This window comes from Octopus bimaculoides, chromosome 3 (assembly GCF_046866305.1).
Source record: "Octopus bimaculoides isolate indiv1 chromosome 3, ASM4686630v1, whole genome shotgun sequence".
NCBI lineage: Eukaryota > Metazoa > Mollusca > Cephalopoda > Octopoda > Octopodidae > Octopus > Octopus bimaculoides.
In genome coordinates, this window is record NC_142930.1 from 31,472,078 (window position 1) to 31,616,256 (window position 144,179).

The window sequence follows — 144,179 nt, forward strand, 5'->3', positions numbered from 1 at the left end:
ATTGGCTATCAAATGTAAATAAATATTACAACTCAGATTTAGATCCAATGGCTTGGGAAACTACTTGGTAAAATAACTGGATCTTCTGATTTGATTCTGGATATTAGAGTGACTACCTTTTATTTACTGTAAGAAACTGAGGGATTATTTTTTAACACTACTCGTGCAGTAGTTACTGCTGTTGGCAACAAAACAAAGGGGCTTCTATATTGTTGCCTAACTCGCTAGAAATAGCACCTAAATTTTCCTCGTATTTCTCTCTACTGTCTTGACAAAAGGAAAGGTATATTGGATAGTGTATTCCTAAATGCCCATAAGGAGACAGGGAGAGGATCCTGATTAAAGCACCTTTTCTCATAGGGCCAATTGATCAGTTCTGACCTGGTGCCAAGCAACAACAACAAAGGTTTTCTTTCTAAGTGCAAAAGCAGACTAATATGAAGAACGTTTAAAATGTGTGCTGTTGTATAGTTGTTGGTGGTGTGGTGGCAGTGACAGAGGAGGTGGCAGCAACAATGATGAGGACAATGATAAGGATAGTTGCAAGCTAAGGAAACTTTAACTGTATTAAAATATGGTTCCCTTGATAACTACTCCAGTGAACATCATCCTTCCATAAAAGCTATTTACAGTTGCTGACTAAGCTAACAAGAGTTAAGCATCTTCATCACAGACACAGTTCAATGTTTGTTATGAGAAAAAACAACCTAGCCTTTCCTTGATGAATGCCTTCCTATTGCAATGGTTGTCAGGGAACTCATAAAGAAAAACAACCACCTGGTCTTAACTCAAAATAAATTGAGAAATTCAGATTCTAATGGTCCCCAGAAACACAAGTTGTCCCTTCTTGCTAATCAACCTCCAAGTGTTCTGTAGCTCCTTCTTTCCTCATAAACACATAAGCACCCTCTTATCACATGTCACATTTACCCTCTATCTTAGACCATCACATTCCATTCTTGATATAAAGGTTAATTCATACAACAGCAAACTAACAAAAAAATTAAACTGAAAAAATAAGCAGCAAAAAAATAGCTGCCATTACTCATCATTGTTATCATCATCGTTTAATGTCCACTTTCCATGCTAGCATGGGTTGGACGATTTGACTGAGGACTGATGAACCAGATGGCTACACCAGGCTCCAATCTGATTTGGCAGAGTTTCTACAGCTGGATGCCCTTCCTAACGCCAACCACTCCGAGAATGTAGTGGGTGCTTTTATGTGTCACCGGCACAAAGGCCAGTCAGGCGGTACCGGCAACGGCCACACTCAAAATGGTGTATTTTAAATGCCACCTGCACAGGAGCCAGTCCAGCGGCACTGGCAACAACCTTGCTCGAATGTCTTTTCATGTGCATCTCATCTAATCTAAACTGACTCGCTCCCTAATTAGTTGCGCTATGACCCTCTCTGTGACTTTCATTACCTGATCTAACAACTTGATACCTCTGTAATTATTTGTATTTAAAGCGTCACCTTTACTTTTGTAGCAGTTGACTATGGTGCTGCTACACCAGTCTTTAGGTATGACTCCTTCGTGTATCACCTGGTTAATAATACGGGTGACTAGACTATACCCGACACTGCCAGATATTTTGAGCATCTCTGCAGTGATTCCTGATGGGCCAGGGGCTTTCCCTGTCTTCATACTCTTAATTGCTTTATCTACCATGGTACTGTCAACTCGGATAGCTGGTCCCTCTGTTGGGTCAACATTCGGCAGACTCTCTTTCTCCCATTCTCAAAATGAAGATTAAACCAACTAGTTTCATTGTTAATTAGTAAATCATCAAGATTTGCTCAACCATCTCACCAAACTGCCAATGATAGTAACTGAAGGACACTTATTAAAATATGAACAAGTATGTATCTAAGAGTAAACTCATTTGGATGATATAATATTCATAAAATATAACCCATACATGGGTATATTTATGCAGGGAAGCAACTTATTTATTTTATATTTAATTTTTTTTTCGTTTTAATTTTTGATTTCATAAAATTTTAGTCCTTCCTAATTTGTTTTAAATGAGATTTAGCATCAGTTAACAGAATTACTTTAATTGATCAAATTAAAAGCCAGCAACCTAAAAGCCACTAAATGAGGACAACTACAGTGCAATATCTACAATCAGAAATGGGAATAAATAATCTAGAAGTTGAAGAAGAACTAAATAAATTGATTTGTAACTTGAAAGGAAGTATGTTTCAGTGTCAAATGTAAATCAGAAGAATTATCTAAAGATCCAGATTCAGAGATTCCAAAACAAAAGATGTGTGGTTGTCCTGATGAAAATCCAGCCACAACATTAAATTTTCGAAAATACATAGTAAGACATAGTGTTAATAACAAGAAGGGAAATCAACAAAGTCACTCAGGCACCTTGGGCAAATATTTTCTATGATAGCCTTGGGCCAAAAAAGCCTTGTGAGTGGATTTGGTAGACAGAAAGAAACCTATCATATATACATATCATCATCATCATCATTGTTGTTTAATGTCTGCTTTCCATGCTGACATGGATTGGATGGTTTGACTGAGGCCTGGCAAGCAGGGAAGCTGCACCATGTTTGACCACTGGTGTTGGTGTGTTTGTCTTTGCAACCTAGCAGTTTGGCAAAAGAGACTGATTGAATAAGCACCAGGCTTAACAAAAAATAAAAACTAAATACTGGGGTCGATTCATTCAATTGAAAACTTGGTTTTGCAGTGGCCCCTCACTGGGCATCTGTTGTCCCTGCATGAACTTCCTGCCTCCACTCACGGTTTAAGGGTGCTAACTAGAATGCTCTTAGTATTGGGGGCACAGCTAAAAGAGACCCTAAGGTAGTGCCTGTTGAAAATGCATCAGTATCTATGTGAACTAGTGAAATGTTTACCTATTTACTTAAGAAATATCCTACCTACAGAGGTTTTTACATTAAGAGAGGAGGTAAGGAGCAAACCAAATGATATTTCTGTGGTGCTTCCTTCTATGAATGTTGGGGCCCAGCATGTAGGAGATTTGGTTCCTAAATCTGCTAGCAGCTAGGGCCTTGTTATAGTAGGGGGCTGCTGCATCAAAAATCTCTTGGCTGGAGGAAAGGTTCATGATCCTCTTACTAATTCCCTTCACCAAGTTTTTGAGCATGATAGGCGGGTGACAGGAGGCTGTGTTGATGTATGTTAGCCTCTCATTTGGCTTGCAGTAGGGCCTGTATGTACCAGAGCCCAAGTCGAGTGAGACATCTAAGAAATCCATGGTGGTGAGGTTGGTCTTGATGGTGACTTTTAATCCCATGGAGGCAAGTGTGTTAATTAGATCTTTCCTAAGCATGTCTAGGGTGCTCCCCTAGAGATGGCCAGGGCATCATCTCTGTAGAGACCAAAGAACACAGAGGGGAACTTTTTCTAAAGGGTATCAAGGATTTATAACCCAATGTGGTCTCAAACATCAGTGTTGTCGTAGTCTCCCATCGCTATATCAAAGGAGCCCATAGGGTCAGATTGTCTGACCCAGGTTAGACCTTTATTGAATAGCACTGTTTTCCTGGCATGCATAATGGTAACAGGACTCTGCATCATACCATACAAGCAGCAGGAAAACCGAATCATAGCTTTCAGACAATTTCTGTGACCACATTACTCCCTCCTAACATCTAGCCACCTAACCCCCCCAGACTTCAACCCCCTTGATTATTATGCATGGGGCACAGTTGAGCAAGAGACCAACAAAACTCCTTGTTATACCAAAGATGAACTGAAGGCAAGGATTATGGTAGCATTCACCAACTTAAACAAGGAGACTGATTGCAGGAGATTCTGAAGTCATCTGGAGGCCGAGGTTGAAGCCAATGGTGATTTTATTGAATAAATTTACTCTTTAGTATATCAAAATATTTTATGTAATTTTGGTGAATATATCTGTTAAAATGAGATGTTAGTGTTATTTTCATTTTTGTGTAATTTAGATGACACTTTATTCACTGCACCCTGTAGAATTAGAATTAGAATTACAATCCTGATATTATTTCCATTTCTACTCTATACTATTTTGAAGTTTGTTTTCTTTCTTAATTACCACACACCAAAGTGAATTTATCTGGATATATTGTATGCAAAATTTCTGTATGTTGCATTTGATCAATTTTATTTTTTAATTTGGTTCTTTACTTTGTTCTTAAGCCAAATTGATTTATCATAACTTCACACAGTTGTTCATCTGTTCTGTTAACTACTATTAATTTGTTCTGTTAATGGTTTTTTTAGTTCACAGCTAATTATATAAATTCTATGGGAATAAATATTATAACAACTATTTTTTTCATTCTGCTTCAATGGATCTATTTTTCTCTGAACATTATGTTGTTTTCAAACCTCAAGCAAAACCATCACTTAGTGTTGCTAGAGCAGTAATTTCTGCAACTTTTCTCACAAAATGGTATCCTACATCAGGAGCCATCTTAAAATTGATTACTTTGACCCTACTTTTTCACACAAAGGGTAACAATATTGCAGTCTCTCATGTCCTGTGATACTGCTCTTTCTTTTTCAAACTAGAACTGAGACAACAGGATACTCTTTGAACACTTGATAGCCACTGATGAAACACTATCTAATCCCATTGCCTTCTAAGTGGCAAAATTGTCAGTTGCTTTATCCAGTTATTCAACAGTCAGTAGTGTATCTAGTTTCTCCACCAATGGCAGACATTCCATGGTGTCTAGCTTACTGTCTGAGATGTTGTTTTCATCAGTGTTATTTCATCATCGTTATTTTAATGACCACTTTTCCTTGCCCACTTAGTTCAGACAGAATTTACTGAAGAAGATATTCTACAGCTGGATGCTCTTTCAGTTGTCAGCCTTCACATGTTTCCAAAGCATGATCAAGTTAGGAAAATTTGAGCAGACTTAACTAAATTATGTTAATGATAATCTTGATTGAGAAAGGAATGGTAAAGTTGAGTGATCAACTGAAGTCATGTTTTGTTAAAGAAGTTGAACAGATCTAAAGAAGCAACTCTTCTCTTAAAACCTGAATAAGAAGATTTCAAAAATTGAGAAGGTAAGTGAACCCCAAACAAGAATGGCTCTTCAGGAAAATTGTTGTCAAATACCTTTATTGAAACTAGTTAGAAAGAGATGAAGGAGGTGATTGCTGTGTTGGCTGGAACTGTCAGAGAGAACAGAGGAGTTACAAAAGGGAAATGACACTGTATTACACAGTATTTTATACATAAAGATCAAGTATCTCTATTCACATGATTGAATTTTGGGATCAATCAGACATTCTGGATACATCCAAACTGCTTGTTCAGAAAAATGTCTCTGAACTTGTTCTAGTCTATTTACATTGTGAATATAAAATGGGTTCCAAATTTCAGTAGGATATTTTAACCCCATGACAGCAGTTTTTTTTTTTTATCAAGCAACTAGGTTGCATTGATGGTAATCATCTCGGCTGAGATCAGCAATTAGTGCACAACTATTGTTCAGCATATATTTACATCAACCACTTTAACCAGTTTATGGTGGTGATTCATACAGTTGCCTGTGTGCAGCAATGGTAATTGCACCAACTGCGGTCAGCACTCAGTGTAAGATAAAGTTCGGCGTATATTTATGTCAACCGTTTTAGAGCAAATATATCTCTGTGTAGGATGCTCATAAGTTATTACTCCTGAATAAGATCACTTGACAACACAAGTCAGATCAACTTCATGTATTTACAATCGTGTGAATTTAAAAATTGATTTTAGTGTGATAGAGTTCAAAACAGTGGTATATCACATTGTGAACAATGGTATCTAGTTTCCTTGCATTTCCCTTTTGCTTTACATATTGTGCATTTCTGTGTAGCATTTGTCTTCTTGGTGTGTGTGGGTGGGGGTGGGGGGGAACAGTCGTGGAAAATGTCCACGTCCTTTCACCATGTGGTGAGGAAAGAGTCCAGCATGGAGACAAAATTAATGCAGATATGATGGGAATAAGATCTAATTTTGGAATACATGGAGAGTAATGGAAGGAACACTTTCATAGCGGGTTTCTATTTTGGACTGAAGTGATTAAAAAAGTTCTTTAACACCCCAACCCCACCAGACCTATGATTAAGGTAATTCCAAATATGACCATCTATTTTTTTTTTGTATTCTGGGACAACATATTCAAGTGTCCCTTTTTCAGTATGGAGGGGTGAGATTTAAGGGAGATTTGGCTGCTATTTCTACATCTAGGTTGAAGGGATTCTGGCAAATTAGCAGACAGAAATCCCAGTTGCACTCTGGGAGGTGATAGAGCTTGCAGTAAGTTTGTTAGTCAAGGAAGATAGCTTGAAGACACTCTTTGCCTTCCTGACAGTTGTCTTGCAAGCATTGCAATGGTGGGTAAATACTTTTCACTTATAGATATATATTGTGTTATTTCTACTAGGTTATGAGAACATAGCAACTGTGAGTGAACGATTCGTCAGTAGGGAGTGTAAAGGATATGGATGGAATATTTAAGAATCAGTAATCTGTCTAGCTGAGCAGGATGAATGAAGTATGGGAGTACATTTGCTGCTAAAGGTAGACAGCTTGGAACTGATTGATCTTTGACTCGTTAGCTGATTTGAATAACCAGAAATCTCGAGTCACACAAATGTGTATGCCAAGGTTCCTAAACTTCCCTTAAAGCAGATGCCATACTGTCACATTCTCTACTATTCGGTCATATCAAAATTAAGGAATAACTGGATGGGTGGAAGTGACATGACGTCGATAGACTCGACCTCATATCAGAATTCGATAAAGAGAGGTAGTGAGAACTGAGTAATTCGGCCAATCCCTCGTGAACAGGCGTGGCCACGATACTGACTTTAATTGGTCAGTTGAATCAATGGTAACAAATGTGTAATGATATAAAAAGTAAAGAAATAAAGAAATATATTACCGCTTATTTAGACTTTATAATACATATCTTAAAATTTATTTAAATAGACTTTAGTATTTTGTTTTCTTCAGTGTTTTATAATATCTTATATGAGTCTATTTCTTTCGTAGCGTGACAACTTCCGCTTGAGAACTAAAGGTTGTTAGGCTTCTATTTTTTATGTGCGCTACTATTACGCATGTTCACACATTAGTAGGAGGTTACGAACTCTGGGTGCATAGTAAAACAAGATATTAAGAAGTCATTGTAGATATATTCAATCTAGAGAAACACTACATGTGTTTGATCAAATAACTATGAAACTATTATTAACGCTGATGCCACGGAAATAATCTGCTACTATTAAATAATGGTTATATTGAAAACAGCGAATCGCTCTAGAAAAAAACGATAATTGTGAGCTGATATCAAATACAACAGACGTATCAGCTAATCAGATATATAAATACATACCATTTGTTATAATAAAATTTCCATGGATCAGTATTATGTTGGGAAAACTATCGATAATTATTCTCTTGCTTTGCTTATGTATTCTGGTGAAAGGTCGCTTGTACCTCTTCCAGAAGGACTGGGGTCGCCACGATGTCAAGTACGGCCACTTCTCCGAGAAGGAGCGTCTAAACATGCTTCAAAAGGTCCGGGAGATGTTCAACTTCGGTTATGACAACTACATGAAATATGCATTTCCTAAAGACGAACTAAATCCTCACAGCTGTCATGGTCGTGGCCCTGATTATGACAACCCGTAAGTTTACACCGCTCTGGTTTTTATCGTCTACATTATTTGCTGCCTTCCTCCACATTTTCATTATTTAAAGTAAGCTTACGTGTGATCGAAGCAGGGGATTTATATTTCGATTTTTATTCAATAATACATTGTTGCTGTTTATTTGATCACCTTTTAAATTACGAAAACGTTTTGATTTAATTTAACATCCTAAGAAGCGATCCTTTTCAGCCTTTTTCAAAATTATTGCTTACGTACAAGAAGCTCTAATTAATGTTGATCTTTAAATAATGGTTCGACAATATGTATGTTGATACCAGAGTTGTGATTTGTAAAGTCAGAGTAAACTCGTCAGGTATATTTATATATCTCGTTTGATTAACACTAAAATTCTGTATCAACTTGAAGATAATGATAAAAGTATTCCACCGATAGCAAACTAATATTACAGAAATGTTGTCCGAAATTAAATATGACTTTTTGTGTAGCTTTGAAAAAGTCATTTTTGCACCTGATAGAATTGTATATTTCCCCAATAAAGCACTTTATTAGTCAGGTGAGCCTTCTTATTTCCCGTCCTTATTACAAAGTAACCATTGGGTGGCGTGCAAATTCTGTTCCACTAAAGCCGAGTTAAGAACGGCGATTTATTGTTTGATATGAATTACTCAAAAGTTTAAGATACGCCAAAGAACGTGAATTATTTATTACGAATTGAAAGTGGTGTGTTTATATTATTGTTTAACTCCATGTCAGCCTTGATCGAGCAGACCTTTGATCAAAGGCGTTCCAGCTGCGACTATGTCATTTACTTTGCAGACAGTGTATCTGGGACTGCCTAAGACGATAGTGGGGTGGCTTCATTGAAATATAGCTGTTATTTTTAGCTGGTCAAGTGACCACATTGATAGCTCCCTTGTTAACTCGGCGATGTTTAAGTTCTTTAACCCCAGATCGAGCAGCCATATAATCAAAGACGGTCCAACTTTGACCATCCCATTTTTTTGTGTGTATCAAAGGCTACATTGTCCAATGTATTCTAAGATGGAGGAATGTGATTTGAGGGTGATTTGTTCGCTGTTTCAAACAGGTCGAGTAACCGCGTTGAGACATCCCCGTTGGCTCGTTGAGTAAGCAATCGTTCGCTAACAATATTTAGGTTGTTTTTTAGTACCAGGTCTGCTCTCTTTAAGTTTGTTGAAAGAGAGCAAACTTATTGTAAAAGAACTCCCTATTAATCACCAACTCATCTTTTTGTATATCCAGGACTATATTACCCAGTGTGCCACCCTGAAAAATAGAAGAGGGTGTGATATTAGGGAACTTGGCTGCTATTTCTAAAGGCCAAGAGACCACATGAAAACACTTTGAAAGGCGATTAATTTTGTCGGTCAGATACTATATAGACTACTATAGAAAGGGTCGACCCTACTCCTTTTTGGGGATACTAGATTCAAGGCTACATGTCCCTTTTGAATATGAAAAATAAATGGAATTAATAGTTAATTTTTATATAGAAAAACCGATGAAAGAAGAATGATGTTTTATCGAATGACAGGTCTGGTAGGGTCTGAAATCGTGAGCTACGTGTCACGTTCGATCATATTGTGTTGATAGCCGATAGTGCTGTCTTTGATTAAATAGGTACAAAATATGGGAGAATGGAATGTAATGTTTGTAACTTTTCAAAAGTGTCCTCTAGGAGCTTATGGCATTTTGTAACTGTTAATATTTTCATTACATAATCGAATATCATGTCATTTGGGTGATTTAATTTAAGCTTCTGTACTGTTAAACTGTCCCTCTATTGCTGGTAACTTTTCCAGAATCAGTATTAGTTTCTAATAGCCAAATAAAGGAATCACATGAAACTAGGTGTTTCTTCACTAAACATTTTATGAATATTGTCAAACTGCTCATAATCTGGTTACCTGATATCTTTTTGGTACTAAATCTTCAAATCAAATCCTGTTTAATATTCAATAAAGGTATCATATATTTCTAGCCTTAATTCTTTAGTACACCATACTAAGCTTGGACATTATCATTTATAGAGATATTGTTATAAGAAAACTGTTGATCTTAGCTTAACAATTCTTCACTTCTCTGGGATAAATAAACTACCACCAATAATAACCTGAGATAAAATGACTAAAAATTAAATCCATCAGTTACGACGACAAGGGTTTCGGTAGATCTGATCAACAGAAAAACCTGTTTGTGAAATTAACATACTGAGCACTCCATAGACATGTGTACTCTTAACATAGTTTTCATGGAGATTCAACATGACACAGACTGGGACAAAGCTGCTCTTTGAAATGCAGGTACTACCAATTTTGGCTAGATGAGTGAACAGCAGCAACATGAAATAAAGTGTCTTGCTCAGGGACACATCACACTGCTAGGAATCGAATTTGGGACCTTATGATTGCAAAACAAATACCTTAATCACTAACCCATGCACCTTCACACCAAATGACTAAAATTAGGTTATATGTGGCACATTGAGCATGTAGGTCACCATACTGAACATTTGATTGAAATGTCTTTTTCTCTGGACTTGCTGGATCATCATCATTTAACATTCACTTTCCATGCTGGCATGGGTTGGACAGTTTGATAGGAGCTGGTCAGATGGAGAGCTGCCCCAAACTCCATGTCTTTTTTGGCATGGTTTCTATGGTTGGATGCCCTTCCTGACACACCAGCCACTTTACAGAGTGATTGGGTGCTTTTATGCAGCACCTGCACAAGTGCTTTTACGTGGTACCAGCATCCATGAGCTCACACGATTAGGAATGCTCAGCTGAACAGGAATGCAGGGGACATACCTGAATGCAAGGACAATCATGCATTTACTTAATTTGACATGTCTTCTCAAGCACAGCAAACTGCCAGGAGTGGGGAGAAAGCTTGATACCACAAATGTCTCTTGAAGTCATTATAATTTCTTACTGAGAAATCCTAATTCATCATCATTTCATGTCCTCTTTCCATACTGGAAGGTTTGATGAGATTCAGTGGTTTGGAGGACCACATCATGTTCCACTGTCTCAGTTTAAGTATGGTTTCAATAGCTGCATGTCCTTCCTATTGCCAACCTTTTTACCGAGTGTAGTAGCTGCTTTTTTCATGGCACTTATAACTTGGCAACACTAAAGTGCTCCCTTGACTTAGAGAATAGGAGAGAGGGAGATGGCTTTATATGAGATGTTGACTGGTTAAAGTATGATGGATGGGATAGGAATAGGCTTCTTGTTGTAGAGAAGAGTCAAAGCTACCCCACAATATATATATATATACACAGGGTGCGGTGAATAAATTGTCGCCTAAATTACACAAAAATGAAAATAACACTGACATCTTATTTTAACAGATCTATTTTAACAGATCCTTACATTCAGTTCATCTTTGGTATTACAGGGAGTTTTGTTGGTCTCTCACTTAACTGCACCCCACACATAATAACCAAGGGGTTGCAGTTTGGAGAGTTAGGTGGCCAGATGTTGGGAGTGATGTGACCGCAGAAATTGTCTGACAGCCATGACTGGGTTTTCCTGCTTGTGTGGCATGGTGCAGAGTCCTGTTGCCAGACATAGGGTCTTTCAGAAGCCACCCTCTAGATCCAGGGCAGCACTACTTCTTCCAGGCACTTGATGTAAGTGTTGAGCCTGAGGCTGTGTGGGAAGATGAATGGAGGCATATCATCACCATCACTTGTGATCACTCCAAACACCATGATATCGACTGGATGTTTGATTTTTATCACTCTCAGTGCATGTTTTGGGGACACAGCAAGCCAATGGTTGTTCTTTATGTTCACCATCTAACCCTGCCAGAAATTTTTCTCGCCTGAGAAAAACCAAAGCATGTTCAGTTGGAGGGGATGCTTGAGTTTGTTCAAAAGCTTTGTAGCGTGATCTTTGCTCTTGTCCTTGATGGCTTGGGATAAAAATTGGCTCTTTCTCATCTTGTGTGAGGAATGCCGAATGTCTTCTTGCACTACCTGTCTGATAAGAAACTCAGACACTCCCATTTCCCTGGCAATGGACCTGATTGACTTGGAGGGATTGTTGTCAATCATGGCCTGGATCTGAGCTCTTTTCTTATCAGAATAATCAAAATAAGTTTTCCAAGTTGCCGTACCTTCATATTCACCATATTAGACTCATCTAACTCTTTCCAATTCCTCTACACTGTCCTCAGATTGACACCCAAACACTCTGAAATATTTGTATTGGAGCTTCCAGCGTGAATGCCAAGCAGTACAGCATGTCATTTCCAAATTTCTGGCAGAGTGAATTGCGTCATAGTGCTGTTTTTCTCAGATGGTGCCCAACTGACCCTACTATACTGTGTAGTTGACAAAATCAAAAACAAACAATGTGCATGCACAAAATAAAAAATAAAAATTGTGACAATTTATCTATCGCATCCTGTATGTATATATATATATATATCTATATTCACCATGTTGGACCACTGAATCAACTTGTTGTTTTCATTCTCTCTCTATTTATTTCCTCCTATTCCTTTCTGTCGAAGAGCGTAGGCTTGAAACATAAAAGACTTTTCCTACATCTGTCTTTGTTTTTCTATAAATTTGAGTTATGTCTATCTATCTGTCTGTCTGTCTATCTGTCTATGGGTGAGTGGGGTTGGATGGAGTAGTGGCAGAAAGAGAGATAAAGAGGCAACAGAGCATACCCTCAAGGTAACATGTCCCAAAAAGTGAAGAGGAGAAAGCACAGAAGTGTGGAGATATAAGGATTAGTAAGAGTGGGTATATGGAGGAAAAGTGGGTGAAATGATAGAAATTGGGGTAGAGGTGGTCAAAGGTAGATAGGAGTGAATGGTTAACGAGGATGTGGGTGATCAACAGTAAATATGAGTTAATGGTAAGAATGAGGAATGTCAAAAAGAAAAAACAAAAATAGGAACTGGCTCAGAAGATAGGATAATGACTGGCAGTACAGAAAGAGTGATGATATATGTAGTGATCCTAATTAAGGCATTTTAATTCATTAGAGAATATTTTATAATCCCTGATTTCTTGTACTAAAAGTTAAAAATAGAAATTGCAAATATTTCTATCTTGTGGGCAGATCTATTATTCCCTGCTCAAAGAATTCCTGTCTTTATTAGCGAAAAACTTTCCAGGTGAATTTTTACATCCACTTCAGAGTTGAAGGTCTGTTAATTCAATGAATTTTGAAGAGATTGAAACTAGTGGAAATTTGAAGGTACAAGGTTGGGCAAGTATGGCGGTGCAGTGAAACTCCCCAGTTAAGCCCCAATAACTTCTGCCGCATCTGCAAAGAAGTGTGCAGTCTGACATTGTCATGATGAAAGACAATACTCTTATGATTAGCAAGTGCTGGACATTTCTGGTGGATCACTGCTTTTAATTTGTCCAGCTGGTCACAGTATGCATTTGAATTGATAGACCTGTTGTGGGAAGAAGCTCATAAAAGGCAACACCCTTCTAATCTTGCCAAATTGAAAGCATAATCTTCTTTGGGTGAAGTCCTGCTTTGGAGGTTGTCTGTGGTGATTCATTACACTTCATGTTGTTATAAATGTTCCATTTTTCATCTTCTGTAACCATTCTCTTAAAAGAAAAATGGGATTGTTTTCGTCACGTTTCTGAAACAAATCACAGATGGAAATTTGTTGGACAAGGTGAACCACACTCAACTGATGTGGGACCCAAACATCAAGCCTACTGATGTAACCAAGTTGATGCAAATGGTTTTCAACACTCAATCTGAATATCTGGGGAATATTTACAATCATTTTTATTGTATAATGGGACTTGGTGTCACTGTTAATTTCATTTGGCTGGCTAGAGTGAGGTGTATCTTGCATTGGAAAATTTCTCATCAAAATCTTAAAAACCACCTGACACATTCCATAACAGCATCCTCTCTGTACATAGCACATATCTTCTTACAGGCTTCCGCTGCTTTCTTGCCTTTTTTAAAATAGAAAAGTATGAGGTGTCAATAATGTTCGTTTCTGTTCTCCATTTTTAGAATGATCCTAAGCTCACAAAATACAACCTGTCTCATTGTAAGTTTGCATTGAACTACATTGAAGTGTCCAGTATCTAACCAGTGCACATGTGCAAGAGACAAATTGAAGTATACTTATTAGATTGCTTGAAATTTAGCATCAATAAAAACTAGGCTTGTTGGCTCACCCAATATTTAAATGAAAGTTTAAAAAGAAAGCAAAGCATTTTCTTATATAAATGAATTCACTCATGAATGTTAAGAAACTATAAAATTAACAAAGAAACATTGGTTAATTTAGTGTACTGGTTTATTAATACAAAGCTAAATGTTCAGGATCAAAATCTCATTTGTCTATCTTGTTGACATTAATTATTTCATCTTTGTTTTGCTTCACTTCACAGAATAATTTGACAAATAGAACAAAAACAAAAACAAAAAAAAGCGCTATATTATCTTGAATGAAAGTATTGAAATATTTTTCAATCCTGTTCCACTTACAGTGGTAACAGAAACACTAAAAAAGAAAACAATTTTTCCCATTGGGAAAAAAAAAATAAAGGGGACTTAATTTGTTTTTTGTATATAGGTATTTATAAGCGTTAACTGTTGAGTACTGTTTTGTACAGTCTGCTGCATTTAAGTTAGACTTTCTTCATCCTGATTTCAAATGCTACCAGGGTTAATTTCTGTTGAACTTGATGAAGGCTCAATAAAATTAGTACCTGATGTTTATTGGAGTTGATCCTCTGCATTTTTCATTTGGTGTCAAACCTAACAAACCTGTAGAGATAGCTAAAACAGTAGAATGCTGGCTTTTATGATTTATTACATCTAGTTTGAGATTACACAGTTTTGTGTTCAAATCAAATCTAGTTAGGAGTCTAAGTAGTGAGATCAATTATATTAATTATATTTCTTTCTCAGTTTGAAGTCTCTGTTACTGCTGCTTAAGGGATACCGTCAACAACAAGCTATTCTCTTCTGTTGTAATTTTGGTTTCAAATTTTGGTACAAGTCCAGCTATTCTGGAGGAGGGGGTAAGTCAATTACATCAATCCCAGTGCTCAACTGGTACTTATTTTAACAACCCTCAAAGGATGAAAGCTAAAGCCAACCTTGGCGGAATTTGAACGTAGAATGTAAAGATGGATGAAATGTCATTAAGCATTTTGCCGGTGTGCTAATGATTCTGCCTGCTTGCTGCCTTCCTTTCCATCGAAATTTTGAAATTTCTTAGCTTTTTAGAAAATATCATGTTACTGTAGATGTTGGTCCTTCAGAGGTCAAAAATATAAGTACTAGCCAAGAACTGAGTATAGTTGACGTTACTTATGCCTATTTAAGAAATTCTTTTAATCTTGTGCCTGTTTAGGAAAACCTTTTTTAGTCTTTTTCATCTTGTGCTTGTTTAAGAAATTCTTTTTCAGTCTTTTTCGTCTTGTGCCTATTTAAGAAATCCTTTTTTTTTTTTTTTTTTGCTGATGATATTTGACTTTATTAAAGCTTTGGACTACATGAATTACAGAATTTAGTTTTAATTTTCTACAGTTGCAGAATTAGATCAAGTCTGGGTTTGATTTAAGAATTAATCAAGCACTATGCTAAATATATGGCAATATTTACTTTTATCATTATATCTTACTATTTTTCCTTTGCGTTTGTTGTTTTCATGTTGATATAATAAGTACCAATAACATACTGGTACTCTCTTCTGACTGTGCCCTAGGCGGAGGCTCGTGAGAGGAACTTGCCAAATACCAGGAGCTGGTAGAGCAGAAACCAGGGCTGGAAGGCATTTTGAGAGGCAATTGAAATGGGCTACCAGGGTTTTGTGGAGCATTCTTTCTACAAACTCTGACTGGGCTTGGGTTCACAGGTGCAGCAAAGGGAAGGACCATAAATTCCATTACTGAAGCTACAGAAAAGGCCATTGGGTGGTTTGCTGCTACTGGAATGCAAGCCGGAACTCGGTCAGTCATGGCTGGGTCAACTGGGCAAAGAGGTCTGATGTTGAAAGACCCAGAATTCTTTGAAACCCCAGAAACCTCACTTATGATGCATCCTAGAGCATCCATGACATGTATCTTGGAACTAAACTTCTCTTCCAAAATTTAATGTCTTGTTAAAACAATATCATTAATGAAGGTTCACAACGAGTATAGTGAAGAATTCAGGGTATAAGTAGGGGTTCATCAATGATCAGTCCTCAGCCCCCTCTTTTTCATCATAGTCCTCCAGGCAGTAACAAAGGAATTCAAGATAGGTTGCCCCTGGGAGCTCCTCTATGCTGATGACCTTGTTTTTATGGCTGAATCACTACCAGAACTAGAGAAGTTTCAGGTGTGGAAGCAAGGTCTAGAATTGAAGGGCCTTAGTGTTAACCTAGCAAAAACCATTCAAATTCTGCTGGGATTGACTTTATCAATGAAATAAGTACCAAAAAGTAAAGTTGATTTAGGCAACTATAGTCTCCTTCAAAATGTGTAGCCTTGTGCCTTTGTTAGAAATTAGTGCATCTATGATATTCTGGATTAGTTTCAATGTAGAAATCTCTAATGTAGGACAATTTTTATATTATTCAACGTAATTCTTTAATGTTTAAGGTTTGAAAACTGCTCATAGATATCGTTCTTATAACAGATGTTCATTTTGTTGATGGTTCTCATATCTAATGTTTCACTGTAGATTTTATCAACTGTACACTTGAATGTATGTATATAAGGCATGGCTGTGTAAAAAAGAAGTTTGCTTCCCCATTTTAGAGCTTCAAGTTCAGTCCTATCATGTAGTACCTTGGGCAAATGTCTTCTACTGTATCCTGGAACTGACAAAATCCCTGTGAGTGGATTTGGTGATCAAACTGAAAGAAGCCCATCCTATGTTTTATGCATATATATACCCAGAACCATGCTAATAGCTTAGGAGTGAAATTTAGGATTTCTCGGTTTTCTGTGAATCGATTTTGACAAAACTTTTCCCAGCTGGTTTGCGCACTATGGCAACACCATTGTTATGTTCTCATTATTCTGTATAACATACTTTCTTTTTTATTTCAGATTCTTCAGTTTTTGGGTGAACCATGCTAATAACTTTTGAATAAAAATAGCCCATCTAGACATTTTTTTTTCAGAAAATGAAGGGTAAAGATACATATTAAGCATATACTGAGTATATATTTAACAGAAAACCATAATAATAATATTATAACATTTATTGACACAATGAATTATTTAGCCATGAGTGCCATTTCGACAGATAACTTCAGAAACCCTATTAGTCATGGAATCTGTCAATTTCTTAATAGTGGCAGGTTGGACTGCCACTGCTGCAGATTTGATGATCACCCATAAGACATCTTTCGACGTAAATTGGCATCCATCGGCTTAAACATCTTATGGACCAAAGATTTTCAATAGGGTTGAGATCCGGAGATGATGGCAGCCACATCACCAACCCTTCACCTTGTATGCCATAAGACTCTTGGAGAAGTGACAACAGTATGTCACTTAGCCAGGGATCCAAGACCTCTTTCAGGAGATTGCAGTAGGCGGTTGCAGTCACTTTAACTCCTTCAGGCACCCTGACTGGGCCTGTAACTCTGTTCCCATGACCCCTTCACCCTGTTTTTGACATGGTAAACATTGGTGATGCTCATCTCCAAAATAGACCCAACCATTTACCCAACTGTCAGGCCTGTCAAGGGATGCTCTGGTTTCGTCAGTGAACAGGACAAGCTCATGTCTAATGTCATGTACTTTTGGGCCCATTGAAGCCTCAAAGTCCTGTGAGGAGGCAGTTTCAGGGGTACTCGCACGGAAGCCATGGTCACGAGGATGCGATTTCTGGTGGTTTTCGGTATATGAGGAAGTCTGGAGGCAGTGAGAAAGGCTTTGCTTGTTTGTCCAGGTTTCCCACATAATTTGCAGCCAATATTGGTCCCACAATCAGATCATTTCTTCCCTGGTGCTCATGTGACTGAATAATTCATTATATCAATAAATGTTAGAATATTATTATGGTTTTCTGTTAAGTATATACTCAATGTATGCTTAATATGTATCATTACTCTTCATTATCTGAAAAAAAAAAAAAAATGTGTAGATGGGCTATTTTCATTCAAAAGCTATTAGCATGGTTCACCCAAAAACTGAAGCATCTGAAATAAAAAAGAATAATGAAAACAACAATGGTGTTGCCAGTGTGCAAACCAGCTGGGAAAAGTTTTATCAACATCAATTCACAGAAAATATTCAAATGTTTGGCCTCACAAAAGCAATGACAAAAGACCGAGACCTCTGGAGGTATGCTGTGACTGAGAAGTGAGTCCACAGCTGTAACCTACACCAGTGTTGCATAACCAGCCACTCAAAGGTACCTTGGATCGTAGGGCGACATGCTGTGCTTGAGGAGACCTATTGAGTCAAGTACATCAACATCAGCAATATCAAAATCAAATCAAATGGAAATTGTAGTTGTGAGTCCCGTACCGGTAGCACATAAAAAGCACCATCCAAACGTGGCCGATGCTAGTGCCGCTTTGACTGGCTTCCATGCCTGTGGCTCATAAAAAGCACCATCCAATTGTGGTCGATGCCAGCTCCTCTGGCCCCTGTGCCAGTGGCATGTAAAAAACACCCACTACACTCTCAGAGTGGTTGGCGTTAGGAAGAGCATCCAGCTGTAGAAACACTGCCAGATCAGATTGGGGCCTGGTGCAGCCTCCTGGCTTCCCAGACCCCAGTCAAACCGTCCAACCCATGCCAGCATGGAAAACGGACGTTAAACGATGATGATGATGATATAGCCAAGGTCAGTTTGGGTGTGAAGTTGGGGTATTTCCAGAGAAGCACTCAACCTGAAAACTGGGTTATCAACACTGTTGGGATCCAAGCCAAAGCTGGAATACTTCTGGTGTAGAAAATCCAAGTTTCATGACAATTATTCCATCATATGGTTTAGAGAAGACTAAATAATCCAATGAAAGGAAGACAAAGAAAATTCTTTAACGCAACTCACAACTTTAATTATAAGTTGTGTCTTCTTCTTTTCATTGTGTATATATATATTTGCATAGTAGGGAGCATTATCAAACAGCTAGAAGAGCTGTGTGTACACACACACACACACACACACACACACACACATGCACACACACATTAGGATACTGCAACTAATTGACAATGTCTTTGGGTACTAGATAGAATGTTTTTCCAGTATTTCTTCCAATTCTCTGCATTCTGAGTTCATATCTATCCAGGGTCAACTTTGTGTTCTATTCTTTTAGGGTTGATAAAAAAAGCAAAAAAAAAAATATACCAGTCCAGGTTGGTGGCTTAGCAGAACTGTCAGAGCATCAGACTGGAACCCTTATGGCATCTGTTTGGGCTCATTGCTTTCTGACAGCAATGCATGCAATGATACTGGTGCCAAGTGACGTAGAGATTGAAAACTTGCGTGCATGGGCAACTGTGTGTTTTTCACAAGGCTAACAGTTGCCCATGTCTGTGTCCTGGTGAATTACTTTCCTAGATCAAAAATATATGATCAGTCATGACCAAAAGAGGGCTAATATTTGTGTGTGTGTGTGTGTGTTGATGGTGCACATGGCTGAAAGGTAAAGCCCTTCACTTTGCTATCATTAGGCCACCTTGTGTAAGTATCATTTATCACAGCCTCAGATTAACCAAAGTGAATGATGTTGGGTAGAAAAATTGGAATCATGTCTTGTGGGCAATATCTGTATTACAAAGTACCAGCCTTATCACATAGCATTTCAAGCTGATTCTGCATGAGAATTATGTTAAGGATATAACAGTACTGTGGAATACTCAGTTACTATGTTGCTATTCAGTGAGTTGACCTTTAAATTGATTGAACAACTGGAATACTCTTTACAAACAAGATGAGGACAAATATCCGTCGAATGTAAATAATGTACATAATTCCTCATCTCTTAAATATAGAACTGGAATACTCTTTGTTGAAACCACTGGCGGATTCATTTATTTACTTTCACTTTGTGTTTGTGTGGTTGAACAATTGCATGTGTGTGTGTCACTGAATTAATGTTTGTTTTTTAACACTTTTACCACACATTTAAATAAATGACATCATACTACTTACCAGCTGGACTTGAGTTTCTGGTCTTTAGTAAATGAATTAACAATGAGAGTTTGCTAATTTTTTAAATTTATTTTTTAAGCTAGATAAATACCAAAATGGAGTTCTAAAGTTTATGACCTGAAACTATACATGATTAAAGAGATGTTAAAAGACAAATGTTATTTCATCGTATACATCTTCAATCATTACCATTTTTACACCCCACTTTTCTTACCGGTATGTATGTGTTGGACCAGACATTTTGAGGCAGATTCCCCTTTAGTTGCCTCATATGACATCAGGGATGTAGTGAAGCTATTCTAAATACTGTTTTACCATAATTTCTAACATAGGCATAAAGCCACAAATTAATAAGGAAGGGATTAATTGATTAAATCACCCACAGTACTAGATTGGTAATTCATTTTATTGATAGTATGACTTGAACTCAACATGTAGAGCCAGAACTAATGATAAAAAAAAAATAAAGTTAGAATAAATAAAGCTACAATTTTTTGCCTTTTGTACAAGAACCATCCTTCATTGCTACCATAATCACTCTGTCCATGGAAACAACCAACTAATCGAATATTTTAGCTAGTCTTTTACTGAATGTAATGTAATTTGTCTCTAATCAATTGAACATCTGTTTCATTTGTGACACATTTCATAGGAAGGGAAGATATTGAGTAAGAGAGAAATGTACGCAAAGATAGATGTGATGATTGAACTGGAAATCAAATAATGATGATGATAATGGTTTCAAATTTTGGCACAGGGATAGCATTTTATAATGGGAGGTGGAAGTCGATTACATCAACCTCAGTATTTGATGAAAGGCCTAGTTGACCATGGCAGAATTTGAAATCAGAATGTAAAGACAAATGAAATGCCACTAAGCATGTTGTCTTGTGTGCTAACGATTCAGCCAGCTACTTAGCAGCACAGATAATATGGTTATATGGCAAGAAAGCAGAACTGTCACATCAGAGTTGAAAGCAATTAATGGGTTACAGGAGTCAAGAATTGGGGGGTGGGGGATGCCTACTCTAACTCTAAAGAAATATAAAGTGTAATATAATATGCTAAAATTTCCAGTTTCACAGATATTAATCTGACTGTTTTCTGCACAGAAAATAATCAGATCAGATTTAAAGGTTTTGATGAAAGATCTAGTGGAAGCAATTTAGTTTCTAAAAATAGTAAATTTTTAGATTTGCATTTATGATTTAACTATTCAGTTGATACAATATTTAAAGTAACAAAATAGTGAAGGTGAAGGCTTTTTACAATGTAAAAAGGATAAAGTTTAATAACTTTTATGTATTTCAGGTACAAAGGTCCATCATCAGAAGTAAACAGTTAAGAAATATTTGTCTACATGGTTGGTGATGAATGGACTAACATATCTTGACTGTTTACTTCTGTTGCTAGGCATTTGTGCCTGAAATATATAAAGGGAAAAGGTTATTGAACTTTTCCCTTTTTGCTTTGTAAGAAGATCTCTCTCTTTCTCTCTCTCTCTCTCTCTCTCTCTCTTCACTGTTTTGCTATTTTACTGCTTTATTGCAATGCTTCAAGCAAGCTACAATGGTCATTTGTTAAGTTAGGTGTTCAATCGTTTAGTTTTGACTTTGGTATACTTTAGAATTTTGAATTGGTTAACAAAGATGTTCCTGATTTTATTTTGTAATATTCTTATAGTTTATTTCTTTTATGCCTATTTATTTTGTAACCTCTTTTAATTTTGTAAGTTTTGTCTTATGCTTAACTATTTGTAATTTCATTAAAAAAGCTACAACAGTTGAACTCTAACCTTTAAACCAAACCTTTGACAGGTTCAGCTGCTAAAGAGTAGCTTGATAGTTCAGATTGTCCATCATCATCATCATCATCATCGTTTAACGTCCGCTTTCCATGCTAGCATGGGTTGGACGATTTGACTGAGGACTGGTGAAACCGGATGGCAACACCAGGCTCCAGTCTGATTTGGCAGAGTTTCTACAGCTGGATGCCCTTCCTAACGCCAACCACTCAGAGAGTGTAGTGGGTGCTTTTACGTGTCACCCGCACGAAAACGGCGACGCTCGAAATGGTGTCTTTTATGTGCCACCCGCACAAGCCAGTCCAGGGGCACTGGCAACGATCTCGCTCGAAAATCCTACAGGAGCCAGTCAGGCGGTACTGGCAACGGCCACGCTCAAAATGGTGCATCTCATGTGCCACCCGCACAAGAACCAGTCCAGGGGCACTGGCAACGATCTTACTTGGCTTGCCGGGTCTTCTCACGCACAGCCCATTTCCAAAGGTCTCGGTCCGTAGTCATCGCCTCGGTGAGGCCCAATGTACGAAGGTCTTGCCTCACCACCTCAGCCCAGGTCTTCCTGGGCCTACCTCTTCCACGGGTTCCCTCAACTGTTCGGGTGTGGCACTTTTTCACGCAGCTATCCTCCTCCATTCTCACCACATGTCCATACCAGCGCAATCGTCTCTCTTGCACGCCACAACTGATGCTTCTAATGTTCAGCTTTTCTCTCAAGATACTTACACTCTGACGGGTATTCACATTGACATTACACATCCAACGGAGCATACTGGCTTCATTGTTGTATTCTATCAATCTGTGTATAAAGTATATGATTGCTTTAATTACAAATGGAGGAGTTAGAGTTGATGTTACCACAAATTGAGGAGTTGGTGTTAAACGTTTTATATTCCAGCTCCACAGCTTTGCAAGAATGTATACATGTGCTCTGACTTTGCTCTGTTTTCCTGGCATTGTACAGATGAAGCAAATCTTTCCTTACACTGGAGACATTTCTCTATCTCCATGATTTTCTTAAGAAAATTATTTTAAAGTAGTTTCTCAATGCCTTTCTCAGATCCATAGCAGAATCTCAGCATAAATGTAGCTTGCTTAGGAAATGAAATGCTCTGGCTGCTTACAGTGATAAACTGTGCCTCTCTATAATGCTTATTTATGGAAGAATGGATGATATTTAAACATCTAGGTTAGAGAACAAAGTTCACGGTTAGTGACAGAATATAGTTTGGCAGAATCATATTGGGAATGGATGATATGGGGTGACTAACAAAGTATTGTAGGTCTTTGGCGTTAAAAGCTTTTAGTGGAAGTAGATCAAAGAGGATGAAAGATGAATTAGCCGTTTTGAGCTTCACAGATGAAATGATAAAAGATGTTTGGATAGATATTTCTGGCTGAAATCAGCAGTGAAGAAAAGAAACTTAAATGATGATTATGTATATGTTTGAATGCATGCAGATACATAAGTATAGAAATATATATATATTATACATGGATATCTGCAGACATTACATATATGTGTGTGTGTGAAACTGACTTGAAAGTCAGTTGGTTGATCTTTAATGTTCAGAAGATGATCAAGAATTGACATTTCCCAGAAAACCTGGCATCTATTCACCAAAGCTATGTGAACTGAGATATTTTACAATGAAGTATCCTGCCTAGAAACTACAAAATATCTGCATCAGATGGCAACTTTTCAAACCACTAACCTCAACCAACCAAAGAAAGAAAAAAAGAAAGTGAAACTTTTTTTCCTGGTACCCCATTGCTTTAGAAAGCAGAAGGTAGAATAAGAGTTTGCATTCATCTAATTCTGCCTTCTTTATCATGGTATTGGAAAGTTTAAAATTGTCTTAATTTTATTAAACATGGAAAATTATCTATCACTTTTTGATCCTCCACATGTATCTGTTTGCCTGACAATTGTGCTACAGATTACACAAAAATGTGGGGATTTGTTCTGTTTCCTGTCTTCATCCACACATGTTTATATCCTGTATGAATGGATGTATAGACAATAACCATGCTGTTAACATATCTTATATAACATTAAGGATGGATACAAAAGGTTTTTCATATTTACAAGCAGTTTATGATAATTTTGCTGATGGTGATTTTGTTTAGTCTCAGCACAGGTTGAAAAAAAAAAATTCTCTTACGTGTAAGTTACGGCTTTCGTCTTTTCATTGAAAGGAGTTGCCCTATTCAGAACCCACTGTCATTTTGACTCTCTTCATTTTGCTTTTTTTTTTCAAATGGGCTTTCATTTTATCAAAATTTAGCCAAAAGAAGAGAGTCCATAACATTTTATTGAACCAGTACTTAAATATTTGATATGTTAGTACTGTCTGCTTTTAAAAATGTTTATCTCTGAAAATGTATAAAATTGTGTATTTCTTGCATAAAAGGTTGTGCTAATAGTAATTAGCTGCATAGTTGGAATGTTGATAGAGGTTGAAGTATAAGTAAGCGTTATAATGAAAAATGCTGTGTGTTGTTTAGCTCCTGGTTGAACCTTTATTCAGTAGATCTATGATCAAAAGCTTTCCAGCTATGATCTTCTAATCCTCATTGTACATCTTGGACTACATTACATGCTGTGACCCTCTTTTTATGTAGATTGGATTTGAGGGAGATTTGTCTGCTATTTCTTGGAGTCTGATTCCTCATTGCCTTGACAGAATAGTTAAAGTGTGCAAATCAGATACGAAAAACTGTTTTATGAAAGAGAACTAATAATATGAAAGAAACAGCATGGAATTGTTTAAATAAACTGACTTTCACCATCTTTAATGGGAAACAAAGTTCTAGTAGTCTTTTGTTGATTTTAATACAATAATATTGATGTTTTCTTTTCACTAATGTACATGGAAACACTTATTAGAGAATGGAGTAATCAAATATTTTACTTTACAATGTTATTGACTTATTTTATTACTCCACCACCACCACCATCAACAAGAACAATCACAATGTTAATTGTTCATTTCAATGAGCCTAGTGTATAAATGATACTAATTATATTGACCCTTAGAAGGATAATAGAAAAAAATCAGGTAATTTGTACAATGCATTTCTGTCCTACCACACTCATCCTAACTAAGGATGATGATAGTTTTAGAGCAGAACTATTATTAAGTATTTACAAGTTTTCTAGAAGCTTTTAGTTTTGATTTGTTGTTTTAAATTTTTCATTGGTGTGTGATTTTCTTTTTATTTGTTTATGATTACTTTTCAGTTCCAATATCAATATAAATGATGTCTTAGGAGATTATGCATTGACCCTTGTTGATGCTTTGGACACACTTGCAGTAAGTATCCTTATCATATGATCCTTATTTTGTAGAAGAACCGTAGAATTTAACTGAACTGTGTAACAGATAGAAAATTATATATATATGTTTCTTTATTTCTTAATTTGTGTGAAATATTTTTAGCACACACACACACACATGTATGCTTCATAACTTCAGCTGTTACATCCACTCTTTTCAATGTTTAACCCTGCATAAGGAACCATTATACCACCTTGCAGAACAGAACATGAAGCAAAATTCAATAAAAGACATTAGTTTATAATGCAACCATCCTACATAGAACTCCAATTTTCTTTTTACTCAAAATTGCTTCAAACAAGGTCTATCTATTTCCTTTGGACAAAGAGGTAGGGGAAAGGAGAAGTGACATTAATGTTATAAAGACTCTGTACGTACATGCATATCTAAGATAGCAAATAAGGGATGGCAATAAAATAATTAGTAAAATATTAAAATGAAATATAGTGAGCTAGTAATAAAAGAACTGCTGGCAGTAAAATATAGTAAAAGAGTTGAAGATAAAGGAGCAAATAAAATGAAATGAAATAAAAGGGTAATAAAAGAACTGATGAAAATATTAAAACAAAAGAAACTGCCAACATTAGGCAAGGTACTTGTTAACTCTAAATTTAAAGAGATCAGTCATGTTCTATGAAAAACGATGGGAGAGTTTATTCCACAATTCAGCCATTATGGTGGTGCTGGTGGGGGAAAGCTTTGTGCGTAGAATTTGCACAGGGATCAGGGCTAAATGGATGCCCAGAAGTAGACCAGCTTGGAGGAGAAGGGTCTGGAAGCTTAAAGATCCTGTAGTTGGACAGAGATTTAGAGACGTGTTACTCGAAGCCTTCGACAAAATAGAAGGGGATGTAGCATCACATAATGTGGAAGACAACTGGAGGTTTCTACAGACAACCTGCTGAGAGCCACTGATCAGATCTGTGGATGGTGCAAAGTCCCCTCTCGCCTCAAAGTAACATGGTGGTGGAACAATGTGGTTGACAGGGCTATTAGACAAAAGACACAGGCTTGGAAGAACAGTGGTAGCAGGGAATTGTATCAGACTGCCAGAAGGGAAGCTAGGCAACAGGTTTATTTAGCCAGAGGGGAAGCAGATAAGAAAAAATTTGCCAATGTTCTGCACTGTGAGTACCAAAGACTTGAGGTATTTCGTGTTGCAAGACAGTGTAGGAGAGAGAATAGTGATGTCGTGGGAGAGAAATGTGTTTGCATGGATGATGGCTCACTTGCACTAAACGAGGTTGCAAAGAGAGAGGTTTGGAGACACCACTATGAAAGGTTGCTTAATAAAGAGAATGAATAGGAGAAAGAAAGTCTGCTGAATGTTGACCCAACAGAGGGACCAGCTATCCAAATTGACAGTATCTGGGAAGATAAAGCAATCAAGAGTATGAAGACAGGGAAAGCCCCCGGCCCATCAGGAATCACTACAGAGATGCTCAAAATATCTGGCAGTGTCGGCTATAGCCTAGTCACCCGTATAGTTAACCAGATGATACACAAATGAGTCATACCCAATGATTGGTGTAGCAGCACCATAGTCAACTGCCACAAAGGTAAAGGTGACGCTTTAAATCCAAATAATTACAGAGGTATCAAGTTGTTAGATGAGGTAATGAAAGTCACAGAGAGGGTCAAAGCGCAACTAATTAGGGAGAGAGTCAGCTTAGATGAGATGCAGTTTGGATTCGTGCCAGGGAAAAGCACCACTGATGCTATATTTCTGGTAAGACAGCTGTGGAAGAAATACCTAGCAAACGATAAACCTCTGTACCTGGCTTTTGTTGACATGGAGAAAGCTTTTGACAGGGTCCCCCAATCCCTCATCTGGTGATCAATGAGGAAACTAGGGATAGGTGAATGGTTAGTGAGAGCTGTGCGAGCCATGTACAGGGACGCTGTCAGTAATGTGAGGGTTGGCAACAAGTACAGTGAAGAATTCTGGGTAGAGGTATGAGTCCACCAAGGTTCAATCCTCAGCCCCTTCCTATTTATCTTAGTCCTCCAGAATGAAGCTACTATTTTACTCACTGCTCTGGCCCAAAGATGAGTGAGCCCTATTTCAAATTAAGCTGTGAATTTAAGTGTCCTGGTGTTTGGCATTCTGAGAGGGGAGACTGTAAAGTGTAGTTTCATCAACAAATATGTCAACAAAGCTCTAGTAAATTTATCACCTAAATCATTGAGAAGCAGCAGTATGCATGTTTATGCATATTTCAGTTGGGTGTCTTTACCATTACTAATCACCAAGTTAAAAAGTAGAAGTCCAGTCAAGTAGATTGGAGCATTGTGTGTGTGTGTAACAAACATATATCTGATGGAAATGCAATATTAGCATTGTATGAAAGGTAGAGCACAGTTAGGTGATGTATGTAAGAAGGATGACTATACTAGTATACACATAAAGCAAATGTATTTACCAGTATAAACACTCTGGCATATCAGATCAAATGGATTGCTTCTGAAGCAGCTGAATCTAATGAAGGCATACTATCGCTTCCTTCAAGCAAAGAATCTAAGTTTTTTGAAATTCATTCAGATATCCAGCAATATAGTATTCTATTGCCAATGCACCTCATCTACATCATTCATCAATTAGACTGTCAGCATGTTCTGGCAGATTTCATGGATATCATTTTGTATAACTGTAAAGCAACTGTAGCTGTGCGTGCACATGTGCACACACACACACACACACAGTTATGTTGAACAGGTATGTTATTTCAAAATAAATGAAAAGCTATTAATATAAAACAAAATGTTAAAGTGACTTTCCATTAACTAGTGTAGATAAAAGAATGAATATAATTTTTAAGAGTGCTTCCTCTGTTGAATTGTAGTGCAAGAAAGACATAACTGACTGAAATGAACATTGTTCCCTTTTGTATAAGTATACAATGTCATTTGTTAGTTTCTGTATCCAATAATTTTTACATTGGTGCATTTTGATAGATAATCTTGTTTGTAATTTACTTTTCACAAACTGTACTTGTTAACAATTTCATATTGACTGCTTTACCATTGCAGATTATGGGGAATAGTAGTGAATTCCAACGTGCAGTAAAATTGGTTGTAGAGCGTGTATCATTTGACAAGAATAACACTGTCCAAGTGTTTGAGGCAACCATCAGGTATGTTGTCCTAAATTCATATTGTATGATGCGAATTTTCAAAAAATAACAATGTAGATGTGATGTAATTGGATTATGATGCATACTGGCTGTGGATGGGGTACATGAGGCAGATTTTTAAAAAGAAAATTTGGGGAGAAGGTATTTAAAGATTAAGTTTCATAGAAACATTGCTACACACAACAAAACCAGTAATGGTCATAAGGTTTATTGTATAAACTGATTTCTATTTAAACAAGTAGGTGTGCTATAAGGATTTAGAATTGCAGGGAAGAAGAAACAAAATTTTGTGACTTTAATATAATTTTCAGGATGATTAGTGATGTATGGTAAATGAAATGAGAATATAAAACCATATTGAAAAAGCTGAAGATGTGCTTAAGGAACTGCAGAAGTGTGCTTCAGCTGCCTGACAGAAAACAAATTCCATTTCTATTTTACAGCTGAGTGGTTAATGGTTATAAGGGTATATAGCTATAAAAACAATTTCCCAACATTAAAACTATTTGACCCATGTAAGCATCAAAAAATGAAGGTAAAATAGAGAAAAAATGAAATGGCTTGTTACAAGTTGATGTTTGTATTAAAAAAAAATCACTGGAAAGTATCTCTATATTTAATAAATTTTATTAAATTATCCTGACTGTCTGAACATATATTCTAACACTATTCTATGATTATATTTGCAGAGTTCTTGGAGCCCTTCTCTCTGCTCATTTGATCATTACTGATCCCCACCAACCATTTGGAAATATGAATTTGTTTGAGTACAATGATGAGCTCCTTCATCTTTCTCATGATCTTGCCTCTCGTCTCCTGCCTGCTTTTCAGGCTACTTCAACCGGTATTCCTTATCCAAGAGTAAGTCAACTGTTTACCCATACTTCAGTCTTTGAAGTTTTATTTGAATTCTTTGAATATGCAAGGAATATGACATTAGCATTTTTATATCACAACTTTTAGATTCTGCTTCAATTGATAAAATTGCCTTTTTGATAAATTTATTAACACTTAATTTTAGGTTTTGACTTCTTTTTCACCTTAATAATGAGAATGTATATAAATATAAATGATAATAAAAGAAATTTTGTCCTCTCAGTCTCATCGATTATTTGATAGACCTCTTTTTTATTGTCCCTTTACTCTAATTTTATATTAGAATAAAAATCATGTTTTATTAATTTATCTTTTGTTATTTTAATTTTTGATTGCTCTCTCTCTCTTACTACACACACACACACACACACACACACACTATATTTCCAGTTTACAGTTCTTTAGGCAATGAAAGTAACCTTAGAAGCATTTTTTTAGTTCTAGCAAACTTTCAGTATTAACTGTTCACCTGTCTGAATGTATATCTATTGCACTACATTAAGAAAATCTACCTCAACAAAATCCATCTGATTCCTGCAAGCATGGAAAAGTGGACATCAAATGATGATGATTAACACTTTCATGTGAAGTGTCTTTATCATACAATTACAGTCACATAGATGAATATGTTTCACTATTTTTCTTGTGTTTCCAGATTTTTAAACATGTTTTCACAGCTTAGTTTGAGAGGAGGGGACAAAGCTGTATCCATTTCATTTCCTTCTAGTCTAAGATATAAGGATAAATGGGTGTAGTTAATACAGTTAATGTTCACTTTAGGATCTACATATTCCTGGTTGAGGAGAAAGCATAGACAAGGTGGAAATTCCAAAGTTGTAGGAATATTTCAATACTTTTAGTATTTACATTTCATTTACGTTGTTGTGGAATTGTTTTATGTTTAAAATTTTTTTTCATATTTTGCTTTTTCAGATAAACTTAAAGAAAGGTGTTCCTCCTAATTGTTTGAACGAAACATGTACCTCAGGTGCAGGCACACTCCTGCTTGAATTTGGTGTACTCTCACGTCTATTAGGTGATCCTGTTTATGAGTCTGTAGCTCGACGAGCTGTTGAATCTCTATGGAAATACAAGTCTAATGTCACTGGATTATTAGGTAATTATTAACCGCTAAATGACAGGAAAGGGTTGCATGGATGTATGTGCCAAACAGACAAAAAAAAACATCTCTTTTTCTTAAGGGTAATTTTTATACTTATTTTCACTTTAAATAAGTACATAAACAATAACAATCATTTGTCTCTTACACAATAAAATCTACATGATCATTATTAAAAAGTGCCATAAAATATTCACTTTTCTTTGACGATAGCTGTATCCATGTAAAATTTTTGAAGCATCAATTGGTGATATCCATTGTTCTCTAATGAAATATCAATTGGTGATGTCTGCCATTTAAGGATTAAGTAACTAATTTGAAATTTATATTTGATATGACTTGAATCACTATTGATAAAATAAAAGTAAGACTCCCTTCCATTAACTGAAGTAGAATCTGTTATTGTCAATGAATAATTCAGGTACAACAGATTTATGCTATGGCAGTAATTGATTGAATGTTAAAAGCAACACTCATGTCTTATATGTTTGACATCTAAGATGTCAGTTTCGGTTGAACTTCAGCTTTTAAATAGTACTATGAGACCATTCAATTTCTATTGTGGGCATGCTGTTCTATTATCTAAGACACTAAATATGTGGTCATCATTTTAGAGATTGTAAAGAGTTTATTGAGGGAGATTTGACTGCTACATTATGCAGGTAAAGTGACTGCACTGTAATCTTCTCATCAGTTTGGCATACTCTCCATGCTAGCATGGAAAGCAGACATTAAACGACGATGATGATGATGATATTATATCATCATCATCATCGTTTAACATCCGCTTTCCATGCTAGCATGAATTTGGACGATTTGACTGAGGACTGGCAAGCCAGAAGGCTGCACCAGGCTCCAATCTGATCTGGCAGAGTTTCTACAGCTGGATGCCCTTCCTAACGCCAACCACTCTGAGAGTGTAGTGGGTGCTTTTACGTGTCACTGGCACGAGGGCCAGTCACACGGTACTGGCAATGGCCATGCTCAAAAAGGTGCTTTTTATGTGCACGGGAGCCAGTCCAGCAGCACTGGCAATGACCTTGCTTGAATGATTTTCTAACGTGCCACCAGCACAAGTGCTAGAAGTCAACGCTGGTAACGATTACGCTCAAATGGTGCTATTTACGGGCCACTAGCACAGAAGTCAGACAGCTGCTCGGCAATGAACACGCTCGACAGTGCTGTTAGTGCTCCACTGGCGCTGTGACCAGTCGTCGAGTATGGTTCAATTACGATTTCACTTGCTCCAACAGGTCTTCGCAAGCAGAGTTTAGTGTCCTGTCGTCGGATTCGGTTCAATTTCAATTTCAAATTCCAAATTCACTTGCCTCAACAAGTCTTGGCAAGCAGGGTTTTTAGTGTCCAATGAAGATATGGATTAGTGAGCTATATATATATATATATATATATATATATATATATATACATATATATATATATATATATATATATACATATATATATATATATATATATATATATATATATATATATATATATATATATATATATATATATATAGCGTGATCGTGAAAAGACATTCGAGCGAGTTCGTTGCCAGTACCGCTGGACTGGCTCTTGTGCAGGTAGCATGTAGTATGGCAGAATATAACTGAAAAGTGATGATAATGATATTTATTTCTGCTGTTTCAGGTAATGTAATTAATATACAAACTGGAGAATGGGTTGGCATCATGAGTGGACTTGGAGCTGGTCTTGATTCCTTTTATGAATACTTGCTCAAGGTTAGATATTTTTACAATGTTATTTTTCTTCATAGAAATTAATCATTTCAAAAACTAAGATGTTTTGAATTATACATACATACATACACAATCACCCTCATCATCATGTTTACTTCTCCATGTTTGCATTGTCAGATGAAATTTATTGAGACAAATTTTCTATGGCTTGTTATTCTTGTCACTAACCCTCACCTGTTTTTTTTTTTTTAACTATGCCTCACAAATTCCAGTTTAAACTTGTGCAGATCTATAAGGTAAATATTTGATAATGGTACTGCAGCGACAGAGTTGGGGGAGAGCAATAAAAGAGCCTGTACCTAATGGTAGGGCAGATGATAATGGCCTAAGCCTTCTGCTCTAGGGTCAGAAAATACCTTGTTCTAGTCAGCTACTTAACTCTACAAATTTCAAGTAAAATCCAAAATGGAGTACTACTCTCACAGCTGGAATGGCTTTTTATCATCATCATTTAGCATCCATCTTTCATGCTGGCATGAGTTGGACAGTTTGACAGTATCTGACAAGCTGGAGCACTGTGTTGAGTTCCAGTATCAGCTTTGCATGTCTTCTATAACTGGATGCCCTTCCTAATGTCTATCACTCTAAAAATGTACTGGCTGCTTTTTTCTTGATATCAGCCCTAGTGAGGTTACTTGCTGCTAGTATTGAGAGGCTAAAGTATAATAGAGAGGCAGTGCCTTGATATAGAAGAGTTACATGACTACCTAACATTTTATAAAGGTGGGTGAGAATAGCTGGAAAGAAAGCAATGATAGTGGGGACAAAGTGTCAGAGCATACTTTCAGGATACAAGATGAGTGTAAGAGAGATTATGGACAAAGGATCAGAAAGGGTTGATGGATACGTCCATTGGAGTGTAAGAGGAAAGTGACAGATGGTTAAAGATGGAGCAAGCGGTGAATGGAACAAGATAAAGTGTGGTTGATAATAAATGCCAGTATGGGGGTAGGGGAAGGAAGAGATAAGTGGCAGTACAGTAAAGATGGAGTACAACAGTGTAATAAATGTGTAGATAGATCAGAAAATAGGGAGATGATGTGCAGGGTAGAAAAGGGGAGAGTGAGACAGAGAAAGAGATGTACAGTGACAGAGATGAATGTCAGGTACATTAGATTGGCTATAGTTAATGGCGAACAAAGGTGGGGGGAGGCCATCATTGACAGATATGAGAGAGTGTTAAAGATGAGGTATGACGGTCTTAAGATGTAAATCAAAAGGGAGATGAGTGAGACACAAAAAGAGGTGATTGGCGGGGGATAAAGTGAGAAGGGATGATATTGCAAATGAGGGATGACTTTTAAAAGAATGTGGTACTAGGGAGAGAGGAGGTAACTGGTAGCACAAAGCATGGATGAAATATGTGCAAATAGGTGGGGATGGCTTGATAAGGACAGACAGGGTGCAGGGTCAAGGCTCAGTGAGTGTGTAGATATAAACATAAAGCTTTAGGATATCACTTTCATCAAGACAGATGAATCTTCTCAAGCACAGCAAATCATCTCAATCACCAGTCATCTCTGTCCTTTCCTTTGGGGCTCAACATCCTGAGATTAGCCTTCACTATTTTGTTCCATGTCTTCCTGGGTCTCATTCATGCACAAATTCCATCCACATTTAAGCACTTTTATATACAGTTGTTCTCATCCATATGCATCACATGACCATAGCAACATAATCTTCTCTCTTGCACGATTCTCCTTGTGCTCAATTGTTCTCTTACCACATTTGCAGGATCTTTATGATTTGACGGCCAACACTTGTTTTCTTAACGAAACACTTTCAAACTTGGGACACTGATAGAATGTGTCATACAAAACAACTTTTTCTCTTAGCCTTCTTAACAAAAAATTGTACATCGCAAGTTATTTCATGTTAAAGTTGTCGTATTTCTGTAATTTCAACCAATCACTGACGTCTATTCAGCTGAATACAGTCAGTGCACTTTGTAAACAATAATTTTTTCCCCGGTCATAAAAATGTTATTCCCTGTGACATATTTCATCCGGTTTAATCGTAATTTATACGCATATATTGTTTATATAATAAGTTCGGGTTCTAGAGTTAGGGTTAGGGTTGCCATAACTTCACTCATAACCCTAACCCTAACACCCTATAACTCATAACCATAACCCTAACCCTAAACTAGAGTTTGATTTGAAGAAGATTTGGCTGCTATTTCTAGGAAATGAAGCACTTGGTGGAGGTGCATTAATAATTCTGCCAGCTCCAATAACAAGTGCAGGCAATATTCAAGTATTTTGATGGCTTTTTCCCCTTTGTTTACGAACAGTCTAGTTAATCGGAAATGTCAGAACTAACGAGGATTAATACCATATACACCGTCACAGCACTAACTGTATTCAACTGAATAGACGTCAGTGATTAGTTGAAATTGTCGAAATAAGACAATTTTTAACATGAAATAACTTCGGATACAAAAATTTTTATCTGTTCTATACCACAAAATATACAAGTATACGAAGTTTGAAAGTGTTTCGGTACCAAAAACACTACATAAAAAAATGTTGGCCATCAAACCCTAAAGATCCCATTTGCACACTGATGTTGCACATCTAGTGGAGCACACTAGCTTCATTCCTTTCTAGTTTTCACTTGTTGTTTGCATTCAGGGCCCATGTCTCGTTACCATGTAGCATTGTTTGTATACAAGCACCATGCAATCCAGCTTTCATTTAGAGAAAGAGGTTTTGTGACCAACAGTAGTAAAAGCTCTCTGAACTTTCTTGAGCCAGTTCTTATTCAAGTAACTTTACTTTCACAACATTCCCATCCTCTGCAAATTAAGTTACCTAAGCAACAATAACTATCTATTACCTCTGGGGAACTTCCTGGGCATTTGAGAAAATCTACTTCCTGCATAGGTTAGAAAGTGGGTTGTACCAGATAATTTTATTTTCTGGTCTTATTTATTTGGTGTTATGTATTTAATCTGTTCTTTGAAGTTGTTTAGTTTGAAGGGATTGTTGTAAGTGTATGCATTATATAGAAGCAAGCTTGCTTCACTGTATGAAAATTTGGAAAGTCAGCAAGAAGTGTTTTTAGCTAAGTTTTTGATAATGGTGAGGGAGTGGTGGGAAGATGCCTATGTATTAGGTTATTTTGTTTGGATTTCATGGTGCATGTATGGATGTATGGAATAATTGAAGTCTAAGGTGTTGTCTAAGAAATTCAGTTTTTGTATTAATGCCTATCATTGTGTTGACCAACATTCATTTGTGTATAATTGTTAAGGAGTTTAATAACACTATTTGGTGTGTGGTTGAATTGATTTTGTATAGATTTTTCATTTTGATGTGTATTTAAATTGATTTGGAGAGTGAAGTTATTTTGTTTCTTAGGTTTTTCTAAAATCTATTATTTGTTGTACTTCATGTTCTTGGTTAACTGAAATAGATCCTGTTCAAAGTTTGTTGGGAGGAAGGAATTTGGTCTAAAGGCTATATTTAAGTTTAGAAGTAGTCGTTATTATCATTATAATACAGAACTTTCCATCTTCCACTGGTTTCATTCTGGGCATGAATTTTTTGACTGATGTGGCATTAAAATCTGGAGATACTATATAGTGTTTAAGGATAGTGTGTGTGTTAGTTTCTGTTTCATGTGATATTGGTTTGCTTGTTTTTATTTATTTTTCTATTTGTATTGATGTATGTTATTTGGTTGTAAGTGTATGTAAGAATGAGGTATATGTATTTACACATGTGTGCATGGGTGAAGTAGACAGGTAGTAAATTGAATTCATATGTTGCTACTGGGGCTAGATGATTTAGGAATGAGAAAGTGTTGAGTGTGCTGTGCAAGTTCTCCCTACTTAAAACTAGTTAACATGCAAGTTATGTCATTTGGCCCCAATGATGTGTGTTTCTTAGAACCACAGATAGACAGTGAACCTTTCATTATGGTGAATGATGTTTCACACACACATTTGGCACAATTAAATACTGTCACATCCATAGTTTCCTTGCTTACAAGAACATGTGGAAAGTTATGTTTTGAACAACACCAATTTTTGATAACAAGATTTTGTAGGTATAGTTTATGTTTCTGAGTGATAATTCTAATGCTTGTTTCTCCATTTCTTCCTTATTCAGTCATTTATCTTAAGTGTAATTGAACCTGCCAAGAGGTCAGATCAGTCACAATTCTTCAGGGTTCAGCAGTATCCTCTACTGAAGTACCTTGTGGTCAAAGTCATAGTTGAACACTACATGGAAACCCTAGTCATACACCTTATGCATTCAACTCTTTCTTTTTCTACATCTCCGTATGCAGATGTTTGGACATGCACACCTATTTAAATTCTAAATTTCCGTTTACTTTCATTATTCTAGTCTTTCATTATGTTTGGTGATAATGAAGATCTGAAAAAATTTAATGAATCCTATGAAACAATAAAATTCCACATGCGAAGAGGGTAAGTCTTTTCAAACATTCACAATTTAATTCTGATAAAATCCTTGTTTTTCTATCAACATAACTACATATGGGCAGCATTTAATAAGTTAGTGGAATTTGATTCTATGTTACTGAAACCTTTTGGAGGAGTTCATCTCATCTCTACAAACTGGAAGCTCTTGTTTGTTTATTCTAGTCTATGGCTTCTTGTGATAGTTTACTATATTCTTCTACCTCATGCTCCTTATTTATGACTAAATACACCGAACCAACAGTTGTTGTCCCCAAATCAATCAACAATACTATTCTAGTGTCTCCAATTTAATCTTAATTATCATCATCATTTAACATCCATTGTCCATGCTGGAATGAGCAATACGGTTTGACCAGGCTGGCACACTGGAAGGCTGCACCAGACTCCACTCTGATTTGGCATGTTATTGTATGGCTTCGTGCCCTTTCTAATGCTAACCACTCCAAGAATGTAATGAGTGCTTTTACGTGCCTATTTGTGTGACACTGGTATCTGCCACGATTGCGATTTTGCTCGGCTTGATGGGTCTTCTTCTCAAGCACGGCATAATGCCCAAAGGTCTCAGTCATTGCCTCCGTGAGGCCCAACATTTGAAAGGGACTCGGCCACTTTGCCTCCGTGAGACCCAACACTCGAAAGGAACTCGGCCATTTTGCCTTTGCGAAGGCCAATGCTTGAAAGGTGTTCTTTACATGCCACCAGCATGGGTGCATTTGGCTTGACGGGTCTTCTCAAGCACAGCACATCACCAAAGGGCTTGGTCACTAGTCATTGCCTCAGTGAGGCTCAAAGTTCAAAGATCATGCTTCACCACCTCATTCCATGTCTTCATGGGTTTACCTCTACCGCAGGTTCCCTCCACAGTTAGAGATTGGCACTTCTTTACACAGCTGTCCTCATCCTGTGTTGATTAAATCATTAGAAATGAATAATAGTAAAACAAAGTCTGAGTCTTGGTCCCACACAGACTATTGGGTTTATAAGCATTTAGTTGATTGGCATTCTTAACTATACTCAGTGATGAGTAAAATATGCTTTGAAAATCAAATTTTAGGACATTGTGATAGCAATAAAGAGATGATGACTATAGCAAGAAATACCTGTTTGATGATGAAGTTGAACATAAACTGACACTAAAATGGGTCCATTTTATTTTTATTTTTTTCATTATTAATAAATAGGAACTGCATCATTAATGTGACTTTTAAGAATACAGGATTTTTTTTTTATGAAGACAAGGAGCAGTATTAGTAACTTTTGCAGCTCTTCTCAGACTGTGGTTAAAGTAGCTGATGTTTATATGAAACCTCTGCTGATCCATGTTTATAGAAAATATAGATTTGGAAAGGATAGATTTGGCAAAGTGTTTAGTATAAACCCTGAGAACACACTGTAGAAATAGTGGTATGAAGAGAGGAATATGTATCAGGCAGGTATAATTATAGATGATACAGAGTTTACTAATTTACAAGAATAGTGGTGGAAACAGCACATCAATGAGCTTATGGTTTAGTGCATTGGTAGGCTTGCATTTAAGGAGGAATACACTATTGTATACATACAATTTCTAACAAAACTGAGTGTGTAAGTGATATGACTCTATTATTGTGGCCATTACCCCCCCCCCCTGCGCCCACATACACACTACTTCCAACTTGTGTCAAAGTTGTAAAAGCATCAGACAAAATGTTTTAGTGTTTCTTCCAACTCTTTATGTATTGTGGCCAACTTTGCCTTTCATCTCTCTGGGGATGGGAAACTAAAGTACTAGTCATGCACTGTAATTGATAGTATAATCCCCACTAAAAAATTGTAGATTGTGTGTCTGTATCAGAAACAATTATTAAATAATATTTTGTTATTTAAAGTATTGACTGAAGTTATTTTCGTGCTTTTGATAATGTATTACCATGTTTAAGATGTGTTTTATTGCAGGAGGGTGCACTGTAATAAAGGATTGGGCCATCCCCCTTTGTATGTGAATGTCAACATGAAAACAGGAGACACTGTTAACAATTGGGTCGACTCATTGCAAGCAGCTTGGTCTGCTCTTCAGGTTGGTAAGCAAATAAAGCTACTATGTTTACTTGTATATAATGGGGAGAAATTAAAACAAAATATCAGGATCAAAATTTGGTAGTGGTTTTATACTCGTGTGAAAAAACATGTGAGGATAAACCATGTTACTGGTTTTTAGACACAGGTATGGCTGTGTGGTTATGAAGTTTGCTTTGGAGCCATGGAGTTAGGGGTTGTATCCCACAGCATGAATATTGTCATCAGTTAATGTTGTATATTACAGCTGCAAGTTCACCAATACCTCAGGGTGAAATTAGTAGATAGCATGCCAGCATGGAAGGTGGACATTAAATAATGATGATCATGATGAAACTAAAAGAGCTCGTTTGTGTGTGTGTATGAGAGAGAAAGAGAAAGAATTTGACAAAAGCTAGCAAGATGAAACTTCCAAGTCACTGTCACTTCTCTTGTAATAATTTAATAACCATGTACTCTACAAAAAGGTATTGGGTAATTCTTCAGTTTATCGTTAAAATGTTTTTATCACAATTTAACATAAAAGCAAACATTAACATATATATGAAGTAAAAGCAGCTCTAGTGTAATAAATATTATCAAATACATATACTAATATATATGCTTTGTGTATTTTCAATGGCTGCAAATGCATGGTGGAGTATATAACTCTCATATTGCCGGTGTTAAAACACTTTAGAGTTATGGTGTTTTAACACCGGCAACATGAGAGTTATATACTCCGCTACGCCATTGCAGTCACCAGAAAATACACAAAGCATATACATTAGTCATCATCATCATCATTTAACGTCTGTATTACTTGCTAGCATGGGTGAGACGGTACCACAAGAGCCAGTCAGTATATGTATTAAATATTTATTTTTACACACACACACACACACACACACACACACACACACACACATATAAAATTAATATAAACAGCAGTTTGCAATGCTTCACCAAAAAGGAGAATTATAGATGTCACTAGGGTGTTAAGAAATGCCTACATTGCTAGAAGTAAGAGCTAAACCATTCTAATGTTGTAGTTAACGCACATGAATGAAAACATATACACCAACAAAGACCATAATCATCCAAAAAGTGCTGATCGAGAATTCTTAAGAATTGATTGAATCTTCCATGTGTTAACCGCCTTGTGACAATGAAAACTTTCATTTAATCAAGATATCCTTGGCTTGAAGAATAGCCTGTGGTATACACCTCGCTTGGATATTTACCACTTCTGAGGTTCTGTTTGCTATGAAATATATGTAGGCTGGATCTTATCTACACCATTCCTTAACTCTTATATTCTTATTTGCACACCCGGCAACCCTGATCACCTACCATGAAATATAAAAAGAACTTTTTTCACTTTATCATACTTTGATGCGAAAAAAATCCACAACCTTCCATCTCAATAAACCACTATTATCCCTGAAGGTTGTTTTTTATATTTACTATGGATTGCTTGAAGCTAACTTTATTCCTACACCTCGATCCCTGGATCTTATATATATGTATGTATGTATATATATATATATATATATATATATATAATCATCATCATCATCATCATTTAACATCCGCTGTCCATACTGGTATGGGTTGGACAGTTTGACTAGGCTGGAAGGCTACGCCAGGCTCCATTCCGATTTGTCATTGTATATATGTATATATGCCAGCATGGAAGACAGACATTAAATGATGATGATTATATATATATATATATATATATATATATATATATATACATACATACATACATACATACATACATACATGTTTGTATGAGTGATTTTGTGTTTTCTCCTTATCTCACATGTATTTGCTGATTGTAAAGTAAACAACCATGCTACTAAATACATACAGGCAGTGTCATATTCTTGCAATCAGCCACAGAAACATGTGGGTCTTTTGACGTCTTGACATGTGTGATCTTTGTTAGCAAAAAAGCTCATAACTATATTAGGTCTGTTTATTGTTTAATAACGTAGGAGATTACTACCTTGCTTGGAAACAGGTGAAGGTATCTGGTTGTAGAAAATCTGCCTTAATGAATTCTGTGGTTGGCGTTAGGAAGGGCATCCAGCTGTAGAAACTCTGCCAAATTAGATTGGAGCCTGGTGTTGCCATCCGGTTTCACCAGTCCTCAGTCAAATCGTCCAACCCATGCTAGCATGGAAAGCGGACGTTAAACGATGATGATGATGATGATGATGACACAAGCAAAAAAAATGTAGACGTTAAAATAATGATGATTTTTAAGCCTCTTACCCACCAAATTGGAGACTGCATTATATTTAGGATCACATTCTACTCTAGTGAATGCAGAAAGCATAGTATTTTAAAAAGACATTTATTGTGTGTTTGATGTTTGTTCAAGAAATGATGTTGCATGATTCCAATGACTGATTTCAGTTATACTACAGATCAATCCATCCAATGCTACCATTGAAACATGATGATGGTGGTGGTGGTGGTCATAATGAGAATTTCTTAAATCTCTCTCTCTCATACATAATTACAGCTAACTGAATCATTAGGGGTACTTAAACTATGTTGCATTAAGTGAACAATAATGTTACTAGTTATAGGTTTTTAACAGGTCAATCACTGGTTTGTTCTATTTCATTGGTTTCCTTGCTGATACATCTTTTCAACCAAAATACATCTGTAAAAGATGTACATACACATGTACACAACCTTAGCTAAAGAAAAAAAAAATCAACTACCTGTAATAAGTCCAATTAGTAGAACATTTTAGTAAAGTCACTTAACTCATAATCTTCTGGCTCTAAATAAATATAGTGAAATAGTAATATTTACTGCTGTAGGTAGTGGGAGTATGGTATAATTGATAAGTGTTTCATTAATTTACAGAGTTGAGCTCAGAACCTCCCATAGACGTGGAGAAAGAAACCAGAAACCATCCAGTGTATTATTTCCAAGGAAAAATCTGCTTCATCTACAGGATGATCAACAGCTCGTGTCAACCAGGCGGAACATGCCATACTCTGTCATGCCATATACATTTTATGTGTATGTATGTATGAATGTTTGTATGTATATGAGAAAATGATTATCCTTCAACTAAAATAATTTTGGGATTATTTGAGCAATGCCAAATATATATTAAGTATATGAGATTAATTCATATATATGCCTTGTGGTGTGGTATATGATATTTCTTGTATGAATAAATGGTTGGTTGGTTGGATGAATATTTAAAAGTATGTGCAAACACATATGATATAAAATATATGTATGTATATGCAGAACATCTGCAGGCCCTCATAAAATTTGCTTCTTACATGAAACTAGTGGTAGCCTGCATATGAATAACTGTGTTATACCCCTTATAAGGTATGTGTGTGTGTATATATATATATATATATATATATATATATATATATATATATACACACACACACACATACATACATACATACATATACACACACTCACATACAGATGTAAACATGTCTGTAGAGCTGAGAAATTGTTTCTTTACAAAGTAGTTTTGGGTTCAGTCCCACTGAGTTGCACCTTGGGCTAGTGTGTTCTACTATAGCCTCAAGCAGACCAAGACTTTGTGAGTGCATGTGTCTCTTGTTTGTCTATATCTGCAATCGCCTGTACAACACTTATGGTGAGTGGTGTTGTTATTATCAGTCCACAATTATCAGTTAACAAATGATCCAGTCACTTCATGCCTTTCAAGCTGAGTGGAATAAGGGATCCCTTACTTAGGAAAATAGGTAAGGGTTAGCATCAAGAATGACAACTGGATGTAAACACTTCCTTGATTAAACATTCAATTAATCCATACAAGCATTGAAAAACAGATGTAGACAAATACACACATATGTATATATATATATATATATATATATATATATATATATATATATATATGTATGTATATACAGAAATACACATACGTAGATATAGATATTACAAACAGCATGTTGTTATCAACTTAAAAGCCTGATGAGCATTAATTTACTTGCTTAGGTTCATAACAATGGTTATAGCAAACTTTAGAAATTAGAGTCATACATATCGTCAATATCTTACTGATATCTCCTCTTCTTATTAATTTTCATGAACCAATTTTCTCATTACCATCAGTAAGCTACTATTTGATTTCTCACTCTCTATTGTAGGTGCTTAATGGAGATGTTGAAGAGGCAATCTGTACTCATGCCTTCTTTCATACAATATGGAAGAAATATGGTGTTCTTCCTGAACGTTTCAACTGGCAGTTTAAAGCAACTGATCTTCAGTTTTACCCTCTTCGTCCAGAACTGGTTGAGTCAACGTACTTTCTTTATCAAGCTACAAGAAACCCCTTCTACCTCCATGTTGGCAAAGAAATTATCCATAGTCTCAACACGCACACAAGAACCAAGTAAGTTCATTAAATAAACATCTTGGAAGCTGATGTAATCATTGAAGAGATCTCTAAGTAGATCAATGACCAAAAGACTATAATATGAAAACCTGTAATGTGGAAATTCAAAGATTTTTAAAGAGATGAGGATTATCAGTTATCTATGAAAATATTTTGGCTCTCTACAAAAATGCTAAAGACTGAAGACAAACAATTATTTATAATCCAAATTTTTGTGCTCTACACAACTGGGAAAATATCCTGTGGTGTGTGTGTATGTATATATATATATATATATATATATATATATATATATATATATATATATGGAGGCAAGAATGGCAAAATGCTACATAGAACTTTGGGCAAGTGTCTTGTGTTATAACCTTTGGTGAAATCATAGCCCTGTGAAGTGAAACTGGGTAGATAGATAGTGTAGAAGCTGTGTAAAGTGAACAGCCTTGTTACACTTATTCTGTTTGATGATTATTTTAAGAGTACAAGTGTCTGCAGATTACTTAACCATTTAGACTATAACAAATGAGTATTATTTTTCACTTGCTTTTCATGTTGGCATGGGCTGGACAGATCATTGTAGTCCAAGTGAATTATCAGATGTTACTGCCTTCCTTGAGTCTCAGAGGACTAAATCTCACTCATGCATCTTGTTTCCGTTTGCTTTCTATGGATGGACGTTTTCCTACCACCAATCATTTTACAGTGTGTACTAAGTGCATTTTATCATGGCACTAGAGAGGTTGTCATGTTTTCATCAAGGCCCGATTCAAGAGTCCTCTCAACCATATTCTTTCTCTGCTCATTTGCCAGGCACTACTGTGTACATTTTGTCTTGACACTAGCACAAGAAGATTGCCTTTTATTGTAAGAGTAATGCATACTCACAACTCTTAAGATATGCATGTTCACTCATGGCAATGTGAGTATAAAGATGCTTGGGTGAAAGCAAGCAATGCCCAAGAACTAGAATGGGTGGGTAAAGGGAGCAAGATATAGTAGAAACACATTGTGTTTGGGGTGGAGTGAGGAAGAGAGGATGATGGGTAACAAGAGGTGAACAATGATAAGAGTAAGTGACAGATGATAACAAGTGATTCAGAGGAGAGTGAGTGATGACTGATCACTGGCTGTACTGAAAGAGTGATGGTAGAGTACATTGGGTACAGACAGTTTGATGCAATCCCTTAAGAGTAGGTTTTGTAATAAATGAGAGAGGAAAATTGATATAGGTGGTGGAAAGGAGGTTTAAATATGGCTAAGTACTGTTCTATCTGTTGTAATATGGGCAGCACAAATGATAGAGACATGATAAATGAATGGTTGGAAAATGAAGGCTAGGAGAAAGTGTGATAGAGAGATGAGGTGGGGTGAAATATGCAGGAGGGGCAACAGATGTAGATTTACCAATTTTAATGTTAAATTTATCTTGTTTGCACAGATGGTCATCTCCAGTGCTGCATATCACCAAACAAGTTTATATATATATATATATATATATATATATATGTGTGTCTTGCAAACAACTTGCACATACAAGTGCTACGAGTCAAGAATTCCGCATACTGGAAGCCAGCAAGTGTATGGGGTCATCAGGAGAGAATACGCGCCGTTTTGGGGCCTACCTCTAGACGGCATCAATGCGCACCGGCCCCCCTCACTGATATGAGGCCCCGCTTGCTAGATCAACTGATTATTAAACAAAGCTCAATATTTCTCTAGCCATCGCTCATCGTCTCTTTTTAACCAAATCCAGTGGCTAGCCTTCTCCACTGTAGTTTGGATATCGGTAATGGTGGTATTTACCTTCCGATGAGTTAGGCCTAACGATAACATCAGTCGTTTCACAATGTTTCCTACAAATCCTCTACATCCGACTTCGATTGGAAAATGCTCCGCTTTCCAGCCTGCGTCTTCACATTTCTCGAGGAGGTTTTCATAACGGTCCATCTTTCGAGCCCGCGTGGCGTCCATATTATCTTCATGAGGAACCGTTAACTCAACTAGATTTACAACTTTTCTTCTTTCACACCACATTAAAATGTCAGGTTTTTCCATAACTGGGATGGGAAAGAATGCCTGGCACCCAGGCAAATCTGCAGTCACTTCCCAATAGTCGTTCCACTTTTCATTTCTCACAGGAAGTTTCTTGTTCCTTTTCTTGAAACGGATCCACTGACCTGAGCACACGAAGGTAATAAAATCTTTAGATGGTTCTTTCAATGGTTTTTTTCTCAGTGTTGTTGAGATGAATTTGGTTCTTCATAGCATTGAAGATAACCTTCAAGACCAGGTTGTGTCTCCATGTATATCTATTCAATACTAAGGAACAGTTGGAAAGAATATGTTTCAGTGTTCCGACCTTTCCGCACTTGCATATGTCATTCTCTGAGACGTTCCATCTTACGAGATTCCTAGGTGACGGCAAAACATCATAGGATGAACGAATCAGAAAACTTAGCCGAGATGTCGTCCACTTCCATATTTCATCCCAACGTATTTTCCTCTCAACAACATGTTCTTCCCATCTCTTTATCTGTCCTTGTTGACTACATCGGATCAAATGAAGCTCTCTTCTCTCTGCTTCTCTTGTTTTGACGCTGTTGCTAACAACAGATCTGCGTTCACTCCGCATCATATCTGCAAACGGTTTGAACTGATTTGCGCCAAAACCAAGTTCTCTCCGATGGTTCTGTGTTGCACCCACCATATCTCTGTGTATAAGAGAAGACAAGATGACATCAGCCTCTGCTTCTGCTTTCCATTTCCTTGCTGTTTTCACCTCTGGTGGGTTCTGCCTGATTTCCGTATCCTTCGATTCTCTCAGCATCATCACCGTCCGTATCTTCCCTAGTTTGTATATTTCGACTATTGATGCTAGTGGTAACTGCAACGAACCTCTTTTACGATAAAGAGCTGAACTGTTCAACATCCGAGGTAGGCCTAGCCACTTTCTAATGAACACATTACATTTTTGTTCAATGATTTGAACTCGTGACAAGGCTACCTCGTATATTAAGAGTGGCCACAAAAGTCGTGGGAACAAACCGAACTGCAAGCACCAAATTTTATAGTTACCTGGTAACTTCGAGTTATCAATTGCTGATAATCTAGCTTCGGCTTGTTTCATGATTTCCATTCCGCGACTTCTATCTGACAATATTCCAGTGTATACACGCCCCAAGCTCTTGACGGGTTCTTCTTTGACTGTTGGAATGCTTTCTTCAGCTATTCGAAACTTGAATTCTTTTTGCACTCCCTTAACAAATGTCAGACTACGCGACTTTTTTGCTCTAAACCGCATCCTAGACCACCTCACAAGTTCGTCTAGTCTCAAGAGGGCATTCTGCATGACTTGTTTATCTGTAGCTAGAAGTGTCACGTCATCCTGAAGGCTTTCTTAGGCGATTTGTACCGGAAAATCCACCGCTTTCAAAATCAACTCCATGACTAAGATAAACCACGTGACAGATATTGTACAGCCAGCAGCAATACCAATCTCCAATCCGTGCCAATCTGTTGTAAAATTGCCAGCTGTAAACCTCATTTCGAAACTGTCATAGTACATCCTCATTATTTTGATCACTTTTTCTGGAATGTGGAAGTGGTCCATGGCTCTTATCAGTAATTCGTGTGGCACTGAGCCATATGCATTAGCTAGGTCAAGTCATACCACGTTCAAACTTCTCTTTTTCTGCTTGGCATCCTGGATCGCTTTCCAAATCGAAAAACAATGTTCAATGCATCCAGGGATCCCTGGGATTCCAGCCTTTTGAACAGACTCATCAACATACCCGTTATTTTGTAAATATGTTACTGTTCTCCTGGAAAAAATTCCCATAAAGATCTTGCATTCCACCTTCAATAAGGATATCGGCCTAAACTGTTTTAAAGTCTTTGCATTGGCCTCTTTCGGCAGGTATATACCTTCTGCCTTACACCAGTTTTCTACTAGAGTCTCTTCGCGCCACTGTTGTCGGAGTAGGACAAAGTGCTTCTTTCACAGACGATTGCAATATTTATAGACTTTATATGAGACGCCATCACCTCCTGGGGCACTCTTTGCTCTCGCTTTTCTTACGAAATCATTCACCTCTCTCTCCGTGATGTCCCCAATTTGGAATTTGATATCAGGTTCTGAGAGATGATTTAGCCCATGTAAAGGTGGCAGTGGCTGGTTACGGTGCGGATCGCTGTATGTTTCTTTGACATGAACGTCCAGTTCTTCTTTGGTGCACGATAAAGAACCGCTCTTCGGTTCAGTGAACAGCTTCTTAGTAAACCTGTATGGGTCCTTCAGAAACTGTCCCCGAATCCTTTTACTCTCCTTTCGACGCTCATATCGGCGGATATGTCGTTGCACATAACGACATTTCCTTTTCAAATCATCATACAGCAGCGCGAGGCCAGGTTTGTCCTCTTCTGCAGCACATTTCCACCGCTTTCTTAGGCTGGTCTTTTCCTTCCTCAACTGTTTCATTTTCCTGATCCTCCTGTTTGGTCTACACTTTCCTTTCTCTAATCGGATGTTCTCTTTCACTCCAAACAATTCCTTCCCTGTATCATAAATTGAGCATGTTAATTTTCCCAGTTTCTCCACTGTAGAGCCTGTCATTTTATAAAGAGCTCGACATACCTTGTTTTCAAACTCTTTATATTTCTCTTTCTCATTAGCAGCAGGCCACAAAATCCTCGGTCTCCTCCGAGTACTATCTGATGCACCAGACTCATGACTTGTATTTATTTTTAACAGGTGTGGTTATGCAACCATCCACAATGTTCATCGAATGGATCAGGAAGACCGAATGGAAAGTTTTTTTCTTAGTGAAACTTGTAAATATTTATATCTGGTAAGTTTAAACTGTTTCAACATGTATTACTATTTTACTATTGTATTAAGGGTTACTGTCAACATGAGCAATTTAGCTTTATATATAACCATAAGGTACACTTAAGTAAGCAAAACATAGTCTGTCAGTACAGCTAGTTTAGCTACAAAAAATAGCTACCATTCTTCTTATTTCTTTATTGAGTAGTTCAACAAAGGAAGCCAATATTTTGAGGTGTAAATATAATCTCCACTTCCTGTGCAAATCTTGAAGTTACAGTATCTTAGTGGATTCAGTATATGAATGCACTATCTCTTTAAACAAGACAATTAACTCTACCTGTCATCTTGTCAAAGCCCTAAAAGGCTTTTGAACTGAGTTAATAATTAAAAGGATGTCAAGAAGGAATAAAACCTGTATGGAAATTTTAATTACTGCATGTGTGTGTGTGTGTGTGTAAAATACTAAGACATAACTCAGAATGATGTGGAAGAAGCAGCTAAATTATTACAGAATATAGATTGCCAGGTTACAATTACCAGTAACAAATTCAGATGATACAGTTCTGTAGTTAAAATCATGACTAAAATTATTGATCTGATGTTATATCCCAATGGAAGTTGTTGCAAAATAATGCTAAAAATTACTATAAAGAATTAACTGTGATATGAGACTTGCACTGGATAGAAATATCAAATGCCTGGATGTTTGAACACAACAGTTTGATAGCACAAACATGCATATTCAGATCTTCCCCGATCAGATTTTAGGTAAACTTGAATTTGTCTACCATTGGTTTTATGCAAGTATGCAGATTCTCTTAGGAACAAAGTGTTAAGTTACTGGAATATACTCCAACTTAGGAACAAAATGCAAAATCAAATCATTTCTACTGTTCTGAATTTACAATATATTTAACTGTTAGCTACAATATTGAGCATCCATATTGACACAATGGGTAAAGAAAAGGTTTATTAGTTGTAACACTGAGGTTTGAATTTGCTTCTGTTCTATTTAAGTAAATATGCTTTGAAAACTGGGAGAGATGACAAGTATTTTGCTAACTTACTGAACCGAGCTTAATTTTTACTATGGTAAGAATTGCTGTCATTAGGTATCTTTCTGTATTTCTCTTCTCTTTTTCTGTCAGTTATTTGATAAAGACAACCATCTCAATAAAGAAGCCATCAACTATATATTCAGTACAGAAGGCCATGTTTTCCCTATCAACAGTAGATTCAGGACTAAAAAATACAAAGATTACCCACAACATACACGTTTAAAACCTTCAGTTTCAGTTGTAGATCCAGTCCCTAAAAACCACTCTCAGGTGAGTTCATTTGTTTTTGTTTTTGTTAGTATTTGTTGTATCATTTATATCATGAATGTGCATGTATGTATAGGTAAGTGTATTATGGTCATCAACCTTGTACCATTATGTAAATGAGCTGTGAGATTCACAATTTTTGTTAACATTTAATAGGTAGCCTCTAGTTATTATCACCCAGTAGTTTGGGAAGAAGAGGGGAATGAATCCTGATATTTTAGTAAATGCAAGGAAAGTTAAAAATTATCCGTACTTTCACCATAACATATCTTTATTATTATCACACTGCCTTCTGTGCATGCGTGCTTATAGTCGGTACTATTTTGGTCATGTGATCAATGTTTGAGCCTGGTTGCCCCATTTTTATTTCTGGCTTTACAGTGTAAGCATGACTGCTCCACTAGCAATGGGCACCAAAGAACAAAGAGCAATGATCTGATTTCTTTGGTCAGAAGGTGTGTCAGGTGCTGAAATTCATTTAGCACAATATGGGGACAGTGCAGTACTGCTTAGAAATGTGTGAGTAGATCAAGAAGTTTAAAAGTGGCCAACAAGCATGATGCACGAAGTGGGAGCAGGACGTCTGTCAACCTCCACCACTGACAAAAAGATTCAGCCTGCTCGAGAGATGGTAATGATGAACCGGCTCGCCATTACCATCTCTCGGATCACTGTTCTTTGTTCTTCTTTGATGCACATTGCTAGTGGAGTGGCCATGCTTACACTGTAAATCCAGAAAGAAAAATGGCACGATCAGGTTCAAACTTCGATCACGTAACCACAATAGTACCAGCTATAAGCACGCATGCGCAGAACACAGTGACAATAATAAAGATATGTTATGGTGAAAGTGTGGATAATTTTTTACTTCCTTTTGTAATAATGAAACCATTTGGTTTGATTTTCATCACAAACTGTCAAAAAGGCTCTCAGGAGACCTATTTTCACAGTTAGAGATATCATCATCAGTTTTATGTCTGCTTTCCATGTTAGCATGGGTTAGACAGTTCTTCATGCTCCAAGTCACTTTCTATTGGGAGCTACTGCCCCCAAGGCCTAGGTGCTCATACATATAACTGGGTATACCCCTCATAATGCTCTACAGAGTATACTAGATACATTTTCTCATGACACTGATTCTACAATGGTTGAATAGTCCTCAAAGCGAAACGACTAGATGGACACCTATCTTACAGAGTGTAGAGAGAACAAATACTGTAAAGCATTGTGTGATACCCTAACAACTCTGCCAGTTCACTGCCTTTAATTATTGGTGCACCCAGTACACACTATAAAGTGGATGGTGTTAGGAAGGGCATCTAACCATAGAAACCAAACCAAAGCAGATATTGGAGCATGATGTAGTCCTCCAACTCATCAGATCCTATTAAACTGTCCAACTCATGCCTGCATGGAACAGGGATGTTAAATAGCAATGACGATTATAAAGAGTGTATATTACTTTCAAATGTACATTAAAGTACACCTTTATAAGTAGGATAAGTTTTAATCACCACTGTGATATACTAATAGACTTAGACATATGTAAATGAGTGTATTTTTCTCCCCCCCCCCCCCCACTCTCTCTCTGTAGTACTGCACATAAACCCATAAACACATCACAGCAATTGGTGCATTGGCCAGTGCATATATTGTTACGAGGGCAAGGATTCCCAGTCAGATATTTTCTCACTTTGAGCATTCCCTTATGTATACATAAATGTGTATAATATGTTTATAAGTATATTTTTGTGTAGAAAAATATTCTGACTTTTTTTATGTTTTATATTCTTGTTTCAGTGTAACAACATTCCTGTTGAATTAAGGTATTTCCTTCCTGTGAAGAGTGTCTATTTGGAACAGATTGAACAAGCTGTTGGATTACAGGACTCTCTGTGAAGATGTCACCATCGCCCCCTCCCCCCCTGTTCTATCTCCCTCTCTTTTAAACTGTCTTTCTAAATGTCTATCTATCTCTAACAACAACTGCTTTAGCTCTTATTGTCTGCAAAATGTTCATCACAGAATGAAATTAAAGATCTCACCTAACATCTATCAGTTCATTGTTAAAGTATTCAGTGTAACCATGTTTCAACTGCTGAAAAGAACTCCTTCATCATAGTTACCATTTTGTCACACTTGATTCCACTCCATTCTCTATTACTTTGAGATAATTTACCTGCATATTTGCTAATTGCAGATATCTTGAAATGCCATTATCTAAAGCTGCTAATATCTTTACAACACACCTATTCTACTGTACACTGGGTTAATTGAAAATTGTTTTAAGTAAAGCAGTTTCATACAATTTAAACTTTATATTCCTTTGCATAACAGTATCATAAAATGACTTCTTCAGAGATTGAATCTTCTCTCTATTTTAACTCTAAGATTACATAATTTTACTGTAGATTTTAAAATACTTGCCAATTTAATCTTTACCCCCAAAATGTATAGAAACAATTAATCAAGTGGAAGCTGATATTTACAAGTCACTATTTACTAACTTGGAGACATCTAATGAAGCTAGCAAGTTTTATTTATGAAATGCAAACAAAAGTCTATTTTTGCATCCATTTGTGGCATCTAAAATGTTTATTTTTATTAATTTTTTTTTTTTTTCAATAAAAAAAATGTTTATGTATAAAATTTTTCTTTTGAAAAATTTGCAAACCAATCATATGACTTGCTTCTAGCATAAGCATAAGGCCAGAAATTTGGATGGATAGGGGGTTGGTCAATTAAATTCACCCCAGTACTTAACTGGTACTTTATTTTATTGACTTTAATACTGATGAAAGGCAAAATTGAGCTCAGCAGAATTTTAAATCAGAATGTAAAGAACTGAAATAAATACTATAAGGCATTTAGTCTGAGTTCATTATTCAGCCAATCCAACATGTTTTAGTTATAATAATAATAATTGGAAGTGTTATTTATACCCGTTTAGTCTTGGTGTAAAAAAAGGGCTACAGCAAATATTTTGCTCAATACCACAGATCTTAACCAGCTGAGCATGTCCCTTAGTGGGTGATGATATGTGCATCTCTGATCATGAGCAGGAATAATTGGGGAACATCATAGCCATATGTTGAGAGGAATCTGTTGGGGATTGAATAATTCTCCTTTGGAAACATGGTTGTTTCATTTGTCATTGTTAAACAATCTTCATTCAAAGACCTTTTAAGGTGGGTGGGCTACTTGACCTCAAGAAAATTCTAATTTGATCCCATCTGCAAGCTCATGCACTGTTTAGCTTGATATGAGGTCACCATGTCATGCACATATGATTGTGATGCATGTGCCTGGTGTACCCTTATCAGACAGGTAATCATGATGGGTATATTGGGCTTCATATATTTGTACCCCAGCTTTGATGGTATGCACTGCTTTTTCATTCAGTAATAATAATAATTATAATGATGATGATGACCTTTTAAAACTTTGACACAATGTTGTCACACATTTTGTAGAAAGGAAATAGTTGATTTTATTAAGTAAAGACAACCATAGATTAGATCTGAACTCAAACATAACAGTACATAGCTAAAAACCGCATAGGTGCCTAAATTGATCTTGCCAAGATGCAAGAGCATGTTTCCACACATTCTCAAATTCAATCCCTTGCATGTCAAGTTGTAGGGCTAATTGAGCAATCCTTGTCTATGAAATTTCTGGCTTTGTATCTTTGTTAAAAACAAGAAGGAATATAGTGCATCCATTTGAAATACCAATAGATTAATACTTATATTTGCCAATTTTCATTTACCATAACATCATTTGAATTATTATTGTTTAGCATATCAGCATTTGGGACATTAGTATTCAGGGTTTACCTAATGAAATTTACTTCTCTATTCTGCTTGTTCTCAATGTCTCCTCTCCTCCACATCAACACTTTCTCATATTAATGTTATGATTGCTTCTGTTACAATTTTAGTATCAACACAGAAGCTATTCAGCCAGATACCTGGATTTTTTTTACTTTATCTACATGTTTGGCATATAGGCAAACCCTGTAAATTTGTTTTGTATTGCAGCCTTTACATAAGAAAGGCATTTGAAATTTAATGTATTTTCCACATTGTTCATCAAATCTGTTCTTGACTTGGCAGCCTCTTTTGGTTATTGGTTACACATTGAAAAACTATTTATGAATATTGTAAAGGATTTTATTGAACCTTACAGTCAGTAACCATTTGTTGATTCTGTGATTTCTATTATATTTCAATTTGAAAACAAAATTTAATGCTTATTTCTAGTGTGATGAAGAAGAGTTCAAACTACATGGTTACTTAACCAAGCTACTTTTCCTCTACTACATGAGGTTCAAAAAAATTCAACTTTTCAGTAACAAGACAAAAACAAAACAGCTCTTTGACTGAATTTTTTTAACAATGTTCTGTTATGTTACATTTTTTTTCCCTTCCTCTAACACATTTGCAATATGTCTTCCTGACTAATGATTCCTACTAAAATTTTGAAGAAGGGGAAAAAAACTTATTTTCAAGGACTTGACTTTCTTGAATATTACAGTGGATGGATTTATTTTTATGCGTCTTTGTTTTTATGAATTACATGCGTTTATACACACATATATACACACACACACACACACAACACGTGTTGCATCACATTACACATATGGATGCGTTTATAGACGTCAGAAGATACAATAATTAATTTTTAACAAAACTGACTCTCTATCATACTGATAAACTTGTATATGCATATGTGTACTTATACATATAGGGGCATAGACAAACAAATGTACAGTTTGTATATGTTCCATGTCATATACATACATTTCATACAGGTACATATAAACACACACACACACATGCACGTGCATGTATATGCATATATATGTATAATGTATCAATAATGTATATATATAATGTAATGTATCAACAATAATGTATATGTATATACATGTATATAACATATATGTAATATATATAATATAATACATATATGTATTGTATATAATATACATATATATATAATATAATGTATATGTGTGTGTATATATATATATATATATATATATGTATATATGTATGTATATATATATGTATATATGTATGTATATATGTATGTATATATATATGTATATATGTATATATATATATATATGTATTTATATATATATATATATATATATATGTATATGTATATATATATATATATATATATATATATATATATATATATATATATATATATATAAACTGCCTACCTTATGTAGGTAAAAGAAATTTGCAATATATTAAAAAATCTTCAGGTTAAAAAAGGTTCTAAAAATGGAAATAAATGAATATTTAAAATAATTTTGTATTATTTGTATTTTGTACACTTACTTTACAGAGTTTACTAACACAGTTCTATATGCTTGCCAACCATATGGTGTTGATTTCAGTTCCACTGAGTGTCATGTTGGGCAAGTGTCTTCTACTATAACCCCATTCCCAACTAAAGCCTTGTTAGTGGATCTGGTACATTGAAGCTGAAAGAAGTCTGTCATGTATTTGTATATATGTATGCGTGTGTACACACACATATGCACACGTGTGTGTGTGTATCCTTGTCTAAACATTATGTGATAGTTGTAAATGAGCATCTTTGTCATACAAGTAAGGTTTTTCATTTCCAGTCTTTTATGAAAAACCTGTCTAGCTATGGAATAATATTACCTTGCTTGAAAACATGAGGGTTGGTGACAGGAAGGGCATCTGGCCATAAATCTACCTCATCAAATTCCATGTGACTCATGAAAGCATGGAAAAGTGGACATTAAATTATGTCAATGATTATGGTATAATATATTCTTATACAAATATACACTGACAAGAACTTCTGGGAAATTATCTACTGAAGTAGACACTCAGCAGGTTTTATCTCTCATTCACTTATTGTCACAGTGAAAAAAAGGAAGTATTACCCAGATTGACCTTATATTTCTGTAAAGATGTTAAAAAAATAGAAAGAATTAGAAGTGAGAGAATGGTTGTACAAGCAGGATTTGAGGCTTAGGTTTTAATGTGACTTTTCTCTGGGAAACAGATTTCTAAATATCAAAATAAAATATTCTGAAAGCTATCAAGAAGGAATATGACTGCATTTGACTTGGAACCAGGAGATTTTTATTGAAGAGGTTTAATTAATTACACCCAACTGTATTTAGGTATTTTATCAATCTCAGAAGGAATGAAAGTTAAGTTGACCTAAAGATTTTAAGGTTTTGTTGTAAGATTTGAAACCAAGTCAAATTAGGAAGTTAAAGTCATGACATAACAATAGCTTGTTCATGTGAAAGGCTGAGCTATTGGCCACTCAGCAGCCTAACTTCACATAATCGATCAATCTTGATCCTTCTGGAACATTTCCCTACAAGGATTGATATAAAGGCTTGTTTTTAGTGCCAATTTTCAGAATGCATGGTAACCTGTAAACTTGCTGCATACACTCTGTTTTTATAATAGTCATTTTCATGACTGTCAGCACAGTTTGGATATATCAATTTAGTCAGCTGAAATTAATCTACTGTCTTGACTAATGTCAGTACAGAGCTTTTGTGATCAACTATTTATGAACACCACTGAATTATTCCTTCAATTTTGTTGGGGAACTTTATAATTCATGACCAGCCATAATATTACATGTGTGGTGAAATAAAAGTTACAATTAAATGTTTGCTTGGTTCTGTTTATATCGTTCACACTCAGTTTCACATGTCTACAATCAACCAGCAACATCAGTGACGCTCAACGAAGCTTTCTTACAACTAAAACCACATTAACGACCTATCAATGAAGTTAACATCCAGTTATTGTGGCTAATTATTGACCTGAACTATGAATTCTGCATATCTGCAGTAATATCTACATACAGCCCTCGACTTTCTTGGCATATCATTTTGGCTAATTTTTCATTCAAAAATTTCCAACTGAAGTTTGTGTGTGTGTGTGTGTGTGTATACATACATACATATATATATATATATATATATATATTGGATTCATTGCCCAGAATGAATGGTAGTAACATGCAACATAGAGTAGTGAGGTCTCTTATCTTGTTGGGTGCAAGGTAACCTCACTAGTGCTTTTGTTATGATCAAATGCATCAAGTACACTTTGGGAAGTGACTGATGATAGGAAGGGCAGCCAACTATAGAAACCATGTCAAAACAAAACATACAAGGTATTGTTCCCCAGTCCATACGAGTATTGAAAGATAATGATGAAATGTGTGTAAGCATGTACATATATTACAAAGGTGTTTCCCAAACCTTTCGCACCAAATTGCAATATAGCCCACCTATCAGCCAAAATCTGCTCCATCGCCCACCTACGTAAAAAAAACCCTCCAGGACCCCCCCCCCCCTGGATCATTTGACACACACACTATATCGTAGATTCGTTGTTCTGTTAGTGCCATTTGGACTAAATATGCGGTTGTTTACAAATCCCTCATTGTGGGTTTAGTTTTGCTATTAGTGTCAATAAAATTCTAATGTTAGCTCTATATTATGCAGACAGATTAACTTCTGGAAACTTGCGCTTTCTTTTATACCAATTTTCATTTTCCCCAAATGAACCACTGATCAGAACTACTGATGCAAAAGTAATTAATGATTGTATTATAAAGGAAAAGAATAAAACTTTTTAATGAGAACCATGTGACTGGTGCGATGCAGCTGGTGCAGATACGTTCGGTTCCAAACTTGGCGACTTTAGTCGCAAGTCTCCTCATTGTAACACGAGTCCAATTCCTTTTTGGGAAAGTAAAGTTCCAACATGGTTAAAACCAGATTCAACCAGGTATGAGGTAGGGAAGGCAAGCAAAAGTAATTTCAGATGTTTCCACAGACTGGGGTAGGAATCCAATATATTCTGATGGTACCACAAACCTTCTTTGCCATTACGACGATATCGCATTGTGGCGTCATTGTCATTTTGTAATTCTATCAATTCCTCCTGATCATCCTCGCAATCGACTGCATCGACCTCAAACGGATTGCTATACCAATTTGGAATATTCAGCGCAATAACATCTTGAAATCGCTCCACCATGTTATCGTGCAATGATTGTAAATAGTTGCGATATGCAGTTAAATCCTCATCAACCAATTCATCTTTCAAAGAATCAAGTTGTGGAAATTGATGGAATTGACGTTTTGAAATGTTAGTCTTGTACAAAACTAATTATGAAATGAAAGTACTTATAAATGATTTACAATCAGCGGGAGTTTTTCTCTTTCCTTGCAATAACTTATTTAATTTTGTGAATATATCACAAAGAAAAAAGATATCGCATCTTGCAGCCATCAATGAAGCGGATAGTGGAGTATCTTCAAAGAATGATATAACTATATGAAACAGTTCAACAAAGCATAAAACAGTTTCCTTTTGACAGCCACCGCACTTCAGTATGGTATAAGAGTTTAGTGTGGTCCTCATCATTTCTCAGACAGAGTTGACCGAAAATTCGATCAGACAAGAGACTGGACTTCAATTTGTTCGCAGTCTTGATAACTAACTGTAGCGCATCATTCAATCTATCGTTCATATTTTGTCCCACTAAATGCTGCAGGTGTGCCAAGCAATGAATAGTTAGTATCTGGTGGGAAATTTCACGCTTTAGGAAAGATGAAAAACCTCTGTATCTTCCTATCATCGAAGGAGCTCCATCAGACGCACAGGCAAGAATATTACTGAGTGGGATATTATGTTCAAAAAGGAAAGGCTCGAGAGTGTGAAAAATAGTCGCACTTGTAGGAAAGTGGTTATACAGCATTAGGTATATACCCGCTTCTGTACATTAAATTTTTTGAAGAAACAACGGAACGCAGATTCTGAACTATCAACACAACAATATTTATTTACAGAGGAAATAGGCAGCACTTCGCCCTTTGGTTGCTGAGACGCCGTCAATGATGTTGAGTGGTTATTTGTCTAGCTCCAGAGTTGGAATGTTGGAGAGAGACTGCTACAACGTCTTGGCTCTTCGCCGGCCGGCAAGAAAGAGAATGAATAAGGGCGCGAAGCTTGGATATCGATGACTACACATGCGCATGAGACTCTTCCTGTGTTCCTTCCGGAACTAGTCCCTGCGCATGCGTGGATAAGCTTTCCAGAAATGTCGTCTGCTATCAAAGGCGTCACTACATGGCTCCCCCGCGAGTGCCGAAAGCATGAAAAATAGAAATTTTGGAGGAACGCCTGAGGCAAGATGGCCACCGAAACCACCCACAAGATGTGGCACAAATACACACAAAGAAAAATCAAAGAATTGAATGTACACTTGTGAAATACATGCATGCAATGTACAAATGAATTGACAATGACAAAACAACCGTGATGACAACTGTCCAGGAAACTGGAATCATGCGATGTAAAAGTCTGATTTTTTGTTTTTTTCTGAAAGGAAAGAAAATATATGAGTGCACAAGTGTGTGTGTGAGAGAAAACACAGAACATAGTAAAAGTGTCTGTAGTATAAACTGTGAAAAGTCTTAAAACACTGAGATAGAGAAAACCAGTTCGTATTAAAATTCCACAAGGAGATAGAATGTTCATACACAGGAAGTTGTGGTCAAGGATCAGAGCTGTAGTTGAGCGTCGGATGCTGGGACCTGTGTTACCTGGTACGGAATATTCTGGCTGGTTAGTTTTGGTCTGTTGATCATGAGTGGAAACATCCACTCTAATAGGGTCGAGATAAAACCGCGCTTGTTGATGTTGGTTGCTTGTGTACGTGTAGAAGACGTGTTGGCGATGCTGGTAGTATGTAGAGTCGTATTGCTGCTGGCGACGTCGGGGGCGATGCTTGTAGTTCGTAGTGGTTGTTGATGTTGTCGCTGGAAACTGGCTGTAGCTGTGTTCTGTATGTGTGTGGTGGTAATGATGTTGACAGTGGTGTGTGGTGTTTGAAAAACGGGCACGTCGTACATGAAAGTTGAGGGTTTGTCAAGGTACGCTTTTTTAGACGGTCGACAGACACAATCTCTGTACGACCATTAGCATCGACCTTGAAGAAATTCAACCCAAGACTGCGGGTTGGGCGAGGCGTGTAAGGCAGCCTTAAATTGCCTATGAAAACGCTCAACCATCCCATTAGAAGCGGGATGGTAGCTGGTGGTGCGTATCAGGAGAGAGAAATTTGACAGGGCGTTTGAATAGACATTTGAGAGGTACCGTTGAGTGGCATTGCTCGAAAATGCTGTCATGAATTCGGAGCTGCGAGCGAAAATGACCAAAAGATCCCGTGCAAATGAAGATAAGCCAGTAACTCTTCCATTCTCCGGCCGAGAGAAACGGAGAGGTGACGAAATATGCTGAACTGGGAACAAGTAAGCATCAACAAATGTTATGTACTCACTGAAATGTAACTGCATTTTACTGCTATTTTCAGCAAGTAGAGGACGCTGTGTACGAATGAATTGACGTCTCGTGAAACATGTAGGAAAACTGCTCAAAAAGTTGTTAGGATGAAATAACCGTGAAGTTTTTTTGTGTGAAAAACTACAAAGGTCTCAGCCGCAAAGAAATCTTTGGTTATAGGCTCTGGAAGTCATTGACAAAATGAAAAACTTTACCGTCGAAAAAATTTTCTTAGCTTTTCACTTGTGATGGATGAGAATGTAGAGGCAATCCTGAAGTTGGACGTCGCGAAACATACGAATTCAATGGCTGTTGAAAACGAGGTCTGTAGATCTTTTAGCTCGGGGTACCAATTGTAGTATTATTGGTCGCAGTTCAGATTTTCGGCTGCAATCGTTCTTCATTCGAGGTCACCAATTGTAGGGAAGTACCGTGTGATGACCAAGAGAAAGTCCTGCAGCTGTGGAATAAGCTGATGCGAGTGATTGTGTGCATACTCTATCTGTGACGAGCATGTTGAGAGACAGATGACGGCTTGTGTAGTATTATCGGTCGGTAGTTCAGACTTTCAGCTGCTGTTGTTCTTACTCGGGGTCACCAATTGTAGGGAAGTACCGTGTGATGACCAAGAGAAAGTCCTGCAGCTGTGGAATAAGCTGATGCGAGTGATTGTGTGCATTCTCTATCTGTGACGAGCATGTTGAGTGGTGACGGCTCGTGTAGTATTATCGGTCGGTAGATCAGAATCCCGGCTGCAGTCGTTCTTTATTCGGGGTCACCAATTGTAGGAATTCTCCTGGCTGCGTTTGTTCTTGAGTCGGGGTCACCAATTGTAGGAAAGTGGTTATACACCATTAGGTATATACCTGCTTCCGTACATTAAATTTCTTGAAGAAACAACGGAACGCAGATTCTGAACTATCAACACAACAATATTTATTTACAGAGGAAATAGGCAGCACTTCGCCCTTTGGTTGCTGAGATGCCGTCAATGATGTTGAGTGGTTATTTGTCTAGCTCCAGAGTTGGAATGTTGGAGAGAGACTGCTACAATGTCTTGGCTCTTCGTCGGCCAGCGAGAAAGAGAATGAATAAGGGCGCGAAGCTTGGATATCGATGACTACGCATGCGCATGAGACTCTTCCTGTGTTCCTTCCGGAACTAGTCCCTGCGCATGCGTGGATAAGCTTTCCAGAAATGTCTGCTATCAAAGGTGTCACTACACACCTTTCGAATCAAGCGGCAATTTCTCTGTGAACAGTATTTCCTCACAAGGACGAAGGTCTTCGCTGAAATACCGAACATATACTAATCAAGCATTGATTGTCCACAACAGTTGACTCATCCACTTCTATAGAAAATTCAGAACGCTGGAGAATATTAATCGATGCGTCGAGAAATTGTATTATTACTAAGTGGGATCTTCTTCATAATGTTATTGGGTTTTTCGTGCACGTTGACAAAACCTCTTCGATAACTGCGCGAAGTAATGTTTCTCCAATTGTGTGAGGCTTCCCAGACTTAGCAACAAGCAATGCAATCAACCTGCCATTCTCCTGTTTACTAGTTTCCTGGAGTAGCGTGTTGAATGTTTGTATTTGCTTTTTGATAGAGGAGCTCACTTGCAAAAAGTATGATAACAGCTTGTCCTTCTTGTCAGAATGCTTTGCAGCAAAGTGATGCTTCAAGCGTGAAGGTTTCATTGCTTCGTTGGTTAATGTTTGATGGTAAAGAAGGCATTTTGGTAACTGACAGTTTTGAGGAGAGGGAATAAATCCAAACAATAAATAATTACTACTGTACTGTCGACAAATTTTCTTCACTGGAGGAAGCAGTAAAGCGAAAATGTGAAAACGAATTTCTACAGACGGCGTCAGAAAGGCAGTATGGTATTCTCAAAGAGAAGACTTGCCTTTACTGGAGCAAATACGGATCTAGTTCGTTTGGCTGCCAGCATTTAAAAAATTGGAATTTATTGAAAATTTTTTTAAATAGGGACATTAATGTAGCTTTCCAAGTTAAATTGATGGAGTTCAACTTTTTCCAGAAAAAATATTTTTAAAAAGTTATAGAGGTTTAAAGTTTGATCATTTTTCACCCAGTCAAGAAACATGATCTCAAAGCTGTCATTTTGTGCGTGACTGCACATTTTGTCACATACTGAAAATAGCACTTGTGTTTTGTTATGAACCCACAGAATTACGCTCGACATGTTACCGTTCGTAACTTTTTTTTTTATTTTTCAGAGTTTTCTGAAAATTTTTGCGAATTTGAATTCTATACGTGGGACTTCATACAATTATACAAAAGAAAAAAAAAATTGTGGTGGAGTGTGATTTAAAGTCTAGGCCTATTTGGCTGCTATTTTTAGTACACATAACTACCATATCAATGACTGCGACAAAAATATTCGATCGATAAACAAGTCCGCGAGTAGTCAAATCGATAAAAGTGCATCCTTATTTTAGGCATGCCTAGATATCAGTAAATGCAGACTTAATTTCTAAAAATTCATAGTCACCCGCAAAATGCTTATATCGCCCACCATTTTCTAGAAATTCACCCATCGCCCACTTTGGGAAGCTATGTATTACACCAACAAATAAAAAGTAAAAGTTTACTACAAACCCTAACCTTTCCATTCATTGACCATCTTTCATGGAAACCATAGACCAATGACAGTGCTAAAGCTGCTTCCTAACGATTACGCTTACTCTTCAGGATCAGAAGTTAGTTAATCTATGAGCAATTTCTGAGCCCATAAGCATAAACCACTTTAGAATGGCTGATTTTTACACAAACTGCTTTGCAGAATCATCCCACTCGATTCACCTTCTCTACAGGTGTACTAGTTTTTATTAGTTGCACTCTTGCAGATAAAGCCATGTATTATTTGCTTTGCTTCTTAGTCTATACAAAATCTCTTCTCAACCTGACTTGCCTCACTGTCACCTCCACATATTCCTCAAGGTGATGATGATAAAATTTTTGATATTTCCTATCCAACAAAGCCACCAGTTCCAAGTTTTTTTTTTATGAAACTCAGAGATAGCTTATAACCTTATCAAACTTCAATTTGCAGGGATCCATATGCAGATAAAAAAAATATCAGGAGAAACTGCAGTGTCTCTCACCTTGTCTAACAACTTATTGTATCTTCCTGAGGAGGCTGTGACAACTGACTGAAACCTTTGGCAATATTCTGTGCTTGAGAAGACCTGTCAAACCAAGTGAGATTGTAGTCATGGCCAATGCCGGTCTTGGAGTGGTTGGCATTAGGAAGGCATCCAGCCATAGAAACCATGCCAAATCAGATTGGAAGCAGGTGCAGCTCCTCAGTTTTCTGTTAAACTGTCCAAGCCATGCCAGCATGGAAAACGGATGTTAAATGATGATGATAATGATCTTGTAGTGAAACCTCTCTCTCGGGGGTATTTATTTACAAATGATAACGAAGCAGCTAACATCTAGCCTTTGGCCCGCTTGGACCGCTGTGTCCATCACCTTGATTGGCTCTTATTTGCGCTGCATTTGTCACCAGTTCTGTTTTGTGCCAGGGTGCATATCAACCAATCGTGGCCTTCTGTTAAGGTCACGTGAGAGAGTGTTTCCTGCTGTTTCTGGAGCCCCTTTTTATCTATAAATAGCTCTGCTTCATCAACACCAGTTTGTCTTCGATTTCAGACCTCATACAGGTCTGGTCATTGACAATCTCACAGAACACAGCTCCAGCCAGTTTCCAGCGACGGCGTCAACACCACCGATCTACTGTCTACTACAGTCCCGTCACCAGCGCCAACGCCACCACCAGAGTACACGCTACCAACAACAACCGCGGTTCCTTCTCAACACTGTTTGTGTGGATTGTTTCCACCTCGAAAATAACAGCCAGAACAACCTGCGAGGATCTTCTGTACCAAGTAACCAGTTGCAGCATCAAAGCTCAACTTCATACACAACATGTGAGACCTCAGCTCTGCTATTCGGCCACGACCTCTTGTGTACAGACATTCTACCTACTGTGTAACTCTTCTATGAACTGGTACTTTCTTATCTTTGTGTTCAGGACTCTTATAGTCTATGTTACAGACTCTTATTCCATGCTCTGTATTTCTCATTCACACACACACCAACATATTAGTGTATACATACTATTGTTCATACGAAGGCCTGTCTTATGTATTGTATTACTTATATTGCCGCATGCATGCACACACAGACACACAATTGACTACCTTAATAAATTTACTCTCTATATATATCTAATGGTTGTGTCTCTCTCATTCCTTTGCTGGCACTTGCTCGCATCTCACATGCGAGCCCATCTTATGACATACTAGCAGTATAGCCCGGCGCTGCTCAGGATTAAGCTAGGATTATTAAGTGATCAAGTGCTTTATTTCAAACCAAAATAAGTAACATGGACATCAGATTTGAGCGAAATCCGTTGAAATTGGTTTGGCTGAAAATGGTTTGCTGGCAATTTGATTGGGAAATCCCATAAGGAATCAGTTTATTGGTTATTTCCACTCATTGACTGTTTCTTTTTTAAAGTTACATTAGAGATCTGCATAGGAAAAGGTTGATCTGAAGGTTTGCATTGGGGATGTGAATTGGAGTAACTTAGGAAAACTTACCAACAGCCTTAACCAAAAAATAAGGGGCCTGTCCCTTCTAGGTTAACTCTAATCCTAAACCCTAACCCTAAAACCGTAATCCTAACACCAACCCTAATCCTAACCCTAACCCTAACACTAACCTTAACCCTAATCCTAACCCTAACCCTAAAACCCTAGTGGAAATCGTTCAGGTGTTAATCTGAAAAATTACCAAACCCTTTTTGTGGTCAGAAAAACGGGTTGGGGGCGGGATTGACAAATTTTTGTTTCATAGTTGTGAAATATAAACAAAACTATTTCGCTCCCAAAGTAGTATATGTGCGTGTGTGTGAGAGTGAGAGGTGGGAGAAAGATGAACGATTTAAAACAAATAAATGATTTAAAATAAATATATTTGAATTGTTGTGTGAGAAAGTATATATAATCTCATTATAGAATATAGTGTCTTTCAAAAACATCGTATATTTTAAACTATATCTCATGTTTAAGAAAAAAAAATGCCTTTTACATTTTACACTTACTGTCTTAGCTACATTTTCATTCCTAATACGCTTTCTGCCTCCCTTTCCACTTTTTCGTTCCTTTGTTTTTTTTTGTTTTTTGTTTTTTTAGACGCTAGCAAAGTAAACTGTCTTGCTTAGCAAAATTTGCTTTGATTTCTGTCTGCCTTACCCACTTTTTTCATTTTTTTTTTTTGGACGCTAGCAAACACTGTATCTTCCTCCACCCCCTGTCACAAACACACTATTTCTTTCTTTCTTTCTCTCTCCCTCTGTCTGTCTGTCTGTCTTTCTCTCTTTCACGCGCGTACGCACAGATTTGACTTCGCCATGTCAACAAACTTCAAAATTGGTAAAAGTTTATCGATTTTTACAGGTATACGCGGGTACCTCTGAGAGAGAAAGTTCACTAAAATGCACATAGGGTCATTCCGAATCTTCTCCTAAAATTGGAGCGACATGCGTGCTAATTTGTGGACGTGCATAAACCACATTCACGTACACACACACACACAAACATCTTCTGTTTTATAGATATTGATTATACGTTTTGTGTTGACCGTGCGACGCATTTCAAAGGAGCCTGTTTCCACACGTCGCCATTCTCCTTTGGTTTACACAGTCGTTCTCTACAAACTGGTGACCCTGACGTGATTCTGTTCATGCAGTTTCTCTTAAATGGCGACTTAGTGCCAGCTTTAGGACCAACCGTTCTTTCAGTTTTTTCAGTAGAATTATTTCCTGTGTCGTCTGTTTTGTCTTTGACAATCAGACTGGTGTAAGGCTATTGTAGTGAAACCTCTCTCCCGGGTATTTATTTACAAATGATAACGAAGCAGCTAACATCTAGCCTTTGGCCCGCTTGGACCGCTGTGTCCATCACCCTGATTGGCTCTTATTTGCGTGGCATTTGTCACCAGTTCTGTTTCGCGCCAGGGTGCATATCAACCCTTATTGCAGCCCCTATTTGTTCCACGTACTTCTCGAGATTTTTACTCACTCTTCCCAGGGCTCTGACAATTATTGGTACTACTGCTACCTTTTCCATTGACCACAACTTCTTAACTTCCCAAGCTAACCTGTCATATCTCTCAACTTTTCTTTCTTCCTTATCGCATAGCTTGTCAGCTGGGCATGCTATATCTATGATCCAGCATAGTTTGTTTTCTTTCTCAATTAAGACTATGTCTGGCTTCCTATTCTCTATCTCATGATTGCACTGAATCATAAAATCCCATAGGATCTTTGCATTTCCATTTTCGATGATGCCTTCAGGTTTGTGGTTGTACCAATTTTTTGCTCTGTCAAGTCCATACTTGTTGCAGAGTGTCCAATGGACAAGCCTGGCTATATTGTTATGGCGCCTCTTATATTCCTTCTGGGCTAGTGGCGTACATTGGCTGGTAATATGCCATACGGTTTCACCGTATTGTCCACAGATTCTGCACTTATCACTTTCTGCTGTGTTGTCTATTCTGCATTTTATGTAGTTTGTTCTTAGTGCTTGCACTTGGGCAGCAGATTAGAGCCTCCGTTTCCGGTTTTGAATCACTTTTAGTAATCCACAGCCATCTTTTTTCTCTGTCTGTCTTATCTTCAACATCCCTATTAAATTGACCATGCATTCCTTTCTTTACCCACCTATTTTCAGTTTCATTCGTTTTCGATTTCTTGTATTGTGCTTTATCTTTGCAATCCTTCATCCTACACAAGCCTGACCTTCCTACTTCTAATAATAGCGGTTCTGTGGCATTTTTACATACCATACTATGTTGTTTTCTACTGCTCTAATGCTGTGTTCATATCCAATAAGTCCTCTTCCCCCTCTTTTTCTTGGTACATACAGTCTGTCTGTGTCACTTTTTGGGTGGAATGACCCATATCTAGTTAGCAACTTCCTTGTCTTTCTGTCTAAGTTGTTTAGTTTATCTACTCTCCATGCGATTACCCCTGCTCCATATCTAAGGAGTGAAACAGCCCAGGTGTGGATAGCTTCGATCTTATTCCGTCCATTTAATTTCAACTTAAGGATCAGTCTCAGTCTGTGCAAGTACTCCACCTTAAATTTTTCTGTCATTTCTTTCTCCATCAATTTATTTATTTCCAGTATCCCCAAGTACATAAGTCTCTTCTGTCTGCTTCTTAACCTCCCCAGATGGTATCATTAGCCCGTCCATACATTTGATTTTGCCTCTCTTCAAGACTAACACACCACACTTTCTCAGTCCGAACTCCATTCTGATATCAGCACTGAAGGTATACACCATATCAACGAATGAGGGAACTGACTTGGGCTTCATCTTTACCATAAAGTTTGAGGGCATCCATGAATAACAAATGGTTGACTTTTTGCTGGCGGCTTTTGAATACATACCCAACTTTTGCTTTCTTCAGAATCAGTGTTAGTGGTATCAAGCACAGTACAAAGATCAGTGGGGACAGGCAGTCCCTTTGGAAGATGCCCCTTCTAATTTCTACTGACCTTAGACTTCTTCTGTATGCTGTCAGGTCCGTCCTCCAATTTGCCATACTTTTTCCAAGCAATCGCTCAACATTCGATGCAATACCAAATAGGTTCATACACTCCATAATCCAAGAATGTGGGATCATATTATATGACTTTATTATTATTGGGCCACAACTGCTGAGGACATGCGTAAGCTCACAAGGAATGAAGCTAGTATGTCCGATGGATGTGTAATATCAGTGTGCATACTCGACAGAGTGTTAGTACCTTGAGAGAAAAGTTGGACCTAAGAAACATCAGTTGTGGTGTGCAAGAGAGACGACTGCGCTGGTATGGTCATTTGGCGAGAATGGATGAAAATAGCTGTGTGAAAAGTATCACAGCCTAGTGGTTGAGGGTACCTGTGGAAGAGGTAGACCCAGGAAGACCTGGGATGAGGTGGTGAAGCACGACCTTCAAACATTAGGCCTCACCGAGGCAATGACTAGTGACTGAGACCTTTGGAAATATGCTGTGCGTGAGAAGACCCGGCAAGACAAGTAAGACCATAACCCGTGGCCTTTACCAGGGGTGTAGCCAGCCCACTTATACGTACCTTCCCTTCTTTAGACACAAATCCCTGCTTGCAAGTGAACCTGTTGAGGCAAGTGAAATCGAAATCGAACCAAATTCGACGACTGGCACCCATGCCAACCTTCCTTCATTGGACACTAAACTCTACTTGCAAAGACCTGTTGGGGCAAGTGAAATTGTAACTGAACCAAATTCGATGATTGGCACCCATGCTAGTGGAGCACTAACAGCACCATCCAAGTGGGATCACTGCCAGAGCAGCTGTCTGGCTTCTGTGCCGGTGGCACGTAAAAAGCACTATTTGAGCGTGATTGTTACCAGCGTCGCCTTACTCAGACTTGTGCCGGTGGCATGTGAACAAAACATTCGAGCGAGGTCATTGCCAGCGCCACTGGACTGACTCCTGTGCAGGTGGCACATAAAAACACCATTTAAGTGTTGCCGTTGCCTGTACTCCCAGACTGGTCCTCGTGCCGGTGGCATGTAAAAGCACCCACTACACTCTCAGAGTAGTTGGCGTTAGGAAGGGAATCCAGCTGTAGAAACTCTGCCAGATCAGATTGGAGCCTGGTGCAGCCATCTGGTTTGCCAGTCCTCAGTCAAATCGTCCAACCCATGCTAGCATGGATAGCGGATGTTAAACGATGATGATGATGATGATGATGATTTTTATTATTAATAATAATATAGGCCACCAGCACAGTTAGAAGTATCTAACTGCTGGTACTCTATGGTGTAATAGAGTCAATTTAGAAAAAAACAAAGTGCTAGTAAATAGGAAGGCAGACAAATCACAAAGCCATTCAGGTAGATGGCCCTGCCTGATCTGTAGAAAAGGTGTAGGTAGAAACTCCATAAGATGTACCCGGTGTAAGCTATGGACACATAAGAGGTGCAGCAATATCAAAGGAATGTTAACTGGGAAGAGAGTTTTTGTGTGTGACAGATGCACAAGGACAATAAACACTGACGATGTACAGAAAACAGATTCCATCATATGTCAGGGAGAAAAACTAGAAGTAGTTGATAGCTTCTGTTATCGAGGTGACCAAATCAGTAGCAGGGGTGGATGCTCTGAGAGTATAGCTGCTTGAATAAGAATAGCCTGAGCAAAGTTCAGAGAGCTCCTACCTCTGCTGGTTACAAAGGGCCTCTCACTCAGAGTGAAAGGTAGACTGTATGATGCCTGTGTGCAAACAGCCAGCCATGCTACACAGCTGTGAAACATGGGATGCAACTGCTGAGGACATGGTAGGCTTCAAAGAAATAAAGTGAGTATGCTCTGTTGGATGTTTACTGTCAGTATGCATACACAACAGAGTGTAAGTGCCCTGAGAGAAAATTTGGACATAAGAAGCATCATATGTAGTGTGCAAGGGAGACGACTACGCTGGTATGGTCATGTGTTGCATATGGATGAGGACAGCTGTGTGAAGAAGTGTCACACCCTAACAGTGGAAGGAACCTGTGGAAGAGGTAGACCCAGGAAGACATGGGATGAGGTGGTGAAGCATGACCATCGAACTTTGGACCTCACAGAGGCACTGACAAGCGAATGAAACTTTTGGAGATATGCTGTGCTTGAGAAGACCTGGCAAGCTATGTGAAATCATAGCTGTGGCCGATGCCAGTGTTGCCTTGTAGACCTCCAATACTGTGATTAATGCAGTTGATATTTAGCTTGAATACTTATAAGTTGATGTCTAGAGGAAAAACATGAGTAGAAAGGGAATTCTAAGGTGTTGAAATTTTGGAGAGATAGTTAGTGTAGTACTTGCATGGAGAGACACAGTAAAGGTGATGAGAAGAAATACAAGTGTTTGTTAGTGAGTTTGAGTTACAACTAATTAGATTTAACTGAGTGCCTTGAATACATGCAGTATTTTCTTTGTTTTGTTTTACATTATACTGAAAGCTCTCTATACAATGTGTGAACTCTTCTGTATATTATATATGTGTATGCTCTATGGTTTGGGTTATGTATTTATCTACAACTTCTTTAATCATTGCCATGAAAAGATTGTTTCTCTTCAATCCTTACCTTATGGTTGTCTTTATTCCCAGATCTTTATAATTGGATAGTTCCTCCATTACTTTTAGGTACACATTATCAATGATTTAGTCAGATGTGTCCAAATTTTAATTCCTTTAATAATCCTGTTACTGGAGTGCTACTTGAACACATACATGTATTTTATTTTTAGGTAAATTGTTATAGATAAACTTATATAACATGGTATTGCAGGAAATATTTTTCAATGTTCATCACATACCTAAAAGCTGCAATATGTCATAAGGTTGCTAACTCCAATTTAGACTGATACTTCAGTCAGGAGGTGCTTCCTTTCCTGACGATCCTTGCTAACAATATTCAATTTATTCACCTTAATCTTCCTGTCTGCATGGATTGCTATTTCAAAGAATATGGTCACTTTTTCATTGCCTGAGATCTTTTCAGATTTATATTTATGCCATCACTTTCTGTCAGTATTTCATAATACTTGCATAATTTTCAGGATATGAAGGCTCCAACTTATATTTTTCATGATTAGCTGGGTTTGGATGGTTCTTTTACAGTATGACATTCCTAGATCCACTGATAACTATTGTCAAATGCATCTCTCTCTCTCTCTCTCTCTTTCTCTTTCTGGCTGAGTAACCATGTACCTCTTCTTTAGCAAGACACCTGTTTCTGCCTCTCTGTTTCTCTGTCACACTCTAACCTTTCATCATCTGACACAAGCTCTCCTCCTCCAATGCCCCCTCTCCTCCTCCAATGCCTCCTCTCCTCTCTAAATTCCTTGTCTTGTAAGTTACTTGGTGATCTTGCTGGCGCAGGTGCCATGTAAAAAGCATCCAGTCCACACTGTACAGTGGTTGGCATTTGGAAGGGCATCCAGCTGTAAAAAACCATGCTAAAACTGACCTCATCTGTGCTGGTGCCACGTAAAAAGTACTCAGTTCATTCTGTGGAGTGGGTGATGTTAGGAAGGGCATCCAGCTGTAAAAACCCTGCTAAACCAGACACAGTAGCCTGGGGTAGTTTTCTATCTGGCTAGCTCCTGTCAAACCGTCCAACCCATGCCTGCATGGAAGGTGGACGTTAAGCAATGATGATGATGATGATGATCTCATGATGGAAAGCATCTCTATTTTTATTGCTAAATATCAAAATATTATCACAAACATTGGCACAAAGCTAATCTCTCTCAATACTACTCTTCCCTTAGTTGAAGTAACTTTATCAATGTCTTACATATTACTTGGTGACCTCACTGGTGCTAGTGCCATGTAAAAGGCACCCAGTACATTCTGTAAAAGGGTTGGCATTGGGAAGGGCATTCAGATGTAGAAACTACGCCAAAGCAGACAGAAGAGCTCAGTGCAGTCCTTTAACTATCTGACCCCTAACAAACTGTCCAACCCACACCAGCATGGAAAATGGATGTATGATGATGATGATGATGATGATGATTGTCACAGATAAAGCCACACTTTAATCCTAAACCTAATTCTTAAATTTACAGCAAGACATATGGTAACTGTGAGATATTGGGTCTCATTGAGATGAATGAAAATGATCAGCAGATTAAATAATAAGAGGAGGAAGAAAATGGAAAAGGAAGGGAAGAGGAAAGAAAAAAAGAGTAGGAAGAAGTGTCAGAAGAGGCAGTGAATATAACAGGAAAAACAAGAAGAAGGATTAAGAAAAGCGAAAAGGGTAAGAAAATGAAATCAAAGCTGCTGAAGAGCTACAACAAAATATCTCTCCCTCATGCTTAACACTTTACATAAACTTACATATAAACCTTTCACAAAAATATAATTTTATTGGTAACAGTTAATTAATCAATTCAAATGTAATACAGGTACTTACTTTCTGGCTGCATAAAAATGCTTAGCATTGTGCAAATATGTTGGAGAGAGGGTCTTTATTTTTATTTTTGGTAATTTTAATAACAATATATGGCTACATTGCCTTCAGGCCATCGCCAGTACCTGCCTGATTGGCCCACGTGCCGGAGGCATGTAAAAGCACCCACTACACTCTCGGAGTGGTTGGTGTTAGGAAGGGCATCCAGCTGTAGAAACTCTGCCAAATCAGATTGGAGCCTGGTGTCGCCTCCTGGTCCACCAGTCCTCAGTCAAATTGTCCAACCCATGCTAGCATGGAAAGCGGACATTAAACGATGATGACAACGACGATGATGATAGAATGAGAAAGTGTTGTATTAGTTTGATCTATATTCCTGAAATGAATGCTGTTTATATTGAAAGAAATATGTTCATAAATGATTAGCAGCTTTGCTTTAGATATTTCATATTTATTGTTGAGAACATAGTTGAGTTGGTAGGGCACTGATCAACTTGCTGAGTACTCAGCACTTAGTTAAGTGGAGGATTGAGTTGACAACTAGCTAAGAGGTTGTTAGTTTATGTTAATTTCTTGGCATTGTAAACAACGGGGCTGTGGCAAAAACATTTAGCTCAAAGCCTACCTAATTCTAAGCAGGTTCCACAGTTGGTACATTTTATGAATTTAAGTGACACACTCTAATGCAATGGATACCAAAGGTACACACTGACCCAGCAAATCTTAGTGATTTGGAAAGGAATTAGAAGAGTTGTTGTTGTTTAACCATGGTCAACCATGACTGAGTGGAATATATCATCCAGTTTCACATTGACACTTGGCCCATGGGTGATTTTAGTGGAATTTACTTTGTTGCAAAGCATCTAGTTTAAGTGTCTGATCTAAGGATACTTCCCTTACTCCTTCTAGTCAAGGATACTCTGTAAAAGGTCATAGACACTGTCCTTCCTTCTCTGACTAAGTCATCATGTTGGTAATCATTGGAATAATTTAGTGCACTCCACAGATCCATTGTTCCAGATATATTATACCTTTACTAAATTAGCCAGTACTATAACAGCTCAACCATCCACTTGGTTAATTATTGTCCAGTATAGCCCTTTCCCCCTCTCTCTTCCTTTATCTCTTTTTCACTCTCTCCTCCACTCCCTCTCATTCTATTCTAGTTCTTCCTTTCTGTATTTTTTATATCAATTTCCTTAACATTTATTATGCTCTTCTTTTATTCCTTGCATTTCTATATTAGCTGGATGCTTTATTATGTTGTATAAGTTTATCAAAAATACACTAATCTATTTATTCTTGATCTTGCATCTGTCACATTCATTTTATTGTTGGTTAATTAGGATCCTGCATCAAAGCATTATTTAGCAACTTTTAACTGGAAAATTAAATACTACAACTATCAGACTGGGAATTATTGAAACATATACCACTATTTATAAATAAAAAATAATTTTGAGGTGGTAGAGTAAAATTACAAGATAACTTGGTTGGGTGCTATATCTAGCAAAATTGAGAAACTGTACAGAGGCTCCTTTGTTGGATCATAAAAAAAAAGAAAAATAGAGTACTTTAAGAATTTGTGTGAAGGCCACACTTATATTTTCTGAAGCTTCTGATTTTAGTATATATTCTAAGCAAATGCTGTATTGCCAACTCTCAAATGAAGTGGTTTTACAGAGATCCAGTTTCCTCCTATTCAAAGCTGCAGAAATTTTAAACAAACTCATTTTTTATATCATTAATTCATTTCCCTTCTCCATATCACTTTAACATAACAACAACAATGGTTTCAAATTTTGGCACAAGACCAGTAATTTTTGGGGAGAGGGTAAGTCAATTACATCAACCCCAGTGTTCAACTGGTACTTATTTTATTAACTCCACCAAAAGGATGAAAGGCAGAGTTGACCTTGGTGGAATTTGAACTCAGAACATAAAGACAGACAAAATGCTGCTTAGCATTTTTCCAAGTGTGTTAACACTTCTGCCAGCTCATTGCCTTAATAATAATAATAATAATAACAACAACAACAACAACAACAACAACAACAACAACAACAACAACAACAACAACAACAACAACAACAACAACAACAACAACAATAGATATGAAATTCGGATTAGAAAAATGTGCCAAAGCAACCCTGAAAAGAGGAAAATTAGTTAAAAGTAGCAATATAACACTAGATAAAGCCAATGAAATAAGAGAACTAGATGAAAGCCAACCATATAAGTATTTAGGAGTCAATGAACTAGATAGGATACAACATACACAAATGAAAGAAAAAATAAAGAAAGAGTACTATAGATGAGTTAGATCAATACTAAAAACAGAGCTCAATGCTAAAAACAAGATAATGGGTATCAACACTTTAGCTGTCCCAGTTATAAGCTACAGTTACAACATCCTTAACTGGACACTAAACGAACTATGTAAAATAGACAGGAAAACAAGAAAAATAATGACAGGATATAGGATGCACCACCCAAAATCTGACATAGAAAGGCTATATATACAACGCACAGAAGGTGGCAGGGGTCTTATACAGCTAGAAAACTATTATAAAATAACCACCATAGGACTGCAAAAATACTTACTCCAGAAGCAAGGGAAACTAATACAAATAGCCACAAAACACGAGCAAAACAAAAAACTGTTTTCAGTATTTAAGGAAGCTGACAAATACAAACAAGAAATCATTCTACCTAACAAATACGAGGAAGAAGAAGAAGAAACAACAAAAGCTATAAAACAAATGAAATCCAAACTGAAACTAGAACAGCAACGGACCATGATGAAACAATGGCAAGAAAAGCCCCTACATGGTAAATACTGGGCTAAACTAAATGCGAAAGAAATAGACAGAGAAAAATCCCAGCAATGGCTGAGAAGCTCAGGACTCAAAGCAGAGACTGAAGGATTTTTAATTGCTGCACAAGACCAGAGCCTCCCCACCAGAAATTACCAAAAACACATAATGAAAAGAAATATAACAAGTAACTGTAGAATATGTGGAGATGGACAGGAAACAATAAATCATATTATCTCTGGCTGCCCAGTCCTGGCTAAGAAGGAATATATTCACAGACACGACAGAGCTGGGACCTATATACACTGGAAGCTATGCCAACACTATGGAATAACAACAGAAAAAAGATGGTATAAACACACGCCAGAAAAGGTCACAGAAAACGAGAAAGCAACCATACTCTGGGATATGCCAATACACGCAGATAGAGAAATTAAGGCAAATAGACCAGATATAGTTGTCAAAGATCATGAAGAAAAAAAATGCTTTCTAATTGATGTATCAATACCAGCAGATGACAACGTTTCTCTAAAAGAAATGGAAAAACTTTCAAAATACAAAGACCTGGAAATAGAGATAACTCGAATGTGGAGTCTAAAAACAGAAACAATTCCTATCATAGTAGGTGCCTTAGGTATAATAAAAAAATATTCAGACAAATACATAACAAAAACACCAGGACTTACAAATATATATAACATACAGAAAATTGCACTACTGGGTACTGCACACATTCTACGCAAAACACTTTCAATACAGTAAACATAAGAGCACCACAGCACATACCCAAGGCGCACAGAGCTGCGCTCGGTAGTGAAGTGAAAGCACGTTATAAAAATAAAACTACTGAACAATAATAATAATAATAATAATGATAATGATGATGATGATGATGGTGATGGTGATGGTGATGATGATGATGATGATGATCCTTTCTACTATAGGCACAAGGCCTGAAATATGAAGGGATGGATATAGTCAATTACATAGATCCCAGTACTCAACTGGTACTTATTTTTAATCAACTCCGAAAGGATGAAGGGCAAAGTCAACCTTGGTGGAATTTGAACATAAAAACAAATGAAATACTGCTAAGTATTTTGTTCAGTATGCCACCTTAATATTAATAATAATAATAATACTAATAATAATAATAATAATAATAATAATAATAATAATAATAAAGACATTACATTGAATGACTTCAGACAAAAATCATGCCTCCTTATTGATATGACTGCCCTAAACGATATAAATGTATCTGTCAAGACCTACCAAAACCTGAGAAAGTATAAAAATCTTGAAATAGAAAGTGGCAAAATGTGGAACCTGAAGACTGAAACAATACCTGTTGTCATAGGTGCCCTAGGAATGATAGCAAAAGGGGCTGATTGCTACCTAGCTCAGATACCAGGAAACCCCAAAATGGCAGAAATTCAAAAGATAGTGCTCATGGGAACTGCCCATATCCTACATAAAATACTGTCTATGTAATCTCAAATTTTAAAGCAAACTCATAATTTTCTCATGTTTTCTTAAACATTCTCTAGAACAATACTATGTGCAAAACCAAATATACTACACCTTAGGCATAACACCAACATGAACTTCTAACTTGTCTCTTGAGGTCTCTGGGTGAGACTTGGGGCCAACTTGTACAAATACAAAGCAAAAGTCAAACATATAATAATAATAACAATAATAATGATAATAATAATAATAATAATAATAATAATAATAATAATAATAATAATAATAAATGTCCGGATGCAGTACCAGGCATGTACCACAGATTTGTTTGTCAGTTGTTTGACCATAACCAGTTGAGCATGTCCCTTGGTGGCTGACGATGTGTGCATCTCTGATCATGAGCAGAATTAGTGGGGGAGCATCATAGCCATGTGTTGAGAGGAATTCTTTGGGGTTTGAATAATTCACCTTTGGAAACATGGGTGTTTTGCTCAACATCCTTAAACAAACCTTATTCAGGGACCTTTTGAGCGGGATGGGCTACTCGACCTGAAGAAAATTCTAACTGGGCCCCACCTGCAAGGTCATGCGCTGATTATTTATCTTGATATGAGATCACCAAGTCGCGCACATATGGTTGTGATGCATGTGCCTGGTGTACCTTTATCAGACGGGTAGTCATGATGGGTATAATGGGCTTCGTATATTTTACCCCAGTGTCACTTTGATGGCATGCACTGCTCTCTCACTCAATAACAACAACAATAATAATAATAATAATAATAATAATAATAATAATAATAAATATATATATAATACATATATATATATATACATATGATGACGTGTCACCCGCATGAAAACGGCCACGCTCGAAATGGTGTCTTTTATGTGCCACCCGCACAAGAGCCACTCCAGGGGCACTGGCAATGATCTCGCTCGAAAACCCTGCAAGGCCAGTCAGGTGGTATATATATATATATATATATATATATATATATATATATATATGTCTGTACGTATTGTCGTCATCGTTTAACGTCCGCTTTACATGCTAGCATGGGTTGGACGATTTGACTGAGGACTGGTGAAACTAGATGGCTACACCAGGCTCCAATCTGATTTGGCAGTGTTTCTACAGCTGGATGCCCTTCCTAAAAGCCAACCACTCGGAGAGTGTAGTGGGAGCTTTTACGTGTCACCCGCACGAAGGCTAGTCAGTCGGTACTGGCAAAGGCCACGCTCATCTCGCTCGAGAAACCTCATGTGTCACCCGCACAAGAGCCAGCCCTGGAGCACTGGCAACGATCCCGCTTGAAAGATTTCATGTGTCGCCCGCACATGAGCCAGTCCAGGGGCACTGGCAACGATCCTGCTCGAAACATTTCATGTGTCACCCGCACAAGGGCCAGTCCAGGGGCACTGGCAATGATGTCGCTTGAAAGATATCATGTGTCGCCCACACATGAGCGAGTCCAGGGGCACTGGCAACGATCCCGCTCGAAAAACCTCATGTGCCACTCGCACAAGAGCCAGTCCATGGGCACTGGCAACGCTCTCGCACGAAAGATATCATGTGTCGCCCGCACATGAGCCAGTCCAGGGGCACCAGCAACAATCTCGCTCGAAAAAACTTCATGTATCACCCGCACAAGAGCCAGTCCCGGGGCACTGGCAACAATCCCGCTTGAAAGATTTCATGTGTCGCCCGCACATGAGCCAGTCCGGGGGCACCGGCAACAATCTCGCTCGAAAAACCTCATGTGTCACCCGCACAAGAGCCGGCCCAGGGGCACCGGCAACGATCTCGCTCGAAAGATTTTATGTGTCGCCCGCACATGAGCCAGTCCAGGGGCACTGGCAATGAACCCGCTCAAACATTTCATGTGTCACCTGCACAAGAGTCAGTCCAGGGGCACCGGCAACAATCTCGCTCGAAAAATATCATGTGTCGCCCACACATGAGCCAGTCCAGGGGCTCTGGCACGATCCCGCTCGAAAGATTTCATGTGTCGCCCGCCCATGAGCCAGTCCAGGGGCACTGGCAATGACCCTGCTCAAAAAATTTCATGTGTCACCTGCACATGAGCCAGTCCAGGGGCACCGGCAACGATCTCGCTCGAAAGATTTCATGTGTCGCCTGCACATGAGCCAGTCCAGGGGCACTGGCCACGATCCCGCTCTAAAGATTTCATGTGTCGCCCGCACAAGAGCCAGTCCAGGGGCACTGGCAACGATCTCGCTCGAGAGATATCATGTGTCGCCCGCACATGAGCCAGTCCAGGGACACTGGCAATGATCCCACTCGAAAGATATCATGTGTCACCCGCACATGAGCCAGTCCGGGGGCACAGGCAACGATCTCGCTCGAAAAACCTCATGTGTCACCCGCAAGCCGGCCCAGGGGCACCAGCAACGGTCTCGCACGAAAGATATCATGTGTCGCCCGCACATGAGCCAGTCCAGGGGCACTGGCAACGATCCCGCTCGAAAGATATCATGTGTCGCCCGCACATGAGCCAGTCCAGGGGCACTGGCAATGATCCCGCTCGAAAGATTTCATGTGTCACCCGCACATGAGCCAGTCCAGGGGCACCGGCAACGATCTCGCTCGAAAAAACCTCATGAGTCACCCGCACAAGAGCTGGCCCAGGGGTACCGGCAACGATCTCGCTCGAAAGACTTTATGTGTCGCCCGCACATGAGCCAGCCCAGGGTCACCGGCATCGATCCCGCTCGAAAGATTTCATGTGTCACCCGCACATGAGCCAGTCCAGGGGCACTGGCAATGATCTCGCTTGAAAGATATCATGTGTCGCCCGCACATGAACCAGTCCAGGGGCACTGGCAACGATCCCGCTCGAAAGATTTCATGTGTTGCCTGCACATGGGCCAGTCCAGGGGCACTGGCAACGATCTTGCTTGAAAATCCCATGACGGCCCCGCACAAAGCCAGTTCAGGGGCACGGCAACAATCTATTTCTATTTCACTTGCCTCAACAGGTCTTCGCAGTGGGGTTTAGTGTCCAATTTTAATTTAACTCGATTTCGATTTCACTTGCCTCAACAGGTCTTCACAAGTGGAATTTGGAATTTAGTGTCCAATGAAGGAAGGAAGGTACGCATAAGTGGGCTGGCTGGGCCTTAGATTTAGGACTCACTTGGCTTGCTGGGTCTTCTCGCGCACAGTATATTTCCAAAGGTCTTGGTCAGAAGTCATCGCCTCGGTGAGGCCCAATGTTTGAAGGTCGTGCCTTACCACCTCATCCCAGGTCTTCCTGGGCCTACCTCTTCCACAGGTTCCCTCAACTGTTAAGGTGTGGCACTTTTTCACACAGCTATCCTCATCCATTCTCGCTACATGACCATACCAGCGCAGTCGTCTCTCTTGCACACTACAACTGATACTTCGTAAGTTCAACTTTTCTCTCAAGGTACTGATACTCTGTCTAGTATGCACACTGACATTACACATCCATCGGAGCATACTGGCTTCATTCCTTGCGAGCCTACGCATGTCCTCAGCAGTCACGGCCCATGTTTCACTGCCATGAAGCATGGCTGTTCGTACACATGCGTCATACAATCTGCCTTTTACTCTGAGAGAGAGACCCTTTGTCGCCAGCAGAGGTAAGAGCTCTCTGAACTTTGCCCAGGCTATTCTAATTCTAGCAGCTACGCTTTCAGTGCACCCACCTCCACTGCTAATTTGGTCACCAAGATAGCGGAAGCTATCAACCACTTCTAGTTTTTCTCCCTGGAATGTGGCAGAAGTTGTTTTCTGCACATTTCCAGTATTTATAGCTCCAGAACATCTGCTGCAAACAAAAACTAACTTCCTAATTAACCTTCCTTTGATATTGCTGCACCTCTTATGTGTCCATAGCTTGCACTGGGTGCATCTTATAGAGTTACTTCCCACTTCTTTTCTACAGATCGAGCAGGGCCATCTACCTGAAGGGGTTTGTGTTTTGTCTGCCTTCCTACTTATGAGGACTTTGGTTTTAGCTAGGTTGACTCTAAGGCCCTTCGATTCTAGTCCTTGCTTCCATACCTGAAACTTCTCCTCTAATTGTGATAGTGACTCAGCAATTAGTGCAAGGTCATCAGCATAGAGGAGCTTCCAGGGGCATCCTGTCTTGAATTCCTCTGTTATAGCCTGGAGAACTATGATAAATAGGAGGGGGCTGAGGACAGAACCTTGGTGGACCCCTACCTCCACCCGGAATTCTTCACTGTACTCCCTGCCAATCCTCACCTTACTGACAGAGTTTCTGTACATGGCTCACACAGCTCTCACTAACCATTCTTCTATCCCTAGTTTCCTCATTGACCACCAGATGAGAGATCGGGGGACCCTGTCAAAGGCTTTCTCCATATCAACGAAAGCCAGGAACAGAGGTTTATCCTTGGCTAGGTATTTCTCCTGAAGCTGTCTTACCAGAAATATAGCATCAGTGGTGCTTTTCCCAGGCACAAAACCAAACTGCATCTCATCTAAGCTGACTCGCTCCCTAAGCAGTTGAGCTATGACCCTCTCCATGACTTTCATTACCTGATCTAAAAGCTTGATACCTCTGTAATTATTTGTATCTAAAGCGTCACCTTTACCTTTGTAGCAGTTGATTATGGTGCTGCTACACCAGTCATTGGGTATGACTCCTTCGTGTATCACCTGGTTCGTAATGTGGGTGACTAGGCTATAGCCGACACTGCCAGATATTTTGAGCATCTCTGCAGTGATTCCTGATGGGCCGGGGGCTTTCCCTGTCTTCATACTCTTAATTGCTTTATCTACCATGGTACTGTCAACTCGGATAGCTGGTCCCTCTGTTGGGTCAACATACGGCAGACTCTCTTTCTCCCATTCATTCTCTTTATTAAGCAATCTATCGTAGTGGCTTCTCCAGACCTCTTTCTTTGCAGCCTCATTTAGAGCAAGCGTACCATCATCCATGCGAACACATTCCTCTCCTACTACATCACTATTCTCTCTCCTACACTGTCTTGTGACACGAAATACCTTAAGTCTTTGGTCCTCACGGCGCAGAACATTGGCAAATCTTTTCTTATCTGCCTCCCCTCTGGTTAAATAAACCTGTCGCCTAGCTTCCCTTCTGGCAGATTGGTACAATTCCCTGCTACCACCGTTCTGCCAGTCCTTCCAAGCCTGTTTCTTTTGTCTAATAGCCCTGTCTACCTCCTTGTTCCACCACCACGTTATTTTGGGTCGAGAAGGGACCTTGCACCAACCACAGATCTCGTCGGTGGCCCTCAGCAGGTTGTCCCGTAGAAACGTCCAGTTGTCCTCTACATTGTGTGAAGCTACACCCCCCTCTATTTCGTCAAAGGCTTCGAGTAATAGGTCTCTAAATCTCTGTCCATTTGCAGGATCTTTGAGCTTTCATACCCTTCTCCTCCAAGCTGGTCGTCTTCTGGGCAGCCACTTAGCTCTGATCCTAAAGTCACTAACTACTAGTCTATGTTGTGGGGTACATTCTTCGCCTGGGAATGTTTTGGCATTTCTGAACAGCCGTCTTTCCCTTTTCCTGGCGAGGATGTAGTCAATTTGGCTTGTGTGCCTGCCAGAACGGTAGGTGACTAGGTGACTGGCAGGTTTCCTGAAGTTAGTATTGCAGATCATAAGGTCATTTGCATCACAGAACTCCTGCAGCCTGGTTCCCTCCTCATTGCGGGAACCAAAACCATAGCCTCCATGTACGCCATAGAAGCCCCCTGAATGTTGTCCAACATGTCCATTGACTCATATATATCACTCTAACTACCATTGATATTAATAAAGCTTTCAACTTCATCTCCTACTCTTCCCTTATACGAAAAAAAAAAAAAAAACTCAATTTCTTAACAAACAAAACAAAGGGCTGGCTATAAAACTACCTGTGAGGTTGCCATACCCTTGCAGGGTACAAAAGCAACACTTCCAGAATCTGAAATTTTCTGAACAGAGTACCACAAGGGTGTCCTTTTACTCTGTCTTTTAATACATACTTATACAACTTTTTGGTACCTCCATACACACATATGCAGATTACATCATACTCACATCCCCTCATTTTCTGCAAACACAACTGCACAACTACTTCAGACCTTTATAAACTACAGAGAAACAACATTAAGTAGCACCTTACAAAATACTCTGTCTGCCTCTTTCCAGCAACATCAGAGAACATTGAAGTCAATCAACCATCAAACTCAGCAACATAAATAACCACACTTACAAAAGATAAAATAAACTAGGAGATACATAATAACGTTCATAACATCCACTATACACATAGAAGACTTGGCAAACAATGCACACATGAACTTAGAGTGCCTACAAGTAACACATTTGCTTAATACAAAAAAAAAAAAAACAAGATTAGCCTACAATCAATACATTAGTCCCATGGATTGCGCTAACACAGCCTGGGTCCAGTACATCTCCACAGACCGTCTACACATCATTAAAAACAGAAAAATCTAGAAATGAAAGGCCATATAAACATGTGAGGAGAACACTTTGTTGCTTCAGCAAACTTTATTTCTCACAGTCCCTGCCACTACATGCAAAGCACATCCAAACAGCAAGACCACAAGCATCTGGAAAACTCTTGCATTAATACTATTCTAAAATCACTATCTCTCCCACTCAGTCCAAACAAACAATAGCAGTTACATGTGAACAAACATAGCAGCAATATCAATAACTTCACCAGTCTCAAACACTATACTTCAATGCACATACTGTCGATGGTAAATGTAGAAGGACAGTAACAGTTGTGATCCACATTCACCATGGCCACACAAAAGTCTATCGACATATAAGCCAATGAAGAGACTTCTGTTTCAGTAGTTCTTAACCTGGGGTGGCGACCCCTTGCAACATTGTGAGTTCACAAGGGAGTGGTACCTAACTGAACTGATGATGATTATGATGACGACAACAACAATGACAATGATGATGATTTGGACAGTCTAATGAAGGAGCTAAGGGGATACAATGAGTAAATTTTGGAGGAGCTGGAATCATAAAATATTTAAGAAACTCTACTGGATATAATTTTTTACCTGGCTGAAAATAACAAATTAATCATCCCCTATTCACCCTTCATCATCTTAAAAAAAAAAGGATACATTTGATTATATAATTCAAGATACCTCTTAAATGATGGTATGATAACAGGTGAAATGCTTTTGATCATTCTGTTTAATAAAGCTTGGCCTCAGGTGCAACAAATGGTGCACAGAAATAGACCGGAGTATATGTCCAGAGTGCAACACTGCATACATGATTAACCATTGCATGTTGCAGTGTGCAGCATGGTCTTCAGTTCAGCAAAACAATAGGTCTATGAATTTATTAGGTCGATGTGCTAAGACATTTGACTAACTACCCATATGATATAGGTATGAGCTAACCTGTGACTGCACAAAACGACGTCTGGGTACTGAGGGGATATTAATATGGAAGGATAATCAACCTACAATACTTAAAAGCAGCACAAGACTTTCCATCTATAAATTTCCTGAAAACTGATGTCATGTTAGTTATGCTTGTGTCACAATCTTGTACAGACTAAATATATAGCAAAATATATATTCTAAGGACCTATAAAAGGGGTTTCAGTTGGTATATCAGTCTTGGGCTCAAAAAGTTAAAGAAGAGACCATGTTCATCTGTGGTGGGACGGTGGTGGCCAGTGACTATATGAACAATACCAGACTTGGCAAATTCTAAGATGCAAAGACAGTTGCATTATTCCAGATCAGAGTCTAACCAGATACATACCTATACAGTCGACTATCTACCAGGTCTCACTGATAAAAAAAAGAAAAATAAAAGGAAAAAAGAAAGAAAAGAAAATCACAATCCTATTTGGAGTCTAAGATGACACTCCTCCTTTTTCAGGGACTTAAACTAATCTTGTTTTGCCTTACTGAATTTCTCTCAGAAGCTCTGGTATTGCAATACATACACTATCATTGTGACTAGTGAATGGGTACACATAACTTGTAGATTCTAACCAGACTGACTATACATGTCAATTAGAACTATATAATCTGCATGTATTAAGGGTATAGATAAACCATGTAAGATGCTTACAAAAAGAAGCAGCAGAGATATTGACAAAATAGACATAGTGTGACGAGATATAACTTGTGTCTTTCAACTGAATAGGAACAGGTATTTTGCGTTAATTAGACAAGTGCCGCTAATATCTTTAATGCAAAGAATATCAATATATGTTGAGAAAAGCATTGTAGGTAGATATTAAAAAGAGAAGCACAGTATGTAGATGGTATATAGAAAGTAAATATCAAAATAACGATCAGATGTTAACTTAACGTTAACAGAGCACGTAAATCAGGGATGCTGATTAAAAAGGATGCCAGTCATGGTATTTACTAGGGAGCTCGTTACTTTACTTAAAGAAAACAAAACGAACAACTATGGTTGTTTATATGTGTATAACAGCGAGCTGTCTAATGCAAATATCAGTAATGAAAGCAGCCTTCTCATTTATTGAGTCGTGATACTTGATGCTACCGTAATATTTTTGTCGTATATAACCAGGTGGGCCCAGCTTGGTTATTTACGCCATTGGTTCCCAACTTTTTCTCAATGACAACCTCTCTCGGTTTCTCAAAAGTTATTATAGCATTATAAGAAAATAAAAGACCACACATATCATCAATTACTGAATAAATTTTTAAAAAATTTTCGACCATGAATTAACGAAATTTTGCTTCTATTTACAATCCAGAAGTAAATTCAGTGACCCCCCTCTAATGACGTCACAATCCACATTGTTGAGAACCACTGCTGTAGGCATTGATTAGATATGTAGTGGTGGTAGTAGTTATTTAGCCCTAGGTAAACCCTGATCAGACGTTCGATGAAAGACATTCCAACCGTGACCAACCTGTTTATTTTTTTAAATTAAAATTACATTATCTAATGTGTCTTCCCCTTTTTAAGACTGGTATGATCTAAGAGGAATTTGGCTGCTACTTCTAGCAGACCGAACAACAACATAGTGGCTCGATTTTTTCAAGTATGTAGAGGTCGATCAGTTTGGGTATGGCCTGTAGATATTGACGAAACACAAAACTTCCAGGATTTGTAGATATCTTTTTAATTATCGCTGGATTAAGTGTTACTGTTATTTTTTCTTCGTTTGATTTGACTATTGTCGACGCTTTTTCATGCATAAAAGGCCAATTTCACTTTACAGGACAAAACAGATGTGGGTGGTCGCTTGACCTGCTAAAATAGCAACCAAATATCACTAGAATAACCATCAAAATCCCTCGAGTATAGCAACCAAACCTCTCGTTATTAAGAAGTAAAAATACGTTGAATAATGGGGTCCGAGATATACTCTCAGACAAAAAGATGGGCTTGCCATGGTTGGAACGCCTTAGATCATAGGTCGTCTCAATCTAGGCTGACCTGTGACTAAACAACGAGCATCTTCAATTTTAAACAAATATTATTAGAAGGATAATTTTATTCGCTGAAAAAAATGACGTATAAATATTGGCGAGATCAAGTAGACAGAAGTCCATTTTAGTTCCCGCAAACAAGTAATTCGAGGAATAAAATGCTTTCTGCGAAACTAACTGTTCCAGAAAGTGTATTGTAAATATAATTAATAATAATTAAAAAACAAAAACACGAAACAAAAACCATCTATGTTTCTGATTAACTATCTATTGAGGTCTTATAATTCTAGTAGCTGTAAGTATACGCATGTTCACAAACATTACGTAAATATCCGAATCTCTTGTGGAGCGAAGAACCTATTTGAAGTGAGGTTTTTCTTTGACATTTCTTCCCACCCATCTTTCATAGGATCTATTCCACAAAGCTAGCCAAAAGATACTTATGATGCTTATCTAAGGTGTCCCTCAAGTTGCTCAAGAAGGACCTCTTATATGAAGTATTTTAAAATCAAACTAGCTTATAAGTTGTATTATATAGCAAAATACCATCGAACTTAGATATTGTTGACGGCAGGAGGTTGGAAATATAGTTAGATTACAGATACAGTCCACAATGCGTGGTGGGACTGTACCAAAAATCAGATAATACACACAACAACGGACAAAGCATTTTTATGTGGTAGTGGAGGGAAGAAACTACTATGAATAATCGAGTATTGATATCTAAAGAGAAGGCAATAACAAAAAACGGAAAATAATTCGGGAATGCCAAATGCATTGCCCATTTATTATCAGAGGGGTACCGGCAAGGACAGGTGCCCGGATGGTGTCTTCCCAGCATTCAGTTACTGACGCAAGTAACAAGGAGGATCGAGCAGCCACCAGTCAGCCAAATCTAGGTTCTGTTGATTAAAAAATACGACTCCGTGTCCGCTTGTAGATACTCTGCGGGCGTGTGTCTGGTCAGACTCTGACCCGGAACAAAGCGCCACTTCTGAAAATTACCTTTGTGTCATCGGATGTGTATGTCGCCTCTTCGTTATCCGAGATAGCTATCCTCTCGGCACGCTTAGAACTCGCCAAGTGAGTGGCATTATTTAAGCAGAGGAGGTAGCAAAGAAGAAAGAAAGAACCAAGAACTCAAGCAGCGTCGAAGTGACGCTTATCAAAGGCGGAAGCGAGAGGAAAGAATAGAGTTAAAAAGTTGTATCTATTTGTAAAGAGATACTGCGATTAATGTTCCATGAATCACAGAAATACGCGGGTGTGCAACATGTAAGTATTGACTTATATCAGCTCTCTACCAAAATTTTAAAAGAGATTCAAAGTAGGTGCCACTGATGTGTCCGTAAGTAAATCCAGCTGTCCAGGTCGAACGAGAGAAAAGTCGGCGTCATCACCTTTACCTTGAAACTATCTCTGTCTTGTCACTTTTCTTTCCGGTTAATGGTGTCAAGCATGCATAGCGGGCATTCAGTAATGTGGAAGCATGTCTCCTATCAAACTGATTGATCATTGATCAGTACAGGAGTTAAGCTCTGTTACTTTTGGTAAAAATCTCCTATTTGATCAGATCACCTGTTCCCCGTATTAATCGCAAAGTATGTTTGAAATTTCAGTGAAGCCTAACATGTCAACTTCTCAGACCTTCCGTTAGGTGTCTATTTAATTCTACAATACTTTGTAAAATATCTGTAGGTTTCCGTAAATACCTTTGACAGCTGCTACTTGATTGTTCTTCCATAGGATGCCCTGATCTCAGGTTGGGAAAGCGTACTGGGAGAAATGTGTTCATATTTTGTTCATAAAACTTGAAATGACAAAAATCATAATCATCACCATTTAGAATTATAAACATATCTGTATTGTATAAATTACTGGCTTTTATTTTAACCAGAAACTAATTTTACACGTATACTTTTTGATTCCTCTCCCAGTGAACTTCATCTTAACTTTCAGTTGTTATTCTTATTTCGAACAAGATCGTTTATTTTTCACTTCGAAATCTCCAAACAACCATTTGTTAGATTTTTGATAAGTATTCTAATTAAACAGTGGTGATTTTCTTTTAATTGCTCGATCTAAATTAGGTGAACGTACTCTCACACCCGCTACCCGACTTAATGGCTCTGGTGTACTCGTCAATGTGTCCACCTCGCTCACACAGGCTGCTATGCCAATTCCTTCATTTTCAGTAGCGCCTCGTCATTCCTTTGCCACTATATAGACGGTTACATTCCTATCGGAAGCTCTATTTCTTTCTAAACTCCTGCATCTATGCTCTCCAAAACTTATCAAAAGCATGGAAAGAAAGAACAATAAAAACTTCGATTTGATATCACGTGCATTCTTGTACAATTGGATGTATATACAGGCTTGGTCCATCTCAATATCATCAATTTATATTCTTCTTCATCTCGAAATCATTTCTATTTAGCTTTTCTATTGTTTTCCTTAAATCAAACTAAACCAGTAGGGAGTGGTTATGTTGTTTTCCTCTTACATTTTCTCTACCCTTCCAAAACTTCTGTTCGATTCTATCTCTCACTTCTAATTTTTTATTCACGTTTGCTTATTCTCCTCGACTCCCTTTCATCAGTTTTAACCTGATCGACTTTTCTACCCCATCAATACATCTCTCGTCCAGGACGACTGTGTGGGTAACCCATAGCCAACTTCCGTTAGGAATCTCTGCTCTGACAAGGTGTCATTACCTTTCATAGACCCTACTTGAGTGTTAAAAGAATAAATCTGTACTTCCTCTAATTTTTGTTTCATATTCTTCTTTTTCAGATTCTTCTTATTTACTGTAGCTTTATTTTACAATTCACTAACTTTTTAGTTTATGTATGCTGTCAACATTTACTTCTGACTCTCCCACACATACACACACAATATTCATGTCTCTTTCCTTGTTCTTACCGGCCCTTTTCTATCATGTTACGTTTATTTAAACGAGTTTTATTAGTTATTCACATATACAAACCGTAGGCGATGCGAATTTCATTTTTTTAAAATCAAAAAGCAACAATAGCAACTATATCAACATAAAAAAAAAATCGGACATCTCTTTCTATTAATCGTTTATGTCTGTCATAACATTGATGTTTAATAGAAGAAACTAGTGCAAGATAATGGTGTTGCGCGAGGAAAGAAGGAACAGCCCTGAATGAGGCGCGCCCACATACAACTTCATCCGACGTGAGGGAACGAGCGACAACCACTGTCGCTTGATGCTAACGAAAACTGATACAGCCTCTTCTTGGTTGGAGCAAAACCAGAACAATTGTTGGTTTTCTTATTTCTATCGCTCTGCATAGTTTTGCTCGACTGGATAGATGTGAAGTCGCCATGAGTGACAATGCTGGCTCCACAACCATTTAAATGGTCAATGTCAGTCATATCACCGGCTCATTTCCCCCATCAGCTTTCGCCTCTTATCTCATTTCATGTTACTGACCCCGGTTCCACTTCATTCTTTTCATCTTGGATAGAAGCTGTGTATTAATGATGATTGCTGAAATTGTTTCTTAAATTTGTAGAAGATGCGATTAAGAGGAATGTAGTTAATACATAAATCCCTTTTACAAGTGATGTGGTTTTCTAATGAGGAAGAAAGTGAATCTAAACAGAACTGTGACCAAGTTATATTTATATCCTCTTTATTAAACTCTACTGCTCTCTTCGCCGTATAATTTCACTTTTATGGCAAACTGTGCAGATATAAGTTAACTTTACTGGACCTGCGTATTCCTGATATTTACCCCTTTTAAAATTTAAATGCCGATAGCCTTAACTTAGTTTCAGGGTTCTCCATTGCTATGACTGGTTGCCGTACCTTCGACTTCCTACGCAAAGTTGATATTTTAACTCTCCTAGTGGATCCGTTGCGACATTTTACTCCAAACGTTTATCACTCTTCCCCGTCATCATTTTCCATTCACTCTCCTAGGAACCTTTATGATTTTTACTCTACGATTTAGTACCTTACTCAACCACACTGACCGCACACTTTATTCGACTTTTCTTTTAAACCGTAAGTCTCATATTTATTTATTTTTTTATTCATCAGAAACTAATGCCACGCTTGTTTTTTTTCTTTCTCGTTTTCTGATCTTCGATTTCATATCCTTTTGCCTTTTTCTCAGTATTATTAAACAATGACAGACTCGTTCAATTTTATTTTCCACTACAATAAAAAAGAAAATTGAAGTAAAATAGAAAGGATGGGAAGTTTTAATGTACACTATCCATTTGTTGCACTGATTTTAAGAGTTGTGTGTTTACCTACTCTACCTTTCACTTTAAAGGTCGTATTTTTTGTGACTAATAATTATATACTTGAGGTATACCAAACTTAACAATAAGAATCTAAATTCTTTTAGAAAACCTCACATTGTTATTAGTATCCCATATTTGTTGATATTCTGTTGTGAACGGAAAACAGTTTCAGTAAACCTCCAGATTGTAAACTCTTGAGAGAGTACTAAGTAATTTGCGATTTTATTTCCAGTAATCTCCTAAATATTACTCCCCTCCGCTCACCTAACATGGGACTCTTCTAGTTACATATTTCAAGGCCAGTGATTTAGACTCTATTTTAATGTGATTCGTCCAGGAACAAGCACTCTGTTTTTGGGGCAAGTGTACAAAATATATATCCTATCACCAAATGTTTGATGTCTAATAAGACAATGATAAATTTGAGAATTATATTTATATCGAAGAAAGCTAAATAACTTATCAAAATACCATATATATATATATATATATATATATATATATATATATATATATATATAATCTCCAGACTCGAAAATAAAAATTGAAATATTATTTAAAATTTGTATATACTTTGGAAAACGTCTAGCAGAAGAAGACGATACTTATGACTTTTGCAGCTCACTGAAACTAGTGAGATATATTCGGAAAACGTAGGAGAAGCATGACCACAGAAACAATTTCAGGTGGCCAGGTGCCGCAGTATTTCTCTTTATAGAAATATGGTCCTTGCTGCTGCCATACTTACACGGTTTCGCTGTAGAGTTTTCATTGATTTGTCAGTTCAAATTTTATTACTTTTTAAAAACCTTTAGAATGGCTCCTTTGCTACTATGTTCTTTGTCACCCCAGAACACATGCCATACTAACGATATGAATATGGTGTTAACTTTATCCTTTCTTGTCTATCCTTTATGAATTGCCTTCTTCAGAACATTTAATCGGCAAGAACTAGTTAGCTGAAATGTAGAACTACGAACTGAGACGAGTTACTACCTTCTCTGTTATAGTTTTTTAAACTCGTGTCAGTAGGGTTCCAAATTTTTAATAACTCCCCACTTATCTCTTTTTTTGAGAAGGCTTTTTGGAATAACGAGACAAAAAGTCAACTACTTTAGTGATCCAGTGTTGCAAGCATTCATATATAAATTATCTGTTATTTTGTTTAGAGTTTAACTTCTGCTATCTGATCTGCATTCTAGGTAAAGCAATCCCATCTTTATTGTAGAAAATGATACCCTGAACGTCAGGACCTAGGCATGGTTTAGTGGTATGGAATTTGTTGAGAAGATTTAGGTTTTTTTAGTGGAAGGATGTGTGTTTTGTAGTGCAGTTATACAGTGCTTGCACTAATGATGTTTATGTATAGTTGGTGGTATGGGATGGTAGGGTTATGGATTTCGAATGGAATGGCAGAGTGATATCTTGATAACTGGCTTATAAATACTGATCCTTTCTCTGGAATTAGGCCATTTTCCAACTTTCACCCATTTTCTATTTTTAGAGAAAGGAACATTATGAGTGATCCCTCATGACTTTGTGCAACATGGCCAGTTTTGAGAGAGAGAGAGAGAAATTGACTCCAGTGTTTGATAAGTATTTTATCAACTCTGTTAGGATGAGAGATAAAGTTGGCTTAGGTGGGATTTGAACTCAGAGTGTAGAGAACTAGAACAAATATTGCAAAGCATTCTATCTGATGCTGTAGTACAGTGTTTCTCAACCTTTTTGGTGCCACACCTCACTTCAATATTTGTAAAAAAAACAAAACAAAAACATGTACCCCACATTATATATATGTAAGGTGGTTGGCATTGAAAAGGGTATCCAGCAGTAAAAGCATGCCAAAACAGACAATCTTCTGGCTTGCTAAGGCCTGTCAAACTGGCCAATTCTATGCCAGCATGGAAAATGGATGTTAAATGATGATGATGTACACACATATTCCATAGAAGTTTTTATTAAAATTTTATTGCAAGTTTTATTCACTTGTAACTTATGCCGCATATGAAGTAACCAATGTTTCCACAACTCCACCTGCAAGGTATGTGCCTCATCATGAGAAACACTGCTCTAATGACTCTGGCAATTCACTCCTTTAGTCACGTAAATGGAAACTGGTCTGATGGATATGATATTGTGTTTGAGTTCAAATCCTCTGTAACTATTTCAATGTATATTTGAATAACCCAATTCTGTTTCAGTACATCTAGATATCAGATCTTCTGAGAATGTTACCTGTGATAGACTAAGCATCCTGTCTAAGTAAGGATTTGGCTTTTGTTTAGTCAATAGCATAACATTAGAATTGAGCAACTGCTTTTAGAAGCCTCACTGAGGCCAAGAGAAGAAAGTGGATAGTTTTGAAGTTAGTTGTGTATTAAAGTTCCTCCAAACTAACCATTAACAATAAGTCCAGTCAACCATATAACATCTACATTCCTAATGATATCATGACCCTGACTTCCATTCCATAGGCTCAAATGTGCTTTAAAAGTTCAATTATGTTACCAAATATCATATAAAGTAATGATAATAGAATCTGTGTCTCAAGATTTTATTCATCAAATGTTATTATAACTCAATGTCCAGTTTAAGTAAGGGAAAATATTAGCTTGCCCATCACATAATACATTTCTCAGGCTGTGTGGTAAGAAGTTTGCTTTCCAGCCACATTGTTTTGGGTTCAATCTCTCTATGTGGCACCTTGGGCAAGTGTCTTCTGCTATAACCCTGGGCCAACCAAAGCTTAGTGAGTGGATTTGGTTGATGAAAACTGAAAGGAAGCCTGTCATATATATTATTATTGTTTAACATCCATGTTCCATGCTGGCGTGGGTTGGACAGTTTGATAAAGATCCAGTGAGTCAAGGACATCATACTCCAGTGTCTCTTTGGCATAGTTTCTATAGTTAGATGCTGTTCATAATGCCAACCACTTTACAATAGGTACTGGTGCTTTTTTGTTCTACCAGCACTGTTGAGATTACCATGTAGTTTGCAAGTCAACAAACCCAGAGAGGGAGGATGTTGCCTCTGTGTGCTAGAGGGGGTTAAGGAATGAGGGAAGAGGTTGGTGCAGAGCAGTTTGTGTTGTAGAGGTGCTACATGGCTACTCACATTTAGGAGACAAAATGAGAATGAATTAGCGGTATCTCCAAAGAGATAGATAGTGGTGATGAGGTGTTCAGGTAGCAGGAGCACAAATGGGTGGGGAGAAAACAGGAAAGAGATGGGGAAGTGAGAGAAGGAGGTAGGCAACATATGATAGGACTGAGGGGAGGGAGTGCATAAGTTGGGTGGGGTGCTACAGATATACTAGCAATATGGTAGTAATGATGCTGTTGACAGGAAGAAGAGAGAGAGAGATGATGTGTTAGGGTAGGCAGTAGGAATGGAGTACAGAGATAAAACATGCCTAATGCATAGAGATAATTTGGTAGTCTGGGCTGGTGGATGACCACTCTAACATGTGAATGTGGAGAACAATATTAATAGATAAAAAATGGCTAACAGTGTGTGTCTTTTTCTGTCTGTCCACCACCACCACTTGACAACCAGTGCTGGTGTGTTTACATCCCTGTAATTTAGTGGTTTGACAAAAGTGTTTGCTTGGATAAGAACCAGGCTTAAAGAATAAGTGCTGGGGTCAATTCGTTCATCTAAAATTCTTCAAGGTGGTGTCCCAGCATGGCCTTAGTCTAATGACTGAAAAAAGTAAAAGATAAAAGATTTTATTTAAAGAGTTCATCTGGCTTCATATGTTATATTACTAACGGAAAACAAAATCAAGACATTCACACTCCTTTATGAAAAGCAACAGACTAAGATTGTAAAATTAGCAATAGTAAATAGTAATATAACACCAGTCTGAAATTAGATTGTATGTTTATATATCAATCACAAATATATCAGACCCAACTGAGGGACCAGCAATCAGAGTTGACTAGTATAATAGATAAGGCAATTAAGGATATGAAGACAGAGAAAACCCTTGGACCATCAGGAGTCACCACTGAGATGCTTAAAATATCTTGTAGAGTAGGATATGGCCTTGTTAATCAGGTTATCCAGGAAGGTGTCACTGCCAATGATTGGTGTTGTAGTATTATAGTTACCTGCTACAAGAGTAAAGGGAATGCCTTAGATAGAAACAGCTACAGAGATATCAAACTGCTGGACCAAGCCATGAAAGTTACACGGCAAATTATAGCCAATTGGTTTGGAATAGATTTAAACTAGATGAGATGTAATTTGGTTTTGTGCTTGAGAAGAGTGCTACAGATGTCATCTTCCTAGTGAGACAGCTGCAGAATAAATATCCGACCCAAAGTAAACCATTGTGCCTGGCTTTTGTCAACCTGGAGAAAGTTTTTGACAGAGTCTGTTATCTGGTGCACTCTAAGGATAGTAGATGATGAGTGGCTTGTTAGAGCTGTGCAAGCCAATTACGGCAGTGCTGTCAGTAGGGTGAGAGTGCAGTGACAAATTTTGCATCCAAGTAGGGGTTCACCAGGGCTCAGTTCTCAGCCCCCTCTTACTCATAGTCCTCTTGGCATAACAGGAATTTAAAACTGGCTGCTCATGGGAACTACTATATGCTGATGATTGATGACCTCACTCTTTCAGCAGAATTGGAGTAGAAATTCCAGGAATTCCTGGAATCAAAGGGCTTTAAAATTAATCTAGCAAAAATCAAGGTTGTTAGTAAGAAAGTGGATGAGACTCTCGTCCCATCAGATAAATGGTCCAGCTCAATATGTAAACTATGGACACATAAGAGGCGCAGTTGAATCACATGTAGGTTAACAGAGAAAGTTGTTTTCATATGTGGCAGATGCGCAAGAACAATAAGAACTAAGGACATACAAGAATTAGACTCTCAAATGCGTAGGAGGCTTCCTTGAGATTGTAGTCTAGGCTGACCAAGATACTCTCATGGAATGTAACCAAATTAGCAGTGGTGGCGAATGTTCTAAAAGTATTGTTGCTGGAATAAGAATAGGATGGAAGAAATACAGAAAGGTGTTACTTCTGTTGGCAACAAAAGGCCTCTCTCTCACAGTGGAAGGCAGATTATATGATGTGTATGTATAAACGGCTATAATCCATGGTAGTGAGATGAGTGCTATGAATGCAAATGATATGTATGAGGGCTGGCTGAAAAGTTTATAGGCTGACCAAGATACTTTCATGGAGTGTGACCAAATGAGGTTTATTTTTCAACATAGTCCCCTTGCAGTCCACATACTTCCATCAGTCTTGCAGTTCTTGGATCCCATTGATGAAGAAGCTTTCATCCTGTTGGTCAGAAAAGTTATCAACTGCAGATATGCCATCATCACTGTGATACTAGTTCTCAGCCAATTTTTTTTTCATGTCCAGCAACAGATGATAGTGAGATGGGACCAAATTGAGAGAAAATGGAGGGTGATCAGCCAGTTCAGAACCACAGTCATGCACAGCAACCATTGAAATCAAGGACTTGTGTGTTGGAGTATTGTCCTGATGAAACAGTTTCCCTGGGCATTTGATTTTGCTAGCCTTTCATAACTGCCTCAGCAAGTTGGCATAGTACTCTTCATTGATGATGTGGCCTTTTAAAGAGAGTCAACAAACACAATGTCTTTTGCATCCCAAAAGACTGAGGCAATCACCTTTTCTGCATATGAAACAACTTCGGTCTTCTTTGAAGCAGATAAGGAGGAGTGTTTCCACTGCATGGATTGTCTCTGGCTCAAAGTGTCGAAGCCAACACTCATCATAGGTTAGGAAACATTCAAGGAAGCCAGCTGGATCTGCATAAAACAATGTCAGATTTTCCTGCGATGTGATCAGCTTGGTGCCCTTTGATCAGGTTTCAGAAAATGTGGCATCCACCAAGAAGAAAGCTTTGTTATGCCGAGCTTGTTGTATAGAATATTCTCAACTCATGGGATATGCTAATAGCATTGTCTAGCAGTATGAGTTTCTTAAGAAGACCTACCCACCTCAGTGAAAATGAGTTCTGGAAACACTGTATTCCACCCTCACTTACTCCAATGAATCAAACTACATCTCTTCCTCTTCTCTTCTTCATGCACTATGCTTATTTCTCCCTCCCCACTCCTGCATCTCAATCCTGTCCTGCCAACTGTATCATTGCTATCCTGTTGCCTCTGCTATCACTGTATATCCAGGTTTCACCACTCACTTCATTCCCCTTCTCTCTCCCCTTCTTTGCACTTTTGCAAACTCCCTACTCATGCACCCTGTGCAATCCTCTACCATTCCACTTATATTCACCTTGAGAGTATACCCTGGCACGTTACTATCTCTCTCTCTCTTTCTCCTTCCCTTGGACTGGGGTAACCATGTATCTCTTCTTCGGCAAGACACCTGTTTCTGTTCCTATGTCATACTGTAACCTCTCATCACCTGGCACAAAGCCACCTGTTTCAATACCCCGCTCTCTCTTGAGGGATCTTTGTCTTGCAAGTTATTTTGTGAGTTTGAATGCAATAAACAAGGAAATTGCTGTTTTACTTGTATTTTGTTAAGGGAAAAAGTTATATTGAAATTAGTTTCTTATGACAGAAATGTCTCTATATTTTTGTCATGAACTTGAAAAGAGTTACTGCATAAAATATTGTCATCTAAACATTAAGATAACATTATCTAAACATTAAGATAATTCTGAGATAATTTGGTTTCTGTTGATAATTTGCTACTGCATTTATAAGACCAAATGAAAGTCTTGTATATTGAAATATTCTAAGGATTAAAAAGCAGTGTAAGGACGTTTTTTTAATTACAATGGTAAATGTTAAGAATTATGTTTCACATTGACCTTAATAAAATAAAATGTTTTAGATAACTTGTGAATGATAGGCATCTAGAAGAGTATGCATTAACTAGGTATCAAGATGTTCTTTGTGATTTTTGATTTTTACTATTACATCTCAAGCTTTCCATGGTTACTCAGTTCTGTGATATTTTCTTTGATTAGGTAGTTTATCTCTTGTCTGATGAATTTCCTTTCACTCACACAAAACTTTTGAGTAAAGGTTTTTAGCATTTGGAATCAAATTAGTGATGGGTTTAACAGGTGGAATTTTTAGTCACACAAAATTTGGTAAAACTAGTGGGGCTTCTAGGTCATCAAACTTGAATTCCACAGGAGAATGCTGGGACATGAAACTTTAACAAAATATAATATCCATCCAGGACTGAGTGTAAATAATAGTGACTACAGTTTGTATAACTTTTCTTCATATTCAATCTCAATATTGCATATTCTCATAATTTGGCAACTAGATTGTGGTGATGCCATCACAACATTACCTCTGAACGGCTTAATGATTCTTGTCAATATTAGCTGGAATATAATGAAAGCTTGCATTGAGTAGCTGTTAATCACAATAGAGATGAATGCATAACTATATCAACTAGTTTCCTTCCCTTCATACATCTCTGACAAACACACACATTCCAAACATCTTTGATCTCTTTCTCATCTCCAACCCCAACCTCTACCATACCATAACTGTCTCTCTGAGAAGCAGCTGCTGAAGTAGTTTTCTATTTCATGTCCTCCTGATGTTGCATTTTTTTAAACCAAGAATTTTAAGGCCTGGAGAAATTGATCTGGGAATTCTGTTGACTGTTACTTGAGTTACAAGTTGATGTCTCACGAAACTCATTCACTGGTTGAAAGTAAATATCCTCATAGTTATCACAAACCATTATTGACTCAGACACTCTATTAGATATAAAATTTGTGAGGGTGTATCATCTGTTGAGATCTGGAATATTGGCATGAAAATTTTCAAATGTGCATATCAGGAGTTTGAATTTAAAAGATGCAGACACCGACTGAGAAATTGTGTCAACTCATTTGGAAATTAGAACTATTTATTTAATTCTGTAAATAAACTATCATTAAAAAAAAATACAAATGATGTAACAACCAAAGTAAGGGAGAGAACTCGGCCATTACATAATATATTACCCAATGAAATAATCAGTTTAAGGGAGAGACCTTTCTCCTCGTGTTTCATTATTGAAGGAAAGTAGAATCACAGCACACACACTTCTGTCTCTAGAATGACACTCAGTGTTATCGCTAATCCCAGATTCTCTTACTCAGATGATAAGATTCTTCACTCCTTGGAAGCTTTTATATATAAAGTCATCTTTACACAACTTTAACCTGGATATACTGTATTTCTATGAACAAAGGCATTGAAAATATTCTGCAACAGGAACATGATAACCTGATATTCTTCAGAAGCACAAAAAACGCAATCATTGACATATAACAATCTTCCTACTTTCAGCTCATAACTAATACTGTGAAAGTCTTTAATAAATACTAGTTATTATATTCTTTAACTATCACTCATAGTGATAACACGTTTGTATCACAACCCCAAACTGTATATTGAAGTCTTTCTACTTGTGGTTAAAGACTAAATCAGTTCTAGACAGTTGTTAACCATATGTATATGAGATAAGGACACCCCTCGTTATATTTTGAATGGTGTTGTTGCTATGCATGAACATTCTACATTGATGCATGTGCATAGTGGATAAACACTTACTTGAGAAATAAAGTTTCCTTGTTGAAATTCAGTTTGGTATTATGTACATATCTTGGAATGAGCCATCTGATAATGGTTGGCAATCAAACTATTTGAAATGCATTGTAGATGTAAATATCAATGTCTCATCTCTAAAGTTGATGTCAATAGTTAAAACAAAAATCTTTTTATCAAGTTGCTGTAGATGAAGGAATGGGGCTAACATTCTTTTATTCTTTTAGTGGTTTCAGTCGCCGGACTGTGGCCGTGCTGGAGCACCACCATAATTTTTAAAATTTTGTTGTCGCTTTATGATTGAAAGTTAGTCGATGATTGAGTTTGTAGTTGCAGATCTCCCCTGAGTATATCTTTGAATGGTTGGTATTTAATATAGTGAGCTAAATATTTGATAAAGGTTTAATCAATTAAAATTATACTTGTAATATACAGAAATATCATTGGTGGTAATAATAATTCTAATTAAGAATGGCAAGGGTGACTACTCTGAAATGTAAATTGATAAAAAATTGTGTGTTTCATTATAAAACAGTTCACAGAATTCAGCACAATTGTTTTGAAGCCTGTTTATTATTTTTCAATCTTGTAAAGCTTTTACATTAACAAATAAATTATTATTATTAATATTTAAAGGATTGATGTTACTCCTCCAGAAGTTAAAGAAACAATAAGAAGAGTGCGACTGTTATTGAATGAACAACATTTCGACATCTCGTGTCTTCCACAAGTTCAAAATAAGCATCTTAACATACTTCATTTTGGTACTTATTGTTTCTTTAATTTCTGGAGGAGTAACATCAATCCTTTAAGTATTACCAAAATGAAGTAGATTGAGATGTTTATTTTGAACTTGTGAAAGACACACAATATATCGAAATATTGTTCATTCAATAACAGTTGCACTTTTTTATTGTTTCTTTACTACTACTACTACTACTACTACTACTACTACTACTACTACTACTACTTCCTCCTCCTAGAATGTAGGATGGTACTTTTCTGCAGATCGACAATTCGAGTTTCATTTCCAATTTCTTTCAGTCTTTTATGTAGCATTCTGGGTGTTGTACCAAGTGCACCAATTACTACAGAAATAACTGTTTTTCCTGGTCTTCCACAGATTCCTCTTTGGTTAGATCCTGATATTTCTAAAATTTTTTTTCGATTTCTTTGATATTGATTCTATTATCATTGGGAATTGCAAAATCTATGATCTTACACTGTTTATTTTGTCCTCTATAATCATATCTGGTTTTTTTGTCTCAATTGTATGGTCAGTCTTATGGCAAAGTCCCACAAGAGCTTGTAATTCTCATTTTCTATTACAGCCTCTGGTTCATGTTCATACTGCTTTTCTGTTGTTTTGAAACCACATACTCAACTAACATCCCATTACACTTTTTTGCCTTCACAATCATCTCTGCACTTCTGCTCCTTTTGTGCTGGTATGCTGCACTCACTCAAAATGTGATTGATACTCTTGTCTCCTTTCCTGTAGATTCTAAATTTGCTGAGTTTTGTCAATCTTTCAAACCCAGTATTGCAGTACCAATAGTGTCTTCTGTATTTAGTAATCCTCTACCACCTTCCCTTCTTGTAGATAATCAGTCCATATTTTAGGATGGAGTGCATTGTTAGCAGCTTTCTGGTTCTTCTATCCAAGTTCTGTCTATTTCAGAAAGGGAGCAGAGTATCTCAAGACTGGTATAGCCCATGTATTTATGGCTTTAATGATGTTCTTTCCATTTAATTTTGTTTTGAGCATGTTCCTAATTCTCCTTTTGTACTCTATAGTGACTTTCTCCATCATTTCTCTTTCCATTATCTTGCAGCACTCCTAGGTATTTGTGTCCCTCATTATTTCTCAGTGATCTAATGATGGTGACTTGTGGTAATTTTATGCCATCAGATTTTATCTTCCAGCCTCTTTTCATTAGTACTGCACACTTATCTATCCCAAACTGCATTTCAGTTTCTTTACTGAATTCTCTCATTGTTTGGATCAGAGAATCCAGGTCTGGTTCATTTTTTGTATATATCTTGAGGTCATCCATATAAAGTAGGTGATTTATTCTTATTATGGTTTTGTTAAACTCATAGGCAGGCCTGGATTTTCTCAGTATACTTGTCAGTATACTTGTTAGGTGTACATGAAAGGACATAATACAAATATGCTTCGAGAAAAACTGGGCACAAGATGAATCAGATATAGAATGTAGATAAGAAGACTGCACTGTTAGAGACAAGTAATACACATGGATGAGGACAACTGTATAAACAAAGTGATAGTCATTTAATGTGGATGGAGCTTTTGGAAGAGAGATACCTGGGAAGACATGGGATAAAATTTTGAAAGCTGAACTTAAGACCTTGAAGCTCATGGAGGATGATACTGGACCACAATGATGAAGAGTAATGGAGAGAGCAAGTCTCCTTTGAAAATGCCCCTGTGTATTTTCATGTTTCCTAGTGATTCATTTTCAAATGTCAGTTCTACTCCTCACACTTTCATTGCTTTCTCCGAAAAAGTTGTTTACCTTCTCATTGATTCTGAGAAACTTCAGACATTCCAAGAGCCAGCTGCGTGGGACATTGTTATAGGCCTTCCTGTAATCTGTTCATCCAACAGCGAAATTCTTCCTCCTTAGTTGTACCTCATTTAATATTCTGCTGTCTATATATAACAGATCAGTAGTTCCTCTTGATTTCTTCCTACATAGTTTTTACTCTTCTGGCTGTAGGTTCTCCTCTTCTAGAAAATTATGTATCTCATCTGCTATCATCACCATCGTCATTGTTTTTTGTCTGCCTTCCATGCTGGCATGGGTTGGGCAGTTTGACAGGAGCTGCCCAGGCAGGAGCTTGCACTATGCTTCTGTGTCTGTTTTGGGATTGTTTTTACAGTTGGCCTAGTTAATAGTTTCTAGAGTAATGGTAAGCAGCCAGTAGGTTTATAACTGCTGACTTCCCCTCTCTTTTCTTTGTCCTTTTGTATCAGCACTGTCCTTCCTTTTGTCATATATATTGGTGTTGTATATATGTTGGTGTTCTATGCAGTTAGTAAGAAACGGTTGTATATAGCTGTGTATTGGGAGGTTTTTGAGCCAGAAACCCTGGACACCATCTGGTCTGGGTTTATTATTATTATTATTATTATTATTATGGCAGTGAGCTGGCAGAATTGTTAGCATGCCAGGTGAAATGCTTAACAGTATTTTATGTCTTCACGTTCTGAGTTCAAGTTCCTCCGAGGCCAACTTTGCCTTTCATCCTTTTAGGGTCGATTAAATAGGTACCAGTTACGCACTGGGGTTGATGCACTCGATTTACCTCCTTCCCCCAAATTTCAGACCTTGTACCTATAGTAGAAAGGATAATCCTTATTATTATTCAGGTGACAAGCTGGCAGAATCATTAGCATGCTGAACAAAATGCTTAGTGGCATTTTGTCCGTCTTTGTTTTAAGTTCAAATTCTGCTGAAGTCAGCTTTACCTTTCATCTTTTCAGGGTTAATAGATTAATTACCAGTCAAGCACAGGGGACAATATAACTGACGAGCTTCCTCCTCTAAAATTTCAGGCCTTGTGCCTATAGTAGAAAAGATTATTATTATTGAAGTGGTGAGCTGGCAGAAACATTAGCATGTCAGACAGAATGATTAGTGGCATTTTTTCCAGCTTTACATTTGAAATTCAAATGCTGCTGAAGTCAACTTTGTCTTTCATCCTTTTGCGGTTGATAGAATAAGTACTAGTTGAGCACTGGGATTGATGTAATCAACTAGCCCCTCACCACAAAATTTCAAACCTTATGCATGTAGTAGAATGGATTATTATTAGAGTGGTGGATTGGCAAACTTAGAATGTTTGAAAAATATTTTACAGTAGTTATTCCAGCTCTTTACATTCTGAATTCAAATCTTGCTGATGTTAATTTTATTTTTCGTTCTTTTGGAGTTGTTAAAATAAAGTACCACGCAAGTACTGAGACTAATTTAATCAACTCATCCCCCACCCTCTAATTTAGGCCTTGTGCCTAAATTAAAAACAAATATTATTATTATTGTCAATAGAGCTGTGGGTGACAGAATCATCATTCGGTTTCAATAAAAAAATAACTTGTTAAATACTGAATCAGACTGAATCAAGCAAAGCTCTACCTAAAGAGGCCTTGTGCTTTTCCAAAATAGTAGATTCACAGATATGTTAGATTATTGTGTTGAATGCCATGTATTTGTGTTCTGAGTTAGTTTCTCCAGCGTCTAAACTTTCAGGGATCAATAAGTACCAGAATTAATTAAATCAAGGACAACTTTTTCTTCTATAAAGTAAACAAAGTAGGATCCGAGAGATCTGTGTTGGCAATTTGTGAGTATAAACAGTTAAAAAGTAAATAAATTGGTTTGCCCTGAAGAAAGAGAAGGAAGGAGAAAAGAAAATTTTGAAGAATAAGGGAGGAATGAATGAAGATGGGGAATAAAGGAGGTTGCAAGGTAAAATGTGTTGGGAGGGAGACAAAAGTTAAAATCAGAAGATAATTAACATAAAGGCTGGCAAATTTGGAAAATGAGGAAGAAAATGGGTGTAGGTAAGACTAGAAGATAGACAACAAAAGCAGTGTAAAATTTGATAAGTGTGTGAGTTGAGGTCAGGAGAACAAGAAAAATGATAGGAGTTGCTAAACTCCAAAATGTTATAGAGAGTGAAGTTGATTACGAGAATGAAAAGTATTGATTAATACTTGTGGACAAGGAATTCCTAGAGTAAGGATAAGATGTTTTTCTCTGTGCTTTTGAGTGTATGGTGATGGCTTGGAATCAAGATTAAGGGCTGGTTATGAGTACTATTGCAGGCAAAAGAATAAATGTAGCACAGAGAAGCATCATTTAAATATGCTGGGATGTAGTTGATGGTGAAGTTGCTTTTGACCAAATATTCGACATGAGCTTTTGTTTGATTTGAAAGAAGTGAGAACTGGGAAAGATAGCAGTTTGAAGTTTAAAAGAAAGAAATTGAAAGTCAGAGTTGTGAGGTTCTGTCAATAGAAAGAGCCCCAATCCAATATGTAGGTTTTGCCATCAGATATTGCACACATGTGAAAGTACTAGTTCTTGAACAACGATGATCATATTGTAGTAATAATATTTTAAAGTTCAAGTGCTCTGAAACTTGTGTGCATGTTATACAATACTGTTATCATAGCAACTTTTCTTCTGTGATGTTGGTTGATATTGGCATTATTTTTATTTGTTATTTTTTGCAGCTTTGGCTGCATCAGCTATTACCTACAGTGATTCTGAGAATTTTCTTTTGTCAAACTTGCATTGACTGCGTATGCTATGTGATGCTTTTATCTGAGCTAGGTGACTGCATTAAGTTTCATTATATTTGCTTTGTATGTTTGTGGGCTACAAAAATGGTTTAGCTAGCTCTTCAAACTTAGTAGGCCACTACTTTACTGAATTGGCCTGCTCAAATAAATTTTTTGAAAAATTTGTAATGTTTCCTTTTCTGTTGCTTTCTTTTCAGTGTATGAAATGTTGATTGAAGGTAAAGATAGCGAAATGGAAAGTGAGGACATTGATTTCTCTGCCCTTCCTCCACATATGGTGCCCGGTGTACAGATATTGTCATTGGCAGAACTTATACGCTGTGTCAGCAATGGTACAGAAGAACTCCGTTATTATCTCCTCAAGGAATCAAACACTATCATTGAATGTAAAGTCTGCTTTAATCTCTTCCGCAATGTTGGTTATTTCATTGCGCACAAACGTTTCTACTGCCTTGCCTGCAATCGAGACAAACCAACCAATTCTAGTGCAACCCCACCAACATATGATGAGCAGTCAGTTACAGTTGCACCAGAACTTCCAACAGATGCCACAGATTTCAAAAAGCAATCTGTAGAACTTGTCAGAAACAACCTTCTTAAAAAACCTTCAACTTTGTTGCACTGTTACGGGTCCAAAAGAGAATCTTTCTGGCAGATTTATAACAAGACCAACAAACAGAATGAATCAAATAAAGAAATTTCTAGCTCTTCTTCCATCAGTTTTGAGCCAATTGATAACACCAAAGTTGCTATGAAAGTTGTGTCTTCAGATGCTACTGAAGAAAATGATATCAATTCTGCTGAGGCGAAGAGTGAAGAAGAAATTGCTGAGATCACACAAGATATTGAAGATGAAGATTTGGATGATAAACTTGACAAAGGAACTACTTCTGAGCCGACATCTGAGAGATCTTCTCCTATACCCAATGAAACATCTGACTTTAAAGACTTAGAATCCAATATAAAATATGAGTTGGCAGATTTTAAACACCTGAAGTGTCTGAAATGTCAGCGAATCATGTCTTCTAAAAAGTCTTTGGTGAATCACGTCATTAACTTGCATGGTGACTTGAAGCGCTACTATTCTTGCCCTCTCTGTAAAGAGAAGCTTAAATTCCGTTATTTTTGGGGGGTGATTCGACATTTGTCCACAATTCATTACATGAAAAAGCTACAAATTAATAAGATTCGATCAACTTTACGAAAATCTAGTTGGGTTGAGAAGAATTCTGGAGAAATAGTTAGCGCACCAATCCTCTGCAAGACCAAGCCTGCCAGTGTTCAAACAAACAATAAAAGTAAGAAAGCTAGTGAAGATAAAGTACGTTTGAAGAATGAGGAAATTGCTTTTGCTAATGATCTTTTGCAACAAAAAGTGCTACAAGGAATTTTAAGTAATTCATCTAAGGGTCGGAAGAAGTTCCGCTGTCAGAGCTGTAAAAAGGTGTTTACACAGATAAAGTCCTTGCAGGCTCATTTACGTGACTGCACTGATTGGGAACATGTAACCAAATCCTCAAGTGATTTCAAACAAAATGGGCAGAGTACAAAGAAGTCTCAGGTAGCCAGCAAATCTCACTCAGAGCCAGCTCCTAGTGAAGAGTTGAAAAAAAAAGAAACAGTTTCTTCTAACAAAACAACTATATTACTTCCAAAACGAAATGATTCAGAAAAATCTTCGACTCAAAAGACTAATGATGGAACTAGTGACTTGAAAACCAAAGAAAGTGTAAAGACCAGTGTCCAAACTGATATTCAACCATGTCCATCTGGTTTAATTCCATTACAGTCTGCAAGTATTATTCCTCAGCTCCCTCTTCCCACAAGGTTACCTGCTAACATGTCTAACTGGACAAACCCTCCTCTCGGAAAATTCATCTCTATTGGAAATAATACGTGTACTACTAATAAGGCAAATAGTTCTCTAATTTCTTCTCTTACAATTACACCAAATGCAGTTCCGTTGTCTGACCAATCAAAATCTGTTCCTACAGCAGCTGTTCCATGTATTGTACGTCCCCTTCAAACTAATACTTTATCAACTGTTTCTGTAAATGATTTGCCCATTTTGCTCCCAACAACAGCTCTTTCTGGATCTGCAACTCCTACTGTTTCTTCACAAAGCTCTACAAACATTGTGTGCTCAGTTGCTGCACCAAATACATTGTGTTTGGTAGACAACAAACAATCTCAAAAGCCCAGTCCTGTGATAATGTCTACAGTGAACAAAATAAATCCAGGTGACAATAGCCAAATCATAAGTGATAATGTTGTCCCAAATATATTAGCAGCTGTTGATAAAAAGGGACAAATTTCATTGACCGCAATATTGTTGCCGGCTAACTCTCAACTCCCCGTCACTCAACTTCCAAATGCTAGTGTTGAGAAACAAAACAGTACACTGATCACTAGCCAATCTAATGCCACAGTTTCAAATGAAAACAAGTCTTTGAATCATTTTGTAGAAAACAAAAATTCCAATGTTGTATCTAATGGCCATGTCAGCAGTTATTCTAATGACACTATTACACAAGGTGCAGAAATACAACCTCTGGATGATGTTAAAACTTTGATTATGACTAAAGAGAATATGATTCAAGGACAAAAGGTTAGTGAATCCAAAACACCTGATGTTGAGGGGGATGACTTTGAGAATTCTGCTGCTGCAAAAGACAAAGAAGATAAATTCCCAGTATGTAAGAAAGAGAGAGACTCTGATATCACTAACTCAGTCAGTGATGGTGTTAAACCTTCAACAGTGAGTTCAAGTAATGTTTCTTGTCAATCTAGTTATAAGTGCACTGATGTTAACTCTCAACTCATACATCAAGAAAGCAACAGTAAATGTTCAACCTCACCTGATATTACTACTGTATTAGACACTTCTCAGGATTTGAGCAGTTTTCCTGAAAAACATGGTTCTAAAGCAAATTCTCAGCATTTGTCTAAAAAAACATCAAGTGTGTCTGGACACCAAATTCAAAGAAATGGCTTGAAATATAATTCTGCTGGCATTCGTGATAAAAAGTCTGCTCTTCACTCGCTTATTGATAGTGAATCTCTCAGGTGTATTCAGTGTACTCGGAGCTTTAGTAAAATGTCCCATGTACGTAGACATGCAATCAGACATCTGGGATGGAAGCGATACAAATGTAAATTTTGTTCTTTCTCCAATTATGAAAGATCCGAATGCAAGACTCATATTAAACGACGTCATCTGGGCAAGATTGCTGGTTTAACTGTTAAACTATTGGATTTCTACATTGTTGATTTGAATAATAATGATAATCAAATTACTAGTTGTGATAGCAAATTCTTTGTAAAGAGAAAAGAAGTAGAAACTTTAAAATTGGTATCACCCTCTACCACAAACCTTAAAACTTCTACTGATGATGACTCAGAAGAATATACAAGAGTAGATTCTCCTGAACATGTGACAAGTGTATCAGACTGTAGTGACCATAAGACAAGTGACTTGGACTCCACTGATAATGACACAAGTGTTTCGAATTCTACTGATCATGTTATCAGTGTCTCGGAAGAGACCAGTTCTGCAAATATCAAGACAGGTGAGAAGCAAGACAGTGAAAAGATTCTCGCTTTGATTGACACTAAATCATTAAAGTGTCTGGAATGTAGCCGAGAATTCCAAAAGCGTTCACACCTACGCCGGCACATTGTACGCCATCTAGGATTGAAGCGGTACAAGTGTAAGCAGTGCAAATTTACAAGTTATGATCGTTCGGAATGCAGATCGCACATAGAGCGTTGTCATTTGGGTAAAGTACAAGGCATCACTGTTAACTCAATCAATTGTTCTATTGTAATGCTCAGTCAATCTGAAGAAAATTATCAAGAAAGTCAGATGGAAAAATCCAATGCCAAGGAAACTGGAATAGAGCAAGAAATAGAAACAAGTGAAGATATTGATTCCAATTCTTGTAGTAATTTTATGAGTAATACTACTACTGCAACCACTACCACTTCTACCTTTACTATGTCATCAACATCTTTTAATTCTCTATTCTCAACCAGTGAAAGTTCCAAAACAAAAGTAAATAAGAAACCATTGAATATTGCTGCTGGACACAAAGGCAAGTCACCTTCCAAACAAGCCAGTGGTAAGGTTACTGGCAGTGAGAAGAGGAAAAAATCTCTTGGACAAGTCACATCCAGTAAACGTCAAATTTCTCCGAAGAAGGCTAAAAAAGTCTCCTCAACTCAGTCTTCAGCAACTACTGCAAAAAAATTACTTGCTGATGATTTGTCAGTGTTAAACACAAGGAAAGGCTACTATGTCAAACCTAACTTTCTGCAGCTTGCTAGAAGTGCAAAAAAAATTCCTAAAAGTAAAAACAATTAAGCATCTAAAGAAATATTTTGGCAGCTTTTAGTTAACAAGAAAATACTTTAACCCTGGCTATTTTTAATTACTTTTATTATCACCAGCGTTGGTGGGAATGGCAAATATAATAGAGTACCAGGATATTATTAAATACTTTGCAGTATTTAATTAACATCCACTCTGTCCTGAGTTCAGATCTTTTGAGGACTTTCCTTTTCATCACTCCATAATTGATAAAATAAGTACAAGCATGTATTAAGACGGTTTCTATGGACAATGCCTTTCCTTATGAAGATACAGCTTTCTGCTAATGTCACAACCCATTATTATTATTATCATGGTCATTGAAGATTTGATCTTTGGAAACACCTGTGCCATCCTACCGAATGGCAGTAATATCTGTTGATTCCTTCGAAGCCTTTAAGTGCAGTTTAACCTTCTTGGTTAAAAATAGCTTATAGCCTTCTGGCTTACGACGTATTAAAACAAATATTTCTGCTTGTATATAAAGAGGACATTACAAATGACAAGTATCAAGTATCTCAACCAATTATATTTCTTGTATAATTGTTAAAGGCCATTTCAACTGTTTTGTTGAGTATAGTAAATGCAAGGAGTTCTTTCTATGAAAATCAGTAACTGGCTGAAACCCACTTAGTTTGAACCCTCATTCAGACATTTTGACCACCTACTTGATTTTATGTAAAGACTTTTTATTGTAAAACAATGAGAAAAATATCTTTTTCTATGTAAAATGACATCGACTTCACCATGTTGACTTGTAATCTGGTTTTATTTAATAACTTTATTTTGACATCAACCACATTGCTATTGTCAAATTTGACTTGGTCTAATGACAATATGGACAACATCTTTGGATTATTGTTTGAAATTGTATTTAACTAAGATATTTTTTTTCAGATGCATGTTTGTATATAAATATATGTAAAAGGGATGGCAGTGAATGTGCATGTATGTGTGTATCTAAATGTGTGAATGTATAAATATATAAGTGTGTGTGTGTAAATTTACAAAATTGTCTTTATCCATTTTACTCTACTGGATGAAAGAAAAACTAACCACTGTTGTCCAGGGCATTACAGTAGTTATAAAAACAACTCCTCCTCCTTCTCTCTTTCTCTTGAAACTCACTGATACTCTTTCTTTAAGTTCTAAAAATTGCAATGTCCCCTTCCTGATTTGGATATCAGCAATAATTTGTACTCTGTAACAAGGGGACAGATATTTAATGTTGGAAGGTTTTTTTTTTAATTTAAAAAAAAATCTGAGATAGTTGGGCTATGTCCATAGCCTTTTCCAGACATTGAAGCCTAAGAAATTAATGTGACTAATGCTATGCTCTATATTAGTTTAAAAAAAATTATGTCAAGTTAAATTGTCTCTTTTATAGAATGTATCATACTTCTAATTAATGAAATATATTTAAAGATCTAAAAAATAGAAAAAAAGAGAGAAGTTTTGTCACTGTATACTTTACACATAATCCAGAACTAAACATCTCACTGACATCCCCCACCCCACCCCGGTGCTATGTGGCCAGAACCCACATACAACTTTGTTTTTTCCTTTATGTATTGTCTATGGAACTAAAAAAAATGTTTCCATTTATTTTTCAATATAAACTGAACTAATCTGAATAATAGAAATACCATAATTTTTTTTTCTTGCTCTTATTTCTTATAGGTTTATGTATTGTATATAAAAACTTGGTGATTTCAGGTTTTTCTTTTAAAAGAAAACAATTTACTGTTTGTGTAGATAAAGAAATTACTTTTTAAATAGATTTTAACTTTTAAGGTAAAAAATATAAATTTTCTTAGTCTCCTGAGGTTTCTAAGTCAGCCACTTAGCTTTACTTTCATTGTTGTTGTTATTGTTGTTGTTCAACCTGAGGTCAGCCTTGATCCCGCTGACCTATGATCTAAGGCATTCTAGCCTTGACCATCCTGCCTTTTTATTCATAGTATATTTAGAATTTCATTATCCAATGTATCCTTTCTTTTTCAAGACAGAGGGAGATTTGGTTGCTATTTTTTAGCAGACTAAGTGACCACATAGCAACTTCCTCATTGACTCAAGTTTCATGGTATTAAACTGTTGAAAGATAAGTTTCCTAGATAGGATGCTAGACTATATTCTCACACAGCATGCTTGAAACTGCTGCAATGTGTCCTTGAGTCAGCTAGGTGAATAAAGGCAAATGCACTTATGACTTGCTTAGAACAACGAAACACCCAAATGGATTTCAGCTCGTGTCCTTGAATTAGTAGGGACATTACATTAAACCTTCAATAATTTTGTCTTTCATGAAGTTTTATTTTCCTTTATATTCATTAGTGTAATTATGAGAGTCTGTGCCCCTCATAATTACACTTTTGCCTTCTTTTAAATGTTCTTTAGACTGGTAGAGATAAGTGGGTGAGGCTAGTTTTTATTGTTTCATTCTTTCTTGTGGAAGAAGATTTGAATATAAAGATTATCAAAGGACTGTTGATTTGCAAAAAGAGTATTGGATTTTTTTTAATGCTTCATAGTGTATATAGTTTCATCTCTTAATAGTGTAACTACCAGTAATATCATGGACACTAATTTAATTAACTATATGCTAATTTCCTACAAATTTAGACCTTGTGACAATGTAGATTAGTTTTATTATAAACCCTGAAATTATAGGCAATTCCCTGCTAATTCAACAGTATTAAATTGCTGTTCTCCCTGTTTTAAACTTAACTGCTTCTAGATTAATGGAATAGAGAGTTCTAGGTTTCCACATTGCCAACAATAAGATAGACACATTAAAACTCTTTACACCTAATTCTTGACATCCATCCAGTCATTCCAATGTTATACCCTGATGGTAAGAGGCATTATTCCAACTCTACAAATGAATGGCTTCCTTTCAATAACTTCAAATTTTCTTCAAATAAGAAAATGTTAAAATTGTTGTCTCTCTTTTGTTTTTAATAATCATTTTATTATTACACATTTCTTCTTAATTTTCAGTTCTAAAATAAACAAAAAACTGGCTATTTCAGAGAATATTTAGTAAAGTACAATAATATTTAATTTAAATAGCTATATTTTGAATGATGATATTATTTTTTCTTTGTAAATCTAATGTATCTATGTGTGTAATCCAAATTATGATATAATTGCCAACTTAAAAAAACAAAAATTACCTATAGAAGGTTGCACTATTTACCTTCATCAAATAAAACAATACATAAAAGTTTACAAAGAAAACTAATTTATGATTCAGTTATTCTAAAAGTAGTGTTGCTTTAAATGAAAATTTAAAATAAAAATGAAGTGAAAATTTAACTGATATCTTAAGAAATCTAATTGATATTTTCTATTATTTATGCATGTGCGAGTGATTGAAACATTTTTTAATGCCATATACAGGTGGTTTTTAGTAAAATAACAGATGCATGCATGCACACATTTTTTTAATTGAAAGCGATGAGTTTATTGTGGAACTTGTGATCTTCAGGTTTTTGCCTGAAGATAACAGTGGTACAAAACTTAGGTAAAGGGTGCATTCCAGAAGTTTTGAGACCTGTTTTTAGGAAAAGTAGTTATAACTATCCTAGCTTATTGTAATTTTAGTATATCATTACTATACATCCAGTGAGCTAATCTTCCAACTTTTTTTATCCTTGGTTGAGGGAGATGGCTGTAACAGCACATTGAACACACCTACTAAATACTGCTTATCACAGGTGACTAATTTGCAGAATGCAGCCAGCACATGACAATTTTGAAGCTCGTTATGTAATAAATTTTTGTTTTAGACTGGGCAAAAACACTACACAAACTTACAAAATACTCCAGGCAGCTTGTGGATTAACTTGTATGTGCCAAGCATATGTTTTTTGCTTGTACAAGAGGTTCAAAGACGATAGAGAGAAGGTGATGAGAAGTGTGGGAGTGAGAGGGATGACAAAATGTCAGAGCTGGTTGAGAAAATTTGCAATTTTCCAGATGAAGAGCATCATGTGGCTATAAAGACAGTAAGCATTTAGTTTGGAGTTGATGTGGCAACTACACAGAATTATTCATGAAGATCTACATGTGCACAAAATTTATGTAAAGCTTTTTCCAAAGGTGCTCACTAACAAACAGAAAGGAAGATGTGTTGATGACAGCAGGGTAGTGGCAGCTCGTGTATAGGCACTGCAGCACCCCCTATTTCCACTTGGTATTATCAATGACATTCAATATAATGAGTTCATTTTCCTTTAATTCTTTCTTTATACTTGTACATTATATAATCCTTACGCTTAATGTCAGTAGCCATTTACTAGTTTGTGAAAAAAATACAAAAATCCTTGTATAGAACCGTGTGCTTCACAGTTCCAGTGACATGTTGTTTGGCTGTTGTGCGCATGCTCACATGTCCGAGATATGAAGCTGCACGCTAGGGAGAGAGAGCACTGTGGTTCACGCCATGCCAACCCTGGTTTGCTGGTGAAAGGTAGTGTTTCTTTTTGATTCCACATGTGTTGTGCTTAAAAACATGTTTATATTCTTGAATGTGATAAAGTGTAGAATTAGATTATTATCCTGCTTCCAGCTACAGTGTTGTTGCCAGGATTTGAAAAATAGGACAGATTTTCCCACCTTATTTTGTGATTTAGGGGGGATTTTTGAAGAATAAGGGGGAATTTGTGGCAGTGTTTAGTGAACAAATTAAACACACTACCTGGCAGTGGCTAAAACGCGAACTGATCAAGTTTCTGTATAAATTTTCTTTTTATATGTTTGTTTCCTTTTACACAATATTAAAACAACAGCTAAAAATTTTCTGAAGCACCCCCACTAATTTTATCTATGAGCCACCACAGCAGTAGAGAGATGGTTGAGCTCATTACCTCCAGTCTCTGGTGACTTGTGACAAAAACTGGATCCACTGTTATGATCCAGAGACCAAGAGACAGTGTCCAGTGGAAACATCCAGGCTTTCCCAGACCTGAGATAGCTAGGTAAGCAAGTTCACTAGGAAGTTCATGATGATCCTCAACACAGAGTATATTGTGGTGATTTTGAGGGAGTTCAGGAAGCAATTTCATCTCAAAAGGCAAGAGCTCATCAACTTCTACCAGGACAATGTACCAGCCCATAATTCCATCCTGGTAACCAACAACTTGACATAGATGAACATCAAAATGGTGCCTCACCTTCCTTACAGTCCATACTATTCCCCCTGTGACTTTTGGTTATTTCCTGTGGTGAAGGAGAACCTTAAGAGCAGTCTTGTTGAAGAAATGGAGACTACGACAAGGGTTCTGGACACCTTCATTTTGGAGAACTTCCATAGGGCTTTCACATAGTGGCTAGAGTGCTACAAGTATATTGAAGCTAGAGGATCATACTATGCAGGACATGAAACTCGGCTTGTGAAGACCTGTTGGGCAAGCGAAAGAGAAATCATGATGGCACCTGTGCCCAGCGTCGCCTTCCTGGCACTTGTGCCGGTGGCATGTGTAAAGATATTTGAGCGAGATCGTGCCAGTGCCGCTGGACTGGCTCCTGTGCAGGTGGCACGTAAAATACACCATTTTGAGTGTGACTGTTGCCAGTACCACCTGACTGGCCTTCGTGCCGGTGGCACGTAAAAGCACCCACTACACTCTCAGAGTGGTTGGCGTTAGGAAGGGCATCCAGCTGTAGAAACTCTGCCAAATCAGATTGGAGCCTGGTGTAGCCATCTGGTTTCACCAGTCCTCAGTCAAATCGTCTAACCCATGCTAGCATGGAAAGCGGACGTTAAACGATGATGATGATGTAACAGCTGAAGTTTATCTTGTAACAGTTGAGATTAATTTGTAAACAATATGGAACATTGGAGTCATCACCAGTTTGTAAGGATTGGTTCTTCATTGATTGCCATTATGTAAAGATGAAAGAACTCTGATAGAAGTTGTAAAGAAAATATTTATTTACCATTACATTGTATATATCCAAAACCACGATAGGTTGGTATGTATAGTTAGTAAATGGAAAAACATGCGAGGTAAAAAAGTTAATTTTGGCCAGTATGTGTGTACACGTTCTCGTAATAGTAATCCACAGATGGAGGAAGAGTGATGTTGTAAGAGAAAAGAAATTGAACTAGTGAAAGTTATAGTGTCGAGGGACTTGTGTCTCATAGTTGGCTGATTATAACTTTGTTTCTCCTTCTGACCATTTGTCTTTAGTAGCTGCTTGCTTGTGGCCATGACTAGTTGTCTGTTCACTAGCTGATAGTCGCTCTCACTAACTGACTTTTGCTTGGGGCTTCTTGCTTTTATAATTGACCTGAAGGATAAACATATCGTTGAGAACAATAGATTTCGTTGGAGGTCTGTGATATCTCTATTCTAGCTATTAGTGAAATAGAAGAGGTTAGAAGGCCGACCGAAGAAGAAGACAGCGGCGGCGGCTACGGAGGAGGCAACGACGGCGAGGTGCGGCAGGCAGAAGAGTGCGCACGAACGGCGGAGGGTGCGGGCGCGGACAGACCGACCGTCTGTCCGTTCCGTCCGTCCGTTCGTTCCCTGCTGCTGCAGCTGTCGTAGCGTGTCGCAGAGATGACGGTCTGGCATTGCGGGAGACGGAGGATCGAGCGGCGCGCGCTCGCTAGTCGGGCCGGAAGCAGAAGCAGCGAGAACGAAAGGCGAGCTGTTCCCGCCACTCACGGCCACTTCCCCGGCGCGCGCCCTTTCCTGCGACTCCCGACTCCCCGGCGCGCGCCCTTTCCTGCGACTCCCGACTCCCCGCCGCTGCCGGCTTCAGCAGTGGCGGACGGCTTTTTCGTGTCGTGACCGCCTCGCGATCGGACGGGGCCCCGGGACGATGGGATCCCGGGGCCGCAATGTGCGTTCGAGGTGTCGATGTTCACCGAGTCCTGCAATTCGCATCAGTTCACGCGGATAGCCGCGCTCTTCATCGACCGACGGACGAGCCGAGTGATCCCCCGTCCAGGGTTTCAGTATTTGCTACTACTAGTACTGACGACCGCGCTACCGGTGCTGCTGCTGAGGCGGCGGCGGTCGACAAAAAAGGAAAGCGAACGGAAAAAAGGAAATAGAATTAGGCGAGGAGTTGCAAGGGCTGCGGCAGCGGAACAGCGCGCGACTGCCGAAGCTGTCTTTCATGTTAAATACCGCGACGGCCGGAGGCGCTGGCGGACGCGGGCGAGGAAACGAAGGAAGACGAGAGAGAAATTGAGGTTCGTGGAACCGCAAAGCGTGCAGCACCGTCGGCCTAGCGCACTGTATGAGGGCGGGCGCAGGCTGGGTGAAAACTGCGCGGTCGGCAGCAGCAGCAGAGAGAGAGACGACAGCAGGGAACGAGTGCGGGCTTCGTCCGCCGCTGCTGCTTCTTGTTGCTCGGCTGCAGCTGCACTGTTAGAGGGCCGACGAGTGCGAGGGGCCCGGCTGCGGCTTACGAAACCGGCTGGATCGCGCCGGAAGGCGAGGAGTGATTGGCGAGGAGCAGGGCTGCAACGGCAGGCAACGGGCGGGTTGCTGCTGCTGCTATGCAGGCTGCGGTAATGATCCCTCCGCAGGTTCACCTACGGAAACCTTGTTACGACTTTTACTTCCTCGAAGCGATCGGGTTCGGTCGTCTTCTCCGGGCCATCAGAGAACGCGCCGACGACGGCGCGGAACGCCGACGCCGCCGCGCGTAAGCGGACTCGTCGGCCAGATCCGAGGACCTCACCGGTAGTAGCGACGGGCGGTGTGTACAAAGGGCAGGGACGAGATCGACGCGGGCTGATGACCTGCGCCTACCGGGTATTCCTTGTTCACGGGGTTGGTTCCAGGCCCCGATCCCTATCACGGGAGGTGGTTCAGAGGTTTCCCGACCCTCTCAGGCCGGGGAAGACGCGCCCGCTGATAACTCCAGTGTAGCGCACGTGCGGCCCCGGACATCTAAGGGCATCACAGACCTGTTATCGCTCCGCCTCGTGCGGCTTTCTGCCGCCCGTCCCTCTAAGAAGCGCTGCGTTCACCAACCGACTGGCCCGGGCGCGACGGCGTGCCGCCGCCGTGCTCGCGCGGGCCGAGCCGACCGGGTCACCGCCGCCGCTCTGCAACCGACGCCGCAACCACGCCGCGCAAACCGCCTCCCCCGCGAGGGAAAGGCGGCAGCCGGACGCGGCCGCAACGCCGGACGCGGCCGCAACGCCGGACGCGAAGGAGAGCGGCGGCAACGGCAAGCCCGGGCCGCGCGCGGAGCTACCGACGACGGCTTCGGCGCCGCCTCGCTACCGGAAAAGCACTAATCGACGCGCTAGTTAGCAGGCCGGAGTCTCGTTCGTTATCGTAATCAACCAGACGAATCGCTCCACCAACTAAGAACGGCCATGCACCACCACCCACCGAATCGAGAAAGAGCTATCGATCTGTCAATCTTACCGGTGTCCGGACCGAGTGAGTTTTCCCGCGTTGAGTCAAATTAAGCCGCAGGCTCCACTCCTGGTGGTGCCCTTCCGTCAATTCCTTTAAGTTTCTGTTTTGCAACCATACTCCCCCGGAACCGACTATGGTTTCCCGCACAGGCTCCTCGCGCAGGCTCCCCGCCAGGTCATCGAAGCGAACGCCGGTGGCGCGCCAGTCGGCATCGTTTACAGTCGGAACTATGACGGTATCTGATCGTCTTCGAACTTCCGACTTTCGCTCTTGATCGAGGAAAACGTGCTTGCCACACGCCGTCGCTGCAGTGCATCTTGCGACGATCCAAGAATTTCACCTCTAACGTCGCAATACGAGTGGCCCCGATCGCTCCCTTCGATCATTGCCTCGTCGTGAACGGAGACCGACGGACGACGCGCGGACGAGGCCATTTTCCATCATTCCATGCTTTTCGTATGCAAGACGGCGGGGCTCGCTCTGAGCACTCTAATTTTTTCACAGTGAACGTACCGGCCGCCTCGGACACTCGGCGAAGAGCACCCTCGGAGGAACCGTGCGGGCCGAAACGACCGGGTGGACGCGCTACCGCAACGCGTGCGAACGGTGACACCCGGCGGCGCCCGCTCCGTTTGTTCCACCCTACCGCGAACCGGCGCCGGCAGCGGCGACGGCGACGCCGGTGAAGGCGAAGCCGAACGCTCGCGTGCCGACCGGACGGGTGGAGCGGAGGCGGAGACGGGCTGCCGGAGCGGTCGACGCAGCGACGATGCGCGCAGAGCTCCGCGCACGCACCGGCGAATAGGGCCGGGAGTGCGAACGGACGACCGAAGCGGACGCGCTCGAGGCGCACCCGCGACGGCGCCGTCGCCCCGAACGTGCTGGGGCACGTTTTTGAGACCCGAAATCCGACTACGAGTTTTTCAAACGCAACAATTTTAATATACGCTACCGGAGCTGGAATTACCGCGGCTGCTGGCACCAGTCTTGCCCTCCGGTCGATCCTCGTTAACGGATTTGAAGTGTACTCATTCCGATTGCGGGGCCTCGACAGAGTCCCGCGTCGTTATTTTTCGTCACTACCTCCCCGTGCCGGGAGTGGGTAATTTGCGGGCTTGCTGCCTTCCTTGAATGTGGTAGCCGTTTTGCATTCTCCCTCTCCGGAATCGAACCCGTTACCCTTTGCCACCACGGTCGGCACTTACCGGGCCGTCGACAGTTGATAGGGTGGACTCGCGGGGGACCCGTCGCGCGAAGGCTAGTCGATACTAGCCCGTGCGATCGTACTGACAGTTATCCAGAGTCACCAAAATCAAAGGGGCGTGAAGCCGCCGCACGCCTCGACCCGCTCGTGGAGCACGGCGGCTGCTGCGACGGCCTGTACGCGTCGGTCTCAGTCTAATATTTGCGTCGCGACCAATGCAGAAGGCCGACCGTATCGTTGCAACCGGCGGGAACTGGCGCGGGAACCGCGCAGCCCCGGACCCGGTTGAGCAGGCGACCGGCGGCGACGCCGAGCGCGCGGAGGCGCAGTGGCGGCTGCCGGAAGCCGTTTTTTGGCCCGACACCCGGGTGCGACCTGCGATCGCGGCTTCGGTTGCATGTATTAGCTCTAGAATTGCCACAGTTATCCACTCTCTTCGCGGTGAGGAATACGGTCCCGAGGATTAGGTCCGGTTCCTGAGCCATTCGCGGTTTCACCATTTGTTTACGGCATGAATTTACACTTGCATGGCTTAAGCTTTGAGACAAGCATATGACTACTGGCAGGAACAACAAGGTATCGTCGTCGTCGCTGTAGTAGCTTCTCCGTCGCGTCGATCGGCGAGCGGAAGGCGGTCGAGGAAGGCCCACTGCCATCGCCGCCGCCGCGCGCGGAGAGCAAACGAGCGAAGAGGAGACTGAATCGCGGCCGCCGCCGAGTTGAGTGGACGAGCGCTCGGAGGAGGCTGCAGCGGCGGCCGTTCGTACGTACGTACGCATCCTAATCCGCTGCACTGCGGTAGAAGCGGAGAAGCGTGCACGATGAAGAAAAAGAGTTCGCCGAGTAGAAACGGTTTGCGATCCGACTACCGCACACCGGGCCGCTGCGGAAGGATGGGCGCCGGTGCGGGTCGAAGAAGCGAGGCGGTTTCTGGCTGCAGCCACCATGCGCAACACAGAAACGGACGGTCAGACGAGATGAGAAGAGGATGACGTGCAGCGAGTAGGCGGGACAGCTGCTTTCCCTTCTTCCGCTACGATGGTTGCCTCCGCCCAAGCCACCGACCGAGCGCGCGCGAGCGAGCGGCCGCTCCGAAACGATTGCGACAGACTACTGCTGCTGCAGCAGCACGGGCTGCGGTCAACGAGAAGCGTGTGTGCGATGACGAAAACGGCATTGTCGGCCACCGAACGCACCAAAGCAACGACGATGCCGGGATGGTGAGTGTGAGGAGATTGCGGGCACCACCGCCGCGACACCCGGAGTTGAAGCCACGGTTATTCCGTCCCGGGCTAGCGGGACGAACACACGGCATCGTTCTCTTTCGGTGATGTCGCGTCGCCTGTGGCGGATCAGGAAGTGATAACTAGCCCGTCCGCCGCACCGGCGGCGACGCGACACGAGGTCAGTGGCGTAACCTGACCAGGTCCTTGAAGACAACGACGACGAGGCCGCGGGTCGGCGAGGGGACGAAAAGGAAACGTGCGGAAACGGAAACGAGAACCCCGCAAGAGACCGGACAGCCAAACGGTACGCGAGCATGAATGGAACGGGAGCACGAACGAAACGGTGGCTGCCGGCGGGCGAGCGGATCTGCTGTGGCGCGAGGCGTGGAATGACGGTGACAGCACTCCCTGCAAGGCGGGCGGGTGGGTGGGTGGTCGGCGGAAGAATCGTGGACGCGCTGGCCATGTAGAGTCGATCGCGCGGCGGGTTATGCGGGTCCGACCATCGGCAGAAAGAAGAGGCGAGCACATCCCTTTGAGTCGGAGAGCTCAGCGTAGCGACGGTGCGGGCGAGGAGGAGGAGGAAACTGGTCGGCCGATGGCGACAGCACGAACGGATGGGCAGCTGCTGGCGGGCTGGCGAGCAAGCGAGTGAGTGAGCGGATCTGACGTGGCGCGGGGCGTGGAACAACGGCAACAGTGCTCACTATGAGGCGGGCGGGTGGTCGGCGGAAGAATTGGGGATGCGCTGGCCGTGTAGAGTTGATCGCACGGCGGGTTACGCGGGTTCGACCGTCGGCAGAAAGAAGAGGCGAGCACATCCCTTTGAGTCGGAGAGCTCAGCGTAGCGACGGTGCGGGCGAGGTGGAGGAGGAAACTGGTCGGCCGATGGTGACAGCACGTACGGACGGGTGGGCGAAGGCAATATTTTGCTTGGCGAAGGCAATATTTTGCTTAGCTAAGGCATCTGGCAAATGTAACTACTGTCAGAAAAAAAACTATTGTTTTACCGTGAGAAAAGTATTGTTGAACTGTTAATTTAAATTTAGCTATGTAGGATCAGATCCACGCCATGTCTGCAAGATCCACTACACACACACACACACACACACACATAAAAAAGCCTGGTTTTCAGGATATTGTGGCTGTTTCTTAAAATAATTTTGCAGACTCTCTAAATAGACATTTACTCAAAAGATGTGAAATCAAGGAAAAATATGAAAAATTTGACAGATTTTTATCAAAATATAAGAACATCATCATCATCATCATCATCATTATTTAACGTCCGCTTTCCATGCTAGCATGGGTTGGACAATTTGACTGATTTGGCAGAGTTTCTACAGCTGGATGCCCTTCCTAACGCCAACCACGCCGAGAATGTAGTGGGTGCTTTTACGTGCCACCGGCACGAAGGCCAAGTCAGGTGGTACTGGCAACGGCCAGGCTCAAAATGGTGTATTTTATGTGCCACCTGCACAGGAGCCAGTCCAGCGGCACTGGCAACGTTCTCGCTCGAAAGTCTTTACACATGCCACAAAGGTGACGCTGGGCACAAGTGCCATCACGATTAACATAATGATAGAGTTCTTTCCTGATTAAGTAAAAGTATATCTTTTCCTTTTGAGTGTGTGTCTCATAAATCCATAGAATCACAGGGTGGGGCAATGGATTTAGGATATCATTTCTGTTGTGATAGATGGTCTCTCTTGAGCACAGTAAATTACCAGTTGTCTCAGTCTTTTGTCAGCCTTCACTACTTTGTCTCATGTCTTTCTGGGTTTCCTTCTACAAGTTCGATCCACTTTAAGCAATTGGCACTTCTATATACAGCTCTCATCATCCATATGCATTACATGACCAATCCAGTGTAGTCTTCTCTCTTGCACACTACATCTGACTCCTCTTATGTCTAATTTTTCTCTCAGTACATTAACACTTTGTCATACATGCACGCTTACATTGCACAACTAAAAGAGCATACAAGCTTCATTGCTCTCTAGTCTTTGCAAGTCCTCTGCATTCAGGACCCACATCTCACTACAATGCAACATTCTTGTTCATACAAAAACATCCTAAAATCTTCTTTTCACTCAGTGAGAGAACCCTTTTGTTGCCAACAGAAGTAAGAGTTCACTGAATATTGGGGAATTTTTGTAAGCACTTCCATCAAGTTTCAAACTATCAAATGGTTAGAATATTATATTTCCTAGATATAAAGTTACCATACCCTAGTTGCAAATTCTGGGAAGGTGCTGTTGCTATACACTCAAATATCCTAAACCAATCCTAAAACACATCTGATAGATTGACAACAACGCACTGACCAGAACATTATAACTTCTGGATAAAAAGTATGCTGACTTCTTTCTCTGTCTGTTCTATATGACATTCACCCACCCAAATAAACTAGAGTATCATAGTGAAAGCCAACAGATATAAGGGATGAGGCAGCAGATGCGAGCTTTGTGTAACAGAGAAATGAAACATAACTTCAACAATGAACATTTTGAACATCAAGAAGAAAACTTCTCCCCTTGCATGTACAGTTGTTGGCACTTCGTCGCTTACGACGTCAAGGGTTCCAGTTGATACGATCAACGGAACAGCCTGCTCGTGAAATTAACGTGCAAGTAGCTGAGCACTCCACAGACACGTGTACCCTTAACGTAGTTCTCGGGGATATTCAGCGTGACACAGTGACAAGGCTGACCCTTTGAATTACATGCACAACAGAAACAGGAAGTAAGAGTGAGAGAAAGTTGTGGTGAAAGAGTACAGCAGGGTTTGCCACCATACCCTGCCGGAGCATCGTAGAGCTTTAGGTGTTTTTGCTCAAACACTCACAACGCCCGGTCTGGGAATCGAAACCGCGATCCTATGACCGCGAGTCTGCTGCCCTAACCACTGGGCCATTGCGCCTCCACTCTTGCATGTACAAACAACAATTTAAGCTATGAAATAATTTCAAGTATGATTCCCCCATTCACCAGCTCTATTCAACCAGAATGAGATACAATGTTACTATTGATTATAAGTATCAATATGCATAATAAACATACGCTCATAGGAACTCATGCTGGAATTCTAGACTGCACAGATATGTATAACATATACATAACACAGATACAAGACATCATACAATTTGTAAAATATATTTTATGTACTTACAGTTTCATGGACTAATATACATTCAAACCTGAGTAAAGCCTACAAATGATTAGATACACATGCAAATACATCTACAAAATGCAGGCATGAATCACATGTTGTATATGTTAGTATACATTTATATACGCAGGTATATATGAATGTTCTTGTTTAATGCAATTAATCTGAGTTGAACATAAATACTTGCAAAATAACCCCAAGGCCAATACAAGTACCCAAGTGAGTTGTCTCCACTTATCTACAAGGGGAAAAAAAAAAAAAAAAAAATTCCGAAGTCTTGTATAATTTTGTGTAATCTCATGTCATATCCAACATGGACATGGTTACCAATATTCACAAGTGGTGTGCTCGAAAAATGTGAACTTTCTGTATGAAACTAATTGTAGCACTGTTAATTCACAAATAAAGAACACACACACACATACATGATGGGCTTCATTCAGTTTCTCTTTACCAAGTCCACATACAAGTCTTTGGTTAGCCTGGGGCTATTGTAGACGACATCTGCCCAATGTGTCATGCAGTGGGACTGAACCTAAGACCACATAATTTGGAGGAAAACTTCTTAACCAAACAGTCATGCCTGCACCTATATACAATGTTACAAGGTTTAGGTACATTGATACAATATTCAGTAAATGCAAACTTCCCACACGAAATAATTGGTGACACTTAATTTACAAACAAAGAATGTTTATTGATCAAATGCAGTATTGAGCACTTGTTCTCATTTAATACGTTAGTATATGTGAAAGTAATTTTAAAAAAGATATGCGAGCACCAATCTTCTTTCTGACTTGTAAATAATAAAGTCATGAAATTAGAGAGTTGTATTTAGGATCTGAAGGCCAACTACATACCACACACCATCAAGTGGAGCATCGTAGAACAATCCATGCCATATGTTAAAGAATCAGAAAGATTGCCAGCTTAACTGAAAGATCTCATATTTATTGTTATTTTAGATTTAAGAATTCTACTGACCTAATATTTCCAGAACTGAAACTTTTTATTAAATGTAAGTGTCTGGATAAATTACTGAAATGGAAAACACCACCCTCTTCTAATTCAGTGTGTAGCCTCATAAATTTTGACCATCTTCCCATTGCATTAACTTACATCAACCATATTAATTCTGAGTCAAATGGACCAACTCTTAACTATCTATTTTATTTTTACATTACACTTCTTTTTTTTTTTAGCTTCTTGTACTTTCTTATGTTTTCTCAAAAACCAGCGACCTTTTTCAAAGACCAGTATTGTTTCTCGTTTTTTCAAAAAAAAAAAAAAAAAAAAAAGACCAGCTATGTTGTGTATTTGAGTCTGAAAGATTGTTAGGAAATACATGATTTGTTATTCAAGCTTGTCAGGGAATCATGTTTTTATAGTAGCTTGAGTTTAAATTCTCTATATTCTTTTCTACTCTAAGCACAAGGCCCGAAATTTTTTGGGGAGGGGGCCAGTCGATTAGATCTACCCCAGTAAGCAACTGGTACCTAATTTATCGACCCTGAAAGGATGAAAGGCAAAGTCGAACTTGGAACATAAAGACAGATGAAATACCGCTAAGCATTTCGTCTGGTGTGCTAACATTTCTGCCAGCTAACCGCCTGTATATTAAATGTGTGTGAGTGTGTGTGTTTGAGTGCACTCTTATCTAAACATCATGTGATAACATCATCATCATACAAGCAAGGCTGGTTGTTTTCAATCTTCTGTGAAAAACATGATTTAGGTACGAGCAAATATTACCTTGTTTGGAAACAGGTGAGAGTTGGCAACAGGAAGGGCATTCAGCCATAAAAAATCTGCCTCAATAAATTCCACCTGACCCTTGCAAGCAAGGTAAAATGGATGTTAAATGAGGATTATGATGATCATATTTACATACATACAAACATAATGTTTTAAATATTTTTTTTTAAGCCAAAATAATGTAAGTTATAAAAATTAATAATTCAAGTCAATGTTATCTCAATATTTCAGAGTTAGGACCCTTCTTCAGGAAATTTATGAAGAAAAGGTGTTGATAGCTAATGTCTCTGCTCTGTAGTATGTGTGTATGAAAGTTTGCTACATTTGATTTTATACACCATGTAGGACTGCAGACATATATTTTAGTTTTTGATTAAACTGTTGGGCAATGTACATAAAGTATTGTTTTGTTTTGGCCTGTCTTCAGTAAGGACCCTCCTCAGAGAAGGCCTTACAGATTACATAGTGAATTGCAGCAGTTGTTTTTACATTAAAATGTGGTAGACTTTTTGCTCAGATGTCTCATGTGAGGATATAGAAACGTCAACATTCAAGCACATACATGTTATGGACTTCCACAGCTACCATCAACTAACTCCACTCACAAGGCATTGATCAGCCCGAGCCTATAGTAGAAGATACTTGGATACTTGCCAAAAGTGGATATGCAATAGTTACAAAGTAAACTCTGTATCTACAAAGAGGTGCTGAAAAGTTCCTGGCTTTGGGTAAAAGAAAATACAGGAGGAGCAGTTAATTATAGTTTCATTCATCATATTCCTCTCTCAGATTCACATACTTATTGCAGTAGTCCTTCAGTTTTTCTAAACCCTGTAAAAGAACTCAGAAGCCAGGAACTTTTCAGCACCCCCTTGTACACAGCTATATCTGCAACATTGAAACAAGATAAACTTGAACACTGCATCATAAAATAAAATGTCATGTATTTAAAAAAAGTATATGTTTATACATAGTTACAGAAAATTGTAACTGGTACAAAATTATAGGCTCAATATTTTACTCGTGTATGTATTAGATTGAACATAAATATAATTATTTCTGATTTAGAAAAGTGAACTCCACCAGTGAAAAACTCATTAAGAAGAAATGACCATTTATTTATTTAAACTAGTTCGAAAATCCATCTCTAACACTGTTATCTTTTTGTATTTCCTCTTTGTGCAATTTCATTTGGTTGCCATTTCTCCTTATTTGTTTATTCTTTGGCATCTTAATGACTACTTTCTAACTACACAGCAAGAATATGAGTTTGGTCATCACACTAAGTTTTCCAACTATAAGATTAACCAATATATGAACTTGTATGGAAATATCAAATTTCTCTCAAATCACATCCTGTCATCTTAAAAGAGATTGATGGTCAATACCAGAATGCTTTTGATCAAAGAGGTCAGTTCAGTCAGAGTTGCCTTCAGCTGATAATGAGGAGTAGCATTTGCAGAAACTATAAGAGTTTTAGTTAGGAGTGAAGTGCAAAGTTGTTTTCTTGATATGTGCAATGATCTTTCATCAATATTCTACAAACACAGGTATGATACTGTGTAGTGCTCTCTCTCTCTCTCTCTCTACTGCTACTACTACAATCTCTGCAATATCAAATCTACACCTAAATTTCCCTGTAGCAAATACAATGAATTCCACATTGGAAGTACCATCACATAGGTTCACATGCAGGTTAAAGAAGACTTTTATGCTAATGCTTCTTCCATCAAAAAATACCTATGGAAATGTCACTCCAAGTTTCCATTGAAGCTACAGTAAAAAACATTAGGAACTTGACAATAAAAGATGGTATTTTTATTTGCATGTGCTACCCAGGAATTAATAACAGAAATGTAATACTAAATACTTATGTTCAATTATTTCCTCTTTATATTCCATTTTCATGACTTTGCATAAAACACCTTATTCAATTTTTCTACGAAAGAATAAAAAAATCCTAGAACTCCATTCCTACCCCTGATCTTCATCAACTTACAAATCAAATCAATCATTAACTATGCTTCATTAATCTTGACTTCTCAATCATTCAGTGTCTGAAAAAAAAAAAAAGAATAAAAAAGACAACAATAGAAACAACTTGAATAAAATAGTACCAATAAATATTTTATTGCACATAACATTCCTTGCAAATAGTTGATATAATAATTTACAAGTTCACATTTTTTTGTCTTAATTAAAAAAATTTTCCAAATGTTTTTTTTTCTAAACTTAGCTGATTTCAGCAAGATGTGTGGAGAGCAGATACCAAGGTGTTCAGGGTAGGTTTTAGGGACCAAAACAAGTTGTATAGTCCAATTTTGGGGATTTCAAAAAATATATCACCTTTGCAATAACATAGAAATTATAGGTAAAAACAACATCATCAGTCCATTTTCCTCTCCTGCTCCATCAGCACCAGTCAGCAAATCAGTTAGGGAGGGGACTATACTGTGTTCCCTGCACCTAACCTCACTTCATTTCACTCCGTTAAAATTGTCAAGATATATTTTCACCAACAACTGCTTCAGATGTCGCTATTGGTGACAGACAACATGTTAATCAATTTCAAACTTCAGTCGACATCATTACACAAATTAATTTACAAATTGTTAAATTTTTTTTTATTAATATATATATATATATATATATATATATATATATACATATACACACACACACGTGTGTGTGTGTGTATATATACACACATACATATATACACATATGTAAACATATACATATACTTATGTATATATATGCACATACGCATATATTTTTTTAATATTATATTTTTTCCTTCAAAATTAATTTCAAAAGTCAATGGTGTGAAAGTTCTCTCTATTGATAGTGAAACTCAAAATTGAGAGTTACGTACCAATGGAGATAGATTTCAAAATTAATGTGAGAGTGGTATTTCCTCTTAGGCGGCATCTGACATTCCCACATGGTTAATGAGGGTTAGACCATCCAACAGTGCCATTCAAAGACTATGCCATCACAGCAAAGATTTTAACACTGCTTCAGAGAGATTTACCTATTTCTCAGCTCATATGTTATATACAACTCAAGTCAAGTTTAAAAGTAATTGAAATAGCATTGCTTCATCCTAATCAAATTTTATATCTTTCATTATTATTATTATTATTATTATTTTTTTTTTTTTGTGAGGATGGTGAGGATACTCCAACTGAATAGGCCTACTGTCAGCAGGCATCTGTAAACCAGGGAATATAACTGGGATAATCTACTTACTCTTAGTAACCAGGGCAATTCTTGACCCTAAATAATGGTTTTTCTCTTTGGAGACTATCACATATTTGTATACTATAATTTCTGTAACTCATGTTAGTAATGATCCCCTATCTTTGGCTCTTGTGGTAATAATGAAATCATTATTATTGTCTATTGTTCTAAATATCCTCTTTTATTGACATATGGAAAATAGACACATAAAGTATAAACAGGATTCTACTAAACTTATTTCCAAACTGACAGTTTTAATGTTGTCTGGTAGTATTATCCCATTATGTATGTATGTATGTATATAAATAAATATGCATGTATATATATATATATATAGAATATGTATATAAATACATGTGTGTGTGAGCTTACAGACATATATGGGTAATAAATATTTGGGATTTATAATTTATAGATTGCCACAGATCTTTTAAGATTTCTGGGAGAGAGAGAGAGAGAGAGAGTGTGTGTGTGTGTGTGTGTGTGTATGAATGATGGTTTGAAAGTTTTATTTATAAAGTGTGTCTAACAAAATAATTGGGACAAACTTCATGTCATACAATCTACATCATGAAAATATTACATCTAATCTCCTCTGCCTAGTATTCCTTTTTCCCACCCAGTAGGGCTACTCTGAACCTGACCTAACTCAGAACAATTCAGGAATTATAAATAAAAGAAAATGAAAGTAAAAATCCAGCTTGTTATGTAATGAGGTGTAAATGAGTTGAGTAAAACTTGACTTGAGTTGTAATCAGTAAGAAGGCTTTGTAACACCTTCAATAAGGCAGCTAAATTCATCATTGCAAGTGATGAGACTTGCAATGATTCCATGTGCGTCTTTTGTACGGATTTTTTTTTTGTTTTTAAATTTCTTTTTGAGTTAAGCCAACATCTAGATAATATAATAATAAAATTATGAACAGTCAATATGGGAGTATTTACAATAGAAATGGTTGTTGTTAGTAATGTCAGGTTGTAAAAAAAAAAAAGGAACAAGAAAAAAAGTGCTTTTTATGAAGACAGTGAATGTTGTTGCCAGGAATTTACTAATTATCTGCTGAGTTAAAAAATATAACAGAGAATTACACAAAATAGATTGTTTACAGAGATAAGTGTATCTGTGTGTATGCATATTTATTGATCTGTTTCTTTGCAAGTATATGTGTATGTGTATACATATACGTGTGTGTGATAATGCTTATACATTTATATAAAGGTCTTGATATGTATCCCTCTATATAAAGTCTATATGGAGTAAATTACACACACACACACACACACACACATATATATATATATATATATATATATATATATATATATATATATATATATATATATATATATATATATACAAATTTCAATGGGTTTTACTATTGAGTTCCTGTGTAATATTTCTTCCAATGACAAACTCAGAGCAGCTTATAGTAGGTTGTTGTCTATGTTTATGGTGGGCAAATTTCATGTGTGTGTAAATGAGAACAAAAAAATTTCATCTATCAATGACACACACACGCACACACACATACAGAGCTTATTCTATAAATACACATTAACAGAAGAGGTATGAATTGAGAAAAATTAAATCTAACGTGGTACATAGTGACCACACATTTTACTACTTCTCTAGTGTATTACCGGTACTTATTTTATCAATCCAGGGAGGATGAAAGGCAAAATCGATAATGTTGGGATTTGAACTCTGAGCATGAAGAGGCAAAATACTACAAAGCATTTAATATGTCTTCCTACTGTCCCTTAATGTATTACAACAATATATTGTGAGGTAACTGTGCAAATCTCTAGTAGAGACCTGACAACAACAAATTTATGTAATTTCAAATTACAGCAGTTATAAGTAAACAACAACAAAAACAGAAACAACCCCCAAGACATTTCAGACATTCCTGTTAAGTGAAGATTGGTTAGGTGGTGTGGGAGTAAACATATACAAAATACAAATGAAATTGGATGAAACAAGAAAAAAACCATAATGACAATGTGTTTTAATAAATAATTGCTTTCTTTCTTCCTTTCACTCAGCAGATAAATTTAAAAGACATATTGGTTTATATGTGTGTGTGTGTGTGTGCATGTGGCAGGTATGAATAATACATAATAGTTTCAAATTTTGGCACAAGGCCAGCAATTTTTCAGTGGGAGGTGGTCAATCGATTTCATCGACCCCAGTGCTCAACTGGTACTTATTTTATCGACCCCAAAAGGATGAAAGGCAAAGTTGACCCTGGTGAAATTTGAACTCAGAATGTAATGAGTCAGAAGAAATGCTGCTGAGCATTTTATCCGACATGCTAACAATTCTGCCAGTTCACTGCCATATGAGCATAATAAATAATGATTTCTTACATTGGCACAAATACTATAAATTTGTAAGGAAGGATATATATATATATATATATATATATATATATATATATATATATATACTGAATTGATCCGACCCAACCCAAGTACATGCATTGTATATATCTTATCACCTTCTGGGAAAGAGACATGAAAAGCAAAGCAATGTCAACACTGGTGGGATTTAAACTTAAAATATAAAGGGAAGTAACTACATATCACAAGGTATCTTAGCTCGGTACTCTATTTGTGACTTCACAGCATTAATAACAATAGTAATCATTATTCCTAATTTAGGTACATGATCATAAATTTGGGAGGAGTTTATAATCAATTACCTCAAACTTCAGTTTTGCCTAGCACTCATTTTATTGACCCACAGAAGAATAAAAGGCAAAGGTGACTTCAACAGGATTTAAACTCAGAACATAAAGGTATATGGTCTAACAACTGTGCCATTCACCATCCAATAATAATATTTTACTAACATTCTATAATGGTAGACAATACAGTTGTCTGCAGTATAATATATAGACTTTATTTATCCTTTTTACTGGAAAATTTTAAAATCAGAAATGAGACAGAAGTTGAAACAGACATAAATAGATTCAGTTGAGCACTCTACTATTTAAGCCATTCTGACTGTCTCAATAACAACAATAATGATTTTAAACATAAATTCAAGGCCAGAAAATTGGTGGGAGAGAACAGTGAATTATATCAAGCTATAACTGGTACTTTATTTTATCAACTTTGGAAAGATGAAGGACAAAGTTTACCTTTGTGGGATTTGAACTCAGAATGTAAAAGAGCTGGAAAAAGTACTGCAAGACATTTTTGCTTCATGCCCCTAATATTTCTGCCAATCCACCAGCCTAATAATAAAATAATAAGGATTTCTAACATTGGTGGAAAGCCATAACATTTTATGGAGGAGTTGCAGTTGATTTAATTAAACCCCTGTCAGTTTGTTATTGGCACTTATTTTATCTATGCCAGGAAGTTAATCTCAACAGAATTTTAACTAGAAACATAGAGGTGAAGCTTTATTCTCCACAAGCAATTTTGTCCAATTCTTTACCAATTCTTTCTTTGCCTCATTAATAATAATGATGACGACGACGATGACATGAATAGGAAATAAAAATATTGAACTACTGAGTTTCATAATTAATACTTCTGAAACTGAAGGCTAATGCTATTATCAATTATGGCTCTTTCTACAGCATCATAGATAATAATAATAATAGCTTGTTTTACATTATCACAAGGCCACAAATTTGTAGGGGAGGAAGGAGGGGGTATAGCCAATGCATTCAACTGCAGTATATTACTGGTACTTGTTTGTAAACTTTGGAGGGATGAAAGGCAAATTCAGCTTTCAGGATTTGAACTAAGAACATAAAGACACGTAACCAATGACAGATTGTCCAGCACGCTAAAGCTTCTGCTAGTATAATAATGATTTATAGCAGTTTTAACATGGCTATACATTTTAGGGAAGAGAGACTGAAACAAAATCAGCACATGACTAGTATTTATCATATTAATGCCAGAAGGATGACTTATGATCATTTCATTTAGGTTAGTAGAATTGATGCTTCAGATATGAATCTGGGAGATCAGACATTACAATTTCAATAATATTAATTTCCAACACTGGTCCCTCTCAAAAGAGGGGTAGACTGAGAATAAACTGAGTCACTTGAATACTTACTTGACAGGTATTTATATTGTTAACCCTGGAATGATGAAAGGCAAAACTGACACTGGCAAAATTTGAACTTAGAATGTAAATAGATATGACAGGACATGTACTTGAGCGCTACTGAACCTAGCATCTTCAAATAAGAGGAGACTATATAACATTGTATCATTATAATCATTACAGCAATCAGCAGTGAATGAGGTGAAACTCAAAGCATATATTTTTACAAGACATAAACAGCTAACAGTTCTTTGAAAGGAGAGAAAAAGTACCACACCCTTAATTTTATCAAGTGAATTGTTTTCATCAAGTGAATTGTTTTCATCAAGTTACATTAGGTAACATTTTTTCAATTTTATTTGAATAAAATTTGCCATACATTAACTGGGAAGAATTATAGGCGATTGATCAACTTTTAATATATTACTGACATTTACGGGCCTGACTCTGTAGAAATGAAAAACAGTTGATCCCAGTAGATTTTAGTTCAGAACGTAAAGGGGCATAATTCAATGCCGCAAGGGAAGTAACTATAGACTGTCACTAACATCGCCACGGAATTATACATTTTTTGAGGGGGACATGCCGTTCATGTAATTGACTCTAACCTGCTTGTCTTATCGGCCCTGCAAGAACAAAAGGCAAAGTTATGTCAATGCACTTTGAGGAGACAAAACTAAATATTGTAAGTTGGCATTTTAGCAATTCTATTATCCATCACTCTTGAAATAATACATTTCTTATTTTAACATAAGGTAGGGCTCTGGCATGGCTAGTCTAAAAACTGAAACTAGTGAAAGAAAATAAGACAACAAATTTAAAACAGAGGTGGATGAGATCATATAACATTTATACCCTTCTTAAAGGTTATAATGACAAAGGAAAATCATCAAATGAAAGAATTCTCTTGAAAAAGCTATGAACAACTATCAATTCCAGTTCATCTTTTCCACAGGTCTTGAGCCAAGGAAAGAAAATCTGCACTACTACTACTACTACTACTACTACTACTACTACTACTACTACTACAACATTAAATTAGAAGAATACCAAGAAGCTGATGATGCTACAAAGTAAATTTAAGAAATGAAAGCCTATATTATATTATGAAGTACTAATTTTAAACATAAATACAAGGCTTCAAAATTTTAGTGAGAATAGAATTGATTACAACCAACTCCAGTTCTTGACTGGTATTTATTTTATCAAGACCTTGCAGGATGCAAAATCAGAATGTCAATTAGTGTAATTAAACACCACAAGACATTTTGTTTGATACTGCCAATCAATATTATATTACATAGTATTGGGAGTAAAATCATAGTTTTAGCCTACAGTACTTTTTCATTCTTAATATAGCTGCATTCTCTATCTAATGAAGTTATTAGTGATTAATTAAACTATTATTGTTGTTAATGATAAAAATAGTAAAAAACCAACCAACAAACAAACAAGAACAAATTCAGAGTTGCATCACAGAAATTATTGAGCAGAGAGAGACAAAAACATGCACCTACACATTCAAAAAATATCTGCATATTCTTGATAGATATATGGTTAATAAATTTTGATAAATACTCTTGAGAGATGAAAATAATTACAGAGAAAAGACTGATGTCAGTTTATTTATTACAATTTTAGATGAAATTACATCTTGTTCAAAATATATATATGTATATATATATTTATTTTCTTTCCACAAGAAAAATATCATTATTAATGTTATTTTTATTTAGGTTGATCTAAAAAAATAACTTTATTATATGAAATTCTCTGACAGAAAGATTTGGCAATAGAATTATCCTGTATTTCCATTTAGTTTCCAAACCTTTTATCCTGCTACCATTCTTCCATAAATTATTACTGTGGATTTTTTCACAGAGGAAATTATTTACATGTTTGACAATAAATGAGTTAATAAATTTGCATGTTTTTATATAGATATGGAAGTGTGTTATATTTCTAAATCTAAAATAAGTTTTGAAAAAAAATTCATTTGAGAAAAATGAAGTAACATTACCAAGCATGAAAAGTAGCAGACACATTACTAAAATTACATTATCTTAAAAGGCATGGGTTTACTAACACCTTAATATTTGAAAGGGAGGGGAGATTTTTTTTCATTAAACATAGTGACTTATCAGGCATAGTAGGTTAAGTCCATCAAACAACATAATGGTATTATTTCAAAAAGCAAGATAAAGATGGACTGAAAGTGAGTCTAAAATGTTTCTGATAATTATTGCTTAATTTAGGCAGTGTTAGAGAAGGATAAGATTAAAAAGCTGTGATGTTCATTGTTTTTCTTTGTGTATTAGCAATCTAAAAAGAAAAAAAACATTTTTATCCTCATTACACTCCTATATTAGTTAAATAACAACTCAATAGACTATATAAAGCTTATAAAATATCTGTTATTATGGTAAAAGGGCAGTTATGATAACAGAGTTAGTAGTGATAGTACTAGATGGTTACGAGTGTGGTTTCTGAAGTAGTGGGAGGTAAATGGAAATATGCAGTAGAAGTGTATGGTTTCCTTTGTTTTCAGGTGAAGTGATGAAGTAAAGTGAAAGTAGAAGACCAATCAAATTAGTGGAACTGAAGACAATGTAATGTCACTCCATACATAAACCTGAACCAAACAAGTCATATTTACTTGTCTGGATAGTAAGAGATAGAAATGGAGTTTTGGTGTATGTATATTAGTCATTAACACAGAGTTGTCCCTTTGCCACTAATTAGTGGATTATAAATTATTATAAAACAATTCATAACAGAATGTAATAAAAGTTATGAATTATAAGTTCATAACTTATTTACTTATCACTACACTACGAAAATAGCTCTATGATAGAAAAGTAACTTTCTTAAGCAAAAAATAACTTTCTTGATCTATTTTCCCTTTTCCTTTATCTCTTCGTAAAAGATGCAAAATTGCTAATTTTGTCAGTAGCTGCTAAGTAATTTTTCTTTAGGCAAATTAGTTTTTGAATTTTAAATTTCTTTATGTTTTTTACTGTTAGTAATGACAAATTAGCACACCATTGTTTACAAGGTGAAGGACACCAACCAAAAATTGCCAAGACAGACATTTCATCTTCTATAAGAAAAGGAAGGTAAAATTGTGACAGTCATATTTTCTCCCTGAGGCCTATCAGACATCCATGTTGGTTATGGTAACTTATACAATTGACTTCTCACAGACATTAAATCTCAGCTTCATATAGTAGGGTAAATGAAATTACATAATGTGTATGGGCATAGGTAACTTCAGTGAAGTGGATATGGCTAGGAATTAAAACAATGTTGTGATTTTTCTTTGCTAAGACTTTATTGTAACAGTTTCCTTATATAGGCACAAAGCCAATAATTAAAAGAGTTGAGTATGATAAGAAAACTGATCAAATTAACAACTGAAACTTAATTTACTGACCTTGGAAACATGAAATATAAAGATGGCTCAGGCATATTTTAAATTTAGAATATAGAAAGGAGAAATTAAATGCTCTAAGATATTTAATCCATCATTCTTATACAACTATCCACTGCTATTTCAGAGAAGTGAGAAAAAGCGGTGGAAAAAGGTAGGAAGATCAGGTGATTATAGACTTAACATTTCTGGTATTAAATCAAAATACAAAAACAAATGAAATACACACACTTAATATAACTTTGATTTACTAAGTTAATGGCTTAATTAAAGAATAAATTAATGATAATATCACAAAGATAATGAACTTGTTGAATAATAACATGGATCAAAAACTGGATCTAGACACATAAAATATAGTAGTGGATTGGATGTAATGGATAAGGTTGTGGATATTGTTGCCCACTAAAGTTCTGTACTATAATATGACAGTGTTGAATGTAATCATATTGTTTGTAGTTGAAATACTACCTGAAGAGTTGCAGAATAAGTGGTGTGATGTGGAATGTTTGAATGACCACTTGATTTTTTACAGTAGATTCAACTGGAAAATATTTAATTAAATAATTTTACCAAGAAAAAAGGCAACACAATTAATATGAAAATCTATAAAGATTCATGATTCTAAGTCTCTTAATGAATAGTTAATTCTAACATAAATACAAAGATTTATGGGTGTAAGTGTTACAACTACGATTTGAAACTAGGCAACACATTACGGGTACTAGACAATTTTCCCCAAGTAATGTGAATTATATATATATATATATATATATATATATATATATATATATATATATATATATAATGATGATGATGATGATGATTGGCATTTGTATGATGTATTAATGCCAGTTATTCATTCAAGTAAAAGACCTATACATTCAATCAGTGGATGAAGTGGCTGATGAGACAGACAAGTACATCCTAAATGCAATTCTCATGTAGAATCAACATGACAGTGTGACAAGGCTGGATGTTGAATTACAGTCCATCTAAAAGGCATCTACTCAAGCTTAAGTAATTCAAGCCTGTTTTAAAAGATATTTGCTCAAAATGCCATGCAAGGGAATCAAATGCAGAACTTCATGGTTGCAATGTAAACTTAACTACTTGGCCATATCTGTCTTCTACCTATCTAACTATAGGTAGATAATGCATGTGGGTATAGCTGATAAGTACAAAATAATATTCTATGCTGAGAGGCTACATATAATATATATATATATATATATATATATATATATATATATATATATATAGAGAGAGAGAGAGAGAGAGAGAGAGAGAGAAAGGGAAGGAAGAATATAGGAGTGATGAAAAGATGTAAAAGACTCTAAATTAAAATGTAATTGAAGTGTGGTGATTTACAACTGCTTTTGAAGAAACACTTTGTTTGAAAAGTCAGAATTCATCTCATATTTTTAAGAATTTTATTACTTAGAACTGCTAACCAAGTGAATGACTACACAGTGAGTAAGTTACTTGGCTAACAACTGTAATTTACATTCATTATTTCTCATGTGAGTGCATTAAATCTTGGCATTTCAATGCTTTAATTTATCTAAGGAGAAAAAATAGGAGAATTGTTTACCGTTATATGCAGAATACTGATGTTTTGTCTTACAAATGAAACAGTATCTTAAAATTAATGGCAATTTCTTTATCATGATTATAAATAAAACGTCAGAGTTACCTTCCTTATACTGCAATAGTCATAGCCCATTTTGAAATCTCTGATAAATTTGCAAGTCATAGTAAAGATGATGATTAGAACTAAAAAACCAAAAAAAACCCCAACAAAAACACTACTTGAGCAAATAAAGATAACCTCTTCATGGTAGCTCAATGTGCTAGAAATAGCTGCCAAATTTAACTAAACCTTTATTTTTCCATATAATATTTGCTCAGTTAGGGCTGACTCAAGCTATACAACTTAAAGCATTAAAGGATAATTCTTTGGTCAATAAAATTTAAGATTTGTAGAATATTATCCTTTCTACACTTATTTAAAACAACTATTATTGTCTTTATTCAACACATCAATTTATGTTTAAAAGTTTATGTATGTGTATATATATATATATATATATATATATATATATATATATATATATATATATATATATATATTCTTTTACTTGTTTCAGTCATTTGACTGTGGCCATGCTGGAGCATTGCCTTTAGTTGAACAAATCGACCTCAGGACTTATTCTTTGTAAGCCCAGTACTTACTTTATCAGTCTCTTTTGCTGAACCACTAGTAATGGGGATATAAACTCATCAACATCAGTTGTCAAGCAATGGTTGGGGGACAAACACAGACACACAAATATATCCATATATATATATATATATATGTATGATGGGATTCTTTCAGTTTCTGTCTATCAAATCCACTCACAAGGCTTTAGTCAGCCTGAGGCTATAGTAGAAAACACTTGCCAAAAGTGCCATGCAGTGGGACTGAACCCGGAACCATGTGGCTGGAAAGCAAGCTTCTTACTACTCAGTCATGCCATATATATGATGTGATGTCAAATCTCTCAGAATGCTACTGGTAACAAGAAATCTAGTATAATTTGTTACTTGGTTGAGTCATTGTAACTAAATTGGCACCACCACCAGTTTTGCATGGTGAAGAGTGGTTGATGAAAACCCAGCAGGACAAAAACACATCCTATCACAGATTCGGATATAAACCCAGCATAAAATTAATGAGTATCAAGTGATAATGTACAAAGACACAAAAATACTTGAGGTGGTAAACAAGCATGCTATCAGCTCACTTTGGAAGTGATGGACCCTTAAAACCTTGACCATAGCAGTAAGTAGTTGAGGAGTCACATTGTGGTTATATGTGTTATTCTGTGCATTGCAGTTTGTTTCTACAATCTGTTTTTGCATATGTTTGATATTATTAAACAAATTTCTTCAAGGAGAACATGACATATGATATGGACTACAATAGTAAAGGATACCAACACTGATCTGCTTGGCTTTTGCACCCCTACCTTCCCTAGCATATGAAACACTGTGCACAAATTTGTGTTAGACAGTTAGAAGGAGTGAGTGGTGTACACTATGCACAAACTTATTTCTGTTAAAACATTAAAACAAACTCTTTCAACCATAACATTTTCTTATGTCTGTTTTGTTTCTGAACACTCATATACAGTTCTTGACATGAAAATTTATCACATACACATACATACATACACACACAGATGTGTGTGTATGTTTGTTAGGGCATGCATGTGTTTGTAGGAAGCTGTGTCAATATCCTCTGGGAGAGGACAGTTTTAATAAATTTTAACTATGGAGGATGGTTTAAAATATATCAACAACCTTGCAAAAGTGATGGAAAAAAAAAAAGAATTAAAATATTTCATAAGTGTTCTTTAACAGTGGAAAAACAAGACTCAACAATGGTGGTATGGATAATTTGTTTTGTGCAGTTATAAAAGTTATGAAAAATTAGGAACCAGCCATTCTCAAGCTATCAATATGTGACCAAAAATTGAGAACATGACATCAACATCTTTATTGTCATAATAACCTACCAAGTTATATATACACTACTTATTTCAAATAAGAAACTCCATGTGCAGATCAGCTAAGACAGTTGATTTACTACCTTCAAGATCTGCGAAATTCTAGAAACTTTATAAAGTATATGGATTAAATTCTTTGATATGCTTGGAATGAGTCAAAAATGACTGACATTCAGGAGAGGAATAAATTCCAATACTGTAGGACACTAAATACCTTAGTAAATACTAAAGTATTTTATTTGTTAACTATATAAATATCAAATAACATAACTTATGACTGGATTTTTTCATGAACATGAAATAACAGATTTATAGAGAAGGAAATTAAATTGTATAACGTTGTTCTTTTTGTTTTGAGCCCTATAGGCTACATAAATGAAATGAAAGGCTAAAATTAAGAATTCTAATCAAATAAAAAACTAGGATAACCACAACATAAATTTAAAATTAACTATTAATAATGTTTATGCAAATAGTACCACTCTATGTTTTATACAGCACTTTTACATGAATAACAGTCAAGGACAAAGATTTTGATAGTAAAATTAGGGTTAATATCTAATGTAACAATATTCAGTGCTTTGAATATCTGAGGTGAAATTTTGACACTCATTAAAACAAAACTGAAACAGAGACCCTTTATCTTTTCTATTTGAAAATTTAGGACTTCACTCAATTTTGATAAGATCTACTATCAAATGAATAGCTGTGCTTTTCTTTGCATCACACTAAGAGTAAGGATTCTGATAATTTCTATAAGAACTGGACTGTGAAGAAGTGAGTGCATTATATAAATTATTTTGACATATGCACACACACACGAGGTAAATAAACATTTCTATCTCTTGACAATCCCACCTGTTCACAACATGTAAAGTCATCCTGACCCAAGGGAAATAATTGTTTATGAAGTTGCTTTGTTTTTCAATAGTTTTATAACCAACATGGATTTTGATTGTAAATAGTAGATATGAAAACAAAACATAGAAAACTACTAAACTCATAACATCATATTTAAATTATAAATGGACCAAAAATAATAAATATCACAATTGTGTTTGTCATGGAACAATCAGCAATGAACAAAAAGAAACTGCAACAGGTTAGTAAATAGGTTTAAAATAACAGACAATAAAACTCTGAAGATCAGCAAACACAAAAATGGGATTGTTGTAGAAAAGTCAATTATTTTCAAATGTAACAAATTGATAAGGGAAAAACAGAAAGTGTCATATAGGGTTAGGGTGAATTTTAGTAAATAACTCTTTTTTATGATATATGTATATATATATATATATATATATATATATATATATATATATATATATATATATATATATATAAATTTTGTTTAATTTTTTTTGTGGTTCAGTAGAGAGTCTGTAACTTTAACACATTTCATATGAATAAGGTAAATAGCAAAAGTGCCAAGAAATTATTTTTTCTTCTTCTTCTCTTAAGATTACTTTTGGTAAAAGAAATTGTATTAATAGACTAATTTGTGGTGTTAAATAAATTTTGTATACTAGATAGCAATGAAGAGAAAAAAAATTAGGCAAACATGAATAGAATGACAACATTTTTAGTTAAATATATTAAAGATACATTCGAATAAATAAAACACATGAATCTGCATCTGTAATCTACACTAATACATGTTGACCGATATATGTTTGTCTCAGAATGTAGGAAAGAGACACAGATATAAGACCAATTCATATATAATACCTACAAGTCAGGTAGCTAGTGAATGAAATATATGTATCAACAGTATCATTTTGTATCAATTTTAGATAAATTAATGGTATTTGTTTTCTAAACAAATAAGGAATTTCTGCAACACTAGAGGTAAGTATTGAAAGAGATCCATTTTGATTTTTGAATCCACTATTGATTGAGAAGCCCATAGCCTAATTGGCAGTGAGGTCAGTAGAATGTACTTTTATGTACTGGGGCTCTATATTTAATGAATTAATTATGAAAAGGAAGAACACTATAGAAAACTTTCAAAATAAAACATGTCAATATGAAGGATTATTCATGTAAAACAGTCTCTTCCACTTTATCATTCATCATCATTACAATATCATTAAATGATGACAAGAAGAGAACAATTAAATCAGATTTGATAGATCAACTAATGAAATCTAAGAAATACAACAAAGGGAATATAATTGCAGTTTAAATGTAATTTTTAAAGAATTTTTTAAACCTTGTACTGGATTAAATCAATTGAGTTATGAGCTGTAAAATGACTGAATTTAGAAAAATGATTCTGCGAAGTTAATTCTTGAGCTTGTCACTTAACCAATTGCTAATATTGATAACTTTTTAAAAGTTATACATTAAATGAAATGTTTAATTTTAGAAAAATCAGTTAAAATATAAAAATAAAACTCTGCTCTTTTTGAAAGGCTTTTAGGAGAAAATAAATGCAAATAAGGAAAATACTAAGAGTAATATAAAGATAATAGCAGCATATTTAATACTACTTCATAAATTAGGACATTTTTTCACACATGAAAGAATTGACCAATATTTTACAAGAAAAATAAACTCTATTATTATTATTATTATCATTATTATTATTATTATTATTATTATTATTATTATTAGTAGTAGTAGTAACAACAACAGCAGTACTTTATAATGCATGGTTAGCATTATTTTTATTATTTACTGTGAACTTGTCATTTGTTTATGTTTCATTATGGGCAATAATGAATGTAAATTCCCTCTCAGTTTTCTCTTTATTTGACAATTCTTCTAAGCCTTTTGTCATTCACAGCTAGGGTTTCCTCAGTTTACTGACAGTGTAAAAAAGAACCAGACATTGAAAGTAAGAGATTTAAACTCTCAAATTCTAGAGATATAATAGAAAGAAATATTTTACTATATCTTATAATCAGTTACCTACAATACTTGTTTTTCAAAGATGCACCAAGTTTCCTAATTTTTTTTTTTTAATAAACAGTATTTGGTGACAGTATTAGTTTCCATACCAATATGGCAATTAATTGGAAACATGAATTCTAAGTTCCTAATGGTAACAGAAAACTTCTCACAGTTTTGAGGTACAATTTCTTTTCAATATTTTTGCTCTTAGTAATTTTTAATTTAATTTAATTATAATAAAAAGAGGATAAGATTTGGAACAAAAATCAAGTATTGGTTGATCTTCAAAGATCCCAAAAGATATCTCATATACTGAAACTTAAGAAATCAGTAAATTTTTCTAAAAATTTATCAAATAGATGTTATAATTTGTACAATCAAATATATTTATGATTAAAAATTAAATAAAAACAAACTATACAGAATATTAAATTGAGTGCATTGTAAGAATCTGCAAAAAAAAAAATTACTTTTTAATAAATAACAATCTGTTCAAGAAACCACAAATACAGCATGCATATATATATATATATATATATATATATATATATATATATATATAATATTATATTGGGGTAGGCCGGTTTATGGGATTACCCTGGGTTTCTCACTCATAAGAGATTTAGCCTTACGGTGTATCTTCAGACCCCAAACACTGCTGGCCTGAGACCTCTTTTTTTTTAAAGAGGTCTCAGGTCAACAGTGTTGAGTTTAAATTATGAGCAAGATACCCAGGGTAGCCCCATAAACCAGACTATCCCACTATAATATTAACTGCTCTACATCTTAGAGTCTGCTTCTTCTCTGGATTTATGTATTTCTACAAGTGATATATATATATATATATATATATATAAATATATATATATATATATATATATATATATATATATATATATATATATATATATATATAGATGTGTGTGTCTGTATAAATAACTTACTGTTCTGTTAAGGTAAGCTCAACAAAAAAAGTACTCTAAGTGAGAGACAAATATTATTTACTGCACACAGCATAAAGATATGAGCTACTAATAGTTTCTTGCTTTGGAGATGTGGGTCTAGGCAGGTTTTTATAACATGCCATGTTTGCAAGAAGTCATCAGGCTGTATGTATATATATATATATATATATATATATATATATATATATATTTGGGTTGGACAATCCAACACATACCACCATGAAACACAGTCATTAAATGATGATGATGAATTATAAATATATACATGTACATACATATAATATACATATGTGTGTATGTATATATATAAACATATATACATGCACACACATATACATACAGCTCCACTTATATAAACTCACACACATACATATAAATATATATAAACATATATGCATTTAGTATATATATGTAATACATACACACACATTAATATATACATGCAATATATGGGAGTAAGAGTTCTTGGATGTGTTCACTGAAAAATATAAATAGTGATGGATATAATAAGTTAGAAGATAGAATATCTTTTCTTTTTTTATGATAATTTATATACAGAAGTATAAAATATATGAATTTTCTTAAGCAAAAAGTACACTACAGCTAATTTTACATTTGGTGTAGATGTCTAGCAGTGGAAAGATTGGCTGTGGTCTATCATTTCTTTGGAAAATTCCTGACATTATATATATCTCTGTTTATAAATAGAAGAAGAAAAAAAAAAACTAGATACTTTCATATCTTCTGATACATTTTACTCTATCATTACTAATATGCTATATATATATATATATATATATATATATATATATATATATATATATATATATATATATATATATATGACGTTAAATGATGATGATGATATATGTAAGTATCAATATACAAAATCCACAGGTGAAAAGACATGAATGAACTGTGTCCTCCACTCAAGATGCTTAAATAAAGAAAAGGTAAAGAGAGAGCATAATGTAAAAAAAATAATGAACGACAAAAGAACAAGGGTTAGTAGTCATGTGATATATGTGTGTGTGTGTATAAATATAGACATGTATTTATATATAGGCATATATATATATATGTGTGTGTGTGTGTGTGTGTGTGTGTGTGTGTGTATATATATATATATATATATATATGCACATACACATTATGTACATGTATCTATATGTATGCATGTATATTCCATAAAAAGTATATAGTTTATTATCTGTACATAACACCCATATATACTATTTACATAGATATGTATATCTATCAATTTACACACACACACACACACACACAAGAATCTATAAATGACATTGCACTTGTTTATTTGTCAATATAGTGGGTACATTATTCAAGGTATTAAAATCTAGTGTCAATGAACCCTATTGGCAAGATCAAATGTAATGGATCTATAATACTATATACTTTGATATATATATATATATATATATATATATATATATATATATATATATATATATATATAATGTATATATATACGTGTGTGTGTATGCAACTGTGTATGTTATACATGCATACATATGTAGTTGTATCTATATATATATATATATACACACACATACATATATATATATATATATATATATATATATATATATATACATATATAGACATATGTGCAAACACACATATTTATCTATAAGCAGGTATTTATGTATAAATATGTAACATGTGATCTGCATATGGTCTATATGGATTGTAAGAGACAAAATGTTGATGAGAAAGGATAAGTTTGAGCCCAGCTTGAAATCTGGTGAGTGAAAGGTCTAATAGCATAAGCCATTGCACTATTTTTAGTAGAAGAATTGAACAATATGCACATGGTCTTTTTCTATGTTATGTCAAAAGATGTGCTTATATAATGAAATAACACAATATCAAATCAGTATTTATTAAAAGTAGTGCCAAATTCTCTCTCTGCCTGTACTCACACATGCATTAGATATAAACATACAATCACACACGTATCCATACAATGATATATGTGTGAGTGTGTGTATGCATGTATATGTGTGTATCTATGTGTATATATATATATATGTATATATATATATATATATATATATATATACATACATATATATATATACTGTATATATATATGCACATAATCTCTCACACATGCACATAATCTCTCACACATGCACATATGTTCACATGGACATACATATATACAATATATATAAATAATATGATATATAAATTATATATATATATATATATACAAAGAGAGAGAGAGAGAGAGAGAGAGAGGGAGAGAGGTAAAGGGACATATAAATAAGTTTATGTACATGCAACAATAACAGGTAAGCTGTATAATTGATCTGTGTGGAACAGCAGTTGATATGCAATATGTAATTTGAGAAAACAATTTACCATGTATACCTGTTAAAAAGATGAAAAAAATGTGAGGCAGCATGCTTTAGTATTATCATAAGTATTAATATGTAGTTTTACAAATATTTTTGATATCACACAAGGACATTAACCTATAAAGAAAAATTAAACAAATGTATAAAATGTTGGCCTTTTTAATAATTTTTAACACAGAACCATGATAATTATCCTATATGATATGTTAGGTTGGCATGTATGAAAAGAAGGAGTAAACAAACAAATAACGTAGGTGTGTGAATGTTTCTAGAAGAATTCTC

The 144,179-nt window shown here is 37.2% G+C and overlaps 3 protein-coding genes, 1 non-coding gene and 1 pseudogene across 5 annotated transcripts; 2 read left to right on the plus strand and 3 right to left on the minus strand.

The window, feature by feature from the left end:
• Positions 1 to 7,070: 7,070 nt before the first annotated feature.
• On the plus strand, positions 7,071 to 53,373 carry LOC106872362 (ER degradation-enhancing alpha-mannosidase-like protein 1). The gene is made up of 12 exons (XM_014919327.3): positions 7,071 to 7,664; positions 24,835 to 24,907; positions 27,962 to 28,065; positions 28,755 to 28,926; positions 29,875 to 30,058; positions 31,715 to 31,806; positions 36,180 to 36,262; positions 38,213 to 38,333; positions 42,487 to 42,731; positions 47,482 to 47,578; positions 48,708 to 48,887; positions 50,685 to 53,373. The coding sequence occupies exons 1-12, from the start codon at positions 7,405 to 7,407 to the stop codon at positions 50,781 to 50,783; spliced, it is 1,710 nt and encodes a 569-aa protein (XP_014774813.1). The 5' UTR covers positions 7,071 to 7,404; the 3' UTR covers positions 50,784 to 53,373.
• Positions 53,374 to 56,635: 3,262 nt separating this feature from the next.
• Positions 56,636 to 56,959, minus strand: LOC106872356 (uncharacterized). Its single transcript, XM_014919321.1, has one exon. The coding sequence runs from the start codon at positions 56,957 to 56,959 to the stop codon at positions 56,636 to 56,638; it is 324 nt and encodes a 107-aa protein (XP_014774807.1).
• A 27,667-nt stretch (positions 56,960 to 84,626) lies between these two features.
• LOC106872363 (uncharacterized) lies at positions 84,627 to 110,933 on the plus strand. Of its 2 annotated transcripts, none has more exons than XM_014919330.3 (2): positions 84,627 to 86,313; positions 103,428 to 110,933. In XM_014919330.3, exon 2 carries the CDS (start codon positions 103,436 to 103,438, stop codon positions 107,591 to 107,593), a length of 4,158 nt encoding a protein of 1,385 aa, XP_014774816.1. In that variant the 5' UTR covers positions 84,627 to 86,313; positions 103,428 to 103,435; the 3' UTR covers positions 107,594 to 110,933. The 2 variants fall into 2 exon arrangements, with proteins under 2 accessions (XP_014774816.1, XP_014774815.1); XM_014919329.3 differs by lacking the exon at positions 84,627 to 86,313 and adding an exon at positions 86,383 to 89,074.
• Positions 110,934 to 114,403: 3,470 nt separating this feature from the next.
• Positions 114,404 to 114,566, minus strand: LOC149136495 (5.8S ribosomal RNA). Its single transcript, XR_016241295.1, has one exon. It is a non-coding gene; the product is annotated as a 5.8S ribosomal RNA (ribosomal RNA).
• A 565-nt stretch (positions 114,567 to 115,131) lies between these two features.
• Positions 115,132 to 117,778, minus strand: LOC149136496 (small subunit ribosomal RNA; annotated as a pseudogene).
• Between the last annotated feature and the right edge of the window lie 26,401 nt (positions 117,779 to 144,179).

Bases quoted from the DNA above. Each gene is read 5' to 3' on its own strand.
- LOC106872362 (XM_014919327.3), top strand. From the start codon at position 7,405: ATGTTGGGAAAACTATCGATAATTATTCTCTTGCTTTGCTTATGTATT. The intron at 28,066-28,754 runs GTATGTTGTCCT...TTATATTTGCAG, and splicing joins GTGTTTGAGGCAACCATCAG to AGTTCTTGGAGCCCTTCTCT. The intron at 42,732-47,481 runs GTAAGTTCATTA...TATTTTTAACAG, and splicing joins AACACGCACACAAGAACCAA to GTGTGGTTATGCAACCATCC.
- LOC106872356 (XM_014919321.1), bottom strand. From the start codon at position 56,959: ATGGTGGAGCGATTTCAAGATGTTATTGCGCTGAATATTCCAAATTGG.
- LOC106872363 (XM_014919329.3), top strand. From the start codon at position 88,999: ATGATTTTTACTCTACGATTTAGTACCTTACTCAACCACACTGACCGC. The intron at 89,075-103,427 runs GTAAGTCTCATA...CTTTCTTTTCAG, and splicing joins TTCGACTTTTCTTTTAAACC to TGTATGAAATGTTGATTGAA.